Source organism: Lagopus muta, chromosome 26 (genome assembly GCF_023343835.1).
Source record: "Lagopus muta isolate bLagMut1 chromosome 26, bLagMut1 primary, whole genome shotgun sequence".
Lineage (NCBI taxonomy): Eukaryota > Metazoa > Chordata > Aves > Galliformes > Phasianidae > Lagopus > Lagopus muta.
This window is the reverse complement of record NC_064458.1, coordinates 1649185-1779513: the sequence shown is the minus strand read 5'-3', so window position 1 is coordinate 1779513 and position 130329 is coordinate 1649185. Positions and strand designations below refer to the sequence as shown.

At 57.7% G+C, this 130329-nt stretch overlaps 16 protein-coding genes, 1 long non-coding RNA gene and 2 other non-coding genes across 30 annotated transcripts in view; 12 read left to right on the top strand and 7 right to left on the bottom strand.

Annotated features, from left to right (window-relative positions):
* The first annotated feature begins 12497 nt into the window (after positions 1–12497).
* Positions 12498–22408, top strand: LOC125685071 (calcium/calmodulin-dependent protein kinase type IV-like). 2 transcript variants are annotated; one of them, XM_048927827.1, is made up of 13 exons: positions 12498–12625; positions 12957–13123; positions 13530–13668; positions 16254–16332; positions 16596–16658; positions 18597–18679; positions 18791–18863; positions 19083–19173; positions 19261–19335; positions 19596–19671; positions 19762–19888; positions 20149–20301; positions 20489–22408. In XM_048927827.1, the coding sequence occupies exons 3-13, from the start codon at positions 13571–13573 to the stop codon at positions 20663–20665; spliced, it is 1095 nt and encodes a 364-aa protein (XP_048783784.1). In that variant the 5' UTR covers positions 12498–12625; positions 12957–13123; positions 13530–13570; the 3' UTR covers positions 20666–22408. The 2 variants fall into 2 exon arrangements, with proteins under 2 accessions (XP_048783784.1, XP_048783783.1); XM_048927826.1 differs by lacking the exon at positions 12498–12625 and having other exon boundaries at positions 12789–13123.
* A 575-nt stretch (positions 22409–22983) lies between these two features.
* On the top strand, positions 22984–29620 carry PWWP3A (PWWP domain containing 3A, DNA repair factor). Its single transcript, XM_048927800.1, has 13 exons — positions 22984–23266; positions 23537–23625; positions 23766–23836; positions 24208–25227; positions 25593–25709; positions 26156–26226; positions 26632–26708; positions 26942–27002; positions 27410–27485; positions 27592–27642; positions 28040–28473; positions 28900–28988; positions 29203–29620. The coding sequence occupies exons 1-13, from the start codon at positions 23210–23212 to the stop codon at positions 29279–29281; spliced, it is 2292 nt and encodes a 763-aa protein (XP_048783757.1). The 5' UTR covers positions 22984–23209; the 3' UTR covers positions 29282–29620.
* Positions 29621–29976: 356 nt separating this feature from the next.
* Positions 29977–30049, bottom strand: TRNAF-GAA (transfer RNA phenylalanine (anticodon GAA)). Its single transcript has one exon. It is a non-coding gene; the product is annotated as a tRNA-Phe (tRNA).
* Positions 30050–30238: 189 nt separating this feature from the next.
* On the top strand, positions 30239–30312 carry TRNAN-GUU (transfer RNA asparagine (anticodon GUU)). Its single transcript has one exon. It is a non-coding gene; the product is annotated as a tRNA-Asn (tRNA).
* A 108-nt stretch (positions 30313–30420) lies between these two features.
* On the top strand, positions 30421–33455 carry NDUFS7 (NADH:ubiquinone oxidoreductase core subunit S7). The gene is made up of 8 exons (XM_048927814.1): positions 30421–30589; positions 30808–30844; positions 31006–31074; positions 31219–31336; positions 32065–32244; positions 32314–32360; positions 33085–33173; positions 33253–33455. The coding sequence occupies exons 1-8, from the start codon at positions 30574–30576 to the stop codon at positions 33348–33350; spliced, it is 654 nt and encodes a 217-aa protein (XP_048783771.1). The 5' UTR covers positions 30421–30573; the 3' UTR covers positions 33351–33455.
* Positions 33456–33567: 112 nt separating this feature from the next.
* GAMT (guanidinoacetate N-methyltransferase) lies at positions 33568–35938 on the bottom strand. Its single transcript, XM_048927813.1, has 6 exons — positions 35670–35938; positions 35217–35362; positions 35043–35106; positions 34800–34867; positions 34614–34724; positions 33568–34438 (listed from the first exon to the last, which is right to left on the bottom strand). The coding sequence occupies exons 1-6, from the start codon at positions 35845–35847 to the stop codon at positions 34298–34300; spliced, it is 708 nt and encodes a 235-aa protein (XP_048783770.1). The 5' UTR covers positions 35848–35938; the 3' UTR covers positions 33568–34297.
* Positions 35939–37093: 1155 nt separating this feature from the next.
* DAZAP1 (DAZ associated protein 1) lies at positions 37094–60736 on the top strand. Of its 3 annotated transcripts, none has more exons than XM_048927398.1 (12): positions 37094–37278; positions 41806–41846; positions 42301–42467; positions 42798–42863; positions 43372–43479; positions 45740–45788; positions 50239–50321; positions 53666–53819; positions 55185–55214; positions 55653–55793; positions 56649–56831; positions 60369–60736. In XM_048927398.1, exons 1-12 carry the CDS (start codon positions 37247–37249, stop codon positions 60539–60541), a joined length of 1227 nt encoding a protein of 408 aa, XP_048783355.1. In that variant the 5' UTR covers positions 37094–37246; the 3' UTR covers positions 60542–60736. The 3 variants fall into 3 exon arrangements, with proteins under 3 accessions (XP_048783355.1, XP_048783354.1, XP_048783356.1); XM_048927397.1 differs by having other exon boundaries at positions 43369–43479; XM_048927399.1 differs by lacking the exons at positions 37094–37278; positions 41806–41846; positions 42301–42467; positions 42798–42863; positions 50239–50321.
* Positions 60737–60862: 126 nt separating this feature from the next.
* LOC125684865 (uncharacterized) lies at positions 60863–63152 on the bottom strand. The gene is made up of 2 exons (XR_007373344.1): positions 63047–63152; positions 60863–62894 (listed from the first exon to the last, which is right to left on the bottom strand). It is a non-coding gene; the product is annotated as an uncharacterized LOC125684865 (long non-coding RNA).
* Positions 62907–64652, top strand: RPS15 (ribosomal protein S15). Its single transcript, XM_048927401.1, has 4 exons — positions 62907–63305; positions 63582–63667; positions 63780–64014; positions 64453–64652. The coding sequence occupies exons 1-4, from the start codon at positions 62922–62924 to the stop codon at positions 64564–64566; spliced, it is 819 nt and encodes a 272-aa protein (XP_048783358.1). The 5' UTR covers positions 62907–62921; the 3' UTR covers positions 64567–64652.
* A 1009-nt stretch (positions 64653–65661) lies between these two features.
* On the top strand, positions 65662–79255 carry APC2 (APC regulator of WNT signaling pathway 2). Its single transcript, XM_048927708.1, has 15 exons — positions 65662–65765; positions 68962–69117; positions 69193–69283; positions 69370–69529; positions 69602–69710; positions 69797–69910; positions 70213–70290; positions 70903–70983; positions 71055–71439; positions 71599–71694; positions 71788–71927; positions 72002–72079; positions 72171–72287; positions 72356–72570; positions 72672–79255. Exons 1-15 carry the CDS (start codon positions 65706–65708, stop codon positions 77974–77976), a joined length of 7185 nt encoding a protein of 2394 aa, XP_048783665.1. The 5' UTR covers positions 65662–65705; the 3' UTR covers positions 77977–79255.
* Positions 78414–80706, bottom strand: LOC125685018 (granzyme M-like). Its single transcript, XM_048927709.1, has 5 exons — positions 80298–80706; positions 79984–80128; positions 79523–79771; positions 79245–79439; positions 78414–78526 (listed from the first exon to the last, which is right to left on the bottom strand). Exons 1-5 carry the CDS (start codon positions 80699–80701, stop codon positions 78470–78472), a joined length of 1050 nt encoding a protein of 349 aa, XP_048783666.1. The 5' UTR covers positions 80702–80706; the 3' UTR covers positions 78414–78469.
* Positions 80707–82707: 2001 nt separating this feature from the next.
* REEP6 (receptor accessory protein 6) lies at positions 82708–86328 on the bottom strand. The gene is made up of 5 exons (XM_048927710.1): positions 86164–86328; positions 83957–84050; positions 83645–83783; positions 83295–83463; positions 82708–82856 (listed from the first exon to the last, which is right to left on the bottom strand). Exons 1-5 carry the CDS (start codon positions 86276–86278, stop codon positions 82810–82812), a joined length of 564 nt encoding a protein of 187 aa, XP_048783667.1. The 5' UTR covers positions 86279–86328; the 3' UTR covers positions 82708–82809.
* Positions 86319–91806, top strand: PCSK4 (proprotein convertase subtilisin/kexin type 4). The gene is made up of 15 exons (XM_048927222.1): positions 86319–86588; positions 87331–87435; positions 87536–87631; positions 87796–87924; positions 88367–88443; positions 88564–88652; positions 89174–89346; positions 89497–89709; positions 89839–89939; positions 90014–90117; positions 90195–90312; positions 90511–90690; positions 90799–90923; positions 91199–91318; positions 91427–91806. Exons 1-15 carry the CDS (start codon positions 86319–86321, stop codon positions 91804–91806), a joined length of 2280 nt encoding a protein of 759 aa, XP_048783179.1.
* A 1795-nt stretch (positions 91807–93601) lies between these two features.
* Positions 93602–98068, bottom strand: ADAMTSL5 (ADAMTS like 5). Of its 3 annotated transcripts, XM_048927447.1 has the most exons (13): positions 97827–98068; positions 97129–97233; positions 96837–96906; positions 96602–96762; positions 96217–96277; positions 96026–96134; positions 95816–95943; positions 95617–95740; positions 95156–95239; positions 94606–94769; positions 94295–94523; positions 94104–94175; positions 93602–94014 (listed from the first exon to the last, which is right to left on the bottom strand). In XM_048927447.1, the coding sequence occupies exons 1-13, from the start codon at positions 97892–97894 to the stop codon at positions 93707–93709; spliced, it is 1683 nt and encodes a 560-aa protein (XP_048783404.1). In that variant the 5' UTR covers positions 97895–98068; the 3' UTR covers positions 93602–93706. The 3 variants fall into 3 exon arrangements, with proteins under 3 accessions (XP_048783404.1, XP_048783405.1, XP_048783406.1); XM_048927448.1 differs by lacking the exon at positions 97129–97233; XM_048927449.1 differs by lacking the exons at positions 95156–95239; positions 95617–95740; positions 95816–95943.
* A 2622-nt stretch (positions 98069–100690) lies between these two features.
* THOP1 (thimet oligopeptidase 1) lies at positions 100691–108541 on the bottom strand. The gene is made up of 13 exons (XM_048927799.1): positions 108208–108541; positions 107666–107869; positions 106548–106696; positions 106070–106177; positions 105509–105611; positions 105092–105252; positions 104842–104977; positions 104389–104755; positions 103949–104150; positions 103646–103832; positions 103256–103384; positions 102822–102958; positions 100691–102690 (listed from the first exon to the last, which is right to left on the bottom strand). The coding sequence occupies exons 1-13, from the start codon at positions 108452–108454 to the stop codon at positions 102532–102534; spliced, it is 2289 nt and encodes a 762-aa protein (XP_048783756.1). The 5' UTR covers positions 108455–108541; the 3' UTR covers positions 100691–102531.
* Positions 108542–108693: 152 nt separating this feature from the next.
* On the top strand, positions 108694–117030 carry SGTA (small glutamine rich tetratricopeptide repeat co-chaperone alpha). 3 transcript variants are annotated; one of them, XM_048927713.1, is made up of 12 exons: positions 108694–108802; positions 109701–109857; positions 110681–110784; positions 110978–111062; positions 111698–111797; positions 112505–112609; positions 112798–112936; positions 113536–113598; positions 114014–114051; positions 114946–115035; positions 115251–115374; positions 115663–117030. In XM_048927713.1, exons 2-11 carry the CDS (start codon positions 109758–109760, stop codon positions 115363–115365), a joined length of 939 nt encoding a protein of 312 aa, XP_048783670.1. In that variant the 5' UTR covers positions 108694–108802; positions 109701–109757; the 3' UTR covers positions 115366–115374; positions 115663–117030. The 3 variants fall into 3 exon arrangements, with proteins under 3 accessions (XP_048783670.1, XP_048783671.1, XP_048783669.1); XM_048927714.1 differs by having other exon boundaries at positions 108701–108802; positions 109725–109857; XM_048927712.1 differs by having other exon boundaries at positions 108725–108802; positions 109729–109857.
* Positions 117031–117299: 269 nt separating this feature from the next.
* SLC39A3 (solute carrier family 39 member 3) lies at positions 117300–123140 on the top strand. 2 transcript variants are annotated; one of them, XM_048927715.1, is made up of 4 exons: positions 117300–117357; positions 117979–118061; positions 119824–120124; positions 120634–123140. In XM_048927715.1, exons 3-4 carry the CDS (start codon positions 119918–119920, stop codon positions 121372–121374), a joined length of 948 nt encoding a protein of 315 aa, XP_048783672.1. In that variant the 5' UTR covers positions 117300–117357; positions 117979–118061; positions 119824–119917; the 3' UTR covers positions 121375–123140. The 2 variants fall into 2 exon arrangements, with proteins under 2 accessions (XP_048783672.1, XP_048783673.1); XM_048927716.1 differs by lacking the exon at positions 117300–117357 and adding an exon at positions 117371–117397.
* A 593-nt stretch (positions 123141–123733) lies between these two features.
* On the top strand, positions 123734–126817 carry DIRAS1 (DIRAS family GTPase 1). Its single transcript, XM_048927472.1, has 2 exons — positions 123734–123969; positions 125341–126817. Exon 2 carries the CDS (start codon positions 125353–125355, stop codon positions 125947–125949), a length of 597 nt encoding a protein of 198 aa, XP_048783429.1. The 5' UTR covers positions 123734–123969; positions 125341–125352; the 3' UTR covers positions 125950–126817.
* Positions 126818–128805: 1988 nt separating this feature from the next.
* The window catches only part of GNG7 (G protein subunit gamma 7), a 26187-nt gene continuing 24663 nt past the window's right edge, over positions 128806–130329 (top strand). Inside the window, exon 1 of one of the 4 annotated variants that reach the window (XM_048927593.1) lies at positions 128806–128920. The gene's annotated coding sequence lies outside the window, so the exon portion shown is untranslated. Of the gene's footprint in view, positions 128946–130329 lie in introns of all 4 variants that reach the window. The other 3 variants (XM_048927594.1, XM_048927596.1, XM_048927595.1) reach the window with 3 other exon arrangements.

Genomic DNA, 130329 nt, shown 5'->3' with positions numbered 1-130329 from the left:
ATTAATTAATATGCAATTGTTGATAGTATTTAATTATCAGAGGTGCTGCAGCCCGGCAGGTGGGCGCTGCGGGGTGGGACGCACACGGTGCTGCTCTGCCTCCGTTTCCCCGTGTGCCATTTTGGGGTTGGTGACATCCCTGCGGTCCCCCCCCCCTCAATGCTGCTGCCACAAGGTGTCCCCCCAGGGCTTCCCCACCCCTCAGAGCCGCTGACACAGCAGCCCTGGCACCAGGCACCCATCGGAGCAGCGTTGTGTTTCTCACAGCCCCACACAACTTTTCTCGTGCGGCCCCGCGTTCGTTCCCAGCGTTCAGCGCACATTTCAGCACAATGAGCAGAATAGGAACAATCCGCCGTTAATTAATGCAAGCTCGTACAGCTGATCCGAGGCTCTGAAGTTTGCCACGAGAGGGTGAAAAGCTCATTTTGCTTTTTAATGGGACCATCTGCGTGCCAGCACCGACGGAACGGGACCGCGGCGCGCCGGGAGAGCGCCTGGGGGGGGCGGGAGGGAGCGACGGCGTGAGGCTTTTTCAGCCCGGATTCATGATTTTTTTAACACATGGGGTTGGAAATACGGAGTTAAAAATAGCGAGCTGGCAGGAGCAAGGCTGAGACGGATCGTCGTTAGTAATTAATTAATGGAGTCAGAGATTTTTAAGGCCTGAAAGGGCTCGGTTTGGCTCAGCCAGGTTTTGAGCTCAGGAATGGGCTGTGTGGTTTTGGTGGGGACAGCGTGCCCAGCGGAGCGCTGCGGGGGTCGCACGTCATGTATGGCCAGCAGTGTCTGAAATGGGTTTTTACGGCCCCAGAACTCGTGGAGCAGCAATCTCATGTTGTAATTGAAGCTGCAGGTGGGGGCATGCGGATGGTGGGGTGTCTGGGAGCCGTGTGCCCATCCCACCCCTGTGCAAAAGGCAACTTTGGGAGTGGGTCTGGGCTTGATTGGGGTTTCCTGCTGTGCAAAACTCCCCCAGCCTTGAGGTTTGTGCTCTGTGGTCGGGGTTCCCAGGATGATGGGCGCAGTGTTGCCCCACAAGTGGTGATGGGCTCTGGGATGCAGCTGCACTGATCCATCAGGATCACAGCACGGCGCTGAGGTGCAACAGGGGCACAGCACAGAGCTCCCCAGGCCTGCTCCCTCCTGCTCCTTTGGCTTTGGTTCCCAGAGGCTGTGCTGTGCTGCTCCCTGCATCCCCCGAGGCGCTGCGCCTTCTCAGTGCTTTGTGCTGGATGTGACCAGTGGTGCTGCAGGACTCGGGTTCTGTAATGCACCAGGGTTTGCACGGGGCCATCGACACTGTGCAGAGCGCATCAGGGACCCGGCAGCAGCAGGACCATGGGCTCATCCTTGTGACCCCATCCCTGCAATCCCATCCCTGTGACCCCCATCCCCACTACCCCATCCCTGTGACCCCATCCCCACTACCCCATCCCCACTACCCCATCTCCACTACCCCATCCCTGCAATCCCATCCCTGTGACCCCATCCCTGTGACCCCTATCCCTGTGACCCCTATCCCTGTGACCCCATCTCCGTGACCCCCATCCCCGTGACCCCAACCCCGTGACCCCAACCCCGTGCTCCCTGCTCCCTCCCAGGCTCTGCTGCTGCTCTGTGCCCCCCCCTCCCCCCACACCACTGCTCTCCTCATGCTCTGCAGTTGTCACATCTGCGCTTTGTCCCCCGCTCCCCCCTCTCCGCTCCTGTCCCTTATCTCCTGATAGCTACAAGTGATACAGCCACAGCCGTCCCTGGAACAAGCTGCCGGCTGCCGAGCACCCAGGCAAACACCTGCTCAGGGGATGATTTATGGAAATAACACGAGATGGGAGCGAGGAGAACTGAGTGCAGCACGTGGGGAGGAACAACTCCGGCACCGGACCGCTCAGCAGGCAGCACCGCAGCATTCTCCCGATGGATGGGGACGCAGAGCTGCTCCTGGATGGGACACGGGGTGAGGACACACGGCGGGGGGACCGGCATCGCGCTCTGCCGCAGAGCCCCTGACGCGCCGTCCCTCTGCGGCCATTGATTTCCATGAAATAAGGCAGCCGGGTGTGTAATTGTGTACAGGCACCGCAGCTCCTTTACATGCCATTCTGCAGGGCCCTCGCCAGCAGGAAATGAAACTTTTCAGGCCACTAGACATTGAGTTCGGTGCTTGAGCTGCGCGTTCCCCCCCCCTCCCTGCCCAATGGAGAAGGAGGAGGGAGTGGGGCTCTGCATCTCACAGGAGGGGGCGGCAGTGGGGACAGAGGGGCCCCCCGTGGCCCCAGCCCACTGTCGGCTGCTGCTCCGCCTCTGCAGCCCCTATAGCCCAGGGGGGATCGCTCCCCCCGGCACCGAGCCGGCATCGCTCCCCTTGGCGCTCCCGCAAGGTAACCGGCATTATATCCGGACCAATTGCTCCAGCATGATCCTCCTGAATGTTGCACAGCATGTACACGGCGTCTTATGTAAAATACATGCCCCTGGGCGAGGCTTTTAATAGCGCTGCTCCTGCCTGGGGGGCGGGGGGGGGCCGCTCTCTGCCACGGCGGTGCCAAGAAATGATTGAAAAGTTGGGGCTCGCCGTGGGGAACACCCTGCTGGGGGGAGCGACGTGTTTTCATTTCCCTGCCAGGTAACAAATGGAAAGAATTGCAATGAATGCTAATGGCCAGGGAGCTGCTGAGGGGCTGGGGACAGGGACAGGAGCCGCCAGCGTTGAGGAGAATGATGCCATCATGGATAGCCTGGCATGCAGCTCATGGGATGCCGTGCGCCGAGCTGCTGCAGCAAAAACCGATCCTTCTGGAGGTGAAATGGAGCTGTGTGATGCACTGACCCCAGCACACAGCGCAGCTCCAGCACCGAAGGCCCCAGCTCCAGCATCCCCATCTCCAACATCCCCATCTCTGACTTCCCCATCTCCAACATCCCCACCTCCCACATCCCCAGCTCTGCTTCAGTCTCATCCTGCTGGGCAGCACGAAGGGCCGCGCCGTGCCGGGCTGTCGGTAAATGGAGCCGGGCTGTAGGCAGGAGGGTAAACACGGATGAATAGCCTTCATCCACTCCAGTAAATATTTTATATCACACACCAAGAAAAGACACTCCTATTTAAATGATTTATAAAGGAAGATCATGTAGAGGTTTCTATAAAATATGTAGGGCTCCTAATCCCGACATCATCAAGCAAAGAGGACTGAAATCATATATTACCTTTTCAACAGCCTTGCAGGCTGCAGGGATACAACTGACAAATAAAAGTGTGTTTACAGCTTTTGGGCTCCTCCGGGGAGAAGTAAATCACAGCGGGGGTGGGGAAGGGGAAAGGAAGCCGGAAATTAAGTGGCAATTTCTGTCCGTCACAGCAGTGCGGGGCGGGGGGACAAACGGCATCGTCCAGCATCCCAGCGCCAGGCCACGGGAGCAGCAGGGAGTGCAGGGATGCAATGGGTGCAGGGATGCAATGGGTGCAGGGATGCAATGGGTGCAGCAGTTCAGTTGCAGCGCTGCAGGCACAGCGATGCTCATTGCAGGCAGATTTGCACGGGGTGCAACCCCCCCCCCCCCCCGCTCCTGAGCACAGAAAGAACAAAACCACCCCTCTCCCTCCCCCCCAACCCCATCGGGGATGGAGTTTTCCATGCACGGCATTCAGGACGAGGCCCACAAGGGTGCATCATGGTAACACGGGGTCCTCTCTCCCCACACCCCCCCCCCCCATCGGCGCTCCCTGCGCTCTGGGCTCGGAGCAGAGCAATCCCCGCAGGCAGCGCCCGCTGCACGGAGCAGCCCAGACCTTGGCAGTGATTTTGCATGCAGCCACAGGAGCCCCGAGCCGCAGCCAATGGGGCCCTCGGCGGAGCGTTATTAAGGGATTAGCAAGTTGTCTTGGCTCTCAATTGTAGATAAGTGCCGCATTTTGTATTATCTTTTCACACTGCACCGCGAAGGATGACAAAGAGACAACATGGGTGTCATGGCCTTCAGCATATCATTAAGGGTAATTTGTCTTGCGGGGAGGGGGGGGTTGGGGGGTGGCGGGAGGAGAGAGAGAGGGAAGGGAGAAGAGGAGGAGAGGGAGAGGAGTCCGAGGGATTAAATGGGAAAATAGGAGATTAGGAGCGAGACGCGAGCTGTGCGGTGGGATGGGGGGCAGAGGAGCCCACGCAGCCCCTTCCCCTGCGCGTGGCACAGAGCAGCCCAAACCCAGCCGGCTCCATCGTACCAGCAGCCCCGGCCCAGCTCAGCATCGAGGGGACGGGAGCAGCAGTGCCTGGGTCTGGCAGAGCTCTGCTCCATCGGTCGATCGATCAATCGGGGATAAAGGCGCCGCTATCGATCGGGAGATGGCTTTGCAGAGGCCGGGTAATGGAAATGTGTGTCTGGAGACAGCCACACGGAACGGCCGAGCCCCGGCACTGCCACGGGGACACAAGGGGGGGGGAATCCCACAGCCGTGCCCAGACAGCACCCAAAATCAGCTCAGCTCCTTCCTGACACCGGGGGCACGAAGCCAAAGTGCGCAGGAGCTGCACTGGTGTGGGGATGGGGATGGGGACAGGGATGGGGTTGGGAATAGGGAGGGGGATGGGGGTAGGGATGGAGGTGGGGATGGAGTTGGGGATAGGTGTGGGGATTGGGAAGAGGATGGGGATGGGGATGGGGAAAAGGGTGAGGATTGGGATAGGGATGGAGATGTGGACAGGTGTGGGGATGGGGACGGGGCATCCTCCCACCCGAATGCCCCCCTCCCTCCCCTCCCCTTCTGATAATCCTATTTTTGAACCAAGGGATTAGGATCAATACTTCACTCCTAATGCTGCGGTAATACAGTGTTACACCGCCAGCGCCAGATCCCTGCTGAAACACTTAAGGTAGTTTAAACCCATTTGTGTCGGGGAGTGCCGTGAATTCACAACGAGGTTCTTTTTTTTTCTTCCTTTTCTTTTTCTTTTGCAGAGCCGGAGCGCAGCGCTGGTGGATGGGTGCCGTCCCACAGCTGCCTGCTCTGCGCACTGTGCCCTGCAGAGCTGCAAGGGGGGTCAGGGCGACGAGGCCCTCGTGCAAACACCCCTCGTGCAAACCGACGACAGCCGTCGCGCGACGGAACCCTCGTGCAAACCGTTTTGGGTTCGGGGTGGAACAGGGCGATGCTTCGCTTCAAATTGGCCGAGGGGTTTCCAGGCGAAATCCCAGGGAATAGAAACACAAATATTTCCATCCTGTGCTATAATTATGAATTAGAGCAAAGCTCTGTCTTTATTAGGTGCTAATAGAGATAAAGGGGGTTTTGAAATGCAAGGCACAGCTATATAAATGCTAATTCACCCAGAGACCTCCTCTCTCCCCAGACCGCCGGAACGAGGGTTTCGAGGCAACTTCTCACCAAAAAAGCACTGAGCGAACTCCAAGAAACCCTCTTAGCAACTTAATTAACTTCGGGTAATAACGCAGCTCTTCCCCCTCTGCCCCTGGGGCTGCGGCTGCTGCCATGGGCCGGGTACCCAGCTGTGCTCCAGGGGTCACCCAGAGGCGTCCCGGGGCCCCTGGTGGCACATGGGTGCTGCTGGGTGCAGCTGCATGGGTGCATGCATGCATTGCAGCTGCATTGGTGCACGTGGAGCTGGACTGCTGGGCACGGACACGGCACAGCCCACACCTCAACGTGCTGCAGCTCTCGGATGTGCAGAGCTGCAGGAGCAGCTCCAGCCCCACGGCCTGACCCCACACAGGCGGCGGCTGTGAGCCCGGCTCCAATCAGGAGCTGATGGGGAACGGCTGCTGCCTTCGGTTTCAGTGCTTAAAAGCTTTCAAGGCGGCTTATTAGGGAAATGGGTGGCGTGGATCCTAATGAAGGGAGAGGCAGGCTGGGTGGCAGCTCTCCCTGCCTCCATGTGGCCGATTGATGCGCTCCTGCTCTGCTCTGGGCTCCTCTCCTTGGGGCCTGCAGCCAAAGCAGGGCAATGGGATGTTGGGATCATTTGTTCTCCTCCCCACCGTTACCTGCTGCCCCCCATCCCTCTCTCTATCACCCCAAATCTCTGTTTTCCCATTTCCCTCTGTGATTATTTTCAATCCCGTGCAGAGCAATGAGAAAATCCCAGCCCTGCAGCCGCGCTCCCAGCGCTGCTCGGCCAAAAGGTTATCAGTGCAATTAGCAGTGGCTCTGCCAATCACTCCATAGGGCCCGGATGGGTCCATGTGCCCTTTTTGGGGGCATCACCCACCTCTGCATCCTCACCTGTCTCCTGCAGCACCCAGGAACCCAACGGGACCTACTGGGATCAGCCATGAAGGGGCTCGTCCCTCCAAGCTCCACCGAGCTCAGAATAGTTTTCAATTAAAACAAAAATATCCTATAATAACCCACCGAGGGCTTTTGATTTCCTTCCCTCTTTTTTTTTTTCTTTTTAAAGAAATAAATCTATTATGAGGAGCTTAGAGCTGTATGTAAAACCGGCGAGGGACAATTTGAGGATTAGGGATCGGAACTGTCCTGGTGTGACGAGGGAAGAAAGGAAAATCCCATAGGGCCAAAAGGGGGTTGAGGGGGGGAGGACGGCCCCACAGCTGCCCCTACAGCACCTCAGCATCAAAGTCATTTTGCTGCAGCCCCCCCGGCCCCATTGATGGCACTGATCACTTCTGGGTGCAGATGGAGGCATGGGGTGATGGGCTGTTAACCCCCCCCAAATTGGGGATAATTGCTTTGTTTACTGCTTCCCCCACCCCAAAAAGACAACGGGATGATGCACGAAACCAATAGGTTCCGAAAGCACGCCTGCAGAGAGAGAGGAGACACAAATAAAGGGGTGGCTAATGAATCCCTAATGGGAGCAGAGCTCACAGCACCAGGCCCTGCTTGTGGGGCAGCGCTGCAGCACAGAGCTGTGCCATATGGGCTCAGTGGGGCAGGAGGGGGCACCCCATCCCACACAGCACCCCGTGGGCACAGCGCCCGCCCCACACTGCCACCCCCCAGGCCCCCTCCCACCCTCCTGCCTTAACGCACCACCTCTATTTATTCTGCTCCTGTAACTGTAAAATTGATTTTCTTGCAACAAGACGCGCGTCTTTCACCACTGAACGCACCCAAATGCTCCGACAGAAGACACTGGCAATTTTTAATTAGTTTCCTTTATATCTTTTGCTTCCCCGAGCAGGGATGTGGAACCAGAACAGGGAGCCCGAGAAAGGAACAGGATCCAGAGATGACAAAACCTCTTTTTATTCTTGATATGATTATTAATAACGCACAGTTTACCTAATGAGGCAGATGGGCACAGAGAGCAGGGGCACAAAGTGGTGGGGAAGTGATTATGGGATCTTACAGCTCCAGGGCCACAGGAGCATCGTTACATCTTCCCTATGACCTCAGAGCAGCTCATTGCCTCCTGGCCAACAGATCCCAGCTGCAGCCAGGATCCTCTGCCCTGCTTTGGGGGTTGTTTCCCAGGCAAGGCATGGCATGGCAATGCATCTCTATTTCCATCCCCATCCCCATCCCATCCCCATCCCCATCCCCATCCCCATCTCCATCCCCATCCCCATCCCCATCTCCATCCCCATCCCCATCCCCATCTCCATCCCATCCCATCCCCATCCCCATCCCCATCCCCATCCCCATCCCATCCCCATCCCCATCCCCACCCCATCCCCATCTCCATCCCCATCCCCATCCCATCCCATCCCCATCCCCATCCCATCCCATCCCCATCCCCATCCCCATCCCATCCCCATTCCATCCCCATCCCCATCCCATCCCCATCCCCATCCCCATCCCCATCCCATCCCATCCCATCCCCATCCCCATCCCCATCCCATCACATCCCATCCCCATCCCATCCCCATCCCATCCCCATCCCCATCCCATCCCATCCCCGTCCCCGTCCCCATCCCATCCCATCCCCATCCCCATCCCCATCCCATCCCCATCCCCATCCCATCCCCATCCCCATCTCCATCCCATCCCATCCCCATCCCATCCCATCCCCATCCCCATCCCATCCCCATCCCCATCCCCATCCCCATCCCATCCCATCCCATCCCATCCCATCCCATCCCCATCCCCATCCCCATCCCCATCCCCATCCCATCCCCATCCCCATCCCCATCCCATCCCATCCCCATCCCATCCCCATCCCCATCCCATCCCATTCCCATCCCATCCCCATCCCCATCCCCATCCCATCCCATCCCATCCCCATCCCCATCCCCATCCCATCACATCCCATCCCCATCCCATCCCCATCCCATCCCCATCCCATCCCCATCCCCATCCCCATCCCATCCCATTCCCATCCCATCCCCATCCCCATCCCCATCCCATCCCATCCCCATCCCCATCCCATCACATCCCATCCCCATCCCATCCCCATCCCCATCCCCATCCCATCACATCCCATCCCCATCCCATCCCCATCCCCATCCCCATCCCATCCCATCCCATCCCATCCCCATCCCCATCCCATCCCCATCCCCATCCCATCCCCATCCCCATCTCCATCCCATCCCATCCCATCCCCATCCCCATCCCCATCCCATCCCATCCCATCCCATCCCATCCCATCCCCATCCCCATCCCATCCCATCCCATCCCCATCCCATCCCATCCCATCCCAGAGCTGTGCCAGCTGTCAGAGCCCCTCACAGTTAAGCTGCAAACACACGTGGATGGTGCCATCTGCAGAGGAGTAATTAACAGAGCCACAGCTCGCATCCCACACCCCTGATAAGGGGTAATTAATGCTCTGGGTCCTGGCAGCTGCTGTGTCCACCTGAGTGGATGCACTGAGCGGGCTGGCAGTTGTTGCTGGAGGTCCTGAGCTCAGTGTGGGGCGTTCAGGTAAAGTTTTGCTTTCATGTGCTCTGTTCCCCATCCCTCAATAGGGGAGGGGTCTCCTGGCTGGACTCCGACCCCCCAAACCCTGCCTGCCCCATGGCTGTGCTGCTCTTTGTTCTCTCCCCACTCAAGAAAGTTTGCATCAGGCTTTTCTTTTGGGGGGGGGGGGGGGGGGGGTTGATCTGAACTCAGCTCCTGCCTTCCTCCTCTCCCCGCTGGGGCTGCGCTGTGTGGGGTGCGCAGGACCTTCCCCACATACAGCCATGGGGAGTGATTGTGGGGTGGGAGCTGCCAGCGATGGGGTGAGGAGGGGGTTGGGAAGGGATGCAGCCCGTTTTGGGTTGAGCTGCTCCGACTGCAGCAGATGAAAAGTTGCTGGGAGGGAGAAAGGAAGGGAAGGGGCCGGGCAGGGAAGTCCTGCGGCCTCTCCATGTCAGCGCTCCGTCTGCTGTCACTCAGCACAGAGTTCTCCTTCAAGTTGTCATCGCGGGGCTGGAGGGGATTATGCCGAGGCACTGTCCAGAATTGATTCATGTGGAACGCGTGCTTGACGAGCGGAACCGCTGGTGTGAGCGGAGCCGTTGAGACCCCCTATTTCCCACCTTCCTCACACAATCCGGTATTGTTCGGCCCGCAGCCTTCGTGATCCCCGCGCCGGGGCTGTGACTGACACAGCTTTGAGGCTCTAAGGCGTATTTTGAATTTCTAAAACCTCTCAGGAAGTCCCCGGGGTGCCTTCTGCCATTGTTTCTCCTTTCGCCTTTTTCCCTTTCCACCCCGCTCCCCTCCCGCCTCTCCTTCTCCCTCCCCTGACTCTCAGTGTCCCACCGCAGCGTTTTTTCCCCTCTCCCCGTGTTTTGTAGCTCTGGAGCCGCTCGGCCCCTCTGCAAACACAAATCCGACCACAACGACAGAAACAAAACGAGCCGAAGCCCCCAAAGTTCCCAAATCCTCGATCTCGGGGAGGAGAAAGCGGCTTTACTTGTTTGTTTTCCATCAGCCGACGCAGAGGCAGGGATGTGCTGAAAAATCGTAATAGGAATCAATCTTCAGCCCAAGCTGATGCTGGGCGTCTGTCTGGTGTCCGTCTGTCCGCAGCTCTCCATCCCTGGGTCAGCGTGGGGAACCCCAGAGGGGCTCTCAGGCCTCCGGTGGGGTGTTTTTCCCCCCCTGCCACCTCGGCACTCTATAACCATTTCCCATTTCCAGTCTTAATCTTATAAGAATGAATTGAGAATGACCAGCGTAAATACACAGGTGCCACTGGGAGCAGAAAGCACTCTTTAATCTCAGATATGAAAACAATTCCCTGCACTGCTCACTAGCAATCAGCAAGTGCTATCAGTGCCGCGCGCTCCCTGGGAACAGGAGAGCTTATAAATATGAATTAGTGCAGAGAAAATCTACTCTCTTACCTAAAGCTAAATGTTATCTGGGTCCCTTTCCAGCAGTGGCTGACATTTCCAGAGTGCTTTTAGTCACATCTGTGGGAAGACAACTCATTCCTTTCTTAAAAAAAGAAAAAGAAGGGAGAGAAAAGAGAGGAAAAGGAATGAAAGAGGAAGTGGGGGAGTGGGAGGGTGAGGTGAGGTGGAGGAAGAGCTTCCTTTGTTCCAGGAGGGAAACGTGGGAGCCTGAGGCTGCTGTGGGAGCTTGGCTGGGGTGGGAGGGATGGAGCAGAGCTGAGAGCATCCCTAAGGGTGGTCCCTGAGCGGAGGTACTGGGTGCCTGCTGTGCTGTGCTGTGCTGTGCTGTGCTGTGCTGTGCTGTGCTGTGCTGCTGGGGAAACTGAGGCACGGCGCAGCCCGAGGGCAATGGAAGCACTGCCAAAGAGCAGAGCAGGATGGGGGCTGTGGGATGGGCTTTGCTGGGAGGCTCAGGCAGACCGACCCACCCCGAGGGGGGCAGCGTGTCCCATCTGCTCGGACCCCACAGATCCCGTGCTCCAACCTCGAACGCGTCCACGAGGGAAGGGGCTGCTGGAGCACACAGCCGACGGGATGCTTACGCTGCCTTTTAGGTTGTTAATGAGCGGTTGCTGGCAGGAATGCTAACACCGCTCAGCAGACAGACCTGTCGTGTGCTCTGCGTCCTTGTCTGGCTGCACTGAGCTCTGACCTCATTTGCTCGGTGCCATTCAATTAACAAGGCGAGCGGCGCTGGGGAAGGTGGGGATGCCGGGGGGGGGGCAGGGGGGGCATTAACAGTATGTATTAATTTCCATTTTTGGTTCTGAACAATTGAGCATCGCTCAGCAACGGCTGCAGGAGGCACCAGGAGGCTCTCGTGGTGCTGCCATCATCCAGAGGTGTTTTGGGGGGTTGAGCTGGGGGTCCCGCTCTGTTTTTGCCCCCACGGACCCCCAGCAGCTCTGGGTGAGCTCCCCCTCCTTTGGGTTTGCTGGAACATGGATGGAGGTGAGACGAGACAGAAGTGAGGGTGAGAAGGGGAGAGAAACGTTTCCCAAGGTGCGGAAAAAAGAAAACAAACCACAATTTCGGATGCCTATATTTATAAATGGGGTTTTACTCCAGCGTAATGAGAGCAAAATAATTAATTCCTTCGCTGGAGACAAAAGGCTGAAGGTCTCCTGCAGCCCCACCTCTGCACTGCTGGGCCCTGAGGCCTTTCCTCTGCTGCTGATGGGAGGCTGCCAGCCTCAGCTCCATCCTGGGGGGCGGCCCAGCATCCATGGGCCAAATGGGGGGGACGTGGAGGGGGTGGGCAGAGCGCAGTGCCCTCAATTCGTAGCAGTGAGTTGATAAGGGGAAGGAGCTGCCTCTGCTCCCCAGATGCAGCCCACTGCTCTTTTTGGGGTGGGTAAATGAGGGGTTGTGTTGGTTCTCAGTGTAAATATTAATGATGCACCATAAGAGCACGGGCGGGATGGGGAGGAATGGCTGAGTCATTTTATGGACTGAGGTCTCTCCCTGTAAGAACATCCCTGAGTTGCAGTGAGCTGGGATCAGGCAGGGCTGGGTTCGCCTCCCTCAGATGTGATGAAATATTCTGATAAACACCTGCAGAGCCCAACGCCAGGAGAGCTTCTCATGCTGGTGGGGCCTTTCCTGGAGCGCTGTCTGTGTCAGGGCTGAGCATCATCCCCAGGACTCCTCCAACCCCACGATGCTCTGTGTTTCTGTATGCAATGGTAAAACACACAGCCTGCACCTGCGGGAATCGCAGCCTCGGTGCTGACGAGGACAGGGTGCAACGGGGAGCTGCTGGGATCCCCGCTGTGCGTTGGGTGCCGGTGTTGCTGCTCCGTGCACGTGCTGTTGGTGCAGCCTTGTGCTCAGCCCTGCGGTCCCTTCCCGGGTTCGCACGCGTCAAGCTCTCTGCTCGGCTCCCCCCGCGGTGGGCAACGCAAATCCCTCCTTCCTAGGGGCGCCCTGCCTGTGGGTCCCGGCCCCATCCCCGACACTTTCCCCTTTCCTACCCAATTCCAGCCCCTATCCCCATTTCTGAGCGCGCTCCGTGCCCGGCCCCACCTCGCCCAAACCCTCCCCCATTCCCTTCCCATCCCTTCTCCGTTCCCATCCCCTCACCCCCCGGCCCTCCTCTCCCCGCCGCCCCCTCCGCTCCCATCCCGTGGCGGACGGCGGCACCGTGCGGCCGCACCGGGCAGCGCCGCTCCTTCGGGGAGGGAACCGAGATCCGCTGCAGCGCTCCGGGGGTCCGCCCTCCGGCACGGCTTCCCCCATCTCCACTGCGCTCCGGGCGGATCTCTGATCCAACGGAGCATCACCGGGAGCGCTGCGAGTGCGGGATGGGATTCTGACCTCGGTAATGGCATAAGAGTGGCGGGAGGGCACAGGAGTGATGGAGCGGCAGCGGCGTGGGGTGGGGGCGTCCCCGCGGGGTGCGGGGCAGACGGGCGCGGTGCAGTGACGGCGGCCGCCGGGGGGTGGCACGGCCGAGCCGGGCGGGAGCGGTGCCGGGTGGGGGTGCGGACGGGGAGGGCCCCCGAGCGCCGCAGCCCCGCGTCTCCACCTTCCCCTACCCCCGCACCGGCGTCTCTGCGGGTCCGCAGCCCCACGCACGGACATCCCTATTCCCTACGTCTCGGTGTTCCCGCATCCCTCCATCACTGCATCCTTTCATATCCCCACCCCAGGGCCGAAAATCCTTACCCTACCCAGGAGGGCGGCAGCCGGGCGTGAGGGAAGGGGGGCCGCCCAGCCCCGCACGCAGCGCCCACCGTGCCCGCATCCGCCCTGCGCCGGGGATGAGGGAGCGCCGGGGGGGATTCGGCTCCGCCGCGCAGCCACGCAGCAGCTAACGGTACGTGTCGGCCGTGGGGCTGAGCTGATATGTGGGGAGGGGATGCGCTGCGGGGCTGGCGATGTTTGGGGTGGAGTGCGGGAATTGGGGGTACGGACCCCATAGCACCCATCTGTGGGGCACAGCCAGAGCACAGCTGGGGCACCTGCTGCCAAAAGAGCCCCGGGAAGCTGAGGGTGGGGTGGGAGAAGTGGGGTGCGGGGATGGGCGAGGAGGGGGGGTTTGGGGTATGATCTCTAAAAAGGCAGCGTACGTGTCTGGTGGGAAGGGGATTTGTGGCTGCGGATCCATCCTGCTCCGTAATCCCAAGGAGAACCTGCTGCCATCTGTGCACTGCCATGCAATGGGGGGGCCGTGGTGATGCTGGGGGGGCCGTGGTGATGCTGGGCTCTGCTCTGCCTTGCAGCTGGTGGGAGACTCCTCCCCCCTTCCCTCCCCCCGGGCACCATGCCTTCCTCCAAGACGGACGGCGAGTATTGGATCGATGGATCCCACCGTGAGGCTGCCCTGGAGGATTTCTACATCGTGGGCCCTGAACTGGGACGGTACTGCCTGCATGGGGGGGGGGGTGGAGGGCAGCAGGAGGATTCCCTGCGTGGGAGCATCATGCTCAATGGCTGCGTGCAGAGGGCTGGGTGCAGGAAGGGTGCAGGAGAAGGGATGGATGGATGGATGGATGGATGGATGGATGGATGGATGGATGGATGGATGGATGGATGGATGGAGAGGGGCAGGGGGATCCCATCCTCAGGTGTGAGCGGGGCTTTGGAATCGATCATGGTGCTGCTGCTGTGGTTTTGGGAGCACTCACTGAAGTCTTGCAGGACGTGGTTCAGGCTCCTCATGTGCTCTACGCTTCTCATCCCTTTGGTGGAGACTGGGTTGATGGTCTCTGACTTTTGGCTTGTGGGCAAATGGGGGATGAACCTGGGGCTGCGATGGGACCCTCCTATGAGGAGCCCCAGCAAAGGAGCACGACTGAGGATAAATCCCATCCCCATAGGGGATTTATTCCCAGGATTTGTCCCACTTAAGGTAGGAGGCCCCACAGAAGTCCCAGCTGTATCCCCACACCCACAGCCAGCTCCAGGGCTTTCCCCACCACCAGGGGCTCAGCAACTGGTGGGGGCACAAACAGCAAACCCCCATGGAGGTTCCTGGGCTCTTTGGCCACCTGAGATGTGGGCTTTGCCAAGGCACAGGATGGTGCCAGGTGTGGTGCATGGGCCAGGCTGCAGGAGGAGGCATGGCATGGGCATTTCTAGGCACATCCCACCCAGTGCCCCATGCAGTACTGTCACCCAGCAGCTCTCATGCTGTACTGGGATGCTTGCCTGCTCTGGGATGGGGCCAGGGTCCTTGCAGACAGCCTTGCAGCCACGGAGCCAGGGAGCTGCTGCACATCGAGTAAAGCCAGAGCTTCCCATCCTTTGCTTTGAGCTGGAGGTGTAGCCAGGGCTGATGAGCCCCCCAGCAGAGGGGAGCTGGTGGAGCAACCTGCATCCACCTGAGAGCCCCCACAGGGTTTCCATCAACAGAGGAACATGTGGGGCCACAAACAGCAGCTTGAGGATGGGCGTGCTGCCTGCACAGATGGACACGTGGTGGGGGGACAGACCCTGCCCCCGACCCCTCCGTCCAGACGCATCCCATCCGGGCTCTGGGCTGCGTTGCATCCACAGCGAACTCAGGCTCCTGGCAAATCCCATTGTTCGACATTTTCCAGTTCATCTGTAAAGAAATTGCAATTATCTGCCGTGGCTGTCAAGGTTGATTGCAGTATTTACTCCAGGCCTTAAGCAGCGGCCAGGTGGAGCTGCTGGCGGCAGGGTCCAGCTGCTGCTGTGATTGGGAACGCAGCGATGGCAGTGGGTGCAGGGAGCTGCACTGGAGGAGTGGGGCTGAGGGGGTCGGTGGGCTTCAAATGATCCCTCGAGGAGTGGGCTGCAAATCATCTGTGCTCAATGCAGTGCTGAAAGGGGATGTCGAGTGATGGGAGGGTGAGCGTGGTGCAGGGAGAGGGGGCACAGCAGCTGGGAAATGGGGCCAGCGGCACGGCCATGGGGCACAGCAGCAGTGGGGGTGCCTTGGGTTCAAAGCAAAGCTGTCTGCAGCTCTTCCTGAGCGCAGGATGTGATGGGAAATGCTAAGCAAAAGGCAGAAAATGCTTTGGAAATGCTCAAAGTGTGGGGCTGCCCAGCTCTGTGGGTGCTGCAGGCTGAGCCCCATGATGTCCCCAACCCTGTGCCGTCCCCAACCCCGTGCCATCCCCAACCCCGTGCCATCCCCAACCCCTCGCCATCCACCCGCAGTACCCAGCTCTGCCGTTGCCATGGGAATGCAATTCTCCAGCTCAGCAGATGAGTTGCAAAATCCTCTCTCCTTCTTTAAAAGCAGAGAGGTGGATTTCAGGAGGGCCCCCTGGGAGCTGCAGCACAGGGTCACCTGTGGGCAGCAATGGGCAGCAATGGGTCGTTGTGTTCTTGAGGGAGATTTTGGTGCAAAAAAGGGGTTCTTTGGGCTTTGACCTTTGGAGGCTTGGTGCTGACTGAGGATGGGGGGATGGCGTGTGCCTCGAGCCAGAACCTGAACTTGTCCCAGAAGGTGTCAAAGCCAAAGAGCAATAAAGTGCGGTCGATTACTCAGGGGGTGAGAATTAATCTGCTCCGAGGAGCCGGGCAGCGAAGATGAAATTGCAAACTAGCCCCATAATGGCCTGAAGAAATGGGTTGATTTCACCGTCCAGTGGTTAGAAAACATTATTAACAAGATCTGAAAGTGACGGGCAGCTGAGCAGCACGGTGCAGGCTGATGGGAGCGGTTCTTCCTTTGTAAGGCAGAGCAGTTCTGCACTGTGGCAGGTTTTGTTGTGTGATTTGGGGTGTGAGGGGGGTCCTGAGGCATCCACGGTTCCACTGAGCTCATCCTGGAGCTGGGAGCAGGGGGGGGGGTGGGCTGCATCCTGCCCTGAAAGCTGCTTATGGCTTTAAACCGCCTTTAGGATTCAGTTTTAATTAAAATGGCTTTAGTGGGGAAAGCTGGAACTGATGCGGGGTGAAGCAGCTCGGTGCTGGTGGAGGTGGGGAGGGGGAGTGGGACCCCCTGCCTCCATCCTGCCTCCATCCTGCAGGGGAGCCACCTCCGTGGTGTACAGCTGTGAGGAGAAGGGCACACGTACCCCATATGCTGCCAAGATCCTGAAGAAGACAGTGAGTGTTGGTGGCACTGGGGGTCTGGGAGCGTGAAGGGCATTGGGATGGGGACGTGGGGATGTGGGGATGTGGGGATGTGGGGATGGGGATGTGGGGATGGGGATGGAGATGCCCTGCAGTGCAGGGCTGGGGGGGGGGGGGAGCACAACAGGCTTAAATTCTGGGGCAGATCCTGCCTCTGCAGTGGGAATGGCCGTGGGGGGGCTGTGCAGTGGAACCAGCAGAGATGGTGATGGATGTCAGCGGGTTCTGCCTTCCAGATCGACAAAAAGATCGTGAGGACGGAGATCGGGGTCCTGCTGCGCCTCTCACACCCCAACATTGTGAGTAGGAGGCCGCAGTGACCCCATCCCAGCATGGCTCTGGGTGAAGCCATCACCCCATCACCCAGCCCCCTTGGTGCCCTATGGCACAGCGCAGCCCCGCTCAGCGCCGTCCCCCCCTTCCCCATCACGGCGCAATGGGGGCTCACCCCCTCCATAGCTGCTCCCCACCCCCCACCCCGCTCCCCATCGCCCTCAGCTTTCCATTCGGTGAGCAATTTCCACCCAGGAGATGAAATGAGCACCGAAGCCAATTGCCCATCAGCGAGGAATGCTGCGAGGGGAGATAAGAGGAGAGGGCGAGGGGCTCCCTGCACCCAGCACTGGGGGCAGCAGCTCCTCCATCCCAACACAGCAGAGGAGGGGACCAGGTTTGATACACCCATAGAAATGCCACCAGCTTTGCTTTGTGCTCTCCCACACCCTTTGGGCACACAGGGAGCACCCATGGGTGCCTCGGTGCTAAGAGTTTCCATAGGGAGCCCCGAGCTGGCAGCTGCTGCATCTCCTTCTATACAACAGCGCCTTCGGTCCGTTTGCTAGCATTGAAACCAACCTCGACGGTGGATGATAATAGGATTGTAAACTTTTGAAGTTAATAGGAAAATTATAGTGCTTCTGTGTATTATTATAATGCAGTCAGCTGCCGCCGGCCCTGCGGGGTATCACGGCTCGTCACCCGGCCTGCGAAGGTAATGATTAAAGCCCCATGAAATCCACAGTGTCACAAAAGTCCTAAGAAGCGTGAAATGCTCTGTTTTCTGTCTAAAAAAAAAATTAAAATATATATATATTGCATTTTTGACTTCTTTTTAAGAGAATCTGTTAATTCCAGATTCGCCGCGCGGGCACAAAGCGTTTGTGCGGATCTTGCACGGCGTCTGAAGGGAAAATGATAAGGAAAATGGAGATTGTTTCACGCTCCTTCCATGCAGAGCACTGCTGGCGCTGCTCCCCTGTGGGTGCTGCTCATGGGGGCCCCGGGTGTCACAGCTCAGGGGGTGGCATCGCAGCTGGGCTGTGAAATCAATGTGTGTCCCCAGCTCTATGAGTCGATAGGGCTGAAGTCCTGAGGAGGAGCAGCCCCTGCCTCCCCCTTAAAGCATGATTAAGTGAGCGAGGCAGTTCCAGATCTGGGCTGAGACAAACAGGAGAGGAGGGGATGTGGGGGGGGTGTCTGTGCCAGTGCTGCCATACCTGGAAGTTACGTGGTGGGAGTGAGCAGGGTCCTATGGCACCGGCACAGCCCCGTCCCAATGGCACAGCCTTAACCCCAATAGCACAGCTCTAACCCCAATGGCAAATCCCAATCTCAATGGCACAGTCTTAACCCCAATGGCACAGCCCTGTCCCACCAGCACAGCCCCAACCCCAATGGCAAACCCCAATGGCAAACCCCAATCCCAATGGCACAGCCTTAACCCCAGTAGCACAGCTCTAACCCCAATGGCAAATCCCAATCTCAATGGCACAGTCTTAACCCCAACGGCAGAGCCTTAACCCCAATGGCACAGCCCTGTCCCACCAGCACAGCCCCAACCCCAATGGCAAACCCCAATCCCAATGGCGCAGCCTTAACCCCAATGGCAAATCCCAATGGCACAGCACTGTCCCAATGGCACAGCCCCAACCCCAATGGCACAGCCTTAACCCCAATGGCACAGCCCTGTCCCAATGGCACAGCCCCAACCCCAATGGCAAACCCCAATCCCAATGGCGCAGCCTTAACCCCAATGGCAAACCCCAATAGCACAGCCCCGTCCCAATAGCACAGCCCTGTCCCAATGGCACAGCCCCAACCCCAATGACAAACCCCAATGGCACAGCCTTAACCCCAAGGCAAACCCCAATCCCAATGGCACAGCCTTGACCCCAATGGCACAGCCCCATCCCAATGGCACAGCCCCATCTGCTGCCACCCATTCTCATCCCTTTCAGATCAAACTGAAGGAGATCTTCGAGACACCCTCGGAGATTGCTCTGGTGCTGGAATTGGTGACGGGAGGAGAGCTCTTTGACAGGTAGGGGATGCAGCCCCAGGGGAGGGTGAGGACGGAATGGGGCTGAAGGACAGCCCTATGGGGTTGGGGATGGGGGGGTGAGGGCACGTCTTGACTACTGTGCACCCACAGGATCGTGGAGAGGGGCTTCTACAGTGAGCGGGATGCGGCCCACGTGGTCAAGCAGATCCTGGAGGCTGTGTTGGTAACGTCTCCGTGTCCCCATTGTGGTTTGGGGGCATCGCTGTGGGTCTGGGAGCATCGCTGCAGGCCCAGAGCCGTGCTGTCTGGGGAAGGTCACTGCCACGCAACCTGGAAATGGGGTTTCCATGGCAACAGATAGGTTTTAAAAATGGAAACTCTGAACGGGAAACGTCCTTCCTCTGCTGCCCTGCTAAAGCCTTTCCTCCCCCCATCCCCGCAGTATTTGCATGAGAATGGAGTGGTGCACCGGGACCTGAAGCCGGAGAACCTGCTGTATGCAGACCTGTCCCCCGACGCTCCCCTGAAGATCGGTGGGTGCTGAGCAGAGGGGCTGCACCCCGGGGCTTCCCAGCCTGGTGGGCACCCATCAGTCTGACCCCTCCCTGTGTGTCCCCAAGGTGACTTTGGGCTCTCCAAGATCGTGGATGAGCAGGACACCATGAAAACCGTCTGTGGGACACCGGGGTACTGCGGTGAGCAGTGGGGTGTGGGGCAGAGGAACCTGGGGGGGGGAAGGGGGACCTCCTGCCTGGCACTCCTCTTCAGTCTGCCCCACAAAGAGCCCAGAATTGGGGGCTGGAAGGAGATGGGGACAGGTGGCAAAAGTCTGTGATGCACGAATGCTGTTTGTCATCAGTCCCCAACACAAATCAGCTCCATGCTGAGCTCTGCACGCAGGAGGTGCCTGCGAAGGGTTTTCCTCCTGGATTTTAACCCCCATCTCTGCTTCCAGCCCCTGAAATCCTGCATGGCTGCCCCTACGGCCCTGAGGTGGACATGTGGTCGGTGGGTGTCATCACCTACATCCTGTGAGTATTGCTTATGGGCTGTGAGCCCCTGGCTGTGCCGTGTCCCTGCGTGGGGGCCTGGGGGCACTGGGGATCCTCTGCTCCTTCCAGGCTCTGCGGGTTTGAGCCCTTCTTTGACCCACGTGGGGACCAATACATGTACAGCCGCATCCTCACCTGCGACTACGAGTTCGTGTCCCCGTGGTGGGACGAGGTTTCCCTCAATGCCAAGGACCTGGTGAGTCACTGAGCTTCAGGGCAGAGCTTGAGGCTGTGCGAAGCGAGGGGATCGGGTGTAAGAATGACAGAGGCAAGAGTCAAATAGAGCCAAATGGAGCGGTGTCACGGTCAGTGCTTCTCTGCTCCTGTGCATCTGTATTCCTTGCAAACGAGAGGCTGTGAGTCCACCAAGAGCATTGCATAGGGGTGGGCATGGGGGGCACTCGACAAATGACCATTTTGGGGTGTTTTTTTTTTGCACGTTGAAATCGGCCGCAGGTCAGAAAACTGATCGTCTTGGATCCCCAGAAGAGACTGACGGTCTACCAGGCTCTGGAGCATCCCTGGGTGACTGGAAAAGCAGCCAAGTTTGCCCACATGGACAGCACACAAAAGAAGCTGCAGGAATTTAACGCCAGGAGGAAACTGAAGGTAAAACCTGACCGATCCCTCTCACTTTCCTCCTCTTGCACAGAACTTGTCCCATCCATGGGCTGCGCTCGCTGGGGCTGAGCAATCCCTGCCCTGAGCAGCAAAATGCTGAGCGGGGGCAGCCTGGGGGTTGAACCAGGTGTGTGTGTGCATCATTCCTACTGACGCCATCACGCTCTGCCTGCAGGCTGCCATGAAAGCCGTGGTGGCTTCCAGCCGCTTGGGCAACCACGGCCACCACGACTGCTCCAGGAGCCGGGGGGGCTCCCAGGGGAGCACTGAGGCCACCGCTGCATCCGAGGAGCTGGAGGCGTTCCCTGCTGTGCCCAAAATGCCCATCAATGGGGCGAGCTGCAGGAGCTGATGGTGCCCGGCTCCCAGCAGCAGCGCGGGGGGCTCTGGGGCAGCCGTGGGGATGGCAGCACGGGGTGCATCCCTGCGTGGTGTCCTGGTGCTGCTGTGGCTGTGCGTCCATCCCCACCCCGCAGGGAAGCAGCGCTGGCGACTCCTGTCTTCCAACAACCCAACAGCTTTGGCTGCTGTGGCGTTAGGAGTGTCCCGGCTGCTTAAAAGCGAGGAGCAAACAGCAGGGAACAGAAAGAAAAAAGGATTTCTTTCACCTTCCCAACAAAGGCAGCGAGTTGTCGCCGTTCTCTCTGCAACAGAGTTCTGTAAATAGTCCTCAAAGGCATCACTGTAGAGGGGGGAGGGGCAGCAATGTGCGCTCGGTCTCCAGCCCCATTGCACCCACCAGCCCCACTGCAGAAGGGGGGAGGGGAGGGTCGGACCTCCCCCCCAAAACCGCCTGCCTGCAGCTCCTCGGTGTCTTTAGGTGGTAGATGAGCTCTGTTTGATTCGTGCTTTCGTGACGCTGCGGTTTCATTCGTCCTGGTGTTCGGTTTGTGCTGTGTGGGAGCAGCAGGGCTGGCGGTGAGGAGGGCTGCCTTGGTTGCGTTCTGACAGACGTTTTAATGAAGAACAATGCAATTATTTCTACGGGGCAGCGTCAGGCTTTGTAACACGGTGCTGTTGTTCCTTCATTGGGGACGAGGAGTTTATACTGCATTTCTGTTGGGTTTTTTAAGACTAATGAAATCCGAGGACAAACTTCTTGAAATGAGATTTTTTTAGGCATTTCTTTACCAAGCTGCAGGATGAACATTTGTGGATTTTAATACAGAAGAAGAAATGAGACAGGAAAAGCCATACTATGTGTGCTGGAGAGAAGGGACTGCAGACAAAAGGTACAGCTTTGCTTAAGCTGAGAGCTGCAATTGCAGACAGAGTCTGGAGAGGGTTGGTTGGTAGATGCAGAGCTGTAACCAGGGATGCAGGAAGGGAAATGTAATACAGTGACTTTTGTACTTATTTACAGCACAAACAGAAATCCTAAGGATGACAGTAAGGGCTGATCCACGCTTTATTGTGCTCGTTTATGTTTAGGGTGCTCATAAAGCCAATTACAGAGGAGAGATCAGATGCATGAGAGAATGGACAAAGGAAATGATGCTCATTTTTGTTATTTCCTCTCTTCCTTCCCTGCTTGAAGACAGGGGGCAGAATGCAGCGCTGCTCTGAGCTCTGCTCTCCATCCTGCAGATGTGCAAACCCTATGGAAGTGTCCATTCTCAACAATGGGGCCTGAACTTCACGTCTGCTATTTATTAAATCAGGTATTAACATTAATTCATACACTCTGACGTGAAGGACAGATTTAAAACATCATGCAGAAGGCCAGGGAGCTCAGCACAGGAGCAGGGACATCGCTCTGCCCTCAGACTGCTCCTGGTAGCAGAAAACAAAGCACCACTGAGATAACGGGTAATAAAGTGTCATCCTAGGGAGAAAACCCAGGGGAAATTGTAGCCAGAAAAAGAAGGAAAAAAAAGGGGGAGTTTGTCTCTTCTGTCAACAAAGTATTATTCCACAAACATCTGTACTTGGAGGTAGGGAAAGCAGTGTCAATCCTATGGGACACGCCATTTCGGTCTGTATGCTGTTTTCAGAATGTGTTTTAATAACTTATTTCTTCGGTATAGTGGTTACATTTTCAATATCGCAGGTATTTATAAAAGAGCATAGACAGCAAATAAAAACATCTAACGTCCTAACGCGTGCTGTGTCTGAATGGCTGGAAGCCAATATGGCTGCGCCCATGCGGTACGACTCCTCTCCGGCTCTATCGGTCAATCCGTTCGGACTGGGCTGACTACCGGTCAATCTATTCACGCTGGGCTGAGGCCCAACGACACCAAGCGCTGGGTGCTGCCCTTCGGGCACCGCAACCCCACGGTGCGGGACTGCCGTGGGTCGCAGCTCCCGGGCCGCCCACGTGCTCGCAGCGCGCACATGGCCCCGCCCCGTGACGTCACCGACTCGGCAGAAGCGGAAGTGACGCTCATTGGCGGAGAGGCGGGGAGTTCCTCCCGCCCTTTCCATTAGGGCGGGGCAAAGAGAAAACCGGGCGCACTGATTGGCCGTGCAGCGAGGGCGGGAAGCAGGAGGAGCAGGGAGTCGATTGGCTGTAGTGCTGCTAGGAGCAGGGCGGCGCATGCGCAGGGGGAGGCGCGGTGGGCGGGAAGGCGGCGGCGTCCCAGCTGCGGGCGGAGGGGCGGGGTGAGGCGGAGCGGGGCTCCTCCTCCTCCTCCTCCTCCTCCTCCTCCTCCTCCTCCTCCTCGTCCTGCTTCCCGCCGGGCGGAGGCCGCAGGCGTTCGCTGCTTTCGGTGCCGGGTCCCGGTAGCGGCGGTGCCGCCGTTTGGGAGTTAAAGCGCCGCGTGGTGGCGGTTGAGAGCCGCTCGAGTGCTGCGTTACGCCGCGGAGGGCTGGAAGGAGGCGACCGGAGCGCCCCGAGTTCTGGTCATGCTTTATTCCTTTTACCTCAGAGCTTCTCCTTCCCTGTGTGAAACGCATGGCGAACCGGGGCTGCGTCCTGTGCCGCTGGAGGGGGCGGCTGTGGCCGGCGAAGGTAAAGTAAGGCTGGGGGATGGAGAAGGGTGAGGATGGCAGCCCCGGTGTGTGGGAACAGGGCTGAAATTGGGGCTGTGATCCACGCGAGGGGCGGGGCTGACGGCTCAGCTGGGTGCTGTGGGTTCCCTGGGAGCGTTTGAGTCGGGAAAAGGGGGATATATTGCAAAGAAAGCAACGAAATGCTTTCGGAAGTCGTTGTGAAGTCAGGCCTGTCCTGCAGCCTCCACGCACTCATAAAGCGCTTGAAATGCCTCTTTTTTTCGTGTAGGTTTTGTCAAAGCCCGGGCTTGCTGAGGATCCCCCTATCGCCAACGCACAGGAGGTTCTGGAGGTTGAAATAATCTGCTTAAAAGAGAGGTGAAGTATCTCTGTTACCGTTTTCTTTCTGCTCTTACATGCAAGCAAAAAAAAATATGCGAGCTTTAATGTGAAAGCATCCATGCAATCAGCTGAGTGACTGCAGGGTGGTTCACAGCCTCATTCTGTTGTGTTTTCAGGGTCAGTGTGAAGCAGGAGGATGCTGTGCCCCTGGAGGAAGCGAGCATAGAGGACATCGTCTCTAACTTAAGTGAGTGTAGAGCATTTGTTGCCTGCTGCGTTTTGTGCTCAGAAAATCAGATCTTCAGTTTGGTGGCAAATAGTTTTGTTGCGTTTCCAGGGGTGTCTCCTGTGGTTTTCTCCCCTTTCTATCCCCATTAAATCAGTGAAGATTGAAAATAGACTGGATGTTCTTAAGCCACTTGGGTTTGTCCTGAAGGAATGGGGAGGGAACTTGTGTGTACCTGCATGGCATTGTTACCTTGTGCTGTTTGCTGCTTTGCCTCAGAAATCACAGATGGATTCGATGTTGCCTTAGGAAAAGGGTGTAACGTAGATGCAACTCTGTTTCTGGTACACTAACAAAGGTGGTTGTGCTTACTGCCTCTTCTTCCTCATCAGGTGAGAAGATAAATCCGGATGAGGCTGTGGAAGAACTGAAATATCGTTGTGCTCTTAAAACTGCCTTGGATTCCTTGGAAGAAAATGCACCAACCAGAGAAGAGCCACCTTCGAAGGCAGGGCCGAGTACTCGCTCGTCCCGGGCCAACGGTGCCAGGTCTCTTTCATCTTCCCCGTTAAGCAGCTGTCAGCCACTCTCTAAGGAAGACTTGGAGTCTGAGAGCCTCAACAGGAAAAGAAAGCAGAGAAATAGCCCCAACCTGAGGACTGGTACAAAAAAACAAAACCTGAGGTGTTCTTTCATTCCAGAGGAGAGTCCTGGAGCGAATGAAAACGGAACAAAACTCTCAAAGCGTAGCACTGGGGAGCTGTGCAACACCTCAAACTCAGACAGCGAGAATTGCACGGCGCCAGGATCGCCACTGTTATCAAGAGAGCAAAAAACAAAGCCCAGATGGTTGAAAAAATCCCTAACGAGTAATAAAGCCTCACTGAAGCTAAAGGAGGAGAAATGTAAGCAAGGAAGGAGAGCAAGAGGTGCAGGATCACCTGGGTCGCTTCCAAATGGTTCCTCCAAAGGCCGAGGGCAGCTCCCTGCTGAGGGCGCTTCTGTGTCTGCATCCTGCAGCTCTGGCACGGCGCTGCCTGGGAGGAGCAGGGTGAGCACCAGGCAGCAGCACAGAGCCCAGATGTTGCTGCGCTCGTCTTCCAAAAATGCCTCTGTCTCACAGAGGAGCACTGGAAGCGAGAACAGAAACGGAGCCAAGCAGGTAAATGAGAGGAAAAAGGCAAGGAGTCTGAAGCAAGCGAAAGGAAAACAAGAGGCCGAGGCAGGAATGTCCTCGTCCAGGAAAAAGGAGCGCAGAAACAGCCCTGAGCCTTCAGCTGGGCTGTCTGACTGCAGAATGCTGTCTGATGGCGTTCTATCTCGGCTGCAAGAGGAGGAGGATGAGGATGAGCCGCCTGAGGTTATGGACAGAGCAAAGGAGTTCCACCTGCCCGACTTTGAGGAAGAGGAAGGTGGGCACGCTGCTCTTAGGGTGTGCAGTCTGCATTCCTTCTGATGCACAGGCGCCGTTTATCACTGTAGCAGTTGTGTTTTTGTGGAGGTGGTTCTTGAGCTGCCAGGTTGAATCCTTCTGTGTTTTTTAAGTCCTGGGGAATTCAGGTTATATAAAGGAACAGAAAGGGTACGGAATCCTGAAAGCAGCATCCTTTCCTATGGCTCCTCTCCCTTTTTTTGCCTCACGTTCAGGCTGTTTACCCAGGCTGAGGTCTGTGTAGTGTTACAGGTGCCCTGTGGCTCACATTGCTGCAGGGTAACGCTGCTGCTCTCACACTGGGGTGAGGGCTGTGCCACGCTCACAGCTGTGTTGCTGTTGCAGGACCGGAGCCCTCAGGGCTGTCTTCTGAGAGGGCGTTCTGTGAGAAGCTGTGTCAGCTCTCAGATCTGGTGGAGGAGGAGGAGGAGGAAGAGCTTCCCAGCATTCTGTCTCATCAAGGTGAGGCATGGGTGGTATTTCCTGGAGACCTCAGCAGCATCAGCACGCCCTGTTGGTTTCTGTGTGCTGCTGACTTGCTGACGAGTTCTGGTAAACCCTGATGGTGAAACCTCGCCTTTCTAGCAAACAAATCCAGCTTTGCTCAGGCTTGGAATAAAACACCTTCATTGGGTGCTGCAGGAGGGATGTTTGGAACAGCATTTCTTGCCACACAATGTGAAACTGGGCAAAGGTCTGAGATTTGAGACTTCTGAGCTTCCATCTTGTATATAGAATATAATTTCTGTATATTCAGAGCTCTTGCCTTGTGTGAGGGCAGGATGTTGTGCTACTTCAGTTGGGATCTGTAAAAGCATCAAAGCAGAACTCGCTGGATATTCCCTGTGTGATGAGGCAGCATGAATTCACTTTTCCTGCTTTTCTCTTTCATTATTTTTTCGTTACAGAACCAGAATCGATTGACAAAGGGATTTTGGTGTGGTGCAAGTGGCAAAGATACCCATATTGGCCAGCAGTGGTAAGAGCAGCTCGCTGTTCACAGGGATGTGATGTTTGCTGGGGGCTGATGGGGAGCAACTAACAGTTCTTGAGCCTTTCTTGTCCTGTGTGGAATCAGTTGTGCTTGTCTGCTAAATCAGAAACTACAGTGAAACCAAAGATAACAGAAAAGCTGCACATAATAAAGCACACGTGAAATAAATGTGGTTGGGGAGTGTTTGCTTCTGTTGGAGCAGAGGATTCCTCCTCAGCTCCTGTATCACGAGTTCAACTGCAGCCTTCTGTGAGGATTAAATAAATCCTTGGTGTGATAACAGAAGTGCTGCATGGGGTGCTGTGACGTGGGGCTCGTGGCAGGGCTGCAGGTGCTCCCTCTTGGTAAGGATGTGAGACTTGATGCCATCAGCCCTTCCTCTGTCTGCAGGTGAAGAACGTGAAGCGGAAGCACAGGAAGGCAAACGTGCTCTTCATAGAGGGCAACACAAGTGAGAAGAACAAGAGGTGAGCGCTGTGGGTTCTGCTCAGGTGCTGGGCAGCCTCCTGTTGGTGGGATGGCAGGGCTGGGATCAGGTGGGATCCCTCTGCTTTGGGCTCTGTTCTGTTTCCTCTGTGAGCTGTGCTAGGGAATTCCTCAGGCTGATGTTTGGGGGAGGTGTGAAAGCCCTGTGAAGGAGCAGCTGCAGGTTTGGCCGCCTTCCATCCCTAACTTTGTTTTTTTTGTGCGTGTCAACAAGTTTCTCAGTGTCTCTTCGGAACCTGAAGCACTTTGACTGTGAAGAGAAGCAGGACCTGATTGTAAGTGCTACAAGTAACCCTTGGCTGCAGTGCATACAAAACATCTTGCATGCAGTGTATGCTTACCCTACTGGGTGTCTGCTCTCACTTTGGCTGCTAAGATTCTCTTCCACTCAATACATTGCTTAAACATAATTGTGTTGCACAAACTAGATTATACCATGGGAATAGGCTCCTCCTTGGTCAGGTTATGGGTGCTGCTGAGAACGTGGGCAGTGGATGGGAGCTGGTTGTTTAGGGTTCCAACTGTGTTTTCACTTGTTTTCCACATATGCCAAAGCCACCAGTGCTTAATAACAGAAACTGAATGGCAAGACAATATAAAAGAAATGGGGTGAGCTTGGATTAGTTGTTGCTGCTCCTTTGACAGGCAGCACTTAGACCTGCATGTGGCTCCTCTCTTGCAGGACCAAGCCAAAAAAGACTATTGCCAGGAAATTGAGTGGTGCATTCAGCTGATTTCTGACTATCGGATCAGAGTGGGTGAGTGCTGTGTGCTGAAGGCAGCCAGGCCTGCAGTCACAAACTGAGGCTGCCAGCTCTGTTGCTGTAGCTGGACTGATAACAACCTGTTCTCTGGGCTTTTCAGGTTGCCATTCGTTTACTGGATCCTTCTTGGAATACTTTGCTGATGATATCAGTAAGTGAATTGGCAGGGAGGTTTCTTGCTGGGACTTTTAGGAGAGAAGCTTGGCTCTGATTTGGTACAAAGTGTGGGTTGGGTTGGTGAGGCACGCTGAAACCTGCTGTTGGTTGTGCCCTGAGGCTTTCAATCCCACAGAGGAAGTTCAGTGTAATCAGTGAGCTGGTTGTTCACGACTTCACATTGGAGCAAGCTGTTCTCAAAGCTCGTGTTCATCTCAATACCTTCTGCAGTGTGATTTCTTTTTTCAAGGCGAGTCCCTCCCCTTCCTTCAAGAGGGGAAGGAAAAGCCCTCCTCATCAAGAAAGCCTTTATTTGGTGTCTGCATATAAGTGCATATGCCAGAAAGCCCCTTATTTTACCCGAGTCTGAATGGTGGTGGCTTTTCTTGCAGGCTACCCTGTCAGGAAGCAGTACCAGCAGAGCTCAGCCCAAATGACCTTTCCCAACGTAGCAGAGGAAGATCTGGAGGACTCTGCCTTAGAAACTTCCCCTCAGAAGCCCTGCAGGAAGCTGCTGCCTGACAGGACCAGGGCTGCCAGGGACAAAGCCAACAAAAAGATCGTGGAGTTCATCGTGAAGACCAAAGGAGCAGAGGAGCACCTGCTGGCCGTCCTGAAGTGCAGGAAGGAGTCCAGGTGGATGAAGGATTTCCTGAGCTCACGGCAGTACGGAACCTGCGTGGAAACTTATTTAGAGGATGAGGAGCAGTTGGAGCTGGTGGTGAATTACCTGAAGGAAGTGGCGTACCATGAAACAGACACTGCAGACCTCCGTCGGCTGCTTGGGGATGGAGTAAAATTTATTTTAGATGTCCTTTTGCCTGAAGTAAGTAAATGTGAAACAGCGAATAAAGAGAATGTTGAAGTAGATAACGTAGCTTAAGCTCAGTGACTGCTGGAATGAGCTGGGTGGATTGGAGCCCAACTGCTGCCCTGAGTGGGGTGGAGCTCAAGGGGCTGGGCCTGAATTTGCTCCCTTAGGAGCTTTGCCTGGGAAAACCTTGGTAAGGTGTGGGAGCAGATTTGCTGTTAAGAGAATCTTATTTTCCTTGTAAAAGCAGTGTCCTGGGTGTGCTGAAGGACAAATCTGTAGCACCTATCAGGTTTCCCTCCACAAAGGTGCATCCAGGTTTCCAAAGGGAGTCTCATCCCAAAGATGTCTCAGCCAATGAGCACGACTTCAAGCCTGCTTTTAATTTTGTAACTGAGGTTTTTTCGTTTGCTCGTGTCAATGAACCAAATGCTTTTATAGGCTATCATTTATGCCATTTCTGCTGTGGACGATATAGACTACAAAAAGGCAGAAGAGAAATACATGAAAGGACCATCTGTGAGCAAAAGGTACGTTCCTATGTTCAGCATCTCCGGGTTTTCCTTGTTGGTTTACTGTCTGTGTGGAGCAGTGGGAAGTTCAGCACCCATCCCAGCAAGACAAGGGGTCTCATTTAAGTGCTGGGATGGTTAAACACAGCGTTACTGTGACATGCAGAGCTCTGCAGAAGCTTGAACACTTTCGAGTTCTGCTTGTATTAACAGCCTTCCTCCTTGCTCTTAGGGAGAGAGAAGAGTTTGACGAAGAAATTCTGGAGAGGAAGAGGCTTCAGGCTGAGCTGATGGCTGCAGACAGCGTGTGAACGGCAGCAAACGCTTTCCCAATTGCACCCCAGCCTTGTTACATCTCCAAAGCTGTGGCTGTGACAGTGCTGCATTGCATTACCACCACGCACAGTTGTACCTACAGTCCTTGTTCTCACCTCTGTGCTGCTGGAAGTGCTGTGAGCTGTGTGTGTGCTGCTGCTCTGTGCCCTTGATGTGGACTTCGTAGGAAAGAAGCCTCTGCTGTCCTCAGAAGAACGCAGGCTGGCGTTGCGGAGCCAAAGGCTGGGACAGGGTTGGCTCTTTTCCTTTATCTGTCATTAAAGGTGTGAGGAATAAAATTGGTTCTGAGTGAAGCAAACTCAGTCCTGACTCTTTGTGGCTGGGGGGGGAACCAATGAGGCCTGTGTGTGTTTAAAAAGCAAAAGCTGCTTTTAGAAAGGAAAACAAAAAAAAAATAGCCCTATTTTGCAGCCTGTCTTTACGTAATGTTTTCCAGGCACGCTTTCAGTCGTGTTTCTTTCTCTGATTTGTACTTAAGCCGTGCTGCAGCTGAAGTTTAATGATGCTGCAGCTGTGTGACAGCTGTTATCAGTTACAGAATGCTTAATTGGGGCATCGCAATGAAAGGTGATGCGTGTCAATAAACTCGAAGCTGAGCGCTGCGTTAAGAAATAAAATGGGGCTGTAGGAGGTGAAGGGAATCGCCGTTTGCGGCGGCGCCAAAACGTTCTGCCGAAACCCGGGATCGAACCAGGGACCTTTAGATCTTCAGTCTAACGCTCTCCCAACTGAGCTATTTCGGCTGCGTGACAGCGGCGGCCCCCCACTTCCTGTCAGCTGACTCCGCTGTTGGGGGAGGGGGAGGGGGGTTGCAGGGGGGTTCGCACGGGGCGGAAGAGGCGGTGGCGCCCCGCACCGCTCCGTCCGTTCCCGCAGCGCCCCGCCCGCCCGCATTCCCACAGCGGCGGTCGCGGGGCGGCGCCGGCAGCGCGGTCTCTGTGGCGCAATCGGTTAGCGCGTTCGGCTGTTAACCGAAAGGTTGGTGGTTCGAGCCCACCCAGGGACGGCCGCTTAGTTTTTGTTTCCTGTTTGTTTTTTTTATATATATATATATTTATATGCTCGGAGAGGGCGCTGCGCTCGGGGCCGCACCGGAACCTCGGATACACAGCCGCCGATCGTCTGCTTTCTGCCGCTGCTCCGCGCCCAGCGGAACCTCCCGCGCCGCCCTCGTTTTCCACCGGCGCGTTGAAGCAGAGGACCGCGCGCTGCCGGAACGTTGTGTGCGGTGCACCGCGGCCAGAGGTCCCCTGAAGGGCTGCGGGACATGGCGGCACTGCGCCGTGAGCGGGGCCGGGGGGCGGCGGGGAGCGGGGCGAGGCCGTGCGGGGCTGCGGGCGGGACCGGGCCGGGGTGCGGGATGGCGGGGATCCTGGGTGGCAGCTCCGGGCTCAGCTCCGGGTTGGGACGCGCTGAACGCCGGCCGGGTGCGTCCCCCAACACTGGCCGGGGCTGAACTCCGTGTGCTCTCCTCGCTGAGCTCCATGTGCTCTTCTTGCAGGTCTCGGCCTCCCGCGGCGTGCCGTGCTGGCCTGGCGGTGAGCAGGGCCGGGGGGTTTTGGGGAGGGGGGCGGCTGAGGGTAAAAGATGGGGCTCCATGGGGGTCCCATTCCCCCTCCCCCCGGCTCTGAGCGAATCGCTTTTGTTCTGCATCGTCGAGCCGGGTGAGATTTGGTGGCAGTGGCTCTCATTCCTGCAGGCCGAGCACGGTGACATCCCCTCCTGCTCAGCTGCTCCATCAGACATGTGCAGCCCAACATGCAGACAGGTAACCAGCCAGGCTCCTCTCACGGGGTGAAACCCCACTGCTGCTGGGAAGGAGCAGAACATCTCTGTGGGTTCCCTGGGAAGTGATATCTCGATGCTAACGCATTCCGTGCTTAATAACTGAGAGCGACCTGTTTGTTCTCAGCTCCATCCAAGCGCAGCCAAAGAGCTCAGCTGTTGTCCCGAAAAAGTCCTACGTCCCCACGAGCAGGGGGGAATACGTCATCACCAAACTCGATGACCTGATCAACTGGGCACGGAGGGTGAGTCGCTGCTGCTGTCTTAAAGCACTTTGCTCTGTCAGTCACCTGCATGGCGTCTCTGCTTTCAGTGTGCCCCCCCCAACTCCTAGACATGAGCCAACAGTGCGTGCTTGCAGCCCAGAAGGCCAGCTACATCCTGGGCTGCATTAAAAAAGAAGTGGCCAGCAGGGAGAGGGAGGTGATTGTCCCCCTCTACTCGGCTCTTGTGAGGCCCCATGTGCAGAACTGCATCCAGATCTGGGACCTTCAGTACAAAAAAGACACAGAGCTCTTGGAATGGGTCCAGAAGATGATCAGAGGGCTGGAGCACCTCTCCTATAAGGAAAGGCTGAGGGAACTGGATTTGTTTAGTTTGGAGATGAGAAGGCTCCGGGGAGACCTCATGATGGCTTTCTGATACCTGTATAAACAGGAAGGGAACGGCTGTTTACAAGGATGTATAGTGACAGGACAAGGGAGAATGCTTTTAAGCTGAGATGGGAGCTTTAGGTTGGATGTTAGGAGGAAGTTTTTCCCCCAGAGGGTGGTGAGGCACTGGCACAGGTTGCCCAAGGAGGCTGTGGATCCCCATCCCTGCAGGCATTTGAGGCCAGGCTGGATGTGGCTCTGGGCAGCCTGGGCTGCTGCTAGGCGACCTGCACACAGCAGGGGATTGGAACTGGATGAACATTGGGGTCCTTTGCAACCCAGGCCATTCTGTGACCCTATGACCCCTCTCTCCACTGCAGAGCTCCCTGTGGCCGATGACGTTCGGCCTGGCCTGCTGTGCTGTGGAGATGATGCACATGGCAGCTCCACGCTACGACATGGACCGCTTCGGGGTGGTGTTCCGAGCGAGCCCCCGCCAAGCCGACGTCATGATTGTGGCTGGCACCCTGACAAACAAAATGGCTCCAGCCCTGCGAAAGGTATGGATGGGTGCCTCGAGGGGGGCTGCGCGTGGATGGAGAGCGCTCTGATCTGTCTGTGTCCTGCAGGTCTACGACCAGATGCCAGAGCCTCGCTATGTGGTCTCCATGGGAAGGTAACGACCTTAAGCTGGGTGGGGGAAACCATGTGGCTGAGGGGGAGGGAGCCTCCATCCTTTCAGCCCTGTACAAAAGGCTTTGATATTTAACGAAATAAAGTAAATCAACGTTTCTTCTTGGTTAGGAGAGTATTTTGTCAGGTCCCTCTGAACTGCTGGCTCTTTCTGATGAAAGATTCTGTTGGTTTATTTGTGGCTGTCTCTGTAGGCCTTGCTATGCTCAAAATCTCAGAGTTTGCTTTTGGACTTAATGATTCCACTGTGCAGCATCAAATATGGGATCTGTGGATCTCTGGCTCTGAAGCCACAGTGTTGGCACAGCAGAACTGACCTGGTGCCACTGGGTCTGAGTGCAGCTGAACTTGAGGATGGATGGGACAGAACGAGTTCTAGAAACGTTCTTTGTGCATGTGACAAAAGAAAAAGAGGTTTTGCAGTGTGCAAAGGGGCTCCTCCACATCTGCTTCATAAGAGCCATGGAAGTGGTTGAGCTTGCTCTGATTCAGCTCAGAACACACGTGCAGCCTGCCTCCCAGCCAGGTCCCACGGGCAGCACGCAGCTCTGTGCTCAAACTGAACGGCCCCCCTGCAAATCCCAGCACTCAAGCACTCAGTCCCCACAACACGCAGAAGCACCTCTTACCCTTGGGTTCCAGCTTAACGTTTGCCTTTGCCTCTGCTAACGTTTCACTGAGCTGTGCTTAACAAACACCTTTTGCAGCTGTGCCAATGGCGGGGGTTACTACCACTACTCCTACTCTGTGGTGAGGGGCTGCGACCGCATCGTGCCGGTGGACATCTATGTGCCAGGTAGGAGAGCAGCCACGGCGCTGGGTTGGAGCAGGGCTGCCATGAAGTTGGTGCTGCCACCCATCTCTTTCCCCCTCAGGTTGCCCACCCACGGCTGAAGCTTTGCTGTACGGCATCTTGCAGCTTCAGAAGAAAATCAAACGAGAGAGGAAGATTCAGATCTGGTATAGGAAATAGGCTCTAATTTATGACCTCCCCTTCACTGCCTGCGGCACCTACTTGCTTTCTACGCACAAAGATATCCGTTCTCACAGGCCTTCCAATAAAACTGTACGTGGTTCAGATGCTGCCCTGTCTTTAATACATTGCTCTTATCCTGAGTGGAATAAATGCCTGGGAGAAGGGAGGCATGAAAGCTTGGGTTGCTCTTTGGCTTCGTTAGGAGTTGCAGCTGCTGAGTGTGGTTGGTTGCTGCAGGAGGCCTGAAGTCCTCTGGCTCAGGTAGAACACACAGCTCTGCTGTAGCAGCTGGGCTGTGCAGGATTTGTTTTTACAATGAAAGCAGCTCAGGCACTGGATCCTCCCCCAGGCTGCTGTCAGTGCTGGGGTTCTTTATGGGACCAGCAAACATCCAGGGGAACCCTGTGGTGTCCATGAGCTCAGCTCTGCCTGCTTGTTTCTTAATTCCTACAAGGGATGGAACACACCTCGATGTGTACAGCAGAAGGAATTGCATTGGTCTGGCAGTGGATGTGTTGTGCTGTGCACCCATATGGTCTGCAGTTACAGGTGCACTTCGAAAGGCAAAAATAAATTGCTCAGAAATAGCCTTTGTGTATTTCGATCTGATTTAATGGATTTTAGCCCTTCTGGGTAGAGAGGGGGAACGTCATTTATGCACTATTGAACTGTACGGGGGTCGTAAGAATCAGAGCTTATTAAAATGGGCATCAGCCAAAAATATGAGGGAACTTTCACTGGAAACTCATGGGAAATCCAGTTGTAAGGAACGTGCCTCAAACTGCCCCATCTTCCCCATTCCTCCTGCCTGGCCTGGCACGTTTGGCTTCTGCACGGAAACGGACCCCCAATTTCACAAACAATTGTTTTTAGAGTAAAGGACAGCATGAGCCCCTTTGGGTCAACGCTGTGCTGTGGGTTTGCAGCCACAAGAACCTTTTTGTTCAGTGCTTCACTACACAGGGGGTGATCATCCGAGGGAAGGAGTAGTAGCGGCACTCCCTGGGGGGCACCAACTCCATCACCGCCGTGCTGATGTTCTCCCTCCTGAAGCCGGCCTCCAGCAGCTGTGCCACCTGAGTCTCCTGCAAGAGAGAAGGGGGGGGGGGGAATCACCCAGCCGTGGTCTCAGCCATCTGTGATGCTGCTGGGCTGGGGGGGGGGGGGCTGTGATGTATCCCCCTGAGCTCTCAGCTCTGCAGGTACCTGCAGGAGGGTCCGTGCTGGTGGCAGTGTGCCCCCCCCCCCCCCCCAGCTCACCTCAAACATCTTCTCTATGTCGCTGTACTTGCCCTTCAGCAGCTCCCCCCACGAGGTGAGGTTGCAGTAGGTGAGGACCCCCCCGGGCCGCAGCAGGCGGAAGGCATGGTCCTGCATTGGAGAGGAGGGTCAGAGGCACCACACCGATCAGCTGCCTCACCTCCCACCCCGCTCCTGCTGCCCTACCTTGATGAAGGCAAACTGGTGCGTGTGCCAGGTCTGTGCAGACAGCGGGTACGTGTCATATAGGATTCCTGCACAGGGAAGAGCAGCGGGCGTCTGGGAGAGGCCCCGTGCCACCATGGGGTTCCCCTCCACCGCCATCTTCTGATTTGTCCCCTTTACATTTGCTCCCCCCTCCCTCCATGCCTCTGGACCCCCATCCTCCCCCAGCCCTAGGGGTCAGTCCTGCACCCCCCAGTGTGTTACCAGAGAAGTGCCCATCCGGCAGCGTTGGCACCACATCCTCCCACAGCCCCTTCAGTGGCACCACCTGTGGGGGGAACAGGACAGGGGGGGCTCAGCCCCACACCTAGCATAGCACAGCACGGCGCAGGACAGCACTGCATGGCACAACCCAACGTAGCTCAACACAGCACAGACCTTATGTGGCTGCACCCTCGCCCACTCCTCCAGCCGCTGGAACACGCCGTCGTTGCACTCCACGATCCAGTGCTCCTCGATGTTGAACTCCTGCACTTTGGTGGCAGCAATGGCCATGCCAAAGCCCACCTCCAGCACACGGCCACCTGGCAGCAAGGGGTTAACACTGGAAGCCTTCCCCTGGCGTTTGGCCCCTCCGAAGCCCCTCAAGCCCCCAACATTCTCCTGCCTCCCCCCTCACTCCCCGCCCGTTGCAATAGGAATGCACAATTGCCTGTAGCAAAGCTGTGACCCCCCCCAGTTCGGTGCCAGCACTGCAGGCAGGTGGCAGCCCCCCTCCTCCTCCCCCAGCCCCTTTTAGGAATATGTCACCACTGACACAATAGCACAAGTGTCACCATTCCCCTCCCCGGGCTACCAATGCCCCCCAGTGCCACTTGCTGTCCCCATTACCCCTGGAAGCAGCCACGGTTGCCAGTGAATGCATGTAGGGGGTCTCCCAGCGTTCCATCACCGGCTTCCCCAGGATCTCCAGGTGGGTGTCGGGGCCATTGTAGGCAGCTGTAGCCTCCCGCCATGCAGCCTTGCAGTCCTCACCCTCGGTGAAGATGGGAGCTGTGCCTGAGCTCATGGCTGTGGGAGAAAGTCCAAGGGCTCGCAGTGCAGGGGGAGGAGAGGGCTCACAGTGCTGTCCAGCTTTAAATAGCCAGGGCTGGAAAAGAGCTGAGTGTGCACATCCTGCTGGGGCCCCTCTGGGGTGAAAGGGTATCGAGGGGTGGTGCATGCGTGGGGCTGGGTGCAGGGGGGTGGATGAGGGGTGTGGGGGCTTGGGGAGAGTGCTGGGGTGCGAGTGGCACTGTGCAGTGTGCATTGTGCATTGTGTTCTGTGCTGTGTGCAGCTGCAGCATCACCGTGGGTCAAAGCTGGGCTGGGCTGATGCATTGGAGGGGCCACAGAGGCAGGGTTCAGCTTGGGCTGTGCGTGGTGCTGTGCCCTGTGCTGTGCCACAGGTTGGGGTTATGCACCGTGCTGTGCAGTACACTGTGCTGTGCTGTGCATTGGGCTGTGCATCAGGGTTACACCATGCACCGGAGCCAAGCACCAGTGTTACACCATGCACTGGAGCCATGCACTGGAGCTGCTCTATGTGTTGGAGCCATGCCATATACTGGGACCACGCATTCGGGCTGTTCTGTGTAGTTGGACTGTGCACTGGGGTTGCAGTCATTGCTGCAGCTGCGCTCCGTGGCTGGGCTGTGCACTGGGGCTCTGCTGCGCACCGAGGCCGTGCACCAGAAGCGCAACACACAGCGGGGCTGCACAGCAGGGCCATGCCATGCACTGAGGCCACACCAGGGCCGTGGTGAGCACTGGAGCTATGCATTGATGCTGCAAAATGCACTGGGGGACGGGACCATGCAGTGCAATCGATCTGTACACGTTGGGGTTGCATCGCAGCCATACAATGGGGCTGTGCTGAATACCAGAGCTGCGGTGAGCACTGAGATGCGTGCTGGCATTGCGCTGCGCATCGGTTCACGTATAAAGGCCACGGCGATCACAGCAGCCACGCACCAGGTCGGGGTCACACCGTAAACCCCCGCACCACCCCCACGCACCGCATGGGCCGCGCACGCGGTACCCTTGGAGGACTGCCCTTCCCGCCGTGCCCCGCGCGGCGCCGCTCTACCCCGCTCTGCCCCGCCTCACTTCCGCCCCTCCCTGGGCGCGGCCGCGGAGACCCCGTAGCGAGGGCAGGTGCGCGCGCAGCGGCGGTTGGCGGCGCTGAGGGAGCGCGAGCGCGCGGCGGGCGGCGGCGGGGGGGGCCGGGCCCGGGGGGCGGCCGTTGCGCAGCTCGGGTTGGGGGGGAGGGAGGGGGGGGAAAAGAGAGAAAGAGAGAAGAAAGAATTGAGCGAACGACCGAGAAAAAGAAAAGCGAGAATTGGTGATAAAGCCGAGCGACGGCCCAGCGACCTTCCGTTAACGGAGGGAGAGCCGGGCGCGGCCCCGCGGCCCGCCGAACAGCCGCCATGAACAGCGTGGGAGGCGCCGACGAGATCGGGTGAGCGGCGGGGCGGGCGGTGCCGGGCCGCGCTGGGCCGCGGGGAACGGAGCGGCTCCGGGAGGAGGGGGGGTGGGGGGGGGTTGTGTGGAGCTCCGCCCCGCCGCGCGGCCCCGTTGGGTGAGGCGGGGTTCGCACCGGCCCCGTTTGCCGCCCCGCGATTCCTCCGTGCAGCCCAAGGTCACCCCGGCGTTCGGCCCTGCGCCGCTCCCGGTCCTTCCTATGGATGGGACAAAAGCTTCCCTTCGTGGGACGCGGTTCCCGTCTGAGCGTTCCGTCGGTTCGCAGCCGAACGGCTTTCCGTTCCTTAGCTGCAGCCGCGAGCCGCTCGTCGACTTCGTTGTGCTCCCCGTGAAGTGCCGCGTGCTGAAAGCCGGCTGTTAGAACGGCACCCCCCCGCCCCAGCCATGTGCGCACAGCTGCTGTAGGGATCCGCACCGAATCGTCACCGCCCGCCCTGCAAATTGCCCCCCGGGGAAACGGCCCCGTGTACAGAGAGGCCCGCAGAGGTCTGTGGGCTCCACGTGTCGAGCTGGGAGCTTGCAGGAGGAAATGAGGAGTCTTTGTAGGCTTTGAATGTAAATCGTGTCGGAACTGGGAGCAGCCGAAAAAAGATGCAAATGAAGCTGTTTAAGTGAAAAGGCTGCGGACTCCATGCGTTGGGAACTGCCGAAAGAAGGTTAGGGGGACTGCTTGGAAGCCTGTAGGCTTCGAGTGTTAGAAATAGAATCATAGAATGGGTTGGAAAAGAATCACAATGATCATCGAGTTTCAACCCCCCTGCTGTGTGCAGGGTCGCCAACCAGCAGACCAGGCTGCTCAGAGCCACGTCCAGCCTGGCCTTGAATGCCTGCAGGGATGGGGCATCCACAGCCTCCTTGGGGGTTGCACCAGAAACCCTCTTGGCTCCCTTTTGCTCATAGAAGTACAGGCATTAAGCTTGGAGAAGAGTGCTAAGATTGAGTGCAGCCCTCTGCCCATTGCCACCACAACTGCTGAGCTGCATCCCTCAGTGCCACATGTGCTGATGGGTGCAGTGTGGGCACTGTCACAGGTTCTGGAGCTTAAGGAGAGCCTTCATCTCTGTGCTGCCCCGGTGCGGGACAAGCTGCTTAATTACTGCGTGTGCTTAATTGGTGTGGTCTTAAAAATACAAGGAGCAAGGTAACGGTTTGGGGTAGAGCACATCACTGCAAACAGCTCGTGCTGTGTGAGGGGCGTTCATGTTTGTGGGTTGTGCTCAGATGTAAAGCTGGAAAGATGAAAAGCCCAGTTGTAGTCATCTGCCTGCAGCTGTGCAAAGGAAGTTCTGTTCTGAAAGGCAGCATGAGGGGAAGGCCTTCCATGTGATAGGAAGTTGTGTGCTTTGCTCCTTTGCATCGCTCGGTGTCTTCAGACCAACCCATCCTGGAGTCACCAGACAGGGTAGCCCCGCTCCTGGCATCCTATAGGGAGCATATAAATAGAAACCCTCCATTTACATACAGCTGCTGCAGTTGACCTCAGACAACCCTGCTTTTTTGTTTGTTGAAACGTACATAAGATGACTACAAGTAATTAATAATGGAATTGGAAGGTTTCAATGACGGTGGACTGTGGGGAGCCCTCCTTCCTGCAGACAGCTTGGCGTTGTGTCAGAATGCAGCTGGTGTTTTAAATCGATCTTTTATAGGTTGATCTTGTACAGCAAGCGATCCGGTGTAGCTTCAAAAGCCAAACCCAAATGTGCTTGGCTAAGAAAATGTATCTGTGCAGTCTCCAGACTTTGGTCTGAGCGTGGCATCGGATCAGAGCTTTTATCTTTACTGCTGAGGAGCAGAGCTGTTTTCTTAGAGGGCTTTAACCTGACCCTAAATACACGGGCATGACAATAAGCACGTGCATTTGTGCTTTTGTCCTGTGTGTGAGGAGCTGTGCGGGGGCTGATGGCTGCTGGGGAGCTGGGCTGTGCAGGAGATGGGCTGGAAGCTGTGCTGGATGAGCTGATGAGCACTGCGCCCTCTGCCAGCAGTGCCTGGGGTCGGGTTTTCCTGTCTGTGAGCAGAACTTGGTTATCCTGGGACACAGGGCAGGAAGGCTTGTTTTCTAAGAGGGCTGCAAATGGAGGAGATGTCCTGCTTGTGGTCCTGCTTGTGCTGTTAGCAGGTGGCACTACAGTACCAGAGCAGCTGTCCTGCTGGCTTTGCAGCGCTTTGCACGTTGGCAGCTCCCTGATTTTCTGTATGAATTACAGGACCCTTCTGATGTGCTTTACAGGAATTCAGGTTTGGTTTTTTATTGAGAGGCAAGCTTGTGTCGCCTATCAGCTGGTGACAGAGGGAGGAGCTGGGCTTTTGTGTACCACTTAATGCTGGTTTAGTCAGCCTTATTTCCATGTGTAGCATGTGTCTGCTCCTCCAGCACTGCTTTATTCACTGCCGGTTGTTGCGTAAGGGCCGTGCTGTGATGACAGCACAGAGAACAGAATCTGCTGCTTTCTTCTGTTGCAAGCTGTCACTTCACTGCTGCTCCCTCCTGGCCGAGGGGTGGCTGTGTCCCACTGCAGTTGGCTGCTCCTGGAAGGAGGTGAGAAGGAGGCGTGGGGTTTTGTGGGCTTCTGTTGCGTTCGATTGCTGCTAGAATAGCTTTTCTGAGCTGTGATCGGAAGGGGAGAACCTCAACTTTCCACTTGTAAGCTGCTGCTGTGCTTGGAAATGTCTGAGGGCAGGTAGAAGACAAAAGCAGATGGTGGTTCTTGAGGATTGCTAGAGAAATGGAGGGTGTCCTCTTTGCCTTGTGCAGGCTCACAGAGCTGCTAACAGAAGGGCCTGCACTGGTGCCTCTTAATGAAAAGGGCCAAATGTAGAGGTGGTTTTGAATTAACCTTCAATTATAGAGTGAATAATTTTGCATGGAAGTTGCATCACACCCTGAAGTTGATACAGAGCTGCAAAGCAGGCAGCCCAGCATCCTGCTGCTTGCCTCTGTGCTTGCCCAAGTCCTTCAGCATGCTCCAACACGAAGCTGTGCAGGTCTGGGTGCTCTTTCCAGAAGATGAGGTTGGTTCAGATTGGTTTTAAGCACGAGGTTTAGTTTGGGCTTTTAGCCATGGCTTTTCTGTTGCATTTGGAGAGATCTGTAACACGGTGATTGCGATTACTGCATCGATGCTTCTGCTGCTCACCGCTTGCCTTGCAGCTCCTTCCATCTCAGACTTGTTCTGATTTTGCTTTCATTTACCCAGAAGATGATGGTGAGCAGAGTACTGACCTGCCCTCCCAGTGAGTCAGGCAGTAATGATGGTTTCTGCTTTGTTTCACTCTTCAATATGAGGCTTTTCTGTACAGCACAGTGCCCTGCAAACACAGCAGCAGGGAAACCTGAGGGCCACCCTAAGTTTTTAGATCAGAGAATTGAGAAAACTCACCAGCTTTCTCTTCTACCCAATTAGCAGCTGGAGAGCAAGGATAGGATTGCAGGTACGCCCAGATCTTTGGGCTGTGATTCCCTTTGGGCTTGGACTGCACGTCCTGTGCAGGTTGGCTGCGGTGCCTCACAGGCAGGGGCGACTCAGGTCGGTTGGTTTCGTAGGGTGGCAACATCAAACACGCAAAGTTCAGTCAGTGCTACTTGTGCTGTGATCCCTCTTCTCAGCCAGGCCTGCAGCAGCGGTGCTGTTGCTGTATTTCATGTGGCAGACGTTTCTTGGCCTATTTAGGCTGTCATTCATCTTGCACTGTTCAATGTCAGGTAGCAAATGGGTGTAGGAGAGCTCAAGCTGTTGTTTGAAGTGAGTTTCATAGGACTGTTGCACCTCTTGGCCATTAGCCTGGGATTGAAGTAGCTAATGGACTAGGTGTTGAAATGAGGCTGGCTGGTCTTCTCTCAGTTTGCTCTATCTCAGCAGTTCAGGATTTTGTTTTGGTCCTTCAATTGGAGCTCAGAGGAGCCCAAAGCAGCTCTTGTGCTCTGTGGGATGTAACACAGAGCCCATGGGGCCTCGGTGTGGTCTGACATTCCCTCATTGGGGTGCAGCAAGGAGCAGCTCTGTAGTGATGTTCTGGGGTCATTTTCCAAGTAACTTCACTCATGCTTTGAATGTATTCTTCTGAACTACGAAGTTTTTCTTGGTGGAATCCCTTCTTCCCTGCTCAGAGCAGCTCAGTGTGATGCTGTGTGCTGGTTGGTTTTTTTTCCTCCTTCAATTTCCCAATGATTCCTCAAAGTAACTGTTTTCTCAAACACCTGGAAGCGAGGGGTTCAGAGCAATGTAGGCTTTCCTGTGTTTTGTCTCCTGTTTTACATAAAAGAATAAAATGTTCTTTCAATGAGACTGCAGCCTGTTTGTGCTCGTGGCACACCAAGTGGATGCTTCATGTCTGTGTGAGCAGAAGGTGGGTGTTGCAGTGCATCCTTCTTCCTGATGAAGAGCACTGGGCTCCTGGGGGCCTCGGTGCCAGCAGAGCTGCTGCCAGTAGCCGAATTCTGTCAAATAAGGTGAAGCTGCTTTTGTGTAGCACCCTAAAATGCTGTGTGCTTCAATTGCAGAAAACTCTTTGTGGGTGGCCTGGACTGGAGTACAACGCAAGGTAAGCTGTGTATTGTGCAGTCATTGAGCCGGTGCTCTGTGCACAGACCCCCCAGCCATGCACACCACGTGGCTTTTTAGCAGCCAGTGCCCTGGTAGGAAAACCAGGCTGAGATTCTGCTGCTCTTTTCTGTTAATGGGTAACATTTGCTGTGCAGAGTTCAGATAGATGGACGTTGCTGTTTTGCTTTCTAAACGTTCTACGAGCGTTTGGTGTTTTTGTCGACTCAGAAGATGAAGAACTTTTTTGTTAATGTTTCTTCCCTGTGATGTTACTCTTCTTTTTGCATGAGTGGGAATATGTGCTCTTTGTGTAGAGGGAGTAAAGTCTAACTGTTGTCAGGAGATGAGCCTGAACTCGTTCAGCTCCTTGCTCACCTTTGTCTCATAGTTGTGAGCAGCCTGGTGAAGTGAATATCTGGTTCTGTTTCATATATACCTTTTTTTTTTAACAGAAACTCTTCGTGGCTACTTCTCCCAGTATGGGGAGGTTGTAGACTGTGTAATAATGAAAGACAAAACAACCAACCAGTCTCGAGGATTTGGATTTGTCAAATTCAAAGATCCCAACTGTGTGGGAACAGTGCTGGCCAGCAGACCTCACACGTTAGATGGCCGAAACGTAAGTTGGCTTTGCTTGGGTTTGGGCTTTTATTGAGCATTTTGTCATTGTTTTCTGTCTTCCCAAACTGTTTCCAGGCCTGTTCCAAATCCTGATGTCTAATTGCACACCAGGTGATACCAGAGCTGCCTGGTTGTTGGCTTTAGTTACTGATGCTGAGACAGGCAGCTTTAACTGGGTGATCTGTGGCAGTTTGTAGAAGCAACGTCTGGGCAGCAGCTTTTATCTGAGGAGCTGGGTGTCAGCAGTGCTGCGTTCACTGCCATAAACGTAACATTTTAGGATGGTTTTCCACACGCTAAGGTCTGACCCAACTGGAATCTCTTCCAGATTGATCCAAAGCCATGTACACCCAGGGGGATGCAACCCGAAAGGACACGGCCAAAGGAAGGATGGGTAAGGACAGATGTGTGCTGCATCACCGCTGAATTCACCTGGGTCACGCTTCTGTTTGAAAGCCAGGTGTCTGTAGGCAGAGCTCAATAAATCCTGCTTGTGAAACACTCTTAGAGTGTCTTATGGTCAGGCTCCACATCCAGTGCAGGCATTACCAAATGCTGGCTTACAGTGGGGTTGTGGGTTGGTGTTTCCTGTGAGCTCTCTGCAGTCCTTTTGAAGGAGAGCTCACAGGCCTGGTGCTTCTTTCCAGCCCCCTTCACAGCCTGCAGGCTGATCTGATCCTATAGAAAATGAGGAAATGGCCTCAAATATAATCCCTGTTCCTGATTCTCTGAAGAAGAGAGTGGGCTATAGCTGCCAGCACTGAACATCTGAGCTCAGAGCGTGCAGCTCTGCTCCCCTTCAATGAGTGTAACTGGAGGTGGTCGTGTTGCAGTGTGAGATGGGAGAAGTCACAACTTGCTTGTCCTTCTGACGGATTTCTTTTTCCTCCTTGATTTAGCAGAAAGGATCCAGGAGCGATAACAATAAATCAAATAAAATTTTTGTTGGTGGGATTCCTCATAACTGTGGCGAGACTGAGCTCAGGGAATACTTCAAGAAATTCGGAGTGGTGAGTCATCCAGCATGATGGCACTTAGCTGTTGGTTGCAAGATGCTTTTTCTCTCCGCTGCCTTTTCTCAGATTTCATCAAGCTGTCAAATTTTGGGTTAATTTAGACAAACTGCTATGGGCACATATTGAAGCACTTTGCAATACAGTGTACTAAACGTTCATCATCTTGAAGTGTATCTTGCTATTTGTCAAAATCAATTGCTCTCATAAGAAACTTACTTTGCTGCTCCTGTCTCCTCTTGTTCACGTCTGCCTGATGCATTATTCTGTTTGCTTCCTGCAAAGTGAGAAAGCATTCCTGAGTTTAGATGACTTGAGAATAATTATTTCTTTTTCAGTTGGTCACTTGGAGTTCAGTGAAAGTTTGTTGTTGGGGTTTCTTGTTTTTGCAACAGCAGGTGAGCTTTGTGTGTGAGATCCTTGTCTTCAGGTGGGCAGATCGATTGAATTTTGCAGCCTCCTGCCATTATTTTGTTAACACCCTGCTTTTAAAGCAGTGTCTGCAATCAGCTGGGTTCTGCTGCCCCTGAAATATCCATTCCAGAGAGAAACTGCTGCCCATGTTAAGCATCAGGCTGTCATTCAGCCTGTAACCTCTAACCGAAATGAGTGTCACTTCTGACTATTTGCTAGTTAGTTTCACTTTCCCATTTATTCCTACCACTGCGGCCTCTTTGAGGTGGTAAATTGCTCAGCTCAATTACTAAACTCAGCTGTGCAGTTTGGAATACTCCAAGGTTCCCCGAGTTGAATTTCATACCATGTCAGTGGATGGAAGCTGGCCGTCTCTGATGGCATTTAGTGTGATCTGATTCTTAAAAAGCTTGCCTTTCTCCAAGTTTTCTTGGGATCCATTGCTTCTGTCTCACGTGGCTGTTTATCAGCAGTACCACATCTAAGATGGTCGCTTTGAAAAAGCAGTCAGTTGTTAGCAGTGGCTCACAGCCCTCCTTGCAGTGTGGGAGCCTGCACTGGACCTGTCACAGAAGTGGAGGAGTTTGTTCCACAGCTGTGGCACTTAATTTCTGAAGGCTCTTCCTCACAGCCTTTTGGCTTTCTGATTCTGAACCTCGGGATGGCCTGGGAGATGCAGGGCTATGGCCCTCCAGAGCCAGAAGGCAACAGCTGCCACGTGTGCCTTTAAAAGTAAGTAGACAAACAATAGCAGAGAGGTGGGCAGTCAGCGGAGTTCTTAGCGAGGTGTCCTTGGAGAAGATGTTCTGTGTGTGGCCACAGAGTGAAGAGACAAAAGTGAGGGCTGAGTTTAGACGTTGCCCTTGCTTGGTCAATAAGACAGCAGTGAAGAAGGGGATCTGGATGGGGAAAGAACTCTGCCACCATCACGGGCCACTGTCCCCAATGGGGATAAGTGTCAGCAGCTGGCATCCAGCAGGATGCACACCAGTGAGTGCATGTGGTGTAAGAACTTGGAAGTGTGTTTTCTAGATCTGTTTTAAGCTAACGAGGAGATCTTAATTTGAAATATTTTAAGGTAAATTGACCTGGAGGAAGCAGTGGTTCTGTGACAGCACATGCATTTCATTGTCTGCATTTCTGCAGCTGAGAGCTGTTTGGTTACAGCTTTGGAAAGAATTGCCTTTTTGTTTCAAATTGTAGCCCCTGTTGATGCTTATTTTGAGAAGAGAAAGATCTTTGAAGTGTTGGAGCAGCTCCTGGTTCTTATTTCTGTACCCAAGTACACAAACACTGAGCATCCATAACTGAGTGCTTTTGTGATGCTACTTAAAGCATCACCTTACAGCTGATGCTCTGCAGCACACTGATGGGCAAGTGGGTAATTCAGAGGAGCTGTGCACATTTTTCAACGTTTGAAGCTGAAGCTTCTTTTTATGTGGAGAGTGGAAGCGTTTTAAAATGGAAGAAATAATCCTTCAGGAAGCCGTGCTGAGGTGTGCTGGAAATCAGAAACCTTTAGGGTCGTTTATAGGCTGTGATTACAAACAGCATAGCAGCCTTAATGCTAGATTAACATCCTAAGTGTGATGAGACCCCAGAAAGCCCAAATGCTGCAGGGTTGTTTTTGTTTTCAGAGCAGATGAATTCAGGCTTTTCTTAGGCTCCCTTCAAGAGCAGTATTCCCAGTCTGTTTGCGCCGTGGTGGGACAGGCTGGTATTGATGGCTACATCAAGCATTTAATTGTGCTTTGTGGATGGAGTGTGGGAAAGCAGCCTATGGTAACTGTCTGTAATGCTCCCCTGGTAGCACAGTTAGTAGAATTTCCCTTCTCTCTTCCAGGTCACTGAAGTTGTAATGATCTATGACGCAGAGAAACAGAGGCCCCGAGGTAAAGGCTGATCTAGTTTGTCCTTGAAATTCCTTCATACTCTGCTATAGTCAGATGGCAAACTATTTCATACCATCAGAAAAGGTAGATTTTTTTTTTCCCTATGTTGCCTCAGGAAAAAGAATAATTCACTGGGCAAACATCGCTTTAATTGTAGACTCTTCATCTCCAGCTTTAGTTGGTATCTGTGCATTTAAACTCAGATGTTTCGTGTTCATTTTCAGTTTCTCAGGGTTGGTTTTGTTTTGTTTTGTTTTTTTTGCTAGTTTTTGTTTGATTGAAATTGGATTCTTGAGCCACTGCTGTGGTTTAAGATGCTGTAGGAGGAAAAGAAATGTCATCAGACCTTCCTCCCATTCCACACGAAGGGTTTGTTGGTGTGTAACTGCATGGGGGTGCTTTGGTTCAGTACTTCTGAACGTGATTTTGGGACATCATCCATCCATTCCGTGCTTCACTTCAATGGCTTCACTTAAAATTCGAGCAAAGCAGTTCTTAGACAACATAAAACATTTTCCAAGTATATATATATATATCTTTTGATTGGAATATATAGCCCTGTGTGCTGGACTGCATTTTTTCCTAGTAACAGAAACAAACAAAGTTTCGTCACGCTGTTTTAATCACGTTGGTAAGATTTGGTCCAAACATGGAGCACTCTTCATGTCATCCACCTTCCATTGCATCTGTCGGCTGTTTTGACTCTGGAGAGGCAATATTTCCAATCAGTGAAGCTTAGTTGCACTTACCCACCGAGCAGCATGTTGGACATGCTGGAGAATAGTTTGCCATCTGAACTTTCATTTCTCCTCTGACTCATTATTAAGAAATATATCCTTCACTTTGTATTGATTAAGCTGTTAAGTCTTAGTTTTATTTTTAATTTAGACATACATCCTTAGTGACATATTTAAGTGTTTCGTAGTAAAATATGGTAATGTTAAGTAAGTTCTTTTTTTCCTTTTCTCTGTGAATTGTTTGACTGTGATTAACGATATCTCTTTAGATTTCCTCTCTCTAGGTGATAATTTATCACAGAGGTACAGGCCAGTTCCACAGTCAGAGGAGGGACGGGCTTTGTCTTTTATTGGAGTGTAAACGAAGTTTCAATATATTTGTGTTTTTTGTTTGTTTTCCTGCCTTAGCTATCTCAGTCTTCTTTCAACAGATGACTTCTATTGAAGCAGAACATAAATTCATCCTTTAATATGCTTTAGAGCATCTACTGTTAAACAGAGGAAGCAGTGGAGACAAAGATAGGGGCAGCAGGGTGTAACTTGTGGCTGAAGTTCTGGATTGTTTCAGCAGCTGTTGCATCATCTGTCTCTCAGTGATTTTTACCCCAGCCTTGCTGCCTCTGAGCAGAAGGTGCAAACCATGCCTGGTCTAGATCGATCCTGCTCTGCATTAATGGCTTCTCTGCTCAGAGCTGTACTTAAAGAAGCAAAATCTAGCAGGAGGCTTCTGGATCGTGAAGGAGGCTGTGGCTAAAAGCAGAAATGGCAGATCTGAAAGCCTGTCTGTCTCCATGCCACGTGCAGAATGCTTTCTCTTTAATTCACTGGACTTCTTAAAATGGTGTTCTTGAACCACGTTGCTTTGGCTTTCATTTTTGTTCCCTTAAATTCCTTGGATGTAGCTTGGTAACTAACTCCAGAAATGGCCTTGTTAATCCCTTGGGGAAAAGCTCCTCCTCTGTGTTGGAGGCTCCTGACCACGCATCCCACAACACGCTTCCTCTTGCTTTCTCTTTCTGATCTGCATTCTGTTGCACAGCGCTGTTCAGTCTCTGCTCATCCTTTGAACACGAGACTGAAATTACTGTATAAAATTCTAAAAGCCCACTGTGCTCCCATCGTCTCCTTGCATCCTTCTTTCACCTTCCTTCCATTTACCATCCTTGCATTTTGAGCAGATCCCTTCCTGCGGGCCGTTTTTCCAGCCTGCTGCTAGAAGCACAGACAAATTACCCCCTGCTGCTAATCCTCACAGCACTCCTCTGCCTTCAGCCTCTCAGAGGAATGCTGGCAAGCAGCTCCTCAGTGCCAGAGCTCTGCGATGCCCCTGAGAGGCTGGTTGTGTGTCCTCAGGTATCCAAGTAATCTCTGCTCCCCTGCATTGCCCACCACTCCTGGTCAGCTCTTCTGCCAGCAGTGCTCATCACAATTCCTTGCAGTCCCCTGTATGAGCACAGCCAGCCTCGTTACATCTGAAATGAAACAGTGCCTTTGTTGCAGCCCCTGCTTCTCCTGCTTTCTATTCTCTGCTCAACCAACAACTGGGAAGCAATTTACAGGTTCTTGCTGTGTTCTCTTCCACTTGGCTGCAGCACAGCCTCGTTGCTCTGTTTGCTAGTCCACTTGGCTTCCTGTAAGTGCAAAGAGTTTCTCTTCGAAGATGTGTTGGCCTTTGACAAATGAAGCGACTCTGTCACTTCTGCTCTCCTCAAAATTCCACGTTCTTGGAATTTTGCTGTGTGTTCTATCCCGATTTCTTCACCGTTCCTTATTTTATGACCTTTGGTCCTTTTAAAATGCTTTTTTCTGCCCCTTTTTTCTTTCCTGCTGCATCCCACATCGCCCTCTATTCCTCTCCTTCAGCCTTCTCAGAATGAAGCTAAGAGAGCAGCCTGCCCATGTAGACAGTACCCAGCACTTTCCTTTCTCGTGCCTTCCAAAATGAAGGCAGCACTACTGGACATGTGATTTAAACACAACTTTCTTTTGGCTCTGACGTGCAGATTTTAACCCCAGACAAATATATTGTGATGAAATGCTGCTCTCAGTTCGAGGCTGCTTTCATCACAGCTCAGCCAAACTTCGTTTATACTGCCAGTCTCTTGTGTGTGGGAAATGCTAAGTTCTTTTATTTTACTTTTATTTAAGTGATGTCTTTTGCTCTTGTTGCTGACAGCAGAATTTGACCTGCTGGACTCTATTTTGGCCTGTATCTTTGTGTATTTTTTTATATATATATATATATATAAACTTTCTCTACAATAGGCCTCTTTGGGCTTACCCAACCCAGTTGGATAAGCTTAGAGAGACACTAACTGTTATAGATACTGTATCTCTGTTTAACGCTTTAGAGCAATATATGGCTGCTGTCAGCACTAGCTGCAAAGCAAAATGCAAACCAAGGGGGAAATCTTGGGTTTCAGAAAAGCAAAAATGCATCCATGTTCCATATGCTTTTGATGCTGCACCTCGTTTTCCTTTCTAATTTTATTGCTCTACCCTTAGCTAATCTAAAGAATGGCACAATTGACGTACTGCATGTGTTCTTACCTTCCCTGGGATTTGGTTGTTACACCAGCAGCGAGTGGTTGATGGCATGAACCAGCCCTGTGTTCTGTGAGATTAACCACCATTGTGCCACTCTCTCGGCCGTGTCAGCAGCTCCAACCTGAGAGCAGCGGTTCTCAAAGCGTAACCTCAGAAAGGGATTCAGGCCTGGGTTTTTGCCTCATTTCCTGCGTGTTTTACTGTCCCTTATGGCCTTTTAAGTAGCTGCTGGATTCAGCTGAGCTGCCGACATCAAGGGCTGCGGTCAGATAAAAGGGAGCTGGTCACCCCGGGGATCTGGAGCAGTCAGCAGCAGTGCTGTGAGCAAAAAGAGGGACTGAGAAAAGCTGCACGGATATCTGAGAGCAAAGCAGCAGGAAATGTAAGAAACAAAATAGGCTGAGACACGACAACAAGTCTGCCATGCCGTGTAAGCAGCACTGCTGTAGTTATCAGGGGATGCCGTGTTTGGAAGAAGTCTTGTCCATCAAGTGCTTTCTCTTAGATACACAAAGAAAAAACAAACCCGAAAACACAATTGAGAACCTCTGATCTAGGTTGTTAGTTTCTGAAGCTTTTCATTCATCCATGGAGTGGTCAAAAACCTTTTTTTCATGCTTTAACAGCTACATTTCCAAGATGACTTTCTTATTTCCTACGGAAAATATTTCCTAACTGGAAGAGTGGGATAAGGGATGGGACGCAGTGGCTTTGCAGCTTTGGGGTGCAGGGGCAGAACAGGTTTTTTTTGCCTGGGATTCCAGTCTCAATCAGAAGCAGGGAGAGGCAAATTGCTTGACTTGTAATTCTGTGTCCCACAAGCTCTTCATTCTCACCCTTGTGGCACAGTTACACTTATGACTATGCTAGCACTTTTTTTCCCACTTCCATAGGTAGGTTAGGAATAAAACCAAGCTCTGCAGTGAACTAGCTTAGTCTGTAAGTTGCATGTGTGAAAGCAAGCTGAGGCATTGATTGCCTTGCTGCAGGACGTATCCACTGCAGTTTTCTCAAACTTGACTTTTTTTTTTTGGTTGAAAATTTAACACAAGTCTTGGTTATCTGAAACCCCTGCTTGAACCCTTGGTCCGCCCCTAATACTGTTCATCATCCTGTTTTGTGTCACAACACCCTGCTACCTTGATTCACTCTTCGTCGTTGGCTAGGTTTTGGATTTATTACTTTCGAGGACGAACAATCAGTGGACCAGGCTGTCAACATGCATTTTCACGACATCATGGGCAAAAAAGTGTGTAGTTGTAGTTTTATTTTACCTTAAGAAAGAACCAAGTCTTGGGCAACTAGCAATTTCACTGGCGAGCAGAACTCTAGCCGAGGATTCAGCTAGATGGGGGGTGAGCAAGTCCAAATTCAAGGCTTTATCCATGAAGGTGGGGAAAGTCTGAGTTTGCTGAAGCAGCTGAGAGAGGCAGTTAGCGAGCAGCTCAGCCCTCAGGAGGCCCAGGATCCTGAAAGCATGGGGACTTGGGCTGTGGGGGGGATTCCTGGTGGGCTTTCATTTCTTTGAAGGCGTTGGGTGAGGCCTTGTGCTACAGACCTGGAGGGGAGTGCTGGCTGCGTGCCACTCGTGCTGGGTTGGATTGCTGAGTGCTGCTAAAGCACTGCTTTGCTTCCTGGGAGCGAGGGTAGAAGTCAGTTGTTTCCAGCTATTGGAAAACCAGGATCCCAATGAAATCTGAGTTGTTCAAGGCTTGGTTTAAGACACCACTCCTTCAGATGTGTGTTTGATTCTCCCATTTTGAGATGGCGTGCCGTGAGCGACTGCCTGGAATCTTAAACTAAAAGAGAAGCTAAAAAAAAAACCCACCCAAAACAACCCAAACAAAAAAGAGCCACACAAAACATCGTGAAGGATTGGTTTTTTAATAAATTGGGTCACTTACTGTGAAACTTTGGTACAAACCCACGTACTCTATATAGTATTTAATCACAATGCAGTTAAGTGACCTCTGGTTGTTTCATCTTCATACTGTGTTGTCAGCAAATGGATGTTTGATAGGGAGGAATCTTTTATGCCTGCTTTGAAGTCACTCAGCAAGGAGCGTGCTTGTACTGGTGGGGGAAAAGAAAATGGAAAAGCAAAGCAAATTGTTGCAGGGCACCCAGGTTTTTTATACAGGGAAAATCATAGCTTCTGAAAGGGAATTTAACCCTGAGAAATCCCTGTAAGATTCAAATCCTCACAGCTTTTCTGTGTATCCACAGTTGTTAAAGGAGAGGTTAGAACTGCTGACCTTGAAGTGAAGATGTTTCAAGGACACCCCAGGCTGGGGTCATTCGCCTTAAATCACTGGCAGAAATCTGGCATTGCCTTCTGAAGCCTTTCTATGGGCTGACATTTGATAAATACAATCCAGCTAGCTGGGAACATTTTGTTGCCTATCCATGGAATTTTACTTGCTTGATTTTGCAGCATGCAGAGCTTTTTTATTCCTGTGAACCCGTTTTGGTTCGGAGAGGTGAGCAGATCTCCTAATTAACGCAATTAAGGGAGGGAAGGAATGCGCCTGTGTAACGAGCAGCGCTGCTACGTGTTCTGATTGCTGGTGCTCTGCTCCAGCCAGGGGCCCAGCAGAAGCACCTGCCTGCAGGCGCATGCATGGACATGGAGCATCCTGTGCTCTGCCCTTGTGCTGCACTGAGAGCCGTGAGCACAGGACAGAGGGCAGCAGGAGGGGAAGGAAGGAGAGCCCTGCGTGAGCCGTGCTGCCTGGTAGCAGAGCTGGGAGCGCTGCTCGTGCAGATTTCTCCTTTGTTCCTCAGGCTGTTTCATTCTGGCAGTCAAACAATCAGGTTTTGCTTGTTTTCCCTTTCGCTGACAGCGACGATGCAGCCAGTAGGAATGCCTTCCTGGTGCTGCAACTTCATTTTAGCTTCAGAATGTTGTACAAAGATACATTTTTTTCTTTCAGTCCTCAGTTTGGCAGCTCTCTGCTTCCAAATGAGCACTGGAAAATTAATGGAATTCTCCCGTGTAGATAAAGGAGCAGCAGATACTCCCTGCCCTTCATTGACTAATGATGCCTGCTTTAAAAAACACCATCTCCCTCTTCCTGGTAATTCAAAAGGTATTGCTGAAATGAATCCATATGTTGTTGAAAGGAGGAAAAAAAGGAAAAAAAAAAGGAGAAAAAAATTAAAATTGCAAGAAGGCCTCTGCTTTTGTAAGCAATAACTGGATTCCCTGAGGGCACATGTGTTAAGACTCATTAATTTGAGCCCTTTGAAAGATTCCCTCGGTTCCTGTGTGCAGGGGCCTTCAGCTGACAGAGATTTGGTTACTGTCATGTGTGATGTCCCTGGGGCAGGGGGGGCTGGGCTGGGGGCTTTGTCCTTGCCTTGTGCCTATTTCCTGTTTGTTCTCTGACATGAATGGGTTTTAAGACGTGGCAGGAAGAATTCTGAATACTTTATTTTCCATACAGCTCAGGCCCATTGATGGTTGAGATTTATTTCCTTTGTACTCTGGCACCCATTAAAATTAATCATAAAAAAAATATATATATATTAAAAAAAAAGGCTTTAATTCAGCATGCATGAGTGCTGAGAGGGTTTCATTAAATCAGAAACTGGATTTTTTCGAGAGAGAGAGAGGTTTCTATTGAATGTGCAGCTTATTTTAAGTAGGTCAGATGCACTTATGGCACACTGGGGCACTTTATCTCTGAATAAAATAAGTTAAGCACTGTGGCTCGCTAATTTGAAGAACAGGAGGGCTTTTGTCACTGACTGAACACAGTATGAAGATTTGCTTCTTATTGACTCAACTGTCCATTTTTATTACTTGCATGTTTGTTTACTTTTTTGTTAGATGTAATGTAAGATTCTCTTATCACATCCATTCCCTCTGACATTGTTTGAGTTAATTGAGATTCTTTAAGCGTTAGCCTGGGGAAGGTAAGTCTTTATCTTCCATTAGACATTTAAATAAATTCTTAAGTTAAAAAAAAAGAAAAAAAAAAAAGAAAAAAAAAAGAAAATAAAAAGAAAAAAAATAATAATAATAAAAAAAAGAAAGCAAAACCAAACGTGTGTTTCTCAGGTATGAGCAGAACTGAAATTGCAGTTAGACGGGGTGGGTTTAAACTGTAACTTTGGAATGAACCCCAAGCAATGGTTAAAGCATTAGTACCCTTTTTCAGAGTGCACTCTTTACTCCGAGTTGTTGTTTTTTTTCCTGCAAATTCCACCTTCTAACTCCTGTCTTAAATGTTCAAGTGGTCTCTGAGTAGCTGAAAACACGAAGCCTTGATAAGTGAAGAGTCGTTGTAAGAGGGTACTGCTGTTTTAAGGTCAAAGCAAACGAATACTGGGCAATGATGGAACAGGAATGATTAGCAGGATGTGTTTTGCTTGAAATCCCTCAACAGTAGGACTTCAATTGTCTTACCATCACGTAATTGTACCTGAGAAACATTTTAAATTACTGGCCTTAAGTTTAATAATTAAGTACTTAGACATAAGTCGTAAGATGCTAAGCGTAGTCTTAAGTGTAATTAAGGGTGTGTGTGAAGGGAAGGGGGGTATCCTAACCTGCACCATCTCTCCTAAATGGCAACTCTGTTTGTTTAGGTGGAGGTGAAACGTGCAGAACCTCGTGATAGCAAAAGCCAAACTCCAGGGCCCCCCGGTGCCAGCCAGTGGGGAAGCAGGATCATGCCAAGCGCTGCCAATGGCTGGGCAGGTCAGCCCCCTCCGACCTGGCAACAAGGTTATGGCCCTCAAGGTACTTCCTTCAGTGTCTCAGGATGGCTGCCGGGAGAGAATCTTGGCTTTAAAGCCTTCTGGTACCCTGGTATATCTGGCGAGCGTCGGAACTTCCAGCTCTATCGATGGTATTTCTGTGCTGGATCGTTGATAGTGCATCAAAAGCTCTGGGTGTCGGTGCTTTTTTTCCTCTTCTTCCCCAAACACGTTGCTGGGTGGGACAGGAGGCAGTGGGCTGTGCAGAGCCCAGCGTGCTGCAGGCTGTGCTGTTTGCTTCCCCCTGTCCTGAAGTCAGATGAGTGCTTTGTGGTAACGTGGACAAGGTGCTGAGGAAGCTGAGCAGCTCGAGCTGCATCTCCAGCTGTGGGAACGTGACCTGCATGAGAGTCAGCTGAAAACTCAGTTGAAATCCAGGTTTTGAAGGATGAGGCAGTTCCAGAGGAAGTTACAAGTGAAATTCGAAAGGGATAAGAGAAAAACAGATGGCCTTGTCTCTGGATTTTATTGCTTAATGTAGCCTGGGAAAATAACAAGCAGCTGTGGGGCTAGCGATGGTGCAAGAGAGCACTTACTGCTTCTAATGGTCCTGATTGAGCTTGAACCCTCGAGGGCTGAGGGGAGCAGCCACGTGTTTGGTAGTGATGGCTGCAACCCCCTCAAGATTGTGGAGATGGGAAAATATGCTGAGTTCATCCAGAGGCAGTTTCCATAACTTAGGGAGAAATGCAGCGGTATAATTGAGTTGCATTTGACAGAACAGATCTTGCTTTCTCTGATATATGAGAAATTTTCACCTGGGGGGTTAAAGAAAGTAACAGTGCTTCATCTATTGCTCCACTAGATGATACCTCAGTGGAGGGATTGCCTGTTTCCCCATGGTGCTTATTAACTTGAAAGCTGCAGCTGAGGCTCTGACATTCTGCACAGATGTGCTAATCTGCAACTGCACAAATGGAGAAACTAGATTAGTTTCAGTGTGGTTATTTGTAGGGGAAATTATATCTGATCTCCTGGCAAGATTCGTGTGAAACATGAATGCATTTCCCTTTCTAAATGCTGCAGTTTGTGTGGTTCAGAAACTCCCAAAATAAATAGGATGAAGCTGAAGATGCGTGAGGTGCACTGTGGATGTGCAGCCTGCTGTGATTCCCAGTGCTGGGGTTTTTATTCTGTGCAGGTTCTTGGTGTGCTCGCAATTCCAAGGCTGCTGGGTGTTTCTCCATTATTTGCTGAACGATTCAGAGCCTATAAAATACAGATCCATAAGGGATGCTGGGAGGACATCCAGTCTGTTGCAGAGCCTAGAGCAAGATGAGCTTTCTCTGAACGTGTCCTTTTTCATAGTGTACAGCTGTGGTAAATGGCTTTTTCTGCTTTGTTTTAGGGATGTGGGTGCCAGCTGGACAGGCAATAGGTAAGTGCATTACATGGGTCTGATCTTAGCAGAGGAATCCTGAGTGGGGCTGTGGTTTCCTTAAGGACCCACGGCGATTTGTGGATTTCTGTAATGTTTAACAGCCTGCACGTCTAAAAGCTTGGTTTAATTTGAGCTGAAGGAACGAAGGAGAAGACAGAGGGTTTGTCACAAACCGGTAATGGGAGCTGACGTGCATCCTGGTGTTGCCAACCACGTTAATTTGCCATCAAAGAATTCCATTCTGAAATGCAATTATGTGTGGTAGAGATACTCAGAGGAGGAGTGCTGGTATTGCCCACAGTAAGAATCCAAGGAGGGCTGAAGCTGTATCTGAAACTGATCCAACAGCTTCACCCCCATCTACAGAACGCCAGCTCCAACAGCAGCTTCTCCCTGTTGACCCACTGCAGCTCCTTGCTTCTTCTCATTCTCCAGGTGGATACGGCCCACCTCCTCCAGGAAGAGGAGCTCCCCCACCACCTCCTCCATTTGCCTCATACATTGTTTCCACACCTCCAGGAGGATTTCCACCTCCACAAGGATTCCCACAGGGCTACGGCACCCCTCCACCATTCAGTAAGTGCCTGCAGCAGCCTCAGCACCACATTCAGTCTGGAATTTTTGCCCATCTTTCTCTGGACTTCTTAAAAACTGTGCTTAGGTGGGGTTTTTTTTTTTGCCTAGGTTGTGTATTCCGAGTTATAATCAACCATAAGTCTTTTGTCAGTTAGTTTGCTTACTTTTTTTATTTGGTGATGTAAGAGTTTACATTCTCCTGTTTAAAGCTGTGTTGCTAAACAGATTGGAGGTTTCTTGCACACCCCTATTACAACTGTGAGAAAACTGAAGAGATTATTGCACTGTGGGCTGGACACAGGCTGGGATTTCTAGAGAAGCTTAAGGAATTCAGGTCACGAGTGACATTGCAAATGTAAATAGGATTAGAGCATTTGTGCCCTCAGGCCACCTCAGTCACAAACTTGGTTTAAAAATGATGGAGGATGCCACACAGCCATCCACAGCGCCCTGCTCTCCAATGAACAAACCACTTGTGTGGGGTATTTTTTGTTTTCCCCATCCTAAGATCTTGAGTAATAGGGTTCCCTCCTCGCATCCTTGCATGTGCACACAAGAACTTGTTGTCCTGCTTAGTCACATCCTCTCTGCTGGTTGCTGGTGTGGCTGTAGACTTCCTTTGGGTGAGATTTGTTGTGTTAGAAGGTAAGGTGCTGGGACTTGGAGCTGCAGCGGTGGCCTGAGGTGGGAGTGAATTTCTGCATGTCCAGCTACACGTAGCAAACATTTCTACTTTAATAGTAGACTTGCAAGTATTTAGAGGGAGAAAAACCAACTGTTTTATACCCCAAAGCCCTGCAAGAAGTCAGAGTGGTGCTTACAGTCATCACATATTGCACTCTGCTCGTGTTTCAGCTTTTGGTTACGGTGCTCCTCCTCCTCCACCTGACCAGTTTGCCCCACCTGGAGTCCCCCCTCCACCTGCCACTCCAGGGGCAGCACCACTAGCTTTTCCTCCACCACCGCCGCCATCTCAGGCAACTCAGGACATGAGCAAACCCCCAACTGCTCAGCCAGAATTCCCTTACAGTCAATTTGGTAAGTAACTGCATGTGAAACGAGCTCAGCTCCATCCTTCTCCTTCCCCTTCCTGATTTTTCTTTTCCAGTTGGGTAGAATGTCAGCATTGAGAAACTGCTTGCTAACACTGACTGCACTTCTCTGGAGGGTGGACGTGCCAGCTCTCAAGTGGTTCTTAAACCATCTGGTCTTGCAGCCAGCAGGAGTTCTGTTAACCAGCTCTGGCCATTGTGTGTCCTGCAGAGCAGTCCTGAGATGTGTGCACTGATAGGATTCATAACTGGTTCACACTGAGCCTGAATCTGAGCTTAAAACTTGTCTCTAGTAGCTTCATGCAGCTTGCAGTCAGCTGTTTTGTTTACCTGACTTCAAGAGGTTGGAGAAAGACTTGAGTAAGAGTAACATCCAGAGGCAGGGGTCTTAAAATCCAGGCTGTGTGCTTTCTACTTCCATCCTTGTCCCTCTCCTGTCTGTCAGGAGCTGTGGCTCTGCCAGGAGCACGTAATGCTTCAAGCATTGTTTGTGCTCTGCGAGTAACTGTTGGAGGTAGCTGGTAAAGATGCTGATGGAACGTATTTTCAGCCAGTCAGATTGCATTATCCAACAAAAAAAGGCGTCTGTGCTCCTTTGAAGTGCCCCTGTCTGTGGAAACAGGGACTTCTCATGCTGCTTTTCCAGTCAGTCCCACCTCTGAGCAGCGTTGTCCCATCTGTGGCACAGACATTTTTCTGAAGACTTTAATTGGTCGTTTGACACTTCTGAGGTTGATTTTTGCAGTAGGCCTGAGGATTAAGATGGCAGTCCCCAAAGGAGGATTAGCCTTCCAGGTAAACTGGTAAAGCAAGCAGATCTTCTCTTGTTGCTGAGCTTGAGAAGTTAGTTACAAAGGCAGTTGCTGTCATAGAAAAGCTTTGTCCTTGTGACTCAACAGGAAGTGGGTTGGTTGTTTTTTGGGGTCTTGCTGCAGCTTCTTTGCAGGTTGTTTTTGAATGGAGGTGGGCCGTGCTAAATAAAGGACAAAGGCATGTTTAATTTTGTTCAGTGGGTGCCATTACTGGGGATGTGTTGGAGGTCTGGGAAGAATCTCTCTTCCAACATGCTGGAAAACTGGGGGGTTCCTCTATTGGCTGTGCAGCACCTCCTGGCTCTTGTGTATGCTAGGAAGTTTCCCAGCCTGCAGTCTGTTAGGAGCACAACTAGCAGAGGTGAAGGGATTTCCTGTGCTGTTCAGCAGCAGAATCACCCAGCTGCTCACAAAGCTGCATGTAACCTTGTGAACTTCTTACAGAAGCTTCAGCTCTCGATGTGTTTGCAAATCAGATCAGCAGCGTTGCTGCACAGCGGGCAGCGTGGCTGATCTGTGTGTTTTTACATGAATGCACAAGGCTCGTGGGCTCTGAGCAGGCACTGAGTTACCTGATCACTGTGGCGTTTTCAGATTTGTCCCAGCATGACAGCATCTGAAATGCTGCTGTGTTTACAGCTGGGATGGATGTAAACCCTGGTAAATGAAGCACTGATGTGGGTGTGCCTCCCTCAGCCTGCAGGACGACCTCTGTGCAGGGCTGCCTTGGGGTTCATCACCCTGCTCTCATTTCTTGCTAGGGCTGGGTTCCTATTCTCAGGACCCTTCAGGCTACGTGCCAATGCTTTGTTTTCACTCCTATGGTCAGGCTGAGCAGTGAGACATCAGTAGGTGGTTCCTGTTCACAGCCGTGCTCTTGGTGTATCTGCCTGGGGGAAATGAACCTGTGTTCCTTGCAGGATCTCTTCTGAGCGGGTAGGGGAGCAATAAGGCTCTAATGTTTCCTCGTGCAAGCAGGGACAGATCAGTGCTGTGTGTTCATTAGCTGGCTGAAGTCAAACTCGTGGCTGAAGTGCTAAGTGATGCTGCTGATCGCTTCCCAAGCTGCTGCACTGACGGCGCTTTATCCTGTACAGCCAAACCCAGCTCAGCTTTCGTGAGCAAGACATGAAACCTGTGATGGGTGGCACAGCTCATTAAGAAAGCAGAGCCTTCTGAAGGGCAGGTGAGCTGTGCTTCACTGCGAGGAGCACAGGAAGTGAGAAAGGACAGCTTGTACTGCAATGCCTGGCTGTTAGCGCTGTGCCTTTGTGAGAAACGAATGCAGGGCTGTGGTTTTCTCACCCTGAATGCTGTAGCACTGCTCTGGACAGTGAGATTCTTTCTGAGCCTCACCCCTTGGCAAACAATGGTATTTTTGGTAGTCTGCTTATCTTTGTGTGGAGGAGGGGAAAAAAAAGAGACTGGATTAGCATTTTGAGTTAATAGAAGCCTTGTGGTAGGCATGTTTTAAGTCTCATTAGTGGTAGCAAGTCCTGAGAGGCAGGCAGAGCTTGAAATTGAAATGCTGAAGACATGCTAAGAGACTTTGTTTTGGATTAAGAGAGTTAAACCTGCTTTAAGCCTGCACAGGGAGAGGCAGAACTGCAGAAATACACCGAGTAATTAGGGTTCTTAATACCCTCTTTTATAGCAGAGGCTTACACGATGCTGCTGTTATGATTAAGAGTTGTATTTAATTAAGGAAACTTCTATTACATTTCTTCATTTCTCAGTGTTCTTAATTTGCATCTTTTTGCTTTTCATATTAGCAGCAAGAATTCCAGCAGTTCTTTCATCTTCGCCCTTTTCTCCCCATCCCCAAATTCTGCCAGGTCTGAATCTTTCCCTTGGCAGAGCAGGGGGTGCTGAGGAAGGACAGAGTGAAGGTTAACTTGCAGCCTGCTGGATTAACGCTGCTGTCAGGTGTAAAGCTGAGCTCTGCTGTGGTCATTGCCTTAGGGGACTGTGAGACAGGGCTGTGGGGTTATTTACTTACTGTTACCCTGAGCTGGGTTAGAAGTGTTCTCCACCATCTGCAGCAGCACCGGGGGGGGCGTGGGGTCAGGCTTTAAGGTGGAACTTTGTTGTTTTGAACTTAAAACAGATACAACGCCAACAGGCCGAGCTTTAGGGCAAGTGTATCAGATTGTGTCAGTTGTAATGCTTGGGTTCTGTTACAAAGCTGAGGTACCAGAAGTTACTTCCTTGCTGCAGCTTCTGCCCTGCTGCACCTGGCAGTGCTGGCTTCTAGCAAAACAAAACCAAAGCCATGAACCCCTAGCAGGAGGCTGCTGTTGAGGGACATGGTTTAGTGGGAGCTATTGGGAATAGGTGAACGGTTGGACTGGGTGATCTTTTAGGTCTTTTCCAACCTTAGTGATTCTATGATTCTATGATTCACGTGCCTGAGCAGCAGTGATGTGACAGCTTTAGCTCCTGGCCTGGCTAAGATGACCTCAAAAGTGAAACCTGCTGTTTCTACATACCTGTTCAGTTGTGCTTTTAACCTGGCTGGTCCGTATCGTAAGGTAGAACGCTTTAGGAACTGGAAGCAGCTGTGTGTCTCAAGTCAGATGGAGGTGTTTGTGTTCCAGGGCTGCATGGGGGGAAGGGAAAGGCATCAGGTTCTGAATGTGCACCTCTGCCGCTCAGTTTGCGCCCATCAACAGCACAGAAGCTCACTGCTGCCTCTCCCCCCTTCTCCCCAGGGTATGGACAAGACTTGAGTGGTTTTGGACAAGGTTTCTCTGATCCCAGCCAGCAGCCCCCTCCCTATGGAGGCCCCTCGGTGCAGCCCTCCAGCGGCCCGCCTGCAGGAGGAAGCGGTTTTGGACGAGGACAGAACCATAACGTGCAAGGATTCCACCCCTACCGGCGCTAGCAGCGCTGTGCTGGCAATCAGGGAATTCTGCCCACACGGATGCCTGGCACAGCAGGACCCAGGGATCCCAGACTTCTGAACTTGTGACAATCACATACTTGATGGAAGAAAAACCTAACAACGTTTTCTTTTTTGTTGGTTTTTTTTTTGGGGGGGGGGGGGGGGGGGGAAGATGGCTTCTGAAGGCAAAGCTGTGGGTGTTTGGACTGCAGTTTTTAAACATTTTCCTTTCTCTAACCCATCAGCACAAATAAAGAAAATGTCACTGGTTCAAACTACAGGGTTTTAAAAATGTCTTCAGCTTTAATTCAAAACTTCAGGTTTCTTTTTTTTTTCTTTTTTCTTTTTTTTTTTTGAAATTATTTTTTTTCCTGAGCCTTTTGTTTTACCGTATATTGTAAACTTTTATGTTTAAAAGAAAGAAAAAAAAATATATATATATACATTTACAGATTGTGAAATTTTTAAGAGAAAATTTTCTACTATGTATGCTGGCTTATTTTTTAATTTAAAACAGGGTTTCCGTTAGCACTGGTGGAAGCGAGGCTGAGCTGCAGCTCCTTCACTGCTGACAGCAGCGGTGGATGGGGCAGAAACTCTGGGAGTTTAAAAAAAGCAAAAAAAAAAAGCAAAAAAAAAAAAAGGAATCTACTGAGTGTATTTTGCATTTGTTACCCGGTGTGTGGAGCTGGGAACAAGGCAGTGCAGACGTGTTGGTGCACGGAGTCACTTAACGGAGCGCAGCCTGGGAGCTGTGCTTCAAAGTCTTTCGGATCCTCTGTGGATTTCATTAGGGGTTAACGGAGGCCTTGTTAAGATGTAGATTTCCCTCAGGCAAAAGGTTTAGGTGCATTTTGCACTAACCAGTGATGACCCCTGGTTTGAATAAAGAGAAGTACATTTGGATTAGAAACACAAGCCTGTCTCCATTTTTGTTTTCCTTCTTTTTTTTTTTTTTTACAAAGAGCTTTCTTGTGAATTCGTCTCTTCATGAGAAACCAATTGGCACTCTTGAAAACCATCAGCACTGCAGGCTTACGCCGTGCCTCGCTGGACCGTTCAGCTCCCAGTGGTGGAATGCAGTCTGTATGATTGGTGCCGCTCAGCTTTTCCCACCCAGCTCATGAGAGGAGCAGCTGTGCTGCTGAGGAGCTGCGTGGCACCGCCTGCTCAGCTTGTGGGCACTGCAGAGCTGCTGGCTGCTGCCTGGACTGCACTGACCTCAGCAACGGCTGCTGCCTCAGGTTCCCCAGGCCGCTGGCTTGCACACAGCTGTGTGTGGCTCTGGGTGGTCGCTCGCTTTGCGTGGTGACAATGGGCATCGAATGCTGCTGTGTTCTGACCTCAGACCCGACAGGTTTGTTCAGCTCCCGGAAAACGCCTTTCGTCTCTGCTTTGTCCACTCAGGAAACTGGGAGGTAACTTTGGTTAGAGCTGATCAGAGGCTGTGCTCTTTATTCCTGTCTGCTCTCCGTACCTCTGATGGATGCTTGCATTCAGGAAACCTTTGGCTGCGTGCCTGCAGCTGCTGAGACCAGTGCAAAGTGGGTCAGTCTGGGTTTACAGGCAGGCTTACATCCCTGCCCGTTTCCCCTTCATTTGGGAGTCAAATATGTGCATGCAGCATCGCTGGTGCTGTAATTCTGCAAGGCAACAGCCACAACCTGCAGCTCTGCAGCCCACAGCTGCTTCCTGCACTGGGTGGAGCAGCACGGAGCTGGGATGCGCTGGGTTGACCTGGCTTTGAGTTGAGAGGTTTCCGCAGCCGGCTGTTTGAATCATCCCAGTCCCACTGGGCTGTGAGTCCCAGCAGCTCGGCTCTGGTTCCTTTTTCACGAGCACAAAGGCTGCGGTGCTCCCGAGTCAGAGCAGCTCTGGTGGCTGCAGCTCCGTGCTCTGCCTTCAGCACTTCGACTTCCTGGCCGAGTCCTGCACTGTAAATCACTGCTTTGTGAAATACAAACCAAATAACGCAAACCGCGGCTCTTCTGAGAGGCACGGGATGGAAGCAGCCCTACAGTCGTTGCTCTGCTTTCCAGCTTCTCTTGGATAACGGGCGCTGGAGTCCAATGATGAGTGCTGGCCAGACCCGACTCCAGGTTAGAGTCAACTGCAACGTCCTTCTCGTGACTGCCCAGAAAGAAGCAGCGTGGAGCGGTGCTGAGATGAGCCTGCCCGTGTCTGTCGCACCTCGAGGAGGCTGCCGAGGCTCCGTGGCAGCGGCTGAGCCAGCCCTGCAGCTGCCCGGCCCTGCCTGCCTCCTGTCCCGGTCCGAACATCCCTCCCATGGGAAGCACTGCACCGGAAAGCAGCAGCAGACGAAGATCCGTTACTGGAAGCCGAAGACCGCTGCCTGGATGGAGAGAATGGGGGCTGACGGATGCCCGGAGCCCGACCCACGCGGCCGCGGCAGGGCGAGGTGACTCGCGCTGTTGGCTCCCGCCTGGACAAGCGGGGAAGGAACAGTTTCACAGTGCCACCCACTGGAATGTGTCAGAAACCCACGTTTCTGCTGCTGGACGGCCGCTCTCACCCTCGGGCTCCGTTTCCTCCTCGTCCTCCTGCCTGCCTTAAAATCCCCTCGCGCTGTCGCCTCACCTCCACGCTTCCCCGCGCACCTCCGCTTCTGCCGGGCGCGGCCCCTTTAAGGGCAGTAAGGGCGGAAGCGCTGTGCGGGGCCGGGCTTGGTGCACTTCCGCCCGCCGGCGTTCTCGCGAGATCTGCCGCTTCCGCTCCCCCTTTCCGCGCAGAGCAGGCCAAGATGGTGGGTGCGGGCCGGGGGGGGCGGCGGTTCTAATCGGGCTCCATCCGCCGCCGGGGCGGCCGCCCGGGGCTCGGGGCTCCGCTGCGGCCGAGGGCGGCGCGGCCTCTTCCCTGCCGGGGGATGGAAGGAGGCGGGCGGGCGGTCCCTGCGGCTCGGAGGGGTCGGGGCCTGAGGGCTGCTGGGGGCGGCGGGGTCTCCGGCGGAGCTCGGTGCGAGGCCTTCCCGGCGGTGCCGTGGTTCTGATGGCCGCGTCTCTTCCACCCCCTTCGGCAACAGGCAGAAGTGGAGCAGAAGAAGAAGCGAACTTTCCGTAAGTTCACCTACAGAGGAGTGGACCTGGACCAGCTGCTCGATATGTCCTAGTGAGTGCGGGGGGGCTGCGCTTCTGTGTCTGAGTGCGCGATGAGGGACCCGGTGGGTCTGCGAGCGGCTCCAGGCCGGGCACCGCAGCCTCAGCGTGGCCATCCCTTGCAGCGAGCAGCTGATGCAGCTGTACAGCGCCCGCCAGCGCCGCCGCCTCAACCGGGGGCTGCGCCGAAAGCAGCACTCCTTGCTGAAGCGCCTCCGGAAGGCCAAGAAGGAGGCGCCGCCCATGGAGAAGCCCGAGGTGGTGAAGACCCACCTGCGCGATATGATCATCCTCCCCGAGATGGTGGGCAGCATGGTGGGCGTCTACAACGGCAAAACCTTCAACCAGGTGGAGATCAAGGTGAGCCTCGTGCAAACCCGGGGGGGGTGGGAGGAATCTGAGCAGTTTCTAGGAGTGGAATAACGTGGTGCCACCCGATCCCACCGCCTGCATTCAGTGACGTTTTCTCTGAGGATTTTGTTTGCAGTGTTAAAGGCGACCTGAAAGCACACTGAGCAGATCCTGCAGTGTGTGCTGGGGGCAGAGTGAGCTCTGAGTCCTGGTCGGTTTCACCTGCAGCCAGCAGCTGTCTGTCCCTGGCTGCTGTGGGAGGTGCTGGGGCAGCAGCCATGCTGCAGTTGCAGCCTGTTCCCCATTCCCTAAGTGCTGCAGGCAGAAAAACTACACAGGCTTCAGCCAGCGTGGGTTACAGCGATGCACTGCAGGTGGTTGTGAGATGTGTTCTGCTCTGCTGCTCGTTGGCACCACCTTTAACCCCCAGCTCTGCTTCTTTTCCAGCCTGAGATGATCGGTCACTACCTGGGGGAGTTTTCCATCACCTACAAGCCAGTGAAGCACGGCCGGCCTGGGATCGGTGCCACCCACTCCTCCAGGTTCATCCCACTGAAATAAACAAGAGCTTTGGGAAAAAATGTGTTCTCTGTGTGAATAAAGAAGTTCTTCCCAGCTGTTTCTGTTCTGGGGGAGAGCTCAGAGGATCTGCCCTGTGCCTTTGGTTCCTCAGGGGCAGAGCTGCGTCAGGGTTTCCTAAATAAGTGATCCAGACACCCTAATTATTTTGCTGGCTTTTTTTTGTTCTTCAAGTTTGTCACCTGCTTTCTGGCGCCCCTTTTTGCTAAACACACCTGGCACACACCTTTAACGTGGGTTGATGACATCCCACAGTCTTGAGTGGAAAAGGAGTGGACGCTTCTACTCCGTTTGGGGCATTTCAGACCGAACCCAAAGAGGCCCAGAGAGGCAGTGGATGCCCTTTGTGGGGCAGGGACAGGGGTGGCCCCAGCCGGCCGCTCCCCTGGGATTCCAAAGAATTACTGGCCCAAACCGGGGATGCCAAAGGCTTTTAGCTGCCCGTTGTGTCGGCTGTTTCCATGGGTGTTTTGGTTGGTTCCCGCTGTGGCCCCGTCCTGCAGTCGGTGGGCAGCCGCAAAACCTCTGCCGGCGCCACAGGGACGGGGTTGGGACGCTGCTGTGGCGGCTGCCCTGGGGCTGAGCGCTTCCCTCTGATTTCTGGGCCGTGTCGGCAGCCGGACCCGCGGTTCTGTTCGAACTGAGGACGGGCGGGCGCTGATGGAGCCGCTCCAGGAGCGGTGATGCCGGCTGGGTTCCGCTCCGCCCCAGCGCGGTGCTGACACCGATCCCCCCGCTGCAGCCCAAGGGGCCGGGAGTCCTTTGGGAGCCCCCGCGTCGCTCCGATGGGACAAACCGCATCGCCACGGCGGGGGGGAGGGGGTGGGAGGGGGGGGAAGAGCCGCCGTCTCTCCGTTCGGCTGGGATGGCGCAGCGCCGAAATGCTGCCTTGGGCCGCGGTGGTCCCGGGGGTCCTTCGTACCCCGCAAAACCCGTGGCTGCGGGGCACTGGGCGGGGATGGAAGCCCCCAACCCAACCTGCGGGGCTCTGGGGGAGGGGGGCACGGCGCTCCCTTCCCGGCTGCTGCCCTCTAACGGCGGCGGCTCCGCTGGAAGATCGCGGCCGGGGGGGGGCGCGGGGGCGGCGCAGCCGCGGCGACGCGGGGCCGGGATGCGGCTGGATGGGGCTGCGCGGGCTGCTCGCCCTCCTGCGCGCCGCCGCCCCCTCGGCCGGGGATGAGGTAGGGTCGCACCTGCTGCCCCCCCCCCCCCCCCCCCAGATCCCCCCCCTCCGCCCCCTCCAAATCCCCGCCGTCCCCGAGGCGCGGCTCCATCCCGGTTGCGGTTGCCACCCCGATTGGGGCTGCGGGGACAAAGCGGGGACAATGCGGGAGATTTGCGGGCGGCCCCCGGGCTGCGGGGGGCACCGTTCGGATCGTCCCCATCCCCGTTCTGCGCCCAGAGGGTGGGAGGCGGCAGTGGGGGGGGGGTCGGTGGGATCTCAGCGTCTCAGCATCGCTCCCCCCCCCCCTCCAATGCCAGCCCTCACCCCAATCCGCATCTCAGCCCCCCCCGCAACGCACCCCCAAACCTGCCCTTATCGTCCTCACCCTTCAAAGCTCCCCCTCAGGGCCGCCTCCCTGCACCCTGCCCTGCATCCCCACCTGTCCCCGGTGTGGGGGAGGGGGGGGGGTCCTCACATTGGGGTCCCTGGTGAGGAGGGGGGGGTCCCCAGAGCTCGGCTTTTGTCTGTGACGTGTGTGCGTGCAGCATCCGTGTGTGCAGCGCCGTGCATGCGTGTGCATGGGGAGGGGGGGGCAGGATCTGTGCACGAGCTGTGAGCGTGACATACGTGTGCACATATGTCCCCATGTGTGTCCCCGTGTGAAGCCCCCATCCCTGCATTTCTTCATCCCCTCTCCCCCCCCCCCCCCGGAGCTGTGCAAGATGCAGTGCAGGGCACAGTGCAGCCTGGATGCTGGGTGTGGAGGAGGGTGGGGGGGTGGGGGAAGGTTTGCTGTGGTTGGGGGTCCCCTGGGCTGTGCTCACAGCCGTGTCTATCAGAGGAGCTGGGGACAACAGCACGGTTTGGTTAACGTCCCTGGGGGGCTGCGAGCCGCAGCCGGTGGGGCTCAGCTGTGGCTGCTGCAGAGCTGGGGCCGTCCCTGCTGTGACACCGCTGTCCCCCGGTGCTGCTGTGGGGCTGCAGGGAGCCGAGGTGTGTGGGGATACGTGGGGATATATGGGGATATATGGGGATATATGGGGATACATGGCCCCCATGGTCCTTCTTGGTCCTGCCGGGCTGCATGGTGCAGGGAGCAGAGCAGGGAGTGCTGCAGTGAGCAGTGCAGTGGAGCAGGCTGGGCAGTGCAATGGGTTGGGCGGTGTGGGGAGGAGGGCAGGCGGCGCGGTGCGGTGCAACGGTCATCCTGCTGCTGCTCCCCCACTCACCACGGTCCCGCAGTGGCCTTTGCTGGCTGAATTCTGCCTTCCTGGCCGGCGCTGAGCACACAGGGGTCACTGCCACGTTTTGGGAGAGCCAGGTCCCCAGAGGCCCTGAGCCATTGCATCACCCTGGGGTGCCCTGCTGGGAGCGCAGCCCCAGAGCGTGGAGCCTGCGGGTGACACTGGGGCCACAGTGCAGCATTGGGTCCAATGGGACGTGGCTGTCTGGGGGCCTGGAGGGGGGGCACGGGAGCAGAGCTGCGTCTCCAGGCCCCACACTGCAGCCCGGCCCCCTCCCCACCGTATTCTGCTGCTTCACAACTGCAGGTGCCGCGTGCAGCCCCTCCCCACTGGCTGCAGATCTGCAGCTCTGCCAGAGCTGCTGCATTCGGTTCAGAGCTCAGACCCCCCCCCCCCACAGCATCCCCAGACACCCCCCCACAACAAGAATGGGGCAGAAGCTGGGGGAAGTGGGCAGTGCGGGCTGCCCCAGCCCTGAGGCTGCACCAACAGCCTCTCCCTGAGCTGGGGGGGATCCCACACAGTGTCCTCGCCCCCCTGGGGGGGGTGCAATGCCCCCCTGGGCTCTCCACTGGCTCCTCCAGCAGCATCCCGCCCCCCCAAAGGCAGAGCTGTCACTGCAGAGCTGTGGAGAGGAGATGCAGGGGGACGGATCTGTGCCTCAGTTTCCCTTGCTGTGCAACGGGGCGGTGCCCACACAGCCACACATCTCATCCCCTCCGAATGGCTGCAGTGTGACACAGCACCATCTGTGGGATCCCCCAGCACCGACCCTACAGCATCCCCCACCGCCATCCATCCCCACCTGCTGGGGGCTGGGAAGGATCCGGGTCCCAACCCGCGCCATCCCATCTCCGGTTGCCATAGCAACAGGAGGCTGCGCTGGGCCCGCATCCTGCAGCCCACATCCCGCATCCCTCATATTTCATCCCTCATCCTATCCCTCATCCTACGCCCCTCAACCGCCAACCTGCATCCCACGTCCTTTGAAATCCCTCCGCCTGCCATTGTTCCTCCCGCATCCCGATGTTCTGCATCCCTCCCCCCACATCCCACCCCCTCCATCCTGCAGCCACCACCTCCTGCATCCCATGCCCTGGGCTCCTTCTCATAGCCCCCCACTGCCCCACAGCCCCATATCCAGCACCCCATGGCGTTTATCCCCTTCCCAGGGGGTTCTCTGCCACCCCGCAGCGCTGTGGGGGGAGGGAAGTGTTGCATCATGGGGGTCTTCATCTCGCTGTAGGGAGGGCTGTGGGGTCTGCAGTGCTTGGGATGTATGGAGGGAGAGGTGGGAAGGGCATTGTCCCGGGGGGGGGGGCCACAAAAGGGCGGCATGGGGTGTTGGAGAAGCGTGGCTGTGGAAAAAGACAAAGGCAGCACACTGGGATCGATCCCAACCGCTGCCCCGGGCGCCCAACGTCCCCAACCCCACACTGTGGGGCCAAGGGGGGGGGTGAGCGGGGGGATGGAGAGGCTGAGTGTGTGCACACCCATTGCACACGCACTCGTGCACACATGTGGCTCTGATGAAGGCAGCACGGGGCCATCGTGCTCATTGCCACCACCGGAGCAACGCGTGGGGGGCGCAGAGACCCCCATCCCCACCCCTGCCTGCATCCCCCCCCATGGCCACGTGCGGCAGCACCAGGTGCCCCCCATCAGGTGGGATGGGGGATCCCAGTGTGGGGAAGGGGATGTGGATGGATTTGGAGGGGGGTGGAAAGCAGAGCTGGGGGGGCTCCGTTTGGACCCAGGGTTGGCGGTGCTGCGGGTGGGAACAAAGCAGTGGAATGTCAGGGAAGACAAAAGCGACACAAAGGCAGCGGAGAGCTGGGGCTGCCGCTAAGGGTCTGTCCTTCTGGGACACCACAGGGGGCTTTGGGAGCCCCATGGCAGCAGCCACCCCCATCCCAGGGCTGGATGCAGGGAATGCCTTCAGCCCAATCCCCCCTCCCCACCCCGCAGGCCCTGGAGGAGCTGAAGATGTCTGGAGCAGCCTCATACGAGCAGTTGGTGCGGCAGGTGGAGGCGCTGCGCAGGGAGAACAGCCACCTCCGGCGTGAGCTGCAGGACAACTCCCAGCACCTCTCCAAGCTGGAGAATGAGACCTCGGACATGAAGGTGAGATGGGGCACGGGGGGCTCTGTGCTGCGGGAGGGGGCACACAAGTGGCTGCCCCTCCGTGTGTGTGTTTAGGAAGTGCTGAAGCACCTGCAGGGGAAGCTGGAGCAGGAGGCACGGGTGATGGTGTCCTCGGGGCAGACGGAGGTGCTGGAGCAGCTGAAAGGTGGGTGCCACATGGGGGGGGGGAGAGAAGGGGAACATGTGGGGCCACGGATCGAGCTGGCCATCCGCTGCCATCCCCATCCCCAGCTCTGCAGATGGATGTGAGCAGCCTCTACAGCCTCAAGTTCCCAGAGGTTGCAGTGGGGGCCGGGGAGGACAGCGCGCAGCACGGCGCACCCCATGGGGACGGCGCTGGGGACGTCGGCAGGGCCACCCTGAGGCTGTTGGAGGAGCTGGACAGGGAGAGGTGAGTGGGGGGGAGGGGGCACAGGGATAACTTGATGTGGGGCAGCACCGAGCTGGGCTGTGTTTCACCCAGGTGTTTCTTGCTGGGGGAGATCGAGAAGGAGGAGAAGGAGAAGGTGTGGTACTACGCACAGCTGCAGAGCCTCTCCAAGCGCCTGGAGGAGCTGCCCCACGTGGAGACGGTGAGCGGGGACCTACAGGGTGCAGGAGGGGGGGGGTCCTGCCCCCACCTCACCTCACCCGGCCCTGTGCTCCCTCCCCCCTGCAGTTCTCCATGCAGATGGACCTCATCCGGCAGCAGCTGCAGTTCGAGGCGCAGCACATCCGAGCGCTGATGGAGGAACGCTTCGGGACAGCGGATGAGATGGTGCAGAGGGCACAGGTTGGAGATCTGGCTCCTCTGCTCCCATCGGGGCCATTTCCCACCTCCCAACCCCGTCCTGCCCCCCCGGCCCTGTGCAATCCTCACCGCCACGCGTCCTCGCACCCAGCTGGATGCATCCTTGCAGCATCCCCACGCGCCCATCCCCCACTGAGGCACTTTGCATTCAGCTTTTTGCAGCCTAGCCGTGCACATCCTTGCAACCCCCCTGCTGCAGCCACCTGCTGACACCCCTGCATCGTGCCTCCCACTGCCTGCGGGTGCCAGGGGGTCCCAGCTCTCTCTCCCTCCATCCTGCACAGATCCGGGCATCCCGGCTGGAGCAGATCGACAAGGAGCTGATGGAGGCTCAGGACAAAGTGCAGCCGCCGGAGCCGCAGGTAGCGGGGCTGGGGCTGGGCAGGGTCACAGCGAGGTGAGGAGGGGACAAGGCGCAGCCCCCCCCCCCCCACCAGTGTCCCCATCCCTGTCCCCACCACCCGCCTGCGAAGGCACAGCCATGGCTTTGTGTGTCTGGGCACCGTGAAATGGGCAGTTGCCATGGAGACGAGAAGTAGGCCATGGTGAGCGGCAGGCGGGCGGCCGCGGGGCTCCAGCAGCATCTGCCAACGGGAGAGACAGAGGGGAGGGCACCGCCACGGCCCCCCACCCCCATCCCTGCTCCTCCATCACCCCAGCTCCTCCCTCGCCGTCACTCCTGGCCCCTACGTCACCCCATCCCTCCAGCGCTGTCCTCGTGCCCCACAGGTCTCCCCCCATCCCCTCGCAGTGCTGTGGGTTGTGCACTGCTGTGCCCCCCCCCCCGTCCCCCTTCTCCCCCATTCCTCCCGGTGGCAGCGTTCCCCATCCAGCTTCAAACACTGCGGTGCCATTTGAGAAAGTGCAGCGAGCAGAAAACGCTGAGTGTCCCACAATTTGGGCTGTGAAAGCAGCTGGCCCACGGGGAGGGGACACCAGTGGGCATCGTGCAACCCCCCCCCTGTGCTCCCCAGCTCTGCACAAAGCTGCCGGGCACAGAGGAGGACAGCAGTGCGGACGTCCCGACGCACCCAGAGGACGGGGGCAGCAGCAAGGTGAGGGGCAGCTGCACCAAGCAGGGGTTGGAGGAGGGGTCACGGTGACACCTAACGCGACCCCCCTGCAGGTGGAGGTGGTCTTCTGGCTGCTGTCCATGCTGGCCACGAGGGACAAGGACGACATGTCGCGCACGCTGCTGGCCATGTCCAGCTCACAGGAGAGCTGCCTGGCCATGCGCAAGTCGGGCTGCCTGCCGCTGCTCATCCAGATCCTGCACGACTCCGACCGTGAGCCCGGCCCCCCCGAGAGCCCCACCGGTGCCAAGGATGCTCGCATGCGCGCCAACGCCGCGCTGCACAACATCGTCTTCTCACAGCCCGATGAGGGGCAGGCCAAGAAGGAGATGCGGGTGCTGCACGTGCTGGAGCAGATCCGCTCCTACTCGGAGACCTGCTGGGATTGGCTGCAGATGCAGAGCAGGGATGGGGGCAAAGGGCCCGAGGGCAGCACTGGTATGGGGCTGGGCAGGGCTGGACCGCTGTGTTCAGGGATGTGCAGAGTGTGTGTGTGTGTGTGTGCAGCACGTGTCAGTGCGTGCTGGAGGAGGAGGTGATGCTGTCCGTGTGTGCCAGGCACCCAGGTGGCCCCATCACTCCCCATTGTCCCCACAGCACCGGTGCCCATCGAGCCCCAGATCTGCCAGGCCACCTGTGCCATCATGAAGCTCTCCTTCGATGAGGAGTACCGGCGTGCCATGAACGAGCTGGGTAAGGGGTGGGATGGGGTGAGAGCAGCGATGCTGGGGAGCCCAGTGGTGCCCAGGGGGCGTCAGGCCACTGTGACCCCATCCCGTCCCACAGGTGGGCTGCAGGCGGTGGCTGAGCTGCTGCAGGTGGACTACGAGATGCACAAGATGACGAGCGATCCCCTGAACCTGGCGCTGCGGCGCTACGCAGGGATGGCCCTCACCAACCTCACCTTTGGGGACGTGGTCAACAAGGTCTGTGGGGCCGAGGGGGTGGTGAGAAGTGGGGCCAGGGCAGCATGGGGCTCAGCACACGTGTCTCCCTGCAGGCAACGCTGTGCTCACGCCGGGGCTGCATGGAAGCCATCGTGGCCCAGCTGGGCTCCGACAGCGAGGAGCTGCACCAGGTGGGTGCCACCAGGATGGATGGGTGTGGGGATGGTGCCCATCGCAGCGATGGTGCCGTGCCCACACACCCCTTGTGCTCTGCTCACCCAGGTGGTCTCGAGCATCCTGAGGAACCTCTCCTGGAGAGCCGACATCAACAGCAAGAAGGTGCTGCGGGAGGTGGGCAGCGTGGCGGGGCTGACACAGTGCGCGCTGCACGCGGCCAAGGTGAGATTCAGTGCAGGTGGGGGTGGGCACAGTGGCACAGCTGGGGCTGAACCCCCCTCCCCAAACAGGAGTCCACACTGAAGAGTGTCCTGAGCGCGCTGTGGAACCTGTCGGCGCACAGCACAGAGAACAAAGCCGCCATCTGCGGTGTGGAGGGGGCCCTGGGCTTCCTGGTCAGCACCCTGACCTACAAGTGCCAGAGCAACTCGCTGGCCATCATTGAGAGCGGCGGCGGCATCCTGCGCAACGTCTCCAGCCTCATTGCCACGCGTGAGGACTACAGGTGGGGGTCGGGGGGCACGGTGTGGGGTTGGGGTGCACGTTATGCCGATGGCTGGACCTCCCCGTCCCGTCCCGTTCCACCCTGTCCCTCCCATCCCACAGGCAGGTGCTCCGGGACCACAACTGCCTGCAGACGCTGCTGCAGCACCTGCGCTCGCACAGCCTCACCATCGTCAGCAATGCCTGCGGCACGCTTTGGAACCTGTCTGCCCGCAGCCCCCGCGACCAGGAGCTGCTCTGGGACCTGGGGGCGGTCAGCATGCTGCGCAACCTCATCCACTCCAAGCACAAGATGATCGCCATGGGCAGCGCGGCTGCGCTCCGCAACCTGCTCACCAACCGGCCCCCCAAGTACAAGGACACGGCCGTGGTCTCGCCGGGCTCCTGCATGCCATCTCTGTACATGCGCAAACAGAAGGCGCTGGAGGCCGAGCTGGATGCCAAACACCTGGCTGAGACCTTTGACACCATGGAGAAGCAGAGCTTGAAGAGCCAGAGCGCCAAGAAGCCGCTGCGGCACATGGAGAGCCTGGTGAAGGACTACGCCTCCGACTCGGGCTGCTTCGATGACGATGAGGTGCCCAACATCTCCACTGGTGTGGAGACAGCCAGCGCCTCCGTCCTCTCCATGTTCCTGGGCTCCTCCTTCCTGCAGGGCCAGGCGCTGCCGCGGGCTCTGGCGCACAGACGGTGCCCAGAACCGGAGAAGGACGATGGTGGGAAGCCGGCGGAGCCCAAGAAGCCGCCGCTGCCGGAGGACGACGTCTCTTTGGCCGCCGAGAAGCTGGCCAACAAGATCTCCAGCACGGTGGCCAAGATCGACAAGCTGGTGGAGGACATCTCCACCATGCACACGTCCTCGGATGACAGCTTCAGCCTCAGCTCAGAGGACCACGGCCTGGACTGGCAGTACGGCCCCGAGGAGCCGCCCGAGGTGCGCGCCCACTCCTGCTCCCCGTGCCGTCTCTCAGACACCGGAGGCTCTGCCAGGCGTGAGGGACTGAGCCGGGCGCGGGCGCTGCTGCGGCTGAAGACGGCGTACACCAGCCTGTCCACAGACAGCCTCAACAGCGGCAGCACCAGCGACGGCTATTGCCCCAAGGAGCACATGAAGCCCTGCACCAGGGCTCCCTTTCTTGACTACAGGGATGAGCTGCAACGCTACCAGAAGCGGCCCAGCAGGCTGGATCTCAAGAGCATCCTGGGCACCAAGCCTGACCCCCCTGTGCTCAGGGCCGAGCCGGATAAGCCAGAGCAGAGGGAGGCGCCGGAGCGGGGCAGGAAGGCGGTGACCTTCCCCAGTCCCAAAGCGCTGGAGACTGGCAGGAAGAAGGAGATGGGCGGCAAGCTGCCCGCCGACCCACAGGTGCACACCATCAAGCTCTCGCCCTCGTACCAGCATGTGCCCTTGCTCGGGAGCCTGGCCAAGAGCAGCACAGCCATCAGCCACCACACCTCGCTGCTGGGAAGGAAGCAAGCCTGGCTGCCCCCGGCCCTCCTGCAAACAGCCGACACCCTCAGCAAGATCCCTGAGAAGCTGCCAGCCCAGCCCCTGGCCCCGGCCGAGCAGGAGTCGGTGCAGAAGTACTCGGTGGAGGACACCCCCATCTGCTTCTCCCGCTGCAGCTCCCTCTCCTCCCTCTCCTCAGCCGACAATGTGCTGGATGGGCAGAGCCACAGCGAGAATGACCTGGACAGTGACTCCTCACTGGAGATCCTGGAGATGGATGAAGGGGATGGGGAAGCTGAGGACGCGAGGCAGGAGAAGGAGAAGGCGGAGATGGGTCCGACAACACCGGTGGGGATCTCCCAGCCCATCACCATCCCCTTCCCCAAACGTGACAAGCTCTTCCTGAGGGATGCATCCCCCTCCCGCCAGGAGGACCACACTCCCTCCAGCTCCTCAGAGAACTACATCCAGGAGACGCCGTTGGTGATGAGCCGCTGCAGCTCCGTCAGCTCTCTGGGCAGCTTCGAGAGCCCATCCATCGCCAGCTCCATCCAGAGCGACCCATGCAGTGAGATGATCAGCGGCACCGTCAGCCCCAGCGAGCTGCCCGACAGCCCGGGGCAGACGATGCCACCCAGCCGCAGCAAGACGCCGCTCTTCGAGCTGGGCTGCCCACCCGAGAAGGAGACCAGCCAGTTCAACATCCAGTGGGAGAACAACGTCAAGAAGTTCATGGAGATCACCGACTTCAAGGAGCGCTTCCAGCTGCCCCAGGATCTGGACTCCATGGTTTATTTCACAGTGGAGAAACCCAATGAGAATTTCTCGTGCGCCTCCAGCCTGAGCGCCCTGCCGCTGCACGAGCACTACGTGCAGAAGGACGTGGAGCTGAAGCTGATGCCCACCTTCCCCGAGAAGAACAGCCTGAATTTTGCAGTGCACGAGGAGCGGGAGGAGCAGGAGGAGCAGCTCCTGGAGGGCCAACGCCGGGCAGAGCCCAGCTCTGACGATGACATTGAGATCCTAAAGGAGTGCATCAGCTCCGCCATGCCCTCGCGCTTCCGCAAGGTGAAGAGCTCACTGCTCTCCGGGCAGGTCCTGCACCCGCACACCAAGAAGCCCCTCCACGTCCCCGTCTACATGCTGGTGCCCACACACACTGCTGTCCCCAAGCACCTCCGTGCCACCGCCCGGGAGCTCTACAAGGATGATGACTCCTGCACCGATTCGGCTGATGGGACCCCCGTCAATTTCTCCAGCACAGCCTCGTTGAGCGATGAGACCCTGCGTGGCCCCAAGGAGGAGGCCGAACCCCCCCACGGTGCAGGAAGGAGACGGGAAATGGGCACCGCGGCATCGCCGGCACGGAGATCTGCTCTGGGCAGCTCAGCGCACACGCGGCCCAGCTCAGCCTGCAGGGGCAGGGCAGGCTCCAGCCGGGACAGCCCCGTGCCGCCGGGCAGAGGCGCGGAGGGGAAGCGGGGACAGCCCGTGCTCGGCACGGAGCCAGAGGTGGGGAGGAGCGGCAGCCCTGGGACGCGGCCGTGCAGCCTGCCCGGGAGGAAGGACGGTATGCGGGAGGAAGGGGCGGCCTTCCAGTCACTGTGCCACACCACGCCGACCGAAGAAGCCGTGTACTGCTTCTATGAGCACGACTCGGATGAGCCCGGGCTGGGCAAGGAGGTGCCCGGCGGTGGAGCGCAGCCTGGCCGGGCGCTGCGGAGGGAGCGCTGCGGGGGCTCCGTGCCCAAGAGGGAGCCTGAGACGAAGGGCAAAGCGAAGGGCAAGCTGCAGCACAACCTGATTGCTGATGAGACACCGCCGTGCTACTCGCTGAGCTCCTCCATGAGCTCCCTGAGCGACGGCAACCCCGGCGAGGGTGAGGAGTGTGGTTCAGCCCCCCGGCAGCGCGCAGCGGTGGGGCAGACGCAGGGCCGCTCCCCCAGCCCCAACTCGGAGGACGACCTCCTGCAGAAGTGCATCGGCTCTGCCATGCCCAAGCGCCGGCGGCCCTCGACGAGGCGGAGGACGGCGGAGAGGAAGCAGAAGCCGAAGGGCGGCGCTGGGAGGGAGCGCCCGGCAGAGGGCAGGCATCGCTCCGAGGATTTGGGCTCCGACGGCGGCTCCGACCTGGACAGCGTGGAGTGGGAGGCCATCCAGGAGGGAGCCAACTCCATCGTCACCTGGCTGCACCAGGCTGCGGCGTCGCTGTCACGGGAGCCTTCCTCCGAGTCTGACTCCATCCTCTCCTTCGTCTCAGGGCTCTCAGTCGGCTCCACTCTGCAGCTCTCCCTGGACAGGGCTGAGAAGAAACGCTCTGGAAGTGCGGCCGGGCGGGAGGCGGAGAGGAGGGAGCGTGCCAAGAGCCGCCCGGAGGCGAAGAAGGCGCCGAGCACCCGTCCTGCTGGCAGTGCGAGGGCAGAGAGGAGCCCAGCACCGAGCAAAACCGTGCCCAACCTGCCGGTGGTTTTCCGCGGCAGGACCGTCATCTACATGCCCAACTTGGCCAAGGATGCGCCCAGCCCGCGCTCCACCCCAAAGAAATCCCCCATGGCCAAACCCCCGGCGCCCAAGAATCTGTCGCTGAGCCAGCAGCGTTCCCGCAGCCTGCACCGCCTGGGGAAGCCGCCCGAGGGGGGGGACTTGGCTCTGCCCAAACGCAGCACCACGCCTCCTGCCCGCATCGCCAAAGGGCCGCCGTCCTCGGGCTCGTCCCGCACCTCCACGCCCTCGCAGCACGTGCCCAAGAAGCTGCCGTCGCCCTCGCAGCTCTCCAAGCAGAGCCCCGTGCAGACGGGCAAGACGACCGGCCCCCACTCCCCGCCCGGCCCCTCGGCCAAGCCCACGGCCCCCAGATCCCCGGCCCCCCGGCAGCACAAGACGCAGAAGTCACCCGTCCGCATCCCCTTCATGCAGAAGCCCAGCAGGAAGGTGCTGCCGGTGCGCTCGGCCATGCCGGTGCTGGAGGAGCAGGAGGGCAGCGGCAAGGCGAAGGGCGGCACGCCGGGGGGGGCGGGGAGCAGCCGGCTCAACCTGGTGCGGATGTCATCCACTCGCTCCAGCGGCAGCGACTCGGACCGCTCGGGTTTCCTGCGGCAGCTCACCTTCATCAAGGAGTCCTCCAGCCTGCTGCTGCGGCACCGCGCCGAGCTCGGCCCGGCCACCCAGGCCACCTCACTGCCCCGCGGCGCGTCCCCGCAGCGCAGCCGGGCCGCCCTCCCCACCGTCTTCCTCTGCTCGTCCCGCTGCGAGGAGCTGAAGGCGGCCAAACCAGCAGCGCCCGCGCCGCGTCCGCTCGTCCCCAGGGCGCAGCCCGGCTGCAAAGCCCCCGCCGCATCCAAGCCCCCGCGCAGGACCAGCTCCGAGAGCCCCTCCCGGCTGCCGGTGAAGACGGCCGTCCCAGAGCCGTTCAAGCGGTATTCCTCATCGCCCAACATCAGCGTGCCGCGCCGCACCGGCAGCCCGTCCTCCGTCCTCTCCGCTTGTTCCGAGGCGTCGGCGCGGCGGCGGAAACCCGGCGAGGCGACGGAGGAGAAAGCGCCGATGGCGATGATGAAAGGCACGTGGCGACGCATCCGCGATGAGGACATCCCGCACATCCTGCAGAGCACGCTGCCCTCCACCGCGCTGCCGCTGCTCAGCGCCGCCGAGGAGCCGCTCCCCGGCCCCAGGAAGACCAGCGACGCCGTGGTGCAGACCGAGGACTTCGCCACCACCAAGACCAACTCCAGCACCTCGCCCACGATGGAGAGCCCCCGGCACGATGGCGAAGCCCCGGCGCCCACCAAGGCCGCTCTGCCCATCTCCTTCGGGCACGAGGCGCCCGCCGGGACCTTCCCCGCCAGCCGGCACAGCTCCCCGAGCCGCGCCGCCCGCGTCACCCCCTTCAATTACGTCCCCAGCCCCATGGCGGTGCCGGCAGTGGCTGACAAAGCAGTGGAGAAAATCCAGGCGTGAGCGGCTGCCACGGACGGACCCCGACGGACCCCTTCTGCCCGCGGGGATGGAGACGTGGGACGGCCGGGACCCCTCCCCAGCCCAGACGGGGTTTATTCCAATGCAGCTCCAAAGGTTCCCGTGCTGAAGACCAGGCGAAGCCCCGTGGGTGGGGACCGATCCCTGCAGCCGAGCGCTTCTCAGTGCCGATGGGAGTCCCCAGGGCGCTGCGGCCCTAGGGGGAGCCCTCGGGATCGTGTCCCCACAACCCAGAAACACAACAAGCAAAGCCTTAACGCCAGGCTCGCGCCGCACGCTTCAGCTCGCGCACCGGCACGGCACCGCCAGGCATCGCAGAGCCTTTATTGCGGGGACGGGGTCACCTCATCTCGGGGATACACAGCCAGAGCGAAGCAGGGAGGGACCCCACGGGACAAATGGCGAGGCGTGGGGCCGGGCTGGGTCCCAATTTGTGCTGCTCCTACTGAGGGTGCTTGGCTGAGTGCACTGCTCATCAGGGCTGGGTGCTCGTCGGGGTCCCGGCTGCTTTGTCACTGAGCTGCTGACTGCCCTGGGGAGGACACGGAGTGCAGAGGTGGCACCGGGGTGCCCAACCCCAAGGGAAGGGTCTGGGCCCCCCCCCCCCCACAGCACGCAGCCCCCGGCACGGCTGGCAGTGAGGCGCCTGCACAGCGTGGACACGGGTCCATCCAGGACTGGATTACGCCCACAAGCAGGAGCTGCACGCCCTGCTGCCAGCTGGCCCTGTGCACCCCAGGGTGGGCTGCTGAGTGTCCCCCATCCCGACCTGGGTGCTCTCCAGCCGACCCACGTGTCCCCCAGTCCCTCCTCGCTGCCCACTCATGCCTTTGGTTGGGCTGATCTGCGGGGCCTCCAGGGACCAACACCACCAGGTGCCCTATGGGTGTCTTCAGGGACAGGCAGGGGGTTATGGGGACATGTAGGGGACACAGGGATGCACGTAGATCAAGAAATAGGGCCACAGCCCCCTGTGGACGCCCTGTCTCCTCTTGATGGCCATAACCCAGAACAGGACCCACGTGCAGGATGCCAGCGTCACCCCACACACGTGGTTGTGGCCCCGGGTGTCAGTGCCACCATCCCAGCCCCGCTGCCACCCATCTGCCCTCTGTGTGACCGTCGGCTTCGTCCCCATCTGTGTGGAATCGCGCTGGGTTTGTGGTGTCCCGTCCCCCCGTTGCTGTATGTATGTACCAAGGATGTTATTTTACCAGGACTCTGGACAGTATTAAAAATTAAATGCAAACCTGTGTAAATAGCCGGGGCTGCTCCATCTGTGCCGTGCAGCCACGCCGCAGCGTGCGCCGGATCCACACACGGTGCTTCACTGCTGAGGTGGCCACCGGGGGCTTGAAGGGGTCAGCAGGGTTGGGGCTGCTGAAGGACATAACGCCCGCCACCGCCGCGGGGCGCCCGCACACCAGGGGACCCCCGGAATCACCCTGTGGGAGTGATGGTGATGGCACAGCCTGGCACAAAGCGTCACAGCCCCGCACAACCCTCCTCCCCCCTCCCAGCTCCTCACCTTGGTGGGGGCTTTGCCGTGGCTCCGGCCCTGGAAGCAGATCATGGTGGGTGTGAGGTCCCCGTTCCAGAAGCGGCTGTTGTTGCACATCCTCGTGTCCAGCACGGTCACCTCCAGCTCCTGCAGCGCGGCTGCCAGCTCTTTTCGACCACCCCAGCCTGCCAGGCTGCACACGGTGCCCACCGCCGGCTCCCGCCGCAGCAGCGCGATGGGTCGGTGCCTTTTGCTGCGCTTCACCTTCCCCTCCAGCTGTGGGCAGTGCGGGGCAGCGTCAGGACCCACCACCGTCACAGCGGCGTCACCGCATCGCCCAGGGTGAGAGTGGGTGGATGTCACCCGGGTGAGATGTCACCCAGATGTGAAAGTGCTCGGAGGCGTGAGAGGAAATGTCACCCGGCCCCGTGCTGCGGCGCGGTGTGAATTCCCCACTGGTGGCACTTCCTGGCACCAACCGTCCCCACCTGCAGCAGGAGGAGGTCATTCTCCATCGTCTGTCTGTCGTAGCCAGGGTGGGGACAGGCAGCGCGGATGGAGAAGCTCTGAGTGTCCCTGTGCTCCAGCAGCCGGTGCAGCCCCACCACCACCACCATCCTGGAGACATCGGCACTGCGGAACAGAGCGCACGTCCACACGGTGCCCCTCCAAACCCCAGTGCAGCAGCAGGCGGGATGGGATGTGGGATGGGATGCGGGATGGGATGTGGGATGGGATGCGGGATGGGATGTGGGATGGGATGCGGGATGGGACGCTCACCTCCACAGGACACAGTTCTCACCTCCGTGGGATGCAGTGTGCAGCTGTCAGCACCCAGCGTGGGTTCAGCAGTGCTCCCCCACAGACGTGCACCCCCCTGGCCTGCAGTGACACCATATAGGGCCGGGAGTGGGGCTTGGCCTCGCGTCCCCCGATGATGCGCAGATGTGACCGCGCTACTGGGAGAGGGGGAGCCCATCCCACAGCCACTGCTGAGTGGGGATGGCTGCCCCCATGCCCTGCTGCTCCTTGCAGTGACGCAGAAGCCCCGTCGGCCATCCCAGCCCCATTGCATTGCTCACCCAGCCCTGGGTTGGGCAGCGCCAGCAGCAGCAGCAGCCCCACAACTGCGCTCCTCTCCATGCTGTGTGCAAAGAGCTGCAAGGCTGTGGGGCCGGGGCAGAGGGCTGCGATGACGTGCGGCATACAGGAAGGGGGGAAGCAGAGTGAACATCTGCAGGTGTGAAATAACACCGCAGAGAAACAGCTCCAACCAACCCACAGGGACAGGCAGCCCCCCCCACGGCCTGGTTCCCATCCTCACCAAAGAAATCACATCCCACTTCCCAGGAAGGGTTTTATTGAGGATTTGTCAAGGTTTGTGATAATTGCAGCCCCAGGCACTTTGCTGCAGTGTCCCACTGCGTGCACCCATCATGGTGGCCCATTCCCACCACCCTGCTCTCACCGCACCACAAGACCCCCACCCACCACCCCCAGCTGCCCCTCAGCTCTCGGCTCTCTTCGGCTCTCCTGGTAGGGCCTGGGATGCTGCCAGGCTCCGCAGCAGCCGCTCAAAGAAGAAAGGGGTCTGATACTGCAGCTGGGTGAGGTGCTGCAGGAAGGGTGGCACCTCCTCCTTCCTCAGCCCCAGGCACACGGGGAGCACCCTGGTGCCACCGCGCTCCACGACGTGGTGTAAGTTCCACTCAGACACCCGTTGGCACCACGCATCCCCCACGGATGTGGGGGACAGCAGGAGGATGCCAACCCTGCTGGCACCGATGGCCTCAGTGGCACTCAGCACAACCGGGGTGCCGGCCACCTGGTCCCAGTGCTCCAAGTAGCCTCGGAAGCCCTTTTTCATCAAGAACTCAGCGATGATGGAGGCGACGGCGTGGTCCTCAGGGCAGTACCAGATGGAGAAGTCGTAGGTGAAGCGATGCCGTGTGGACATGGTGCTGGCAGGGGGCAGAGCTGCTCGCACAGCCACGTGGTGGGGATGAAGGCCGCGGGTGCTTTGAAAACGCAGCACTGTGAACGCGCTGGGAGCACAAGGAGGCAGCCAGGGGGGCTCCCGGTGAGACCCCCGTGCAGTGCCGTGTCCCGACCTCAGAACGCCTTCTGCCGCATCTCGGCGATGTCTCTCTCCAGTGCCGCGCCCGCCCTCTGCAGTTCGTCACGCTTCTCTGCCAGCTCCCCGCGCGCCTCCCGCAGCCGCCGGTTCATCTCCACGTAACCGCGGCACTGCCGGTACAGCCGCTCCTGCTCCTCCACGCCGTCCTCCTGCCCTGTGAGGCGTGGGGGACTCAATGGGGGTTCGGTCATCTCGGCTCCCCGCCCGTCGCTGCTGCCGCGGGGCTCACCTGGCGCGGGGCCGTCACGGTCACCACCGCTGCCCCGGGGAGGCTCAGCCGGGAGCAGGAGGACGGGGTCGGCCGGGGGTGCGCCCCGCACGTCGGCCAGGAGCTGCTCCACGGTGGGCGGCTCGGGGCGGGTGGGCAACACCCGTTTGGCCTTGGAGCTCATGGCGGGGCTCTGAGAGGGAGGGGAGGCTCACAGCCGGGACAGACGGACGCTCACCCCAAAGGCAGATGGCTGCCGGCCCTCCCCGGACTCGCAGCAAGACAGACAGACAGACAGACTCCTCCCCCCACGCCCCCGGACGGACAGATCGGCCGACCGACCCTCCCTCAGGCGGACAGACCGATCCCTTCCAGGACAGACAGACAGACTGACATACGCAGCCTCAGCACGGTCACTCCTTCCCCGCCCCGGGATCTTTGCCTCCCGATAAACAGACAGGCGGACAGACAGAGCCTCTCCCACCGCCAGTTGAAGGACACGCGTCCCCCCACCTCCACACCAACCCCGCTCCCCGGACCGACGGACGGACGGACGGACGGACAGACAGACGGACGGAAAGACACACCCCTGACGCCCTCGCTCCTTCAGGACGAAGCCTTCCTCCCCGCTCCGTGGACAGACAGACGGAGAGATAGTTCCCTTTCCCTGCCGTCAGACGGGCACACCTCTCCCCGCCCCAGCACAGACGGATAAACCGCCCCTCCCGGCCGCCGTACCTCCACCGCCCCACGCGCGCCCCTTCCTCGGGCGCGCACCGATGACGTCATCTCCGCGCCACCACCCGCGCACGAAACCACGCCCCCTCTTAAAGGCGCCGTGCCGTCCCGGAGCGCGCGGAGCAGATGGGAGTGGATCGGGAACAGCTTTACTTGGGGGGGGGGGGCGAACCGAGCCGAGGACGGGCCCGGGAGCGGGGGCCGGGCTCAGACCGGCCTTGTCCCGGTGCCTCATTTGCTCTTCGCTTCCTGTGCCAGCTTCACGGCGGTCCCGGAGGCTGCGGGAAAGAGAGAGCGCCGTGTGAGCGCCGGAGCCCGCAATGAACCCGCCGGGACGGGAGAGTGCGGGGCTGCGGGAGGGGAGAGAGCCTGCCCTATATCTGCAGCGGGGAGCCGGGTGGACTGCAGCAAAGGGGCCTAAAGAGAGGAGCGGGGCTTGTAGGAGCAGGGCTTGCGGCAGCGGGGCGCGGGCTCCGTGCTGGCTATGGAATTGCGGCTGTTACGTACGGACACGCTGAGCTGCGGGGCGACCTCAGCAGCCAGCCGGGCTCTGCTGCTGAGCAGAGTGTGCAGAACTGCTCCGGGAGGCGCAGAAAGAAGAGAGACAACGAAAAGGGCTGGGCTGCCATCATGGCAGGCATGGGGCTACGGCCTGGGGGGGGGACAGGAGGGGCACTGAGAGCTGCCCCAGGTTGGGGGGGATGGACCCGCATTACCTTCTCTGGTGATGGCAGAGGCTGCATCCAGTGCTTTGGTGCTGAGGTCGCCGAGCACTGTGTCCACAGCACGGTGGTGCTTGAGGAAGCAGGGGCGGATGACGTTGTGGTAGAGCACCTGTGAGCCATTCCAAGACACCGGGGCCATGCACCACACCAGGAACAGGCACTGTTGGGGGGAGAGGAGCTGCAGAGCCGGATTGGGACAGCAGCGCAGCTGCTGGGGTGCTCCGCTCCCTCCTGCCAAAGGCTGGAGCTCTCTGGAGGCCCCAAAGCTCAACAGATGAACCCCAAGAACTCAGCCATAAAGGGGAATGCTCCGGCACCTGCAGCCCCCATGAAGGCGTTACCTTCCCAGCGTAGTAGAAGGGGAACCAGTAGAGGAAAATGTCAGAGAAGAATTCAGCTATGCTGAAGACGCCGTAAACCACCCAGTATGTGAGCCACGTGGTGTCATCCTCCTTGCTGGAGCTCTCGATGGCTTTAATGCTGTGGGAGGGAGGGGACAGGTCACTGCTTCTGCAGGTTTGTTCCTACAGCAGGCATGGCCTCCCCACATCCCCAGCCCTTGCAGTGCGCCTGCCCCACAGCAGCTGTGCTGCCCCAGGAGTGACTCTGCCCTCCTCACGTTGCCCATCCAGGGCTGTAGAGTCAGTACTTACGAGACATATGCAGGGTAGGCGAAGCCAATGAGGTTGCAGACCAGTGAGGCACCGTAGCCAAACACCAGGTACAGCCCCAGGAAGGCCAGGGAACCTGCAGGACAGAACCAAGAGCCAGGGATTCAGCACGGGGAGCTGTGCAGAGCTGCATTGCACTGCTGGGAGGAAGGGGTGCACACACCAGGCTTTGCTTTGGTCACCGTTTGTCCTCTCCCTGGCCTGGACTTGTCCATGGCAAGCAGAACACATTCAGGGGGATGGAGGCAGCCCCAGGTGGGAGATGCGTGCCTCCCTGCTGCCCTCTGCTCACTACCCTGCATGTGCTTGTGCTGAGTGTGTTAGGATTCAGCCCCCTGAGAGCCAGCAATCCAGCTTCCCCGTCATTAAATGTGATTGTTAAATTAAAGACAAGGCAAAGCACCTCCCCAGTCCCCAGGTGCTGCATCAGAGGAGCACTTGCTGCCAAACCACCACTGTGGTGGAGCAGAGCACACAGCCTGGTGCTTTCTGTGCCACCCCAGCGGCATCTCAGCTCCTGCACACCCTGCTTACAACACTGCCAGCAGCATAAGCTCCTTATCCTACAGCAGGCAAGAGAGCCGGGACTTAGCCTGTCTGTGGCAGTGAATTAAAGGAAAGGGGCACAGAGGACGGCTCATCCCTGCACTGCTCACAGCAGCAGCTCAGTGCTGGCATGGGCACCTCTGGGCCCGGGGCTCTGCAAGGAGATGGGCTCTGTTCCCAACTCGTGGGAGCAGCCACAGCTTCCCTCCGAGGGAAACAAGCAGGCAGGTTCAGGCAGCTCCGGGTTTCATTCCCTAAAGAGCCTTAGAATGGATTTCACAGGCTAAGTTTAGCCCCCAGAGAAATTTATGTAAGAGCAAAACACAAAGGAGAGGCTCAGCTTGCACAGAGGAGCCTTGTGTGAAGGACAGGGCAGGAAGGAGACGCGTCCTGGGGTCCTAAACCCACAATGACACCAATGTGAGCACAGAAGGAGGAAAAATCCAGTGGAGGAAGGGATTCTGTGCACTATGGACCCTGACCAGGCTGGTGGAGGAGCTGCCCACGCTGCCCCAAGGCACCCAACCCCTGAGCCCCATCCCTGCCTCCCATGTGGGATGGGAGATCACTGAAGATCTTTGCAGCACTGAATGGAGAGCAAGGCTTGGCCACAGAGCTTGGCAAAGAGGTTTCCCCAGCCATGAGCACAGGCAGCCTGCAGGTGTGTCACAGAGGGGATGCTGTCCTCCCTTTACCTGGCAGAGGATCCAGTTGTGCTGCCCAGAGGCAGCTGCCGGGTCTGTGCTGGTTTAAAAGGTACCGAGCAGCCCCTTCTGGTCCCAACAGAAATGAGGGACTGCTGCAGAGCGGGGGGAAGGGAGGAAGAAATCTGATATTTGTTGTTGAGCAGCAGCTTCACCTTTCCAGACACCGGAGCTGTGCTGCAGGAGCAACGCCGCTGCTCGTCCCCATCACCCACAGCCCAAAGTGCAACCAGAGCCCCAGCAGCAGGCATCTGACAGCCCAGCACTGCTCCAAACTCATGTCTGCTCCTGCATGCGTCTCCCAGAGGAGCAGTCAGACTCTACAGCAGCCATGGGGCCAGGAACCAGGCTGGGAGCACAGCAGGGAAACCCCAGGAGGTTCCATACGGAAATGCAGAGGCAGATGGCAAGTCATAAACAGGGCCAAGGAACAAACGTGGCCAAGGCTGAGGTGACAGCTGCACCGAGGGGTCAAGTGGTGTCAGGATCAGCTGCCTAGGGAGATATCTCTGGTTTCTCATTAATGAACAAACAGCACGTGGTTAACGAGCAGACCTCTGCCCTCCTGCTTGGGGGGGGGGAGTTGGGGTTGGTCCCACACTGCAGCTGGGCTTCCCCAGGGCAGGGGGATGTGGGGACCCAGGGTGGGCATGGCTGTGAAGCCCATGTGGGGCTGGGAGGGGAGGTGGAAGGGAGGAGAGGAAGGAGGGTGAGGAGGGGAGGGGGCTGCCACCCCCCAAATACACAACGGCCCCTCTGGGCAGCTCCCTCAACCCCTACCCAAGGCAGCGGCCGGGCCCCGTGCTGGGCAGTGCAGGGCTGTCAGCACACCCAAGGGCAGGGGGGCACCCGAAATTAGGGGAGGGGGCTGAGGGATCCCCGCGGGGCGGCTCCCGAGCTGGGGAAAAAAGGGATCCCGCGGTGGGGCTGCGGGCGCACCTGTAGCCAGGTAGAGCCGGCGGACTCCGGTGCGAGACTCCAGGCGGCCGAGGAAGTCGGAGAGCGGCCCGGGGCGGTCGAGGAAACGCTGCAGGCGCTGCTGCACGGAGCCCATGGCTGCGGGGCTCGCTCGCCTCCGCGCGGCCCCGGGTCCAATGCGGAGCTGTGCGGGGCGGGGCGGGCAGGTGGCGTCGCCGTGTCCGTGGCAACGATCGCGGGGCATGGCGGCACCGCGCGGCCTGGGGGCGGCGTGGGGGCTGCGGCTGCTGCTGGGTCTGGGGTTGGGGGGGGGTCTGGGGCTCCCGCAGGATCTGCCCGCAGCCCGGCCCCGAGTCTACATGAGCAGCTGGGCCGTGCGGGTGGAAGCGGGGCCGCGGGATGCGGGGCGGTTGGCAAAGCGGCACGGGATGCTGTGCGTGGGGCAGGTGAGGTCTGAAACGCAGGTTGAGGGAGCTGGGCTCGTTCAGCCCGGAGAAAAGAAGGCTGCGGGGTGACCTCAGTGCAGCCTGCGGTACCTAAAGGGAGCCTGCAGACAGGAGGGGAGTCAACTCTTGGAAAGGGGAGATGATTTGAAGTTGAGGGAGAGAAGATTTAGATTGGATGCCAGAGGGAAATTCTTTGCTATGAGAGTGGTGAGGTGCTGGAACAGCTGCCCAGAGAGGCTGTGATGCCCCGTCCATCCCTGGAGGTGTTCAAGGCCAGGTTGGATGGGGCCCTGGGCAGCCTGGGCTGCTGTGAAATGCGGAGGTTGGTGGCCCTGCGTGTGATGGGGGGTTGGAGCTTCACGATCCTTGAGGTCCCTTCCAACCCTGGCCATTCTGTGGTTCTGTGACCTGCTGTAGGTGGGATGTAGGGCTGTGTAGGGGTACATGAGTTCCTATAAGGCTGCACAGCTACTTGCAGCCACCACACAAGCATGGGTAGCCTGTGCACAAACCCGCCATCCTGCAAAGCATCCTCTCCTCCAGTACCACCCTGGTCTAAGTGAGCCTGCTTTGGCATAGGGATTGGACTCGATGATCCCAAGATGTCCCTTCCAGCCCCTACAGTTCTGTGATCCTCCTGCACACCCAATGCATCACATCCCAACCCAGCAGAGCTGGCACGCACACATCCCCACCTCCCTGCCCATCTCCATGCAGCCCCTGAGCTCAGCCCTCACTGCAGGTGCTGGAGGAAGAGCCCTACTACCACTTCCAGCACCGTGGCTCCAGGCAGACGTCCCTGAGCAGGCACTGGGGCTGGAGCCTGCGGCTGAGCAGGGAGCCACAGGTAGGGGCTGGGCTGCACCACGGACCCACGGCAGGGCGTAGGATGACCCTATGGGAACACACAGGGTGCCTACAATGCTGCTTCCCCCCTTCCCCCCCAGGTTCTCTGGTTTGAGCAGCAAACGGTGAAGAGTCGTGCCAAGAGGAGCGTCAGCGTGGTGCCCACAGATCCCTGGTTCCCCAAGCAGTGGTACATGGTGAGATTTTGCCTCTCTCCCATCTAATCCCGATGTCCTCAAGCAAATCACCTGCCCTGAGTATAAGCAGGGCTAATGCCAGCAGAGATGAGACAGCAGGAGGGTCCTTGAAGGATGTCCTCCACCTGCTGCTCTGCCCCAGTTGATCCCAATCCGTTCTGCAGAACAACGACATCAGCCCCGATCTCAACATCCTCACTGCCTGGAGCAAAGGCTACACTGGCCGGGGGGTCGTGCTGTCCATCCTGGATGATGGCATTGAGAAGGACCACCCTGACCTGGCTGCTAACTACGTAACTACGCTCCCCTCGGGCTGAGCTTGGAGCTTCGGGGCTGGGAAGGGACGGCGCAGCTCTGCAGCCCGTGGGATTTGTGGTGGGAATTCAGCCTTGCCGTGGTCGGATCAAAGGGCTTTGTGTCTCTGCCATCGTTTCTCACATCAAGGAAATGTTAGAACTTGTGCACGGACGAGCCCCCAGAATAGTCAGATGTAATTACAGCAAGCTGCAAAGCGAGTAGGGCTTGTAAGCCCTCGTGTGCTCAGAGAGCAAAGAGAACGGGGGAACTTTAATCAGTTCACAGCAGCGTGGGTTTGGTTGAGCCCAGCAGGTTCAGACGAGGCTGCTGCAGTCGCTGGGCGTGCAGGGACCTCCCTGGGCTGGGTGTCTGCCCTGAGCTGGCACAGCTCCTCTTCGCAGTGCGATTTTGTCACGTCGGTGCCCTGTTTTGCTCTAGGATCCCCTCGCGAGTTATGACTTCAACAGCAACGACCCTGACCCCCAGCCCAGGTACAACGCCTGGGATGAGAACCGGTGAGTTTTGCCCTCTGGTTCTGCGTGGAAATCCCCTCCTGAGCTGGGAGCAGAGCTGTGCCAGCCCCCCAGCCTCCCCTCCCCTCCCCCAAGGACGGATCTCCTGTGTCTGCCCCTCAGGCACGGGACGCGCTGTGCAGGAGAGGCAGCAGCCGCAGCCAACAACCAGATCTGCGGTGCAGGCATTGCATACAATGCAAAAATTGGAGGTGAGCAATTCCTCCTCCTGCTGCTTGGCAGGGGAAGGAGGCATGAGCCAGCTCAGGAACCTGGAGGAACGCGTGCCTTCAGCCTGCAACCCTCGGGCTGACCCCAGCAGCACCACAGTGCTGTAAAACCAGGGAGCTGAGGCTTTAGAGCAGTGCTTTGGACATCAGCAGTGAACCCCTGGATGATGTTTCATGGATGCGAAGCCCTGAGGGCTTCCCGGCCGCTGGGCTGCTCCGGGGGAAGTTTAGGGCTTGCACAGCACTAGAGGGTGCTGCGGACTTACAGCAGGCCCAGCGGCAGCGCAGGGCTCTGCCTCCCCACACTGCAGGACCGGTGCCCTGCTCACCGCCCAGCTTCCCTGCAAAGTGACCGTGCCAAAGGGGGGTTAAAACTGCACGGGGGTTAAGAAGGATTGATAATCCGGCAGCGGCTGCACTGACCTGCAGGAAGCTGATGGCTGTGGAGCAGGGCTGGGGCTGGTCAGACCCGATGAGCCCTGACTGCCAGATCACCTCCCCAGGTGTGCGGATGCTGGACGGTCCCATCACGGACATCGTGGAGGCTCAGTCCCTCAGCCTGCGGCCGCAGCACATCCATATCTACAGCGCCAGCTGGGGCCCTCTGGATGATGGGAGGCACGTGGATGGGCCAGGGGTGCTGGCCATGAAAGCCTTTCACAACGGGATCACAAAAGTAAGCACAGCACTCACGTCCTGTAGGTTTGCTGGCTCCTGACCAGAGCAGAAGTGTGCTGGTGCTGGTGCAGCAGGGATACTTTGGGTTCTCCAGCACAGAGCTGGATGGTGACAAGGCCGTCTCCTGCTCATCCTCTCCCTGTCCCAGGGGCGTGGGGGGCTCGGTTCCATCTTCATCTGGGCCTCTGGCAATGGTGGCATCAATTATGACAACTGCAACTGCGACGGGTACACCAACAGCATCTACACGCTGACTGTGAGCAGTGCCTTTGCCAGCGGCCGGCAGCCCCGCTACAGCGAACCCTGTGCCTCCACCCTCACCACCACCTACAGCAGCAGCACCAGCAGCAAAGCACAGATTGTGAGTGTCCCCCAACCTGGACAGGAGGAGGCACTTCCACCCGAGTGTCTGTGCTGGGGCATGGAGGGACCAGGGTGCGTCCTCCAGCAGGGGACAAGGGATGAACCCCCACCCTCTTCCCCTCCCCAGGTGACCACTGATCTGCACCACCGCTGCACCGACAGACACGCAGGCAGCTCTGCCTCGGCCCCGTTGGCTGCAGGAATGGTTGCCCTCGCTCTGGAGGCCAAGTAGGTGCAGGGGGGCTGCCCTCAGAGCTCCCCCCAGAGCAGAGACCTCTTCCCCAACGTCCTCTCCCTCCCAGCCCAGCACTGACCTGGCGTGACGTGCAGCACCTGGTGGTCAGGGCCTCCCGACCCGCTCACCTGCAGGCAGAGGATTGGGCTGTGAACGGGGTTGGACACAAGGGTGAGTCTGTGCTTGCTGGCTTCAACCAGTGCCCAGCCCTCAGAGGGGCTCACGTGCCCCCTTCTCCCACATCCCAGTGAGCCACCACTACGGCTACGGGCTGCTGGACGCGGCTCTGCTGGTGGAGCTGGCCCAGGCGTGGGCAGGAAGCCGGCCTCAGCAGAGGTGTTCCATCGAAGCTCTCCGCGCCCCCTGGTAAGGAACGAGGTCCCCTGGGGTCCGACCTCACGCAGGGGCTTCCTTGGAGCAAAGCTGTGCTGCTGTCTGATGCAGGAACTGCATCTCAGGAGTTGGCTTCTGCTGTCAGTGCAGGGCTGTGGTCAGAGCCATGGCACAGGGCAGGATGCCCACTGAGGGGGGGGTGATGCTCTCACCCCTTCTTGTGCCCATCAGGAACATCGGCTCCAAACTCACCGTGCCTGCAGACACCTCCTCCTGCTCGGGGAGGACCAGGAGCATCCGCTCACTGGAGCACGTCCAGGTGCAGCTCTCACTGAGCTACAGCCGCCGGGGGGACCTGCAGGTTGCACTGAGGAGCCCCATGGGGACCACGTCCACACTGGTGTCTGTGCGGTAAGGGTTGTGCCGAGTCCTGGCAGTGCCCTGTTATGCTCAGCCCAGAGTGTCTGCGGAGCCCCTTTGGTCTGCAGCCCCTGCAGCCCCCCCCATGTCTGCCCACAGCCCATACGACACCAGCCAGCAGGGCTACAAGGACTGGACCTTCATGTCCACACATTTCTGGGATGAGAACCCCAACGGGACCTGGACACTGCAGCTGGAGAACAAGGGTGATGCCTACAACACAGGTGGGCACCGGGGGGACAAACCCATCCACCAGTACCACCCAGTGCTTCATTCCCTCCCTTCCCCTTATTTGGTTGGCATCTGACCGTCCTCCCTCTGCTTCCCTCTGGGCAAAGCCCCTGGGAGAGCCCTGTCTCTGCGGGGGCTGTGCTTTGCGGTCTCCCACACAGCCCTATAAAGGGCATTGCAGCTTCCAGCCCCACATCCACCACCAAGGACGTGGGTTGGGGACGTATGGCCGCCACCCAGCACTGCATTCTCTTCCTCCCACCACCAGGCGTGCTGACCAGCTTCATTCTTCACCTGCACGGCACAGATGAGGACATGATGGCCAGGCACTTCTCAGCCCCCACCATGGGCGAGTGCACCAAGCAGGACGCACAGGGAGCATGCGAGGGTGAGCGCATCCCTCACCACGACTCCAGGCAGGAGGGGATGATGCTCTCAGTTCCTGGTGGCTCCAGGGGGCTCCGTGTCCCCTCTCACACCCCACATCCCTTTGCAGAGTGCAGTGGCTCCTTCTATGCCTACCAGAGCTCCTGCCTGTCCTACTGCCCACCCCGCTCCTACGGCCGCTCCCGGAGCACCACGTACACATCCCGCATCTGCGCCCGCTGCCACCACTCGTGCTACACGTGCCAGGGCAGCTCGGCCAACAACTGCACCTCCTGCCCCGCTGCCCACACCTTGGATGAGGACACCCACTCCTGCTCCGCTCCGCAGGGCCTCACCCCCCAGGAAGGGCTGTACAGGAACCTCCTCCCCATCGTCCTCCTGCTCTGTGAGATCGCGATCCTCTTGGCCATGCTGTCCTGTATGTTCCGTACTGCCTGGCTATGTGTGCTGGCTGGCTGTGCAGGTCGCTGCTGGGCTGGGGGAAAGTGAAACCAGCCTGGCTCACAGCCATCCGTACCCGTCTTCAAAATAAACCCCCTGTTGTCTTTATGGGCTGCTCCCACCCAGCTCCACATGTGGATACGGACACAGCGATGGCTGCCATCCTCTGCTGCCTCATCCCTGCACCCCCAGGACTGGGGCATTGCTGGACACAGCCCTGGTTCATGGAGGTGATGTCCAGAGGGAGCAGAGCACGGACCTCACGGCCTTTCCCAGGCGCAGAGGGGTGGGGAGGAGACGTGATATCCCTCCAAACAGCTGCACCCGAGTAAACATGTCTTGTGCTGGAAAGGCCAAAAGCCCACATCTGGGTATGGAGCAGGAGCTGGGTGCTGTGTTGCTGCTCGGAGAGAACAGCCCCGATCCGCGCTGCAGTGCTGGCACATGGTTCAACCTTCAGGAACGTGCCTGGGGCCACTGCACACCACAGTGCCCCGTGTCCCAGCAGCACGGCACAGCTGCGCCCCAGCACGCAGCGCGGCGCCGGGCTGGGACAGCGTGGGGACTGCTGCCAGCGGGGGCCCTCGTGGGGACATCACAGCCAAATGGGAGTCAGCCACCACTGCAGGACACGGGCATGGAGCAGACAAGTGCAGCATTGCTGGGTGTTGGCCGTCAGTCCTGTGCCTGCTGTGCCATCCCCAGGCTCGGCCTGTTTGCACAGCTGGGGCACGCGTGGATGTCACCAAGGAGAGAAAGACCTTTGTCCAAGGGTGCAATCACCAGGAAGCTGCGTTCCCATCACAGCACGCTGCCTGCAGCTGTGCTGGCCCTCGGCCTGGAGGGATTCAGGGACCCTCCCTAGGGGTCTCTCCCCCCCCCACCATGGCCTGTCCCATTCCCAGCGTGCAGCCTGCAGTGCGGAACTGACACTGAGCACGTCGTGCTGGGGGAGAGGTGGGGATGTGGAGGGCTGTGTGTGTCTGAGAGCAGCCCCAACTCATACAGCCCCATCCCAGATCCCAACCCCATCCTCACCGTGCGCCAGAGCTGTCCCAGCAGCAGGAGGGGTTCTCCCACCACTCGGTGCTGGGTCCCATGGGCAGCTTCTCGAGCAAGGAGAGCAGCTGAGCTCCAGCACAACCAGCGTATGAGCACAGTTCTGCCTCATCGCAGTGGCGACGAAGACGTGGAGAACAGCAAAACTCCTGAGCACGCAGCCCAAACCCCCCAGACAGCGGGATGGGGAGAGACCCTCAGCAAAGGGGACAGCACAAAACTGCCCAGCACTGCTCACTGCCTGGGGATCCTCACCCCCCTCCAAGAGCAAAGCAGCCCCCTGTGCCCAGGGACAAACCCTGCTGGGTGGAAGGAGCACTTTTAGTGGGCATCAGCATCTTCCTGCCTCTAAGCACTGCAGGGTGCCTCACTGGTGCACCGAATCACCTGGCACCACCCAGGCTGATCCCAACACCCTGTGCCCATGGTGTGACTTGTCCTGGGGTGCATGGGCGCAGCACTGGGGTGTCCCCATCCCCGTCCCCATCTGTGGGCCCCGTGGGACACAGCCAGAACACGGCTTGTGTTACGGCACAGCAACGGACCCGCGCCTCCGCCGGAAGGGAGATAAGCAGAGGTCCCGGCCCCCAGAGGCACAGCCTGGCAGGCGGCCACGTGGGGATGGGCACGGGGATGTGCTGCTCGGGGGGCTCAGTGCGGGGACACGGGACAGCACCCCAGGGTGGGGACACACCGGGTTTATTACAGCCAGGAAAGGGCTACACAGCAAGCGAGCGATAGATAGGTTTATTTTCTGCAAAAATAATAAATTACCACTCCCCTCCACCACCCCCCACGGCCGTGCCGAGGGCCGCTGAGGTCCCACAGCGCAGCAGGAAGGAGGGGTCCCGTCCCCCCATCCCCACTGGGGTCCCCCATCCCTGCAGCCTCATTGCAGGTGGGCGCAGTGCCGTTCCGCCTCCCGCACTGCGCGCTCCTCGCGGGGTGACCACGGCCGCGCGTAGCCGTCGCGCTGCAGCAGGATGCGGTTCAGCGTGTGCTCGTAGTTGACGTGCCGCCGTGCCATCAGCACGTATTCGTGGCCCCCCAGCAGCGTGGGGCAGCCGCACGTGTCGGGCACCCAGACGTACTCCAGTGGTACCATGGGGAAGCGGCGCCGGTACGGCGTCACCACCTGCACCTCGTAGCGCATCTCCTGCCCCACTGAGCGGCGTGCCAGGATCCGCGCTCGGAACACTGCAGGGTGGGAGTGGGCTGCACTGAGCGGGGCATCACACTGGGTGTTGCCCCCCCCTGCCCTGCCCCCCTGCCCCACTGCTGCTCACCGAAGTCACTCTGGCAGAAGTGCCGGATGCGCTGGGAGCGTCCCTTGGGTGGACGGCACCGCCCGCATGGCCCTGCAGGGACAAAGGCTGGGATGTGGCACCCAAACCCTTCCGTGGGACCCGTAAGGAGAGAGGGGCGCTTCTGGGCTCCAGCACACAGCCCAGGGGTGTGGGAGGATGTGGGAGGTCACCTGCAGCAGCTCTGACCCCAGGGGGGCTTCGCGGTGGCAGTGGCTCTGTGATGTGGCCCCAGGCCCTGGGGGTCACTGTGGGAAGTGGGGGCTCAGCAGGCGGGGGGCTGCCGGCCCCACGGGGCTGGGGCTGCCGCAGGGCACTGGTGTCCACCATGCTGCGCTGGGGGAGCCCACGAGGCAACCAGAACTCATACTCAATGCCTGGGTTGGGCTCCTGCAGCAGCACCTGTGTGTTCAGGGGCAGAACTCAGGAGACCGTTGGGGCTGGGGGCAGCCACCTGCATCCCCACACTGCCTCCACTCCCCACCAGCACATGGAGGTCCTCGTCTGTGGGCCCGGGTGCCTCCAGGCTCTCGGTGCCATCAGGGCTGCGGGCGTAGAGCAGCTGTGTGCCAGCTGCCTCGTAGGGCCCCGGCCAGGCGATGGACCAGTCCCCATTGAGCACGTAGCGTCCGTCGCTCCCCATCAGGGCTGTGGGAAGGAGCGCATCTGGGCTGAACCACGCATGGCCCCAGGATTGGCACACAGGGCTGGGCTGGGAGGAGGCACCGAGCCCCCATTGGAGGCCCCCAGGAGGGCCAGAACATTGGGAACATTGTGTGTGGGGTATGGGGGAGCGTTAAATCCATGGCAGGTTTGGCCCAAGTCCCATGGCACAGCTGGATCCCAAGGGCAGAGCTCCCCAATCCCCCAAGTCCCGTAGTGGCCCTGCACTGGCCAAAACTCACAGCCACCGCCTCTGGAAGAGCCCTGAGATGGGGAGCGTTGCACTCAGAGTGGGGGGAGTGGTGCTGCACAGTTGCCCGTGGCCATAGGATGGACTGGGACGGACTGGGAGGGGACAGAACACATCCTACCAAGGAAGTTGCGGCTCTTGTCTGTCACCTTGATGTTGGTGGCTCCAGCGGGAATCTTGGTCACATTCATGTACCCAAAATGACCTGAAGGTGGGCAGGGAGTCAGGGCAGAATGTGGCCCGAGGGGATATCATGGGGACAGCAGGGCCAGAGCTGGGACACCCACAGGGTGAGTGAGAAGTGGGAGGGGGTTGGGCAGTGGGGCACCCCTGGGGCATTGACCCTGCCTGACCCCATGCACTGGGACACGCAGGTCATGCGTGGGACCCCAAAGGGAGACATGGACCGCGTGGGCCCTGGGTGCATCCTGGAGACCCCTGACCAGCCCTGGGGATCACCAGACCACAGCAACACCCCAGAGGTGATGGGGCTTGCAGGAAAAGCAGGCAGGGGACAGGGGGACAGGGGAGCCAAGAGCCAAAGCATTCACCCATGGAGGGGCCGGGGCAATGTTCATTCACCGGAGAAGGGCTCTGTGTCCTGGAAGAGCCGGTGCACAAAGAGGCACCCATCCTGCCCGCCACCGCACCGGCTGCAGACACGGGTCTGTGCACCCATGCCTAGGATCCCATCACAGCCAACGCTCTGCAGGAGCAGAGATGTGGTGTCAGGGCAGGGACAGGGACCGGGGCCAGGGGTCCCATCCCCACACACACCCACCAGGCAGCGCCCACCGACGCACAGATCCGTGGAGCCAGGCCTGCAGCGGGTGCCATCCAGCACTCGGCCAAAGGTGTAGTAGAAGTTGTGCCCCACAGCCAAGCAGTTGAGGTCACAGACGTTGGGGGCTGCAGAGCCAGAGGGAAGGAGGGGACACCAGTGGTGGGGGCATCAGGGCCCCCGGTGGTGCCCCCACGCCCTGGGGCTCACCTCCATAGAAGGGCACCCAGCGGTGCCGGGTCTGCATGCCCTGCACGGGTTTGTCGTCATATAGGGAGCACTGCATGGCACGGAACGGCACCGAGCCGCCAGGGCAGCCCTGTGGGGGTGGCACGATGGGGTAATAGGGTCTGGAATGTGGAACCCACAGCGCCACGCTGCGCTGCACCATGGATGCTCACCTGCAGCTGGCAGAGGCGGTACTGCCGCTGGTCCCCTGTGCACGGCTCCTCCTCAGCAGAGCTGCAGCACAGCATCAGCAGGGTTAGTGTCAGGGTTAGGATTAAGGCAGCCCCATGCAGCCCTGTGACTCCATGGAGATTTCTTGTGGGGCTGGGATGCTCCAACTGGGCTGGGAGTGACGCACGAATGAGAGCAGAACCACGGCGTCCCATACGGGGCAGTGTCCCACATCTCCTGATGCAGACAGCCAAATCCAAAACCCGCTTCCTCCCCCATTCCTCCCCCTCTAAAACTATTCAGAACCATCGTGTGGGATGGTGCCCAGGTGCTGAGGGGTTCTGAGCATGGGGACACACGAAGGGCTGCACTGCCCTCCCCGCTCACCGCAGACACCTCCGGGTGCGGAACGCAACGCCGTCCCCGCAGGAGCTGGAGCAGACACTCCACGGCCCCCACGGCCCCCACGCACCCTGAGCTGGCTGCCGGCGGGGCCGAGTGTGGGTGGGGGGCTCAGGACCCCACATTGCTCCTCGTGGGGCTGGGACCTGCGTGGAGGAAGGGGACAATCATGGCTGGGGCCGATGTGCGGCCAGAGCAGCCGGGTGCCCCCAACCCTCACCTGCGTGGTGCCGATCCCACAGCCCAGGCTGAGCCAGGCCAGGAGCAGCGCCCGCCACAGCCACCAACACCTGTGGAGCAGAGACACCGAGGGTGTCACCAGTGGTGCCACTGATGGGGTGACACCACGGGGACCCCAAGTTGAGATGGTGCAGAAAGGTGCCAGGGGTGCGGGATGCGCCCCAAACTGTGCCACCGAGGTGGGCGCAGCCCCACAGGCGATGCCATCACCCTTATGGCGCTGTGCTCAGCACAGCTCTGTGCACCTCACACGGCCCCACACATCACATCACCTGCCGGGCTGGCGGTGCAGGACGGGACCTGCGTGGTGGAGGCGGTGGTGCAGCCGTGACTCAGTGTCCCTCCCTGAGCAGAGCGCCTGGATCCGGATCTGCCCTCTGTGAGCAATGCAGGGGGTGCCAGAGGGCTGCCCTGTGTCCCCTCCCCGCAGTGCCTGACCCTGAGCACCCCACTGCCCACAAAAACTCCTTTTCCTGTGGCCCTAAACCACCGCACGACCTCAAACCACCCCACAGCCGTAAAACCACCCCATGGTCCCCAAAGCACCCCGCAGCTCCACCCCGCAAAGGGGTGCGGGGGCCCCAGCCCTGCAGCAGGGCCATTCCTGGAAAATCCCCTGGCTGAGCCGGTTTCCTCCCACCCCGTTGCGCCCATGGGGACCGGGGGTCTCTGGGGACACAAATTCCCTCCTGCACCCCAGCACCACACTGGTAGCAACAGCACAGCCAGACCCCCCCCCCCCACACCCCCAATTTTCCCGTGGGGACCAGGGGCAGCCGATGGGGGCAGAGGGCTCAGCAGTGATGCCCGACCCCAGCATGGTGCAGGAGGGCACCACGTGCCTCAGTTTCCCTGGGGTGAAGCAGGGCTCTGCGTGCCCATGGGGCAGCAAGGGGGGTCCCACAGCCCACCTCCCCCCAGCAGGGTGGGCAGAGAGCTACGAGAGATTCAGCAGAACGCAGCGGCTTACCCGGCACCGTGGGCTCCCTCGGGGCGGGCGCGGGGTGCCAGGCTGTCCCGCCGCCCTATTGCAGCCATGCCTAGCTCTGCTGCAGCACCAGCACCCTGGGGTGCGTTCTGGCCGCTCCGTCCTGACCCAGAGGTCCCGCTATGGGGCCGGGCACACGGGGGGCAGCTCAGGACCCCCCCGGCCGAGAGGGCATCGCGTGTGCAGCTCCTGGGGCGGGCGGCTGCGCTCCCCTCCCGCTCGCCTCCCGTCCCTCCCCGCTGCGTTATTAATATCCAGCCCCAAAGGTGCGCCCAGCCCTCCCCAATCTCCTGCTTAACCCTTGGGGGCCCGCGGTGCACAGAGCTGCGGGGGAGGTTCTGCTTGGGGGGGGGGGGGGAGGGAGGGGGGGCTAAGATGGGGGAGGGGAATAAACGTGACCCCAAGTCCGACCTCAGCCTCAACACTGTGGGGTGACAGGGGGTCGGGTGCCGCTGGAGTTGGTATCACCAGGGGAGGTGGGGGAGGGGGAGGGCGTTCCTGGCACCTCGCTGTGCCCCCCCTCGGAGGTGGCTCCGTCCTCCCCCCCTCCCAGGGGTCTCCTCACCCATTGGCATCACACGCACACCAGCACAGCCCAGCGTGGCACACAGGGAGTTAAGGGCCTGGGATGTCCCTGGGGGGGCCACAGCTGCCGCCAGCCCTGCGCTGGCTGCTGGCCAGCCCCCCCCCCCCCAGTCAAGGCCCAGCTGCAGGCGCCAGGCAGGGAGCCCTGTGCAGGGGGCCCTGGGGTGCAACCCCCCCCCCCTGCTGCAATTGGGATCCCTGGAACCCAGTCCTGCCCAAAGGGAAGGAGAGGCAGATAAGACCCCCTCCACCCCCAGCCCCATTCTTCCCCAGCATCTTTGGGGCTGGGTTCCAGCAGCTACAGAGAGATCTTCTGGAGAGATTGGGGGGGGGGTCTTTGGGTGCTGGGGGATGCAGCATGGCTGGGAAGGCAGGCAGATGGAGGGGGTCACGGCATCCCCCAAACTCTAGGTACATTGCCATGGGCTCCATCCCCACCCAGCAGCCCAGGGAGGTGGGAACCACCCCATGGCTGTGCCCCCATGGACCCACAGCATCACAGCACCCAGGGTACAAACAGCCTGGAGATGAAGCAGTTACAGCACGGGGGGGTGGGGGGGGAGGAAAGCCAGGTGCAGGTGATGGTGAAGCATTCCAACATAGAGCACAGTGCAGCAGGATGGCACAGGGTGAGCTGCCCAACAGCTACATCCAGAACGAGGGCAGCGGGGCTCTCTACCAGCGGGGATGGCTGCTGGGGGAGGTAAATGTCCAACACCTTCCTGCCTCCAGCCAGGACTCCCCCTTTCCATGGGGAAACCAGCGCAGACAGAACAAGGATGGAGGCAGAGCAGAGCACAGAGCAGCACCAGGAGATCCCCTGGGGTCCCAACCCCTGGGAATCCATCCCGCTGTCCCCCCAGGGTGCTTTTGGGAGCTGCTATCAGCTGATGGAGTTGGCCAGCGGAAGGGTCTACGCTGCAAAGGTGATCCCACGGGCCCGGCTCTCCATGCCAGGAACCAGGGAGAGGGTGAGTCTGGGGGGACAGGACACTCCAAGGAGGGGAGCAACGCCCGCAGCCCTTCCTCCTTCTCCTGTCCTGGGTTGATCCCTTGCTTCCCATCCCCATCTCCCTGAGGGCAGCGCACTGGGGGGGGGTCTCTGGGCTCACCCCAATGCAGGTGGAGCACGAGTTGGAGCTGCACGGCTGCCTGTGCCACCGCCACATCGTCCGGCTGCATGGGCACTTCAGCACCCACAGCCACCTCTACCTGCTGCTGGAGCACTGCGGGCGCGGGGTGAGCGGGGTTGGCAGGGATGGGGGCAGCAGCGGGGCCGTGCTGTGCTCTGAGCCCCCTCTCTGCCCCGGCCCAGTCCATTGCTGACATCCTGAGGGCTCGAGGAGCGCTGACAGAGCCGGAGGTGAGGTATTACTTGCAGCAGGTGATCGCTGGGCTGCGCTACCTCCATGGGCACGGCATCGTGCACTGGGACATCAAGCCAAGTATGCAGGGCGTGCAAGGGGGGGAGTGGGAGAGCTGCGGCTGCGTTCAGGCTGATGTCCCCCTGCAGGTAACCTGCTGGTGACCGAGGAGATGCAGGTGAAGATCGGGGACCTGGGGCTGGCACGGCAGGTGGCTGCAGGCAGGCGGCAGTGGGGGTGAGCGCAGCCATGGCCCCCCATCCATAGGGGGAGCAGCACGGAGCTCACTCTGCCCTCCACACGCAGGACGCTCTGCGGCACACCAGGATACCTGGCCCCAGAGGTGCTGGAGCGCAAGGGCCACGGGCTGCCCTCAGATGTGTGGGCGCTGGGCTGTGTCATGTAGGTGGTGGCCCAGCAGGGGGGGAGGGCAGGGGGTGCCCACGGCCCTGCTGAGCACCCAAACCCCCCCCAGGTACACGGTGCTGACGGGCAGCCCACCTTTTGAAGCAGCAGAGCGGCAGGAGCTGTACCAGCGCATCCGTGCAGTGCAGTATCCCCTGCCCAGCTGCCTCTCAGCCCGGGCCCAAGCTCTCCTCTCACAGCTGCTGGCCCCCCAGCCCCTGGCACGACCCAACCTGCAGGATGTGCTGCACCACAGCTTCTTCAGCCAGGTGTGGGGGGAGGTGGGAGCAGCCATGGGCACAGGGATGCATGGGAATCACTGTCTGTCTCTGCACAGGGCTTCACACCGGCCACGCTGCCGCCCCACGCCTGCCACACCGTGCCCATCTTCAGCCTGCTGTGGGGATGGCTGTGCCGTGAGCGCTGTGCTGCAGCCACTTCTGGCACCAGGAGGAGCAGCTTCCTCAGCCGGACCTGAACCACGCTGACACCCGCATGGGAAAATCTTTATTAGTGCTAGGAATCGTCTAAAATCCAGTCATGGGAACAAGCAGGGAGGGACGCGACCATTACAAACGGCACACAGACACCGGTTTGCCCTTCGAGGTTGACAAAATGAAACAAGAAAACCCACAAACGGGATCTCTCTCCCCTGGCGGGGGGCGGAGGGACAAGGTGCAGCTCCAGGGAGCCTGGTGCAAGACAGCACTGTGCCTTGGGGTCAGCCCTCCGAGCAGCACCTCTCACCGCACACATCAGCACGAGTAAGTGGATGGAGGGACAAAGTTATATGGGAAAGAGGGAGGAAAGTGCACGTTTTCCCTGCCCGGTTCTCTCCTTTGAGAGAAAAGTGCAGAAGAAAACCCTGAAAGCTCAGTAAAACGTGACAGTTATAAACACTCACAGCGTCACATTGAGCACACCCAGCCCTGCGCTGCCAGCACCCGGGACAGACACTCACCTATGCCTAAAACGGAGGGTGGGGGGGAAAGAAGGGTGCCTACCTGGCCCCAGCGAGGAGCACCGAGGAGCCGCATCGCTGCTCTGGGTCCCATCCATGTGGCAGGGTGAGGGAGGATGGCAGCGGCCCTCGTCTCACTGGGACCGGGGCAGGAAGGTGACAGCAGTGGTTCTGTCTGCACACAGTGCGTGCTTCTGATCAGCAGCCAGCCCAGCTTTCATCCCAGGGGGTGAAGCAGCTCAGCTGGAAGCTTGGGGACCAGAGGAGGAGCACAGGGAGCAGCCGGGGCCGGCAGTGTGAGCTCCAACAGCAGAGGAGCCGCAGGGCTCAACGCCTGGCTCTGAGCAACCTCACAGCTGGGGAGAGAGCAGGGAAAACCCCTCACCGCAGCAGGAGCAAAACCACAGCCAGGGCCTCAGCTCTCCCAGGAGGGCGCCTACTTCCACCCCGTGCCATGCAGGCACTGCCATGGGCCTTGTCAGGGCCACGCTGCTCTCGAGGCCAGGCGAAGGGCTGCCCTGCTGGCCCCCACAGCCCGGCCGCTCCCAGGCCCTCCCCTGGCTCCAAGCCCACTCGATATTTTTATCCCAAGCATCTGTGCTGTTTGAAGCCTCCTGCTTTTTTTGTTTCCATGGCCCTCCCCTGTCCCACCCTGGCTTAGAGCTGACACCAACAGCAAGGCACCCTGCTGCTGTGACCTGAGCCCCGAGGGCAGCAGCTGCCCCTGGATGACCCCAGACGTGGGGTCCTGGTCTCTGCACCCCCCCCCCACACTGCAGCCCCCCAAGCAGCAGCACTGCAGCAGCTCAGGACAGGACATTCTGGCAAACACGTTGGTTTTTAAGCACCAAGATCTTCCTATGTTTATTCCACGGCTGCCCAAAGATGGGGAGAGAGGGATTCCTAATAAAACTCCTCAGGCTGTTTTGTTTTGCGCTCAACAGTAAGGCTGCTCTGGTCACAAAACAAGTCAAGCCCTATGGGAAGTCTCCTAACGAAGGGATTTTAAAACAATGGTTCAAGTTTGCTAAATTCTCACCCTCCTCCCCAGCTAACAATGAGACTAAAGCTCACCCTCCTGCAGAAATCAGGTACAAAGTTCAGCTAACTTTTGTGGCCAGTGACAGCCCCAGCCCCTTTCTGGGGAGCCACAAAGGGGATTCAATTTCCTACACAGAGCTGTCACTGCAGAGCCCAGGACCCGGACCAAACCCAGCTCTGAGTGCCCAGATGGGCTCAGAGGAGGATCCTGGAGGAGCAGCTCCAATGGGGCGGGCCCAGGATGTGCTGAAGTACTGGGTATTGCTGGGCCTGAGAGGACTGGTGAGTAGGCAAAGGAGCTGGCTTGACTCAAACGGGCTGGAGCAGCTTCTTAGCAGGCTGAAGGCAGCGAGTTGCTCTCCACCTTCAGTCCTTTGCTGGCCAGGAAGGCATCCTGCTTGGGCTCACGGCCCAAGAACTTCCTCAGCATGTCAGAAGCATCCAGGGACCCTCCAGGGTGCAGGATACAATTCCTATAATCCATGCCCACCTGCAAGGAGAGAGATGGGAATGCGTGCAGGGCACCCGTTCCCTGCTGACCTCGCTGCAGTGCCTCCTACCACCTCCTTCCCCCGGGGAAGGCAGCCCCTGAGTCTGACCCATGCAGGACATCCTCCCTACCTTGCAGTTCATGATCCCCTCCTGCTTGAAGCGTGTGTGGAACATGTCCATGGAGTACACCTCGCTCCAGAGGTACCCGTAGTACTGGGCATCGTAGCCTCCAGCCAAGTGGCCAAACGTAGCCGGCATGTTTGTACCTTCACAGCAAAGGAAGGGAAGGGTTAAACTGGAAAGGCTGCAGGAACTGGTCGTGGAAAAAGCCCTCCGTGCTGTAAATGTGGCAGAGCAGGCGCTGTGTCAGCCTGTTCACAATCGCAGGGGAAGCAGGGATGGAATTTCCCATTATTTTTGGTGTGGTTTCTGCCCTGCTCTTCCTGGAGTCAGTGGAAACCGTCCCCTCCAAGCCAGCCTGAAGCCCCATCCCAAAAAGGGACCTGCAGAACCAAACCCACAGAAACAGCACGAGTGAGGCCCCCAGCACGAGCCCCGCATACCTGGGGTAGCAGGGACACCCAGCACCTCCTCACAGAGCTGTGCAAACACTTCCACAGGGTCAGCCTTCGTCTGGGTGTGCAGCGCCTGGTCCACCTTGGCCAGGACGATCTGACGCAAGTTGAACAGCCCTGTTCCCGGGGGGGAGGAAGAGAACTGAGGCCTGGGGGCTCCCACAACTCCCCACAGATGTGGGTCCTTCCTGCCAGGCCTCTCAGTCCCAACAGGCAACGAGACAAAGCCTTTCATCTGACCATCCTGACCAGCCAGGTCACCAACGGTCCCCTTCCCTGCCCCATATGCAGCAGCTGACATCCCAGCAAGGCTCTGTCCTCACTGGGAACAGCACACAACCCCTGTTCCTAACCCCCACGTCCCTCTTCAGCACCTACCCGTGTTTGCTTGCCGGGATTTAATGAGCTTCTCCAGCAGTTCATCAGGAATGGGGCTTCCTGTTTTGTAATGCCTGGACATGCGCAGCAAAGGCTCCTTCTCCCACACCCAATTCTCCAGCATCTGTGATGGTGCCTCAACAAAATCCCTTTCCACGTGTGTCCCACTGAACATGGCAAACTCAGCCTAGGAGACGCATCCAGACAGTCAACCACATCTCCAAGTGGGGCATAACCCAACTTGAGAGCACAAAGTGGGGAAAGGTAACAAACCACCCCTCTGCCAAGCCAGCCAGACCTCACCTGAGAGCACAGCTGGTGCATGACGTGCCCAAATTCGTGGAAATAGGTCTCCACTTCATCGTGCTGCAGCAAGGAGGGTGCATCCGGTGTGGGCTTGGTGAAATTGGCCACCATGGCAGCCACCGAGATCTGCCGGCTGGAGTCTGGCAGGAGGCAGCCTGGCTGCAGGCCGAAGCAGGCTGCGTGCCCATATTTCCCTTCCCTGGGTGAGGAAGAGGAGTTTGCTGTCTGATGCTCCCAGCCACGAGCCATCAAACAGGGCACTGAGATTTGCTCAGCATCCCCGGCGATGCTGCAGCTCACACAAAGCCAGTACCCCCAGAACACCCCCAGCCCCCCTCTGCCATGTGTTGGGGAGAGGGATGTCTCTCCTCCTCAGGCACACAGCGCTCTGCTCCCACTGCCCCTCATCCCTCAATCTGATTTGCCCCGAGCCTCACCGTGGGTACAGATCCAGGTAGAACTTGCCGATGGTCTCCCCGGAGGAGGCGTCCTTCACCGTGTAGAGCTGGACGTCCTCGTGCCACACCTGAGCCTTCTCTTCTAGATGGAAAGTGAGCCCCAGCAGCTCCTGGTAAATGGCCAGCAGGCCCGTGGTGACCACCTGCATGGGGAAGTACTCCTTCAGCAGGTTCTGGTCCACGCTGTACTTGGTTTCCTCCACCTGATTCATGTAGTAGCGCATGTCCCAGGCGTTGATGCGGTTGTCGAACTCCAAGCCTCGCTTCTCACATTCTTTCTTTTTCAGGTCCAGGATCACTGCCCGTTCCTTCTCCCCAAGGGGTTTCAGCTTCTGGGCCAGCTCATCTGGGAAAGCACAGCAGGCAGCATTGGTGAGAGCAGCACTCGGCCCAGCAGTGCCCCATGCCCCCCTCCACCACACACAGCCATACCCAAGAAAGTAGCCACTGTCTTGCTGCTTTTAGCCATGTTCATCTCCAGCACAAAATCAGCATGAGTGCTGAAGCCCAGCAGACTGGCTTTCTGAGCCCGCAAGTCCACCAGCTCCTTGAGGATCAAGCAGTTCTCCTGCAATGCAAAGGCACACAGCTCAGCACGAAGCAGGTACACAAGAAAGGAAGCACGAGCTGCCCATGTCCTAACTGGCATTCGCTCCTCCTGGCCAGCAGTGAGGCCACCCACCTCTTTGCACCTCGAGTTGAACATCTCCTCCACCTTCCTCCTTGTCTCAGGCACGTAGCACTTCTTCAAGAGAGGGAAATAGTGGGGGTATTTCAGGGTGACTTTCAGCTTGCCATCCTCTGTCTTCTCCAGAGAGTTCAAGAAGTCCTCAGGGAGCCCCCCTGAGAAAAGAGCAGGTAAATGACAAAGAGCCCACATCTTTCCCCCAAAATACCAGGTCTGTGCACAGAAACAAGCTTTTGCTCCTTCCCCAGAGCAATCCCAGTGCTCACATTATTGCACACTGGCTGGGCTGTGCTACCAGAGCACAAAAACACTTCTTGCTCACACAGAAAAAAGGCAGACCACCCTTTTTAACTCTGTACCTGACCCACCACCACAGCATGCAGAGAACTGGCAAGCACAAGCAGTCCATACCTAGTTCCTCCCTTGAGAAGGGCAAAAAGGTGGTGTCCTCGTTCAGGTTCTTATTGAAGTCTATGCAAAGGACGCTCAGCTTTTTCTTAATGGCTTTGATTTTCTTTAAAATAGAGAGACAGACAGGAAGAAGTCAGTCCGAACGGGAAAGTCAAACAGCACCCCTCAAACCTCCAGCCAGCAGCCTGCCTGCTGAGTCGCCCGGTGGTTTGCAGTTGGCTTTTATTCAAACACAACGCTGCAGAATTAATTGTGTGCAGGCACTGAGCTCTCAGCCTGGAACAGGCTGCCTTTGATCACACCTGGTAGGTAGCAGCCACCTCAGCAAGGTCCCAACTGCCTCCCGCAGGCCCAAGAGCTGCAGGTGTTGAAGCAGCTGCCTCCCCTGCCCTTATTTCATCTCACCTTCTCTTGTATTTTTAACCTTGATTCAGGCTCCATCACTGAGCCGTTGGCTCGTGGTAAGAGGGAGACCCTGAGCAGCTCATCCCTCAGTCTGCCCACCTCAGCCTCCCCTCCCTACCACCCCACAAGGCCTCCTCTGCAATTCTATGCTCTCACCTCCTGCGTTTCCTCAGGCAGATGGAGACCGTTTCTTTTGCCCAGTTTGATCAGCCTCTCCAGGTACCTCTTTGCTTCAGGCTTCAGCGAGGCACTCTCTGCTTTCTCCTGTATAAAACAAAGCCCATGAGCGCAGGGAACCAAGGGATCAGGCATCCTCACACACTGCTGCAGGATGTTGGTCCTGAGACCTGCTGGCAATTGTAACACTAGTGACACAGAAGAATTACCCAGCCCTTTTTCCACAAGGGAGGCAAGCATACCAACACTTTTTATTTTTATTTTTAACCACAAGGATAACCAAGGCCCTGGGTTTGTGTCACAGCCCTCAAATTTCAATGCCTCAGGTCACTCTAGCACCTAGACCATACAACCACTCAGCTCCAGACCCAGCATCATTGCTTCTAAGGCCTGGGACAAGGGAAGAAAGTTTGCTGTCGTTCCAGGAAGTTTCAGTTCCCCACTCAGAGGCACGCACCTGGAGCCAGACAATCCTCTGGTACACATCCTGCCTCATGCTCATCTCCACATCGAACTCTGAGAGCTTCTTGTCAGCTTCAGTGCTTGCTGCACGGATGTCTTTGCAAGGAGAGACGTGCTGGGGGAAGTCCAGCATGTTCCGATGGACTGCAAAGACAGCAGAGAGATCACAAAAAAGGCAACAGCTTCGTGTCCCAGCTTCGTGTCCCAGTGCTGCTCACGAGCAGGAGTGCAGACAGCAAGTCTGTGTGAATTGGGAGCCAGTCTGACAGCCCTGGAGCCTGACCCAGCTGCCCACACACAGGGAGAGCAAGGCAAGCTGCTGCCATCAGACAAATCTGGAGTGACCCCATGCTCACTGTCACGCCTGCTAACCAGATCTGTCCACTGATTTCTCCCTACACTCAGGCCTTCTCACAAAACTTGCATGAATTTCCCAACTATTTTGCCAGGCTTAGCTGGTATCAACAGAATGACAGCTGGCAGACATGCAGGCAGCATGGCTGCATGCCTCCTTCCACAATGGAACCAGGCCATCAGTGACACACCTTTGTTGCAGATGCTTCCTGAATGCTGCAATGCTCCAGGTGTGCTCTCACCTGACTCATCTCCATTTTAGAAATGAATGTACAGAAAACATTCCCTGCTATCACCAGGTAACACCACGCCATCACATCACGTTACTTTGCAGAACCCCTAAAATGACAGCAATGTTCAAACAGACACACACAGATATCCATCCACTGCCCTGGAGGAGAAACCAAAAATGACAACGACCTAAAGGTTTCTGAGACTTCTGTCAATGCACCCTTTGTTCCCACTGATGCATCTTGACATATAAAATCAGCAGGCAACCTTGAAAACAAGCTGCTCCTCCCGCAGACCTTCCTGCTGCCAAAACACTATTCTCATTTTAGACTCAGGTTTCCGTTCCAAGTCTACTCTTTGCTTTGTACTTGTACCTGGCTGTGTAAACATTAACTAGAGAAGCACACACATCACAGAGCGGGTCAAGGGAAGGCAAAAGGAGATGACAGAACCAAAAAAAGGTGCAAAAAACACACATATTAAGATGCAGATTTCCTGACAGCGAGCGCTCCCACTTCACACGCATACCTGTATATTCCACTTCCACATCCGCCAGCGCTTTCAGGGTGTTCTCATAGGACACCTCGCCCTGCTCCTGGGAGCCCACACGGTCGTACACCAGCTTGGTCCTCTCGGTGAGCTCAGCAGCCATGCGTTCGATCTGCTCAGCACTCAGATCCCAGCGCAGCTGGTTGGCTGGCGGGCGGGGGGACTGACTGTCCACCACGTTACCTGGGGGAACGGGAAGGAAACCATACGTGAGCCGGGAGGAAAATTCAGCTGCACATCCCGAGCTCGGTAAGAACACCCCATAGGGGCCCTGCACACAGGTTGGCACGGAGGGCAAAATAGCGAGTGCAGGGGGATGGAACACCGTGCCCTCAACCAAAGGGGCTGTCCAAGGGCGGGGGTCCCCTCGGGCCCTATGGGGCTGCTCTGTCTCCCCTCCCCCCCCCGGCCGTGCCCTATGCCCCCATCCCCCAGGTCTCGCCCCCTCCCAAAGCTTCCTCCTCCACCCTCCGCCCTCCCCCCATTGCTCGCCGCAGTCCTGCCCCCCCCCGAGCCGCTACCTGTAGGAGGAGCCATGCCGGCCGGCCGGGGGGGCCCCGCTGCTGCTGACGAGGCCGCGAGGAAACCGCGCCGGCCCCGCGCACCGAGCATGTGCCTGAGCAGCGAGACGGGCGGCCAGAGCGGCCGCGCTGAGGGATTGTGGGAGCGGGGAGGACCGGGCCGCTCTCTAAGTCCCTTCAGCCCAGCCCGGTGCAGCAGGAGCGGCCCGATCACCATCCCCGCCACGCCCACGGTCCTGAGCGCCATCGCACCGCCTGCAGCGGAGCAACCGGCCCGGCTGGGCCGCCCGCCCGTTCCTATAGCGACACACTCCCGATCGTCTCTATGGTTAACGAGGAGGAGCCGCAGCCGCGCTTCCGGCCTCCAGCCGTCACCTAAGAGGGCACGCAATGCGCATGCGTCGAGCTCTCCGCCCCTCCCCGTAGCTCTGTCATGGCGGATGAGGGCGGAGCCTCGCTGCTGCGCACGCGTTTTGAGCGCTCCACGCGACGCGCATGCGCAGTAGCATCCCGACAGCACGCGTGCGCGTGGGGTGGGAGCGGCGCATGCGCAGTGCCGCGCCCGCCCTGGCCGTGGGGAGCGTCGCGGTGCCCGGTGAGCGGGGCGGGGCGGGGCGGAGCGGCGGTGGCGGCGGGGCGGGGGACGGCGGCGGCGGGAAGCCGGGCTACGCTGCACCGCGCTGCTGGGCGACCGAGGCCTGGCTCCGGGCCGGGCGGTTTCATCTCGTTCTGGGGTCTGACGTGGGCCGTGCCGTGTCCCGGGGCCTGCGCTGGGGATCCAGAGCTGTGCGGGCCTTGAGCTGAGGGCACGTTGGGTCGGCGTGGCTCGGGGCCGCACGCTCGTAGCCACTACAGACGGACAGACAGACGGACACACCGCTGCTGGGCCGGCCCAGGAGCCCCCGGGGCCTGACAGAGAGCCGGGCCGGGCAGCGGGGTTTCCTTTAGCAGAGGTTGCATTTAAACGGTTGGGTTCTCAGTTCACGAGCCCTGCGCGGCTTTCTGCGCTCCCGTCTCCGTGCTGGGAGCTGCGTTGGTTCCCTGAGGGCAACGAGGCCGTTTGTGTCTTGTGGGTCTGGTGGGGATCCGTGCAGAGCTCCAGGCTCGGCTCACCGTTTCCCCGTGCTGTCCCCTTGTCTTTGTCTCACACCCGCGTTGGCTCAGGAAGAGGAGAGCTGCGGTGTTCTTAGTGCTGATCTCCTCGGGGCTGAGTCTTTTTGATCCATTTCTGGGGGCTGTGTGTCCCTAAAGCCTTTCGTGTGGTTCCCTTGGCAGTGGTGTGTGAGGCAGGGCAGTGCTGTGCAGCTGGGGTGCAGAGGGGAATTGAGGGCTGGGAGGTCAGCTGAGTATTTGTAGAGTAAAGGGATTAATGAAGGCTCTGAAGGCCTTGCTCCATCCTGAAGGATTCCCTCATCCCTTTCATATAGGGAGAGAGCAGCAGAAGAGACCTTTGACTTCCAGCCCTTCAGGTCATGTAATTTCTTTCTCTACAGATACTATAATATATTTTTTTTAAGTTAGAAGAAGTCCAAACATCACAGCCTCCCACAATGGCAGACCAGAAGCGCCTTGCATACTCCATCATCCAGTTCTTACATGACCAGCTACAGAACGGGGGTCTTTCTCCAGATGCTCAGGAGAGTTTGGAAGGTAGGTGGCCATTCTCTGATATTTGTGTGGATCTGTCAGCTCAGCTCATGGAGCAATTTGGATGTTTGGTTGCCGTCCTCTGCCTCATAACTTGCCTGGGCTGTTTCTAACATCCAAGATTTGAATGAGTTTTTCTTCTTAGGCAGATAGCAGGCAATTAGAGATGCTGATTGCTTATCTGATTTCTTGCTCCCTCTTTCAAAACTAGATTAGCTTGAGGAACAGATATGCCTGGGATCAAAAGCCTCCCTGACCCTGGGTTTGAGATTTAAAACTTTTTATCTTCAATGAGGTTGATGGAGGGTTTGGTAGCAGCGCAGAACAAGAACTCTGTGGCAGTACAGAAATGATTCATATTACAGAAGTGCTTTTTCACATCACACCGTGAAGCATTCATACAGGCTTTTTCAGGGGGCTTCCCTGTCACAAGAGCACGCTGATCTGAAAAGATCTGCCTAAGGAGCTTATGCCTTAGGGTTTGGCCTGTGTGGTGGAAGGGGGAGCGCAGGCATTGCCTGCAGAGCGTGGTGCTTGGTTGCTTGTTTCCTGTGTTTCCTCAAACGTGCTGCTGTCTCTTGGCTCTGAGCTTTGGGAGTGCTAATAAAGGCCTTGTTCTGTTAACATCCACCTGCTCTGAAGTTACCTGGGGGGATGGGAATTGTCAGTGATGCTTCCTGGGAGCTGCTTTGCCCAGCTCTGAGGGTTTGGTAAAATATGCTGGGGCGTTTTTGTGGCGTGTTCAACTGTAAGAAATTCGGGTGTTGTGGAAGAGAGCTCAGTAATTAGAATGGGGAGAGCTAACGACCCGATTCATTACGCCCAGTGGCAATCCAGTGCCTGGAGACAGCTTTTGGAGTCTCCCTGGAAGACCAAGGCCTCGCTGTGTCACAAACTCTCCCTGAAATATTTGAAGCTGCTGCAGGAAAGGTGAGCAAATTCCCTAAATATGTGCTGAGTTTCGATGTGAGCAGCCAAAGCAATGAGCTTTGCTTGGTTTCTGCCCCCCTGGAGGCGTGTGGGAGTGAAATGTTTTGGGCTCGACGTGCTTGGGAAGGGGGAGGTGTGGAACTTCTCTGTGGGAGTCCTGATCTCAGCACAGCCTTCTCCCTTTCCTTGTAAGGAGCCTGAACACATGAGAGCAAACTCGGAGCCAGTCACCCCCTCTGAAGATGACGTAGCTGAAGCTGAAAGGCTCAAGACCGAAGGTAGCTTCCCCTGGAGCTGGGCTTTGATGAGGTTTAAATGATGTTGGGGTGGAAGGCTCGGCTCACTCAGCACCTGGGGAGCGCATGGATGGGATCAGCCCTTTGTTTCTGCTTGTTCCTCTGCTCGTGTGGAGGTTGGTGTTATTTAGCTGCCACAGAACCTACATAGACAGCTGGGTCAGCGTTTTCTTTTGCATTCTGAAGGCCCATGCTGTGTAAATGTGGCATCTTTCCTGCTGGGCTCTCCTCTGTGTGCTGCCTTTTCTCTGCCATGCAAGACAGCGTGAGCAGTGCTGACGTACAGCAGGGAGCTTTCAGTAAGCCAGAGCACTGCGTTGATGTCCAGAGCACAGAGTGACTCTGGGGAGGCCTCTGCTGTGTCTGAGATGGGAAAGCAGCTGAGGGGGCTTGCAGGATCTGAAAGGCTGACAAGTAACCTGAAATTGCCAAGATAAGGATCTTTTGCTGCACTGCTGAACTTGCCTCACGCTTGCACGCAGTTTGACAGATCAGCAAGAGATGCGAGCTCTTGGCTTCTCTTTTGTTCTGTTTTCTTATGAAGAGCAGAGATCCAGGCTCGTTGCTTTTGTTTGCCTGCATTTTTAACTTACTCAGCCTTTTCTCCATCTCTTCAGGGAATGAACAGATGAAGGCAGAGAACTTTGAAGCTGCTGTGTCCTTCTACGGAAAAGCAATTGAGTTAAATCCATCCAACGCTGTGTATTTTTGCAACAGGTACTGGTTGTCTCTGGCCTTGCACACCTGCGGTTTTGGCCCTTATTTCTTACACCTCAAGCTCCTGCTCGCTCAAAATCCCCTTTCCAAAGTTCTATAGGCTGCTTGTTCTGTTGCTGTTTGTGGTTTTGCTTCTGGTTTTTCCTTAGCTCGGTGTCACGCTTTCCTGTGCCTCTAGCCAGCTCTGTGCCCTGGCATCACTCAGTAGGTGTGGAAACAAACCCTTTAGCATTGTAAGAGAGGTGAGGGTACCAAGGAGCGCTGTCTGCTTTCATGCAATTAACTCCTTCAGTAAGACAAGGGCTGGGATTTGAGAGGCAAAAACAAAGGAGTGCAGTGAGACCAGCTGAAGGCTTGCTGTCAGCATGTGGAGAGCATGGGAAAACGGGAGCAGCAGTCCTTGTGACTGAGATATGGGGGTGAAGGGGAGATGAGGCTGAGCCAGCGATGGGATCCTTTCCTGCTTCCTTCCTCTTGGAATGTCTGTAAGGAGGGGGGAGAGCTCAGGTTTGTTTGCAGCAGGAGCAGAATGTGAGGCTGAGGGTTTGCATAGCAAGCTGCTCACGTAGGAACGGTCTGGATTTGTGTCAAGTTCACACTTTGACTTTCCCTTTAGAACAGGAGGCTGCAGAGAGGGAGCAGAGGTGACCTTGATCAGCATGTTCAAGCTGATAAGTGCTTTTGCACATCTTTCTTCTTCTCTCCAGAGCTGCTGCATACAGTAAATTAGGAAATTATGCTGGAGCAGTCAGAGACTGTGAAAGAGCAATCGGCATCGATCCAAACTACAGCAAAGCTTACGGCAGAATGGGGTAAGTGAGAGAAGGGGGTTTTGTGCCAGAACTTCAGTCTCCGAGTGCTTGGTGGTAATTACACTCTCAGCAGTGTTCTGCCCTGCAGTGCCATGTGAAAATACCTGGTGTTTCACCTCTGCTGGGGTGGAGGAAGGCTGCGAGTCCTTATCTCCCTCTGTAACTTTCTTTTATTTCCACTTCAACAGCTTGGCTCTCTCCAGTTTAAATAAACACACAGAAGCTGTTGTCTACTACAAAAAAGCCCTGGAGCTTGATCCAGACAACGACACCTACAAATCCAACCTTAAAATAGCTGAACAGAAAATGAAAGAGACTCCCAGTCCGGTAAGTTCTGAAAGCAGTACTGAAGCGGAGATGAGATGAAATGGAGGCTTCTTTCCTGCGCTGCTGCAGGTGCTTGGTTGTGTTTAGAATACAAATCTTGCGTGCAGATGGAGGGGAGATGGTTAACAAGTGCTGCTGCTGTGAACCCTTGCTCTAAAACCCAGAGAGAGCGATTTCAGCGCTGTGCAGGAGCGCAGTCGCCTCGGGCTGGGAAGCGAGGCTGATCAGAAGGAGCTTTTTGAAACAGTTTGAGTGTTTTGAAGGGGATTTTGGTTTTCTAGAGGCTTCTGTAGCACAGAGGTGAGCAGGTGGGGGTGTTTGAGTGGCGGGTTGCTGGTTTGGGGCAGTGCATGGCTGGCAGGGCTGGGCGAGAGCTGCTCAGTGATGCATTGCGGTGCCATCGTCGCTATCAGCGTTCGCCCTTTGCCTCCCTGAGCAGCTCGTCCCCAGCCTGCCCTTTGTCATGCTTTAAAGACCAGGTTCTGATAACGCTGGGAGGGTTGAAGTAGCAGGGTTGAAGTAGCGTTCATTGCAGCTGTTTGTTGCATCAGGAAGTGAGAGGATGTCAGCACCCACGTGCTGTGTCTTTATTGTTGCAGACCGGAGGTCCTGGAGGATTCGATTTAGCTGGCTTGCTGAACAACCCTGGCTTCATGAGTATGGTAAATGTGGGCCCAGGTCGCAGCCAGGCTGTGCATTTATCCTTTCAGGGTGAAATGTTTCGGGACGTGGGGACTTTTGGTGTCTCGTGAGCAGCTCAGTTGTCATTCCTTTGTTTCGGTGCCGCCGTGAGGAAGCTGTGCTTGTATTTTTCACCCAAGTCAAATAAAGAGCCAGTGATTTATTCACAGGCTGCTCTTTGGGACGTGCTGGGTGTGGAAAGGGTGCCTGTTCTGCGTTACCAGCCTTGTCCTGTGTGTTGCACTGTGCTTCTCTTTGCTATTTTTGTCCTATTGATCTGCTTCCAAGTATTTCTGCCTTCGCTTTGTTCGTAGTTGAATGGCACAACATCTGCATATCTACCCAGGCATTTCTGACTAAATAGGGTGTCCTTTTTTTTTCCCCCTCTTTAAATAGGCATCTAACCTAATGAACAATCCACAAGTACAACAGCTGTAAGTTTGATCCCATGTTCTCTTTCCTCTTTGAGTCGCTCCTTTGAGGCTGTGGTGGGAGGGGGGGGGGTGCTGGAACCAGGAATGTGGAAGGCAGCCCTTAAAGCAGCCCCATCTCCTGAGCCACGGTGCGTTTTGAGTGCTCTGGACTGTGCTGAAGAGGGGCTTCAATAGGAGACAGGATAGATTGTGGCACTGGAGCTGCCTTTGGGAAGCTGGGGACAGTTTGGCTCTGCTGCGCCGTGTCTGTGTGATGTGCAGACAAGATTTCACATCTCACTCTCCATTAGAAAGAATATTTTTGATTCTTTGTACTGCAGAGTTATGGAGGATCGATTCACAACAGCTGCCAGATGCTTAGACAGGGTAAGGCCACAGAGCACATAAAGCACGTACCTCTGCAGTCTGTCCCTTCAGAGCTCAGGCAGGCAGTGAGCTGGAGCCCTTCTGGAGCTCAGCTTTGCTTACTGTATGAAGCAGCCCAGCTGCAGGGCTGAACATCTGCCTCCATGTCCATTTGCTTCTGCCTGCTCCTCGCACTTCTGTTGTCAGCTGAGGCTCTGTGCCAGGTGCAGCCTGAGGACTTGGAGGGGAAGGGGCTTTGCAGACCCAATGCATTCAGTGCTGATAGCCAAGAATCCTGTCAGTAAATCTCATTGGTGCAGAGCTGTCAAATACCTGGTGTGAGGAGGGGCAGTGCTGTAATTAAGCATAACACCAAGCTTGCACACGGAGGGAGGAATATTTGTCAGTACAGAAACTGAAGCTGTTATAAATATTTCTACAGATGGTGCAGCTTAAGGATACAATGGCTCTTCTTTTCCCCTCCTAGTGTAAAACAAAACAGATTTTGGTGTGTTTTTCTGCTCTGAGCAATGACTCTTCTTTCCACAGCATGTCTGGGATGATTTCTGGTGGCCATAACCCCATGGGAGCAGCAGGCACCAGCCCCTCCACCAATGATCTTGCCAGCCTCATACAAGCGTGAGTAGGGAGCTGGTTCTTCTCCATGGCCTTAATCTGCAAACAGACTTCAGATTTTCTGACCAAAAGTGAAAACTTCAGTTGAGGGTTGAGTAAAGTTGCACTGTAACGTGAACTTGTTAGAGCAGAGCTCTGGCAATCACCTGGGGAGGATTGCATTGCACTGGTCGTGTCAGTGTGTGAGAACACAGTAACAGTAGCTTGTTCTCCTGCAGGGGCCAGCAGTTTGCTCAGCAGATGCAGCAGCAGAATCCTGAATTAATAGAGCAACTACGAAGCCAGATCAGGAGTCGAACTCCAAGTGCCAGCAATGAAGATCAGCAGGAATGAGGCTGACAGGTGAGGCCGTGGCCAGCTGAGAGGGGAGCATTTCGGTGTGCTGCTGCAATGTCTGCCTTGTGCCTTCACCTAGCAGCTCAGGTCTCCTCCCCTCTGTGCAGACTGAGCTCTGCTGGTGCTGTGCCTTGGGGAGATGCAAGGCTCAGCTCTACAGAGCGGTGAACAAATTCCCTCACGCTCTGTGGCTGGCGAATGAGTTTCCTTATGTGACGTTGGCACTTGTGAAAAGGATGCTTTCTTTTCTCAGAAACTGAATTTACAAATGTCTTTGTCTTCCTGTCTCTGCAGCGCAGTCCGTGGGAACTCTGTTCATTGCTTTAAAAACTGGAAGCCATGTGCGTGTTGCCATTTCTTGAATTGGAAGTGTCCAAGAGGGGGGAAAAAAAAACAAGAGAGAGGAAAAAAAAACAAACCCAAAATACTTTATACGACCTGCATGTTAAAGACAGATTCACACTTTCTTTCCCCAGTCTTCGTCCTGCTCCTCCCCCTCCACCTTTCCATTAGTTTTCCTCTGGAAGATCCAGCAAACACAAACCAGCACCAACAGTCTTTCTAAAGAAACTCCGAAATGAACGACGCTGTTACATTTCTACGTTCTTTGCTACGTGGGAATTTTTTAACCCGTTTTTGAAGGAGGATGCACTCTTCACTACAGGATTTCTTCACTTTCCTGCCCAGACGCCACTTCAGAGAAGTGTTGGAGTCCCACCCCCACCCTGATGCCCATTAATCTTCTTGCCAGTTACAAGACGGTGATGTTTGAGCGCCCTGGAGGTCGCTGGATCTTCCTGCCTCCAGGATCAGGGTTTCTGTTGATTACATTCACCATGTTTCTCATTCAGGTCTGTAGCAACGTTGCCGGTGTTGTTAATACAGAGGATTTGGTGACTGCCTCTCTAAGGTTAGTGTCGATGTGTCGGGGGGCTGGGACTGATCAGGTAGAACATGCTCATCTGTGACTCCTTTAGGGCGTTTCCAGATACGCTGCTTGGGCTCCATCCCCAGTCCTGACAAAACTCGTCTAGTGTTTAGTAATTATTGTTGGAATGAGCCAATCTGTGAACTAGTCAGGTGGACAGTGAGAAAGATGCGATGTTTTTGGTGTTTAAAAGGTTTCTCTTTGTTTTTTAATTTGTCTTTTATGCATGTAAGTAATCAACCCAGTTGACCATACTGATAATAGGAGTAGAGAGGGGGCTTGAGCAGCAGGCAGAAGGAATAAAAATGCTCCTTGGATAGAATGGTATTGAGGGGCTGCTGGTTCAATGTGGGAGGAGGGAGAAGGTCCTTGCTGCTGGGTGCCTGCAGCTTCCCACCTGCCTGTGTCGTTCCTGGGTGCATGGGAAGCTCTGGCAAGTTCCCCTTGAAGTCGCTGGACGAGGATGGAGACTTTGGTATCGGCCTCGGGACTGGTTTTAAGGTAGTTCCTCCATGGTGGTGGGAAAGGCGTGTTCCTGGCCCTATGGCTGGGCACAGAAGCAGCTGGCTTGGAGAGGAGTGCGTGGGAGATGGAAAATGCCCATCTAGGAGACATGGTGGTACGAATGAGCAGGTATCTTTGAAGATTAATATCAAGGAAAAAAGATCTGTAAATGCTCCATAAATTTATATGTGCTTAATGTAACTTGTGAAGAATAAACCATTTGGACACTCTTCGCTATCTCTCTCAGCGCAGTGACTGCAGCGATACCCGGGGCCGCCTCTCTCCGTTTTGTTCTGTGCGCTGCCGGGCCCCATCAGCACCGCCGTGCGGACAGCGCTGCTCCGTGCGCTGCCCGGAACCTTCCGTTGCGCCGCGCGTTTCCGGCGGACTCCATTCGGCGGCGCCCGCCCGTTGGGCGTGGCGGGCTGACTGACGGCCGCCGCGGCCAATGGGAGGCCGTCCTTTTCACCGCAGCCAATAGGAGAGCGCTTCACCAGAGAGCGGGGGCGGGGGCCGTGCGGGGGCAGCCAGGACGGGGCGCAGGCGGGGGACGGCGCGTGAGTGGGGGGCGTTGGGGCGGGGAGTTTGGGCTGTGAGGTAACGGGAGCCGGGGGCCGTTCCTGAAGGGGTCGGGAGGAGGGGGGCGGGGATCCGGTCCTGAGGGGGAGCTGGGACGATCGGGGGGGTTCGCTATTGAGGTAGCAAGGAGTTGGGGGCTGTTACTGGGGGAACTGGGGTTGAGGGGGGGGGGGGGGTGTTACTGAAGTAACTGGGGTGGTGCAGGGGCTGTGGTGGGATCTGGGGCCTGGGCGGGGCTCGAGGGCTGTGGGGCTGCCCTACAGCGGGGGGGGGCTCGGGCTGTGGCCCTGTGCGCAGGGCCGTTGGGGATCTCATCCCCCTCCCCGGTGCTGTCCCTGCAGACCCCACCTCGTGCCCACGCTCTGGGAGGAGCCCCCAGCACGGCCCCTTCCCCCCGGGCTCCCTGTGTGCTCTCAGCAGGCATCGGGGGGCGTCCAGAGGGAGGTTGGGGGCCCGGCCTGCTTCCCACACCCCAGCAGCGTCAGGGCACAGATCTGGGACGTTAAACTTCACACTGTCTGTTCATTGCACTTTCTGTTGCCCAAATATTTTGACGGTAAGCCACGCGGTAACTATCCCACATTCATTCTTTGTTACAGAGGTTTCTGGGCTGCCAATATATCCAGGAGTCAGAGGAGCCGACCGCTGCGTGCTGGGAGGAGTGGGCTGAGAGGAGCACGAGGTATTTCCAGCTTCTATTGCTCCGTTTGTCACTAAGCTGCTTTCCTCAGAGGTCACAGAGGGCCGTTCCACTGCTGCCAGCAGCTCGAGGCACTTTGCTGGGGCCAGGTTAGACACAAGCAGGAGCAGTTTTCTGGGATTGAGCGGGGGCCAGGCTGACTCCAGAAGAGGTGCAGGTGCTGGAACCCTCAGTGCTGTTTGCTTGCTCTCCTGGGAGCTGCCTGCACATAACAGTTGAGATGCAACCTTCACACCCAGCAAGCAGAGCCATGAGCTCTTCTCTGTGCGATCCCAATGCGTTGTCACTAACGTAAGATGTGGTGTGACGACTTGCCATCACTGTACAAGGTGACACCCTTGTTCTGTTGATGCTCAAACTGCAGTGTGTGCATTACAAAGGCAGTGTGGCTTGTTAGCTGTGTCAGCAATGTGCTGGCAGGCCCAGGGGCAGCATCTCTGCCCATCAGCAGCAGTGACAGCCGCAGCCTGCCTGTCAGCATGTGCCCGGCTCTGCCCTTGTTCAGGCCCAGTGTGAGTCCATCAGTGTCATCTGAGCTGTGCTGCTGCTGATGGACATCACTGAGACACCAACTGAGAGCCAGCCCTGCTGCAGATGGACGGACTGCTGTGACCTCTGTTTGCTCCTGGGTAGGCTGAGCTCGAACTTGAAAAGAGGCTTTTAAACTCCCCCATCATGCACAGCATCCATCAACCCCAACGTACCCGGTAACACAATCACCATCTATGCAGCCTGCTGCACAGGAGGGGTTGTAGTGATTCATCCTGTCAACCCTCTAGGGAAATCTTCCCTCAGGAATCTTTTGTTTTAAAATGAATTTGATGGTCCAATGGGCAGCTGTCCAATTATTTACCTCGTCCAGCACTGGTGCGAGGGTGTGTGTGAGTACAGCTCAGTTTGGGGCTGCTGATCTGATGCCAGCAGGGGTACAGTGCTGCCTGTGCTCATCAGCAGAGCAGAGCAGTCAGCAGAGGCACCTGTTCATGTTATGTAAATAGATTCCATTTTGTCACTTTCCTAAAATCATTTTAAATGGGTTTCGCTGCGTGTGATCTGGAGGCAAACCCGTTTCAGATGGAGTCAGTTTCAGGACCCAGGCTACTACTGAGATGTTGCATTTCTCTCTGGTGTAAAACCACCACCTGGTTTGCCTCATTTGTTACACCCTGTGAACAGTAGGGGACCTCACAGTGCATTTCTGCATGGGGTTTTCCTTTAGAGAGGTGCCAACGGATCAGAGCCACAAGCAGCCAGGCAGCACCGACAGGGACAGCAGAAGGGGCTGAGGAAACTGAATCTGCTGGTCTGGTTTTGAGGACAGTGCAAAAAAAAACAACCCCAAACCCTGCATGAGTGCTGGAAGGGGATCTTTAATTTCATTCCTGAACGAAGCTGAAGGCTGTCAGCTCAAGCCCTTACTCATTTCTCGTGGTTAAAACCAATGTCTTGACCCTTTGGACTCAGGTGGATCTTACTGCGAGATGGAGTGGATTAAAACCTCCACCAGCTGAGGCTGTGCCAGTTTAGTGCAGCCAATTCAGCTCTTGCAAGGTTTTGGAGTTCCTGTTTGCTGCAGTTCAGTTGTGTGAGAGCTCTGTGCCTCTCTGTGATCTCCCCACTCATCGCCTAGCAGAGTGAAGGCAGAGCTCGGGTCCTTCCTGCACAGGGGCTGGCACACAGCTGGGGTGCAAGGTGCTCTTCTACATGCTAAATACACAGCAAAACTCTCCTCTCCTGTCCACAGCTACCAGCTCCAGGAGCTCCTTTCCCTGCACTTTGCCCGTGCTCTCTCTCCTGCTGATGCACCGCTGCTCTGAGAGCTGCTGCAGGGCAGCACCATGAAGATCGTGGCAGCCAAAGTGCTGTGTCTGCTGGGCATCTGTGTCCTCATGCTGGCCGGGTCCCTCCTCCCCGTCAAGATCATCGAGGCTGATTACGAGAAGGCTCAGCGCTCCAGGAAGCTCATCGCCCTCTGCAATTCTTTTGGAGGAGGGGTCTTCCTGGCCACCTGCTTCAACGCCCTGCTGCCCGCCGTGAGAGGAAAGGTAACGGGGTGCCTGATCCCCACGGGGAGCTCAGCTCAATTCCCTGTGGAATTGGAGGCGTTGAGGGCTGTCTGTAACCACAGAGCCCCCTCCTCCCATTCGGGTACTGTTTGGTTGGAAAGCTAGGCTTGTTTGGTGCAGGAGGAGGCTGAGCATCGCCTGGGGCTTTAGGCTCAAACTCCTGACTCCAGGCCCGCGTTTAAACCATCAGTGGTCAGATGGCCACTGAGCTCTGTGTGAGGCTAACAGGTTCCCTGTCTCACCCCGAGGTCTGAATGCGAGGGCGTTAAAGCATCCTGGATCAGTTTAATCTCCCTCTGGAGCTGTGTGAACGCAGCAGGGATATTTCACTGTTACAGAGCCAAGCTTCCCTCCCCCCCCGTGTTGCCTGTTGGAGACTTTCTTCCCAAAAGGAGTTTTGTAGGAAGCCCTGAGAGCCTCCTGGTGATGCTCTGTGTGCCTATAGAGGGCAAAAAGCAGCTGACACAGGGCTGTGTGCTTTGTTCCAGCTCGATGAAGTCCTTAAGCAGGGGAACGTGACCACAGACTACCCGGTGGCCGAGACCATCATGATGCTTGGCTTCTTCATGACGGTGTTTGTGGAGCAGCTCGTTTTGACCTTCCAAAAGGAAAAGCCCTCATTTATTGACTTAGAAACCTTCAACGCCGGTTCGGACGCCGGGAGCGACTCTGAATACGAGAGTCCCTTCATTGCAGCCCCACGGGGCAGCGCTCTGCACGCTGAGCACGGCCGGCTCTCCCACAGCCACGGTTTGAACGTCCACCAGCTGTCCCGCTCCAGCCCCCTGCGCCTGGTCAGCCTGGTGTTCGCTTTGTGCACTCACTCCATCTTTGAGGGCCTGGCCCTGGGCTTGCAGGAGGAGGGAAGCAGAGTGCTGAGCTTGTTCCTGGGTGTTGCCATCCACGAGACGCTGGTGGCCGTGGCTTTGGGCATCAGCATGGCCAAGGCCTCGCTGCCCATGAAGGACGCTGCCAAGCTGGCGGTGACGGTGAGCCTGATGATCCCTCTGGGCATCAGCATTGGGATGGGGATCGAGAGCACCCAGAGCACGGCGGGCAGCATCACTTCTGTGCTCCTGCAAGGCGTCGCGGGGGGCACTTTCTTGTTCATCACCTTCTTTGAGATCCTGGCGAAGGAGCTGGAAGACAAGAGCAGTCGTCTCTTGAAGGTCCTCTTCCTGGTGCTGGGTTACGCGGTGCTGGCTGGGCTGGTTTTCCTCAAGTGGTGAGGTGGGAAACCAAGCTCACCTCCTCCCCACACAGCCATCCCCACCACCCAGGGGATACCAGAGCTCAGCAGCAAAGCCAAACATCACGGCCTGCTGGTATTGCAGTACTGACCCCAAGGAGAACGTCTGCGTGCTCAGAGGGAATGAAGAACAACGCAGCGCCCCAATGCAGGTGCCTCAAGGTCCTGTTGCTGCCTGCTGGATCTGCAGGTGCAGCAGCTCGTGCTGGACACAAACGCTGCAGTTCTGAGGCCGTGTCCCAGGAGCTCAGCACGCATCTCATTCCCTGTTGGTCCACATGGCCACCCCCCTCCTCCCCGCTCCCCCTGCACTGCATTTGGCTGCAGGGTTCTTCCCTGCTGCTCGGGCTCTGAGAAGGGGAGGAATTGCAACAGAAGCGCAGGCAGAGGCAGGTGTGAGCACGGATGGCACAGCTGCACTAAGCTGCTTTTGCTAGCTTAGTTTTGAGCAAAACCTGGTTGTAATAGCTGCCAAAAATAACATCCCTTCTGGGGCTGCTCGGTGCCACTGCTGCCACAGCTCCGAGCTCCATTTTGACCCACAAATGGAGCTTTTCTTAGTGATTAATGAAGAAACGAGGCTGGGCTCTGTGCCCTGCACCATTCCCCCCACCTCAACCCCGTGTTGTGCATTCCCTATAGAAAACCTCAGCTCTGCTGGAAAAGCCTCCCATCCGTACCTGGGAGGCCTTGGGATGCTCTCCTGCAGCCCAGGGTCCAGCAGATGGCAAGAGATGGGCGGCAGTGATGCACAGCAGCGATGTTTCCATGCCAGACACCCACGTTTGAGTCACAGCAGCGAGGGGAGCTCTGCCCGTGCTGGCAGTGCTGAGGCTGTGCAGGGCCATTTTGTCGGTGCTTTCAGGGATATTTCTTCCCCAGAGGCCGATGAGCTGTAGGGCAGAGCCAAGGCTGCGCTGTGCCTGAGCGCCTTGCTGCATCCCCGGGGCTCAGCACATCGCAGTCCCTTGCGATCCGCTCTGCTCGCCCTCATGCTGAGGAGCTCAGCGCTGCTCTCGCAGGGGCTCTGCTTCCATTCTCCGTGGCCATCAGTCGTGCAGCAGCTCCCCCAGGCAGAGCAGAGCTCCTGGAAGCACTGATGGGATCCTAAGGACGTGGAGAAGGGGCTGAGCCGTGCTGCAATGAGCCGAGCAGCAAGAGGGATGGGGGAGACTGCGAGGCAGCATCTTGGAGCAGCGGTTGGCACAGCTGCAGCATATGGAGGCTGATGAGGATCATCTGACAGGGCCTGGTGCTCGGTGCTTTAATTGCTGCGGCGCACCGAAGTCAATTAATCTTGCTTTGAAGCAACCTGGAGTGGCGAAAGGGGGGGGGGAGGAGAGGAAGGGAGCGTTATTTTAGGCCTGGGCTGGCACAGATCAGCAGGGCCTGATGAGAATCTCATTTGTCTCCATGCAGCGAATCCGTGTGTGTTATTGCACCTCTGCCGGGCAGCGCACAGCAGGGCTGAGCTCGGGCATTTCCCCACTCGCTGAGCAGCATTTCCCCACTCACTGGGGGTCCCTGGGGTGCTCTGCAGTGGGACTGATGCTCTGATGTATGGAATGGGGAAAGATGAGGCCCTCCCGACGAAGCCCCGCTCTGTGCTGTGTGTTCCTGGGAAGCCCCCGCAGCGCCCGGCATCGTGGGGAGCTGCGGAGTGAATGAACGGAGGAGGAGCCGCAGTGAAAATGCTGAAGGGAACTCATTCATCCCCTGCAATGAGCGGCATCTGAACGGCTGGTAGCGCTGCCGGGGGTCCGGGGGGGGGGCGAGGGGGGAAGGGGGGCTGCGGCTGCTGTCAGCTCGTCCCCAAAAAGCGCAGCCAAAGCCCCGTGTTGGTGTTTGGGTGCTGGAGCCCCGCTCCTCTGCTGGCTGCTCTTAATAGCAGCTGCGGATTTTAATTGCTGCTGCTCTGGATGGAGAGCGAGCGCCCCGGCCGCACAGCGCCGCCCCCAGAGCCTTTTGTGGGGGCTGCAGCCCCTCGCTGTTAGTAGGGAACGCAGCCCCGGTCCCGTGCCGGTGGTGGTGGGGGAACCGTGAACCCGAAGCGCGGTCCGGTTCCCTTGAGCGGCCGCAGCGGTTCCGACGGCTCTGCCCCCCATCCGGGCGTCCGTCTGCCCCCGTCTGTCCGTCCCCAGCCCCGTCAGACGTCCCCCTGTCGTTGCGTCCCCATCTCCGTATCCGTGTCCCAAGTCACGCGTGTCCCATCCCCGTCCGTTTGTCCCACCCCTGTCCGTCCGTCCGTCCGTCCCCTCCCGTTCCGCCGCCGTTCGGGGCTGTACCGGGGGGTCCGGCAGCCCCGGGTGGGGCGGGCGCGGCGGGCGGGGCCGGCGGCGGGGCGGGATCGGCTCTGCGGCGGCCGCACCGCACCGCGCCGTGCCGAGCTGAGCCCCGCAGAGCCGCGCCGGCCCCGCATCACCGCACCGCACCGGGCGGAACCGCGCAGAACCGAAAACCGAACCGAAGCGAGCGGACAGCGGCCGCCGCATCGGAACCGCACAGCGCCGGGCCGGGCCATGCGCTGACGCCGCGGTGCAGCCCGCAGCCAAGGGCGGATCCCGGGCAGCGCACGGTGAGGCGGCGGCACCGCAATGCGACCGCGCGGGGGGAGCGGGGCCGGGGGCGGCGGGGGGGGGGGGAGGTAGGGGATGCCCCGGGCAAAGGCAGGGACGGCGGGGAGCGGGCGGGCACCGGGACCGTCCTGCCCTGCCCCCATCCTGCCCCCATCCTGCATCCCGCCCCTCCGTTCTGCCCCATTCCCGTCTCTCTCCGCCCCCCATCCCGACCCCAGCCCCGCATGTTTGTGTGTTTCCCCCGCTCCCCCCCCCCCTCTACTGATGGTGCGGAGCTCCGGGGGGGGCTCAGGCGCCGTCTTCAGCATCGGGGAGAAGCGCAGGTCGGGGCTGCACGGGGCTCTGCAGCACCCGTGGGTGCCGTGGAGGCCCCTTCCCACCCCTTGGCACCCCATGGCAGCGGGGATGCGGTCCTTGGCACCGCTGCAGGCAGGTGGCACAGAGATGATGGTGGCACGGGGATGATGGTGGCACGGGGATGATGGCACAGGGCTGCTCTGCCACCACGGCCTCTGCTCCATCCCCGTGCAGCTCTGACGCCTCCAGATGGCACAGAACCAAACCTTTGGGTGCTGAGGCCGTGCTGATGGGCTCTGGCTGCATCCCACGTACTCGCCCAGTGCCAGGCAATGCTGTGGGGCAATGGGTGCCCGTGGGACCCCACGAAAGGGCCGCATCCCCTGGGTGCACATGGGACATGCCAAGAGTGGGGCAGAGCTGACCCCAAAGCAGCACCGTGTGCCATCCCTGTGTGCCCACTCACCTCCTTTGGGATGGCGCTGCCGGCATGGCAGCCCCGTGGCATGGCACGCTTTGCACCTCCCGAGTGCTTGCGCTCTGTGTGGGGAGCAGAGATGCCCCCACATGTGGGGACACCTCGTGGGGACCCATCGTGCCGTGAGCCCGCAGCTGTGTGACACCATCCGCAGGGCAGAGCGGTGGCACAGCGCGGCGCTGAGCTCTGTGCACGAAATGGCCCCTCCTTACTCAGCACATCCATCTCCACAGCGCAGCCCCGGGGCTCTGGGGACCGTCGGAGCGGGCTGGGGGCTGCCCCACTGTGCTGCTCCCATTGCTGGGGGTGTCTGTGTCACACCCCCCCCCCCCCCGGTGGTGCTGCTCCGATCACAGCTGCTGTGCCGTTGGCTGTGGCTCGGCCATATGGCCGCAGCATGGGGGGGGGGGGTAAAAATAGCAAAGGCTGCTGCACCCCAGGCAGGCGGCGAGAGCCACCCCACGGCCTGAAGGGCGGCCCAAGGGCGGGGGGCTGCGCTGGGACCCCCCCCTGTTGCACACAGTGGGAGCGGAGGGCCGGCAATGGGGGTCCATCCCACAGCTGTGATGTGTGCCCTGTGCTCCATCCCTTGCAGCGGGGGGCCACGATGCCGGAGCAGAGCAACGATTACCGCGTGGTGGTGTTTGGTGCCGGCGGCGTGGGGAAGAGCTCGTTAGTGCTGCGCTTCGTCAAGGGGACGTTCCGAGACACCTACATCCCCACCATCGAGGACACGTACAGGCAGGTGATCAGCTGCGACAAGAGCGTCTGCACGCTGCAGATCACCGACACCACCGGCAGCCATCAGTTCCCAGCCATGCAGCGCCTGTCCATCTCCAAGGGCCATGCCTTCATCCTGGTGTTCTCCGTCACCAGCAAGCAGTCGCTGGAGGAGCTGAGGCCCATCTACCAGCAGATCGTGCAGATCAAGGGCAGCGTGGAGAGCATCCCCATCATGCTGGTGGGCAACAAGTGCGACGAGACGCAGCGGGAGGTGGAGAGCAGGGAGGGGGAGGCCGTGGCCAAGGAGTGGAAATGCGCCTTCATGGAGACCTCGGCCAAGATGAACTACAACGTGAAGGAGCTCTTCCAGGAGCTGCTCAACCTGGAGAAGCGCAGGAACGTCAGCCTCACCATCGACGGGAAGCGCTCCAGCAAGCAGAAGAGGACAGACAAAATCAAGGGGAAGTGCAGCATCATGTAGAACCCCGGACTGGCCCGTGCCCCCCGGCCCCCCCCCCTCACCTCCCCGTGGTGGGGCTGTCCCTGTGTGCTCCCTGCGTCTGCGGTGCCTGCGGGGCAGTTGTGGCCATCGTTGGGTTTGGGGACACAGACCCGTGGGGACCCTCGGCCTCGTGGAGTGGGACGGGGTTGTGGGGCCGGCCGCGTGTGTGCTGCAGCACAACTGGACACGGGCGTGTGGGGATGGGATGGGGGGACCCCACCGGGGGCCGTGGATGCCCACCCAGGTCCCCGTATGCTGTGCAACGTGGCAGCGGTGCAGCCACCCCCCTGGTGACGGTCACAGCAGCCCTGGGCTGTCCCTCCTGCACGGTGCCCTTCCCTGGGTGGGAGCCCCCTCCGCTGCCCCCTGCTGAGCCCCCTCCCGTCCCCCAGAGCCGCCAGCCCAAGCACAAAGCATCGGGTCCTGCGCAGGTCCTGACCCAGCACAATCCTGGCGAGCTCGGACGCAGAGCCCTCCCCGCACCCCAAAATCCACCACCATGCGGTCGGGGTCCCCCCTCTCCCTCAGAACCCCCGAGGCTCTGCCCCCCCATCGCTGCCCCACGCCCCCCTGGAGCCCTCTGCTTGTCCCCCTCCCCATCCCCCCGGCCGGAGTAGGGCCCTGCCGCCAGCAGCCCCTCATCCCTGCGGGGTCACCCCTCACTCCGGCCCTACTGCCCCCCACCCCGGGGCCACCCCAATGCCATGGGGTGCACACAATGGGGGGGGGGGGGGCCGTGCCTGCTCCCCGCTCCTCCTCCGGCGTTTTACACCCACCCGACCCCACCGAGGGACGAGGCGACGTGACGATGTAGCCTTTATTCTAGAAATAGTCTTCCTTCAATAAAGAGATAAGAAACGCTGCTGCGTCCCCACGGAGTTGGGAAACGCTGCTGTTCACCCCCCCCCCCTCCCCTACCTCCAGTGGTGGGGTGGGGGGGACGTTCAGATGCACGGGTGTGCGAACGCGTGCATGCACGTGCACGAGTGTGCATGCGTGTACGTGCACGTGCGTGCACAGGTGCTTGCGATCACGAGCATCCACGCAGCCCGTGCGCACACGCGTGCCCGCGCACGGGGGCGGCTGTTGGGTGCCCCCGCCCCCCGCTGCAGCGAGGGCTGACGGCCCCGTGGGGAGGGGGTGGGAGAGCAGAGAGTGCGTCATCATCGTGCCTGTCGCCATGGAAACCATCTGCTCTCCGGTCGCTGGAGGCGTGTGGGTGCGGGCGGGGGGAGTGCGGGGCTGCTGCGGCCGCAAAGGGCCCCGGCAAGGGCACGGCTGTGCGGGGCCATCGCGGCTGTGCGGGGTGTCGTACGGCCGTGGGGATGCGACGGCTTTGCGGAGATATCGCAGCTCCACGGGGGCGTCGCGGTGCCGCCGGGACTTTGGCAGCTCGCAGCTCCGCTCTGCGTCCCCCAGCTCCGTTGGGATGCGGGTAGGCAGGACGCCCGCTCTGATCCCCGCCCCGAGGCCTGGGGCTGGAGGGTCTCAGGGTGAGGGCGGCGCAGCTCTGCGCTCCCAGGACACTGCTGGAGGTGACAGCGGCTCCGTGGCACATTCACGCTTGACGGAAATCACTGCCCCCATTCCCGTGTCCCTCATCCACCCTCTCTGTGTCCGCGCTGCCCCCGTCTCCCCCTGCAGTGATTCGTTTCTTCCTCCTCCGACATCAAAGCACCGCACGGGGCTGAGTGAGGGAGGTGGAGAGCAATGGATGCTGCTGGCGGTGCGGGACACGGCAGGGCACAGCGCTGCACAGCACAGCACGGCACAGCAGAACAGAGCACAACGCAGCACGGCACGGCATGCTCCCTGTATGTGCTCCCAGCAGCCCTGGAGCCACATGGAAGGGCTTTCTGGCGACAAACTGAGCAGGATGGGGCTCTCACTCCAGGTATTGATACCTCCCTGGGGGGGTTCTGAGCTCGTGCTGCAGTGCCCAGTGAAGGATGGCAGCTTGCAGTGGGATCAGGGTGCCTTTTTCCCCCCCTGTGACTCCAGCCCTGTGCCAGGGACACTCCGCTCCCCTGGGCCTGCAGCCAGCACACAACTCAATGCTTGGGACACAATGTGGCTCCCAGAGCCGTCACCATCCTGGTGTGACCGAGGGACCCATCTGCAGCCAAAGCGGCTTAGAGGACGGCATATGGGCGCAAACGGGATTAGGGGAAAATCAGCCTTCTTCCCACTAACAGGATTATGGGTTTTCATCCCAGAGGCGATGCAATGCTGGCACTGCCCATGCCCACAGCGGGCAGGGAGCTGGTGCTGCAGCCCCCACCCCCAATACCACCGTGCAAGCAGCACTCAGCTCTACACGGTGTGTCTGCTGCTGCACTGCTGGGAATTTCCCCCACTGCAAAGGCTCAGGTCAGGTTAGTTGCATTTGTGCACCACGCACATTGCGCTCCTGCATTGTGCACCACACACCCGGCCCAGCCCTGCAGAGCAGCACTGCTGCATTTGAGGCACAGGGGCAGGCGGTGGAAGGTGCCTCTCTGATCTCGTCCCCCACCCGGGCTCACAGCAGGGCGCTGGAAGCACCGCGCAGTGCAGCACCGGTACTTTGGGGCGCTCCCGTCCGAACCCCCGGGGCCATAGCGGAGCCTCGCGCCCCACCCGCCACGTGCTCCCTTCCCGCTCATGAATATTAACACACTCATTTGCATCTCCCCGCCTCGCGCCGCCATTGGCTGCCCGTCCCGCCGCTCCTCGCCCGCCCCGCCCCTCCCGTCCCCTCCTCCCCTCCCCTCTCCTCCGTCGCAACCGAACCTGGCGGCCGCGTCTCGCTCCGCCTCCCCGCTCCGATCGCGAGCTCTGATTGGCCAGCGGCGCTGCCCGTCGGTGAGGTGGGCGTGGTGGCGGCAGCAAGCTGCGCTGCGCGGCAGAGCCCCGCTGGTGTCCGGCGGCGGCAGCTCCTCCTTCCGCCCCGCGCGGCCCTACGGGACCGGTGAGCGGCCCCGAGCCAGCGGGAGGTGCGGGGGGGACGCGGGGCAGCCTTGGGGGCGGTGTGGGGAGGGCCGGAGTAGACCGCGGCCTGCTGGACCCCCACTACCCCTCCAGGCCCGGCCCCGCGGCCTGGTGGGAGGTGGGAGGTGGGAGGTGGGGGGTGGGGGGTGGGGGGTGGGGGGAGGGATGGTAGGCGTGGGGGGGCTCCATAGGGGCGGCTGGGGGGGGGGGAGTTGGGCTGGGAGCGGTGCTTGGGGCGGGTGAATGGGGCACGGCGGGGTGCGCGGCGGCGAGGCCTCGGGGGGGTAGTGGGGCTGTTGGGGGGGGGGGGGGGCACTGGGGGTCGCGAACCGTGGGAGAGTTTGGGGGACAGCGGGGGGTGGGGGCTGCAGGCAAAGGGAATCCCTCAGAGCTCCCATAGGGGATTTGGGGTGGGGGGGAGCCGGGCTGGGACTGCTGTGCTCCCCCCTCTTACTTCCCCCCTCCCTGCTGTGAGTCTCGTGCAGCTGGGGGGCACGGGGGGCGGGGGGGGGGGAGCTTTGTTTCCAGGTGTGGCCTTAATGAAAAACAACGGGGAGCATCAGAGCTGTGCTGTGCAACCCCCCCCATCTTCCCCCCCCCCCCCCCCCCGTGCCTCCCCCCTCGGGACTGGGGGGTTATGGAGACGGCAGGCAGCATTCAGTGTCTGCAGTGACCCCCACCAGGAGCCCAGGGTGACCCTATGTTGGGTTATGGCCGTGGGGCAGCAGGGCTGGGTCCCGGTGCTCCCTATGGGGTCACTTGGCCCCACTGCAGCCCCGGCACACGCTGTGTGCTGGGAGCAGCCGGGGGAGGACCCAGCGTGCCAGGATCGATGTGTTTCAATAGAGCCGATTGTCTGCGAGGTTTTCTTCTGCCATCTGTAGCTGCGAAACAGATGGGAATGGCTCTTTTGTGCGGCCGGAGGAGCGCTGTGGGTTTTAATGATGGACATCGGAGGCGCGTTGGGATGGAGGCACTGCTGCTCTCCATGCCTGCCCAAGCCGGGGTGCAGCACTGAATGCCCTCCAGCCACACGTTTGTTGACATCTGGGATCTCCGTAGGAAGGCGTCAGCCCTCGTTAGTGTTCGCCCTGGTTAGCTGAAGGGCTGAAGGGCAGCGGCGGTGCCTTGGCTCAGCCCTTCGAGGAGCAGGCCCTGGAGCTATGGGTTGGCTCAGAGCCGCCCCACTCCTACCTTCCTGCCCTGCTTCCTTATCTGTGCCATAACCGTGCCCTGCCCTGCAGTGAGCAGCGCTGGGGGGAGCACCCACAGCCCGGCCCCATTGCTGCTCTGTAGGCAAACACCGAGCCTTGGGAACGCTGATCTGTGTGGTTCGGTGTCAGTTTAGGGGTAGCAGAGCTCCTCCTGCCCTTGGCCGTCCCATAGAGC

Bases quoted from the DNA above. Each gene is read 5' to 3' on its own strand.
- SGTA (XM_048927712.1), top strand. From the start codon at position 108,754: ATGCGCAGTGCCGCGCCCGCCCTGGCCGTGGGGAGCGTCGCGGTGCCC. The intron at 112,610-112,797 runs GTAAGTGAGAGA...CCACTTCAACAG, and splicing joins AAAGCTTACGGCAGAATGGG to CTTGGCTCTCTCCAGTTTAA. The intron at 112,937-113,535 runs GTAAGTTCTGAA...TTATTGTTGCAG, and splicing joins TGAAAGAGACTCCCAGTCCG to ACCGGAGGTCCTGGAGGATT.
- THOP1 (XM_048927799.1), bottom strand. From the start codon at position 108,454: ATGGCGCTCAGGACCGTGGGCGTGGCGGGGATGGTGATCGGGCCGCTC. The intron at 106,697-107,665 runs GTATGCGTGTGA...CTGTCTTTGCAG, and splicing joins TGTGGAAGTGGAATATACAG to TCCATCGGAACATGCTGGAC. The intron at 104,978-105,091 runs GTGGGTGGCCTC...TTTGCATTGCAG, and splicing joins TCAACTCGAGGTGCAAAGAG to GAGAACTGCTTGATCCTCAA.
- APC2 (XM_048927708.1), top strand. From the start codon at position 65,706: ATGGGGCTGCGCGGGCTGCTCGCCCTCCTGCGCGCCGCCGCCCCCTCG. The intron at 69,284-69,369 runs GTGGGTGCCACA...CCCCATCCCCAG, and splicing joins GGTGCTGGAGCAGCTGAAAG to CTCTGCAGATGGATGTGAGC. The intron at 72,288-72,355 runs GTGAGATTCAGT...CTCCCCAAACAG, and splicing joins GCGCGCTGCACGCGGCCAAG to GAGTCCACACTGAAGAGTGT.
- GAMT (XM_048927813.1), bottom strand. From the start codon at position 35,847: ATGAGCTCAGGCACAGCTCCCATCTTCACCGAGGGTGAGGACTGCAAG. The intron at 35,363-35,669 runs GTAATGGGGACA...CCTTGCTGCCAG, and splicing joins AACCGTGGCTGCTTCCAGGG to GTGGCCGTGTGCTGGAGGTG. The intron at 34,439-34,613 runs GTGAGCTGGGGG...TCTCTCTTGCAG, and splicing joins ACATAGAGAAGATGTTTGAG to GAGACTCAGGTGGCACAGCT.
- DIRAS1 (XM_048927472.1), top strand. From the start codon at position 125,353: ATGCCGGAGCAGAGCAACGATTACCGCGTGGTGGTGTTTGGTGCCGGC.
- NDUFS7 (XM_048927814.1), top strand. The intron at 30,845-31,005 runs GTGAGCAGGGCC...TCATTCCTGCAG, and splicing joins CGTGCCGTGCTGGCCTGGCG to GCCGAGCACGGTGACATCCC. The intron at 31,075-31,218 runs GTAACCAGCCAG...GTTTGTTCTCAG, and splicing joins GCAGCCCAACATGCAGACAG to CTCCATCCAAGCGCAGCCAA.
- ADAMTSL5 (XM_048927447.1), bottom strand. From the start codon at position 97,894: ATGGCTGCAATAGGGCGGCGGGACAGCCTGGCACCCCGCGCCCGCCCC. The intron at 95,944-96,025 runs GTGAGCCCCAGG...CTGGCTCTGCAG, and splicing joins CTGGGTGCCCTTCTATGGAG to CCCCCAACGTCTGTGACCTC. The intron at 94,770-95,155 runs GTAGGATGTGTT...TCCTTCCCACAG, and splicing joins CAAGAGCCGCAACTTCCTTG to CCCTGATGGGGAGCGACGGA.
- SLC39A3 (XM_048927715.1), top strand. From the start codon at position 119,918: ATGAAGATCGTGGCAGCCAAAGTGCTGTGTCTGCTGGGCATCTGTGTC. The intron at 120,125-120,633 runs GTAACGGGGTGC...GCTTTGTTCCAG, and splicing joins TGCCCGCCGTGAGAGGAAAG to CTCGATGAAGTCCTTAAGCA.
- PWWP3A (XM_048927800.1), top strand. From the start codon at position 23,210: ATGGCGAACCGGGGCTGCGTCCTGTGCCGCTGGAGGGGGCGGCTGTGG. The intron at 28,474-28,899 runs GTAAGTAAATGT...ATGCTTTTATAG, and splicing joins TAGATGTCCTTTTGCCTGAA to GCTATCATTTATGCCATTTC. The intron at 28,989-29,202 runs GTACGTTCCTAT...CCTTGCTCTTAG, and splicing joins GGACCATCTGTGAGCAAAAG to GGAGAGAGAAGAGTTTGACG.
- LOC125685071 (XM_048927827.1), top strand. From the start codon at position 13,571: ATGCCTTCCTCCAAGACGGACGGCGAGTATTGGATCGATGGATCCCAC. The intron at 13,669-16,253 runs GTACTGCCTGCA...TCCATCCTGCAG, and splicing joins GTGGGCCCTGAACTGGGACG to GGGAGCCACCTCCGTGGTGT. The intron at 16,333-16,595 runs GTGAGTGTTGGT...TCTGCCTTCCAG, and splicing joins CCAAGATCCTGAAGAAGACA to ATCGACAAAAAGATCGTGAG.
- DAZAP1 (XM_048927397.1), top strand. From the start codon at position 37,247: ATGAACAGCGTGGGAGGCGCCGACGAGATCGG. The intron at 42,864-43,368 runs GTAAGGACAGAT...TCCTTGATTTAG, and splicing joins CACGGCCAAAGGAAGGATGG to CAGAAAGGATCCAGGAGCGA. The intron at 45,789-50,238 runs GTAAAGGCTGAT...GTCGTTGGCTAG, and splicing joins AGAGAAACAGAGGCCCCGAG to GTTTTGGATTTATTACTTTC.
- PCSK4 (XM_048927222.1), top strand. From the start codon at position 86,319: ATGCGGAGCTGTGCGGGGCGGGGCGGGCAGGTGGCGTCGCCGTGTCCG. The intron at 89,710-89,838 runs GTGAGTGTCCCC...TCCCCTCCCCAG, and splicing joins CCAGCAGCAAAGCACAGATT to GTGACCACTGATCTGCACCA. The intron at 90,924-91,198 runs GTGGGCACCGGG...TCCCACCACCAG, and splicing joins GGGTGATGCCTACAACACAG to GCGTGCTGACCAGCTTCATT.
- LOC125685018 (XM_048927709.1), bottom strand. From the start codon at position 80,701: ATGCCGCACGTCATCGCAGCCCTCTGCCCCGGCCCCACAGCCTTGCAG. The intron at 80,129-80,297 runs GTGAGAACTGTG...TCTGTTCCGCAG, and splicing joins GCACACTGCATCCCACGGAG to TGCCGATGTCTCCAGGATGG. The intron at 79,772-79,983 runs GTGGGGACGGTT...CACTGCCCACAG, and splicing joins ATGACCTCCTCCTGCTGCAG to CTGGAGGGGAAGGTGAAGCG.
- REEP6 (XM_048927710.1), bottom strand. From the start codon at position 86,278: ATGGGCTCCGTGCAGCAGCGCCTGCAGCGTTTCCTCGACCGCCCCGGG. The intron at 83,784-83,956 runs GTAAGTACTGAC...TCCCTCCCACAG, and splicing joins GCCTACCCTGCATATGTCTC to CATTAAAGCCATCGAGAGCT. The intron at 82,857-83,294 runs GTAATGCGGGTC...TCTTTCCCGCAG, and splicing joins CTCTGCCATCACCAGAGAAG to CCTCCGGGACCGCCGTGAAG.
- RPS15 (XM_048927401.1), top strand. From the start codon at position 62,922: ATGCCCGGAGCCCGACCCACGCGGCCGCGGCAGGGCGAGGTGACTCGC. The intron at 63,668-63,779 runs GTGAGTGCGGGG...CATCCCTTGCAG, and splicing joins CAGCTGCTCGATATGTCCTA to CGAGCAGCTGATGCAGCTGT. The intron at 64,015-64,452 runs GTGAGCCTCGTG...CTTCTTTTCCAG, and splicing joins TCAACCAGGTGGAGATCAAG to CCTGAGATGATCGGTCACTA.